This window comes from Triturus cristatus, chromosome 4_1 (assembly GCF_964204655.1).
Source record: "Triturus cristatus chromosome 4_1, aTriCri1.1, whole genome shotgun sequence".
NCBI lineage: Eukaryota > Metazoa > Chordata > Amphibia > Caudata > Salamandridae > Triturus > Triturus cristatus.
This window is the reverse complement of record NC_140585.1, coordinates 634,171,747-634,315,925: the sequence shown is the minus strand read 5'-3', so window position 1 is coordinate 634,315,925 and position 144,179 is coordinate 634,171,747. Positions and strand designations below refer to the sequence as shown.

At 45.2% G+C, this 144,179-nt stretch overlaps 1 protein-coding gene across 3 annotated transcripts; it reads right to left on the bottom strand.

The window, feature by feature from the left end:
• Window positions 1–47,159: 47,159 nt before the first annotated feature.
• Window positions 47,160–126,363, bottom strand: CSRP2 (cysteine and glycine rich protein 2). Of its 3 annotated transcripts, none has more exons than XM_085653009.1 (6): window positions 126,216–126,363; window positions 99,401–99,521; window positions 91,715–91,883; window positions 83,090–83,219; window positions 48,640–48,733; window positions 47,160–47,679 (listed from the first exon to the last, which is right to left on the bottom strand). In XM_085653009.1, the coding sequence occupies exons 2-6, from the start codon at window positions 99,510–99,512 to the stop codon at window positions 47,603–47,605; spliced, it is 582 nt and encodes a 193-aa protein (XP_085509135.1). In that variant the 5' UTR covers window positions 99,513–99,521; window positions 126,216–126,363; the 3' UTR covers window positions 47,160–47,602. The 3 variants fall into 3 exon arrangements, with proteins under 3 accessions (XP_085509135.1, XP_085509134.1, XP_085509136.1); XM_085653008.1 differs by having other exon boundaries at window positions 125,787–126,216; XM_085653010.1 differs by lacking the exon at window positions 126,216–126,363 and adding an exon at window positions 124,843–124,957.
• Between the last annotated feature and the right edge of the window lie 17,816 nt (window positions 126,364–144,179).

Below are 144,179 nucleotides of genomic sequence, written 5' to 3'. Positions count from 1 at the left end.
TACTATTCCCACTCCACAGAATGCAACAGTAGGGAAAGCGTTGGATAGCGGGAGGGTAAAAATTACTATTCCCACTCCAGAGAGTGCAATAATAGGGAAAACATTGGATAGCGTAGGGGTAAAAATTGCTATTCCCACTCCAGAGAGTGCAACAGTAGGGAAAGTGTTGGATAGCGGGAGGGTAAAATTTACTATTCCCACTCCAGTGAGTGCAACAGTAGGGAAAGCGTTGGATAGCGTAGGGGTAAAAATTACTATTCCCACTCCAGAGAGTGCAACAGTAGGGAAAGCGTTGGATAGCGGGAGTGTCAAATTTACTATTCCCACTCCAGTGACTGCAACAGTAGGGAAAGCGTTGGATAGCGGTAGGGTAAAAATGACTATTCCCACTCCAGAGAATGCAACAGTAGGGAAAGCGTTGGATAGCGGGAGGGTAAAAATTACTATTCCCACTCCAGAGAGTGCAACAGTAGGGAAAGCGTTGGATAGGGGGAGGGTCAAATTTACTATTCCCACTCCAGTGACTGCAACAGTAGGGATAGCATTGGATAGCGGGAGGGACAAAACTACTATTCCCACTCCAGAGAGTGCAACAGTAGGGAAAGCGTTGGATAGCGGGAGTTCAAAATTTACTTTTCCCACTCCAGTGATTACAACAGTAGAGAAAACGTCAAATGGCGTAGGGGTAAAAATTACTATTCCCACTCCAAAGAGTGCAACAGTAGGGAAAGCGCTGGATAGCGTAGGGATAAAAATTACTATTCCCACTCCAGAGAGTGCAACAGTAGGGAAAGCGTTGGATAGCGGGAGAGTAAAATTTACTATTCCCACTCCAGTGAGTGCAACAGTAGGGAAAGCGTTGGATAGCGTAGGGGTAAAAATTACTATTCCCACTCCAGAGAGTGCAACAGTAGGGAAAGCATTGGATAGCGTAGGGTTAAAAATTATTATTCCCACTCCAGAGAGTGCAACAGTAGGGAAAGCGTTGGATAGCGTAGGGGTAAAAATTACTATTCCCGCTCCAGAGAGTGCAACAGTAGGGAAAGCATTGGATAGCGTAAGGATAAAAATTACTATTCCCACTCCAGAGAGTGCAACAGTAGGGAAAGCGTTGGATAGCGGGAAGGTCAAATTTACTATTCCCACTCCAGTGAGTGCAACAGTAGGGAAAGCGTTGGATAGCGGGAGGGTAAAAATTACTATTCCCACTCCAGAGAGTGCAATAATAGGGAAAGCATTGGATAGCGTAGGGGTAAAAATTACTATTCCCACTCAAGTAAGTGCAATAGTAGGAAAAATAATACATTAATTTTTAAAAAATAAAAAAATAATTATTAATACCAAAACAAGTATTACAATTAATTACCAATCACACAAGATTTAATATTTGATTATTTATAAATAAGAATACAATTTGGTTTAATTAATTAACTATTAATAATTAATTAAAAAACAATTGTTTTTCAATAACAAACATTAATAAATGCAAATAATACCAATTAATAATATATTAATTAAAGATATACACAAATTATTTAAAAAATTAATTATTTACAATTATATTACTTCCCACCATATTCCCCTATAAACACACTACCCGCTACAAATATTAAATAAATACAATTAACATAATTAACAATTAAACAATTAATACAAAGTCATTACCAATTAATACTAATTATTTACCAATTAATAATTAATCAACAACCAATTAATTTTCAATACCAATTAATAATTAACTAATAACAATTAAATTACTTCCCACCCTATTCCCCTATAAACCCACAACCCGCTACAGAAGTAAAACGCAAAATTAAATTATAGATATATTAATTAACAATGTACACAAATTAATTAAATAATTATTTATTTGCAATTATATTATTTCCCACCATATTCCCCTATAAACACACTGCCCGCTACAAATATTAAATGAATACAATTAACATAATTATCAATTAATCAATTAATACAAATTAATTACCAATTAATACAAATTGTTTACCAATTAATAATTAATCAACAACCAAATAATTTTCAATACCAATTAATAATTAACTAATAACAATTAAATTACTTCCCACCCTATTCCCCTATAAACCCACAACCCGCTACAGAAGTAAAACGCAAAATTAAATTAAAATAACTAATAATTCCTATAAATTATTATTTAATGTACTATAATTAAATTACTTCCCACCCTATTCCCCTATAAACCCACAACCCGCTACAGAAGTAAAACGCTAAATTAAATTAAAAATAATTAATAATTCCTATAAATTATTATTTAATGTACTATAATTAAATTACTTCCCACCCTACTCCCCTATAAACCCACAACCCGCTACGGAATTAAATTACACAAAAATAAAATAACATAAAATTCATTACTTTAAAAATATTCTAACATACATTCCAATATTGATACATACTTTTAACACATATACTAACACTTAAAACACTATAAAAAATTCGATATTTTTAACAACTATATTATGACTGTCGATATTACTTACTTCTATATTATTGTAATCGATATTTCTTACCTGTTTTTCGATATTCTTCACCACTATATTTTTGCTATTCGATATTCTGTCCATTCGATATTAAAAACTCGATATTCTGTCCACTCGATATTTTTTTTTCGATATTATGTCTATTTACCATAGCTAAGATGTAGTACTAGCCATTCCTGAAATTCAGCAACTAGCTAAAATATACTGGCAGCAGTGGCAGACTCAACCCAGGGGTTTATCTCTGAAGCAACTGGGAGCTAACAAAATGCCATTTTACAGATTAGGATGGCTCCTCATTTTGTTCTGGCTGCAAAAGGTGGTGTCTATGGAATTGTAGGTTACAAATGTTGCACTCTAATTTCTCTTTAGCCATACAGGAAGAGATTGTTCAAATATGTGTAAGAGTTCATAAGTTACTTATGAATGATGATTGGTGGGGTTTGAAGCGCTGAATTATTTTGTCTTGGCTGAATGATATTTTTAGAGGTTAGGGAATGAACATTCTTGAAATTATATTGATCATCTTTGTCATCCTTATACTAACATAAATTATTATATGAGTTTGCATTGCCTCATGTCTTGATTGCGCCTATCAGGTAATACAGAATCTTCCACACGGTAGCCCAGCACCCGGCGGAGTCAAAGACTTTAACTCAAAACAAACATCACCTTCAGAAAAGGGTTTTATTTTGCAAAATGCAAGGACTCTCTCTCTTAGAATAAGGCTTGGGGTTTTATTTTACACAATGCTCTCAAAGGCTTTCCCAGATGCCAGATGCAAAAGATTCAAATATACAAAGATATATATATATGTAAGCAATAATAACACACTTGGTAAATATAACGCATGAATAATACTGATGAATAAACAAGCAGCAAATAATATGAGATAAGACTCAAGCAAATATACTGGACGTCCTGCAAGAGATCAGAAAGCTATATATACACCCATCAAATTAGTACTTTGGCTGGTCACCTTGACTCACTCACACATCACAAAGAAAACACACTCACTCACACATCAAAGGATCACAGCGACTGGCTCATATCACAATGGCAATAACCAAAACTCAATACATCACCTGGTGCAAAAATACCGCCTCTCAGACTGGGGAAGTAAACAGCCATGACTGAGAGCCTCAGCAACCAGGGTTCACTCTGAGGTAGACGCGTCCGCCCCCACTAAGATTCCAAACTCCCGGTTTCCATGTCCACAACCCTCAGCTTTAAACACACTAGAAGGTTCGAGAAAGACCTCCCCCCGGGCCAGAGGAATCTTACCAGAACTGGCCAGGTTCCAAGCAAGCATTACCACGGCAGAAAGGAGCTCTCACGTCCCCTTCTTCAAATTTCGCAAGTTCCAGCCTCTATCTTGACGAAGCTCACAAAAGCCTTTCAGAGTACATAAACAATCCCTCACAAAAACAGTAAGACCTTGAACGTGAATAACCCAAACAACTTGCAAGCGCTGCTGTGCACGCAGAAAAGCTGAAGCAAGGCAAAGTCAGGAAAAAGGATGACATGAGGCCATGTCAAAGCCAATAGTAAGCACTTAACCCAAACAACTTGCATGCACTACTGTGCACACAGAAAAGCTGAAGCAAGGCAAAGCCAGGAAAAAAGGATGACAGGAGGCCATGTCAAGGCACTTCATAATTCTCATAACCCAAACAACTTGCAAGCGCTGCTGTGCACGCATAAAAGCTGAAGCAAGGCAAAGTCAGGAAAAAGGATGACATGAGGCCATGTGAAAACCAATAGAAAGCACTTCATAATTCTCATAACCCAAACAACTTGCCAGCGCTGCTGTGCACGCAGAAAAGCTGAAGCAAGGCAAAGTCAGGAAAAAGGGTCACATGAGGCCATGTCAAAGCCAATAGTAAGCACTTCATAATTCTCATTAATGTATAACACAATCCCACAACAATGCACTTCTAGACCAAAAAGTACATTCCACAACTCTCTCTCCCTCTCATGCTTTCGAATTCACAACCCACACTTGGTAAGGCTATTCAACTCCATGACAGCTCCCACTGAAAGACAGCAAGATTACAAGAAAGAAGAGAAGCAGGCATATGCAGGACCGTCTTGTACATCCAGGCTAGGATAAAATAACACACTAAAGTCAATTAAAATAATGGTGGTCAAAGGTCATCACTGGGTGTTAAACCACAAGAGTGCCTCTAGCACCACACCCAATCAACCCCATTATTCGAATCAGGGGTCCCGCTCCATCTTACCAATTGAAAGAAATTAATGATAAAGATGGAATGGATTGGAAATATGGTTATGGTTCTTTAGAATGTTTTGAGCAGACATACACTTAATGCTAATTGTTGAAAGATTATTGATGTGTCTTAATTTGCAGAGGTAAATAGTGCAAGGGTGAAGTGTTGTAAAAATAAAAAAAGCATTGCCATAGCATAACTAACTGTTGTGGCCATGTTTTGTTGCTCATGCCAACTCTGACTAAGGTAAATATAGTCTATTACGTTTAGAGCCTCTCTTTCATAACTTGTGTTAATCAGCTTGTCCTGCCAAAAATGTTTACATTAACGTAAAAACTGAAGGTCGAAGCTTCCTTTCTCATGATCGAAGTCTCGAGTATTTGTGTGCTTCCTTTGTTTCCTGAAACATCTAGTTCTCATTGAAAACCTGTTTGTAAATACTGTCTATTTGTGTCTTGTCTTTGCTTAGCAGCACTCAATTCAATCTTTTAATGGCTGATCGGTATACTTGTCAGATATATACTATACACAGATATAATTTTCTTTTGTTAACATTCTAGGGGGTAGATTTTCAAAGAAATGAAGCAATGCAGTGCAGCAGAGAAAAATGTTGCACTGTGTTGCATGACAGGGAGGGAGCAGGAGTTTGCCATATCTATAGACCTGTAGCTCTCTCCTCCCATCACCTTAGCGCTGGCGCTGATTTCAGCTGCCGCGTGCTAGGCACACACCTTTGCGTCATAGCGCTAAGGTATGTGCCTGAGTCTAGCATAGGTTTGGTACAGGAAGGGTACCCTTCTGTACAAAATGCTATGCCTAGGCAAGTTCAAACACTTTTCCCACTTTGTATGTGTGCAGCACACATGCAAAATAGGAAAAGAAGAGAGAAATTAAAACATTTCTCCTCTTAACGCCTTCTTTCAGATGTCATTATCTTTTGATGCTAAACCCGGTCTATAATTGTTTGTAGATAGGGTTTTGATTCAAAAGGCATGGGTGGTTGCAGGGGAACGCCCATGTACCACCCATGTAATGCCCCCTAGGTGCTAAGTCACACAAAGCAATGCTTCACGCTGCTTTGCGTTACTTGTGTACTTTCCAAAGCAATACAAGTTTTGCACTGGAAAGCAAATTAGCACAAATACATTTTGTGTTAGTTAAAGTCATTTTTATGATGCTAACCCAGCACAAAACGTTTTAAAATCTACCCCTCAGACTTCATTTGTCCTGAGAGCAGAGATTCATTAACAAAAGTAATGCTTTGGTAAAGCCCCAAGCACCAGCACAAATGACAGGTGAGTAGAAAGGACCAAATAGGAAGACAAGTAGTAAAGAGGTACATCTATAATTAATGAGTTTGGGAATCTGCAACAGCGTTTGGATCTCACCTCCACTGCTTTGAGTTCCATATGCTTAGGTTAAACTTCGTGGTATTGGACAGCTGCATTTTCTGGTGACTGGCACCACGGTGTACCTCAGCAGATCCAACTCTTAACAAAAACAATTAGTATTTGGGAAGCTGAGTCTTCAAATGAGTTGCACCTCCACCATTTGTTGGTTGGTCTCCCACTCGTAGAATTTTGATCTTCCTTCTTTTCAGGAAAAGGCAGATCGCCTTCATCTAGTGATAACCTTGGATTAGGCAATTTGAGAAATTCTAATTTTGTAATGTATGTAGAGTTGAAAGTAGTCTGCATACATATGAAATTTAAGCTAAGACCTGTAGTGTCTTGGCCCAATGATAACAGACACTATATATACTTTTATTACGAGCTTTATTCAGAGTTTCTTGCTCGGTCCCCGTCCCTACTCTAACTGCCTTTTCCTGCTGTGTCTCCTCTTCCCCTTGTCCCATTAGCTCCGCCCACCCAACAACTATACCGCTCACCTTCCAAAGTGGCCTCAAAAAATATTGAGCTAAGGGTGAGAGAGGGGATCCCTGAAGAACCATGCCATAAAGGTTGGTATTGTATGGTCACAAGTTCAAAAACACTTTTAATCAGCTATTGCTAATCTTTCTATCCAGGTTCCGAGGACAGAAGTGGAACACAGGTTTATATATTTTCTGTCTAACTTGATCATAAATTGAAGATTCCATAGAGTGGCAAGGCCCTTCACACATACAGTCAGGCATGCATCACCCAGCAACTACAATGTAGAATACTATCAGGCCGGTAGCACATATCCACAACCTAATTGATTATATCAAGGTGATGCATACACAAGAAGGGCTTTGTGACAATGCAGGTAAAACAAGCATTTGCAATGCAATCGGTCTCGCCTTTGGGACCTTATATGTATTTAGCTATGCAGCACATTAGCCTGGGCGCCGAAACATCTACTGTTCTTTAACATGGATGGAACCAACCCGTCCCAATTCCTCTCGAGCATCGAGCGACTCAAAAGGCAGCGCTTAGGCTTCTGTGCTCGGCGCTTCGCGCTCCTTTCTGTGCAGCGCTGCGAAGCTGAAGAGTAAACAGAGCCGCCGCTTGAATGGGCCGGTGCTGCTACCACCGCAACTCGGCTGGATCACAAGGGCAGGACATGGCATGCTGGAAGCCAGGGGGCTAGTGTTGCTGCTGTCAGGGGTGCAGCAGGTGCAGTGGCACCAGGGCACAGGTGAGTACGGGGCCCTCTGCTTCCCGATGGTGGCTTTGTTTTACTACCAAGCTGGGGTCCTTTTCCCATGCTCGCTTCAGTGTCCACAGGGCCCCATCTCTGCCACTAGCTTCTGTGCCGCCCGGCTGGGGTCTCACGCGGCCTGGAGTTGTTTTAGCCTAAGAAATTGTAACAGTGGTGCTGTTGTGCTGCTCATCTGGTGTGCCAAAAACTGAATGGGCGGCGCTGGGTGTCAGGGAGGGCAAAGCAGCAGCTGTGCTGCTTGTCTGAGGTGCCACAGTCTGAAGTGGCAGCGCTGGCCGTCAGGGAGGGCGGTGCTGCTGCTGTGCAACACTCACTGTTGCCTGCTGGGAAGTACAGCTGACCGGGTACAATACATTTCTAGTAGCTCGGTGGGTCAAGCACCCACTGAGAGACGGCATATGATTAATTATCGACAGGGCTGACTGCATCTCAAAGAAAGCACATTTAACTGAGCCTGTGTAGTTGTAAAAAAGAAATCATGTTCACCCCAAAGGAGCCTCTTGGCACAATATACCAGCCGTTCATTGTTATCCAATTCAGTGGTACCTGTTTTACTGAAAGGCTAGGACATGCCAGAATTCAAACCTGTGCCCTCGGGGTAAAACACGGATTGCGGGTGCATTTAGTCGATTTAGCGGCCATGTTCAGTGAAAGTGCAATCCCATGAAAAACCAGCAATAATTAAGACGCTCGCAATGCCTACACTGCCACAGAGCTCAGGCTAGACATCTACTAATATAGCTCAGTGGGCTAGTGCCCAGCAGCAAAGATTTGAGTACAACATGAGATTCTTTTGTTCCACGCCTTAATTTTGAAGTCAATAAATAAGCACCTCTGAGTTAGGTTTTAAAGTGCTACGAAGTCCCACGACCAAGTTGCTAAGCACTATATTAAAACAAGCATTGGCATAGCCAATAGGTCTCGCTTTTGGGACCTTATAAGTATTTAGTTATGCAACTGTTGCATGGCTAAACACTTATAAGGTCCCAAAAGCGAGACCTATTGACTATGCCAATGCTTGTTTTTATATCCAACACAATTTTTATTGTTTTATATGAAAGCATTGTAACAAAAACCACAAGCACATTTATACAAGACCTCACCGTCACCACTGGGCACCATGTAATTGTAGTGTTGGGAACAGAGTTAATCATTGATGCAGTTATTGAAGCTCTGTAAGGTTTGGTGTGCAAAAACAGTCTGCAACCTTCTCTATAACAAGAGCTGCTTGTGATCGATGAAAATAGACCCGAGCTACTAATTAATTTGACAATTTGTTGCAGTAGTGGCCACATCAGAGACAATCACAATAGTGGCCACAACTTTCATGATTATTAGGAGTGGACGTGCAGATGTATGTCACAATATTGAGTGATGCCAAAATATCCTTTTCAGAATATTGACTAATGCAGTATTGTGAAAGTACATATCTAGGCAAGTATAGATTTACTCTTCTAAACTCCACATCTACATACCTTGAATATATATATATATAATATATATCAAAAGAGCAGTTTAACTTGATTCTGGATTTTCAGTTATTTTGTTTTCAAACATCAGCGTCTCAGTGTCTCAAAATACATGGTTTTCCTCAAATATGCACTTTATATTTTTGTGTTGATACACTCGAAGAAAATCTTTTTCTTGCAAAGTGTCTTCTTCAATGTGGCTAGAGTAGACTGTTGGCTGTACTTCAGAGAGATACTTCCAGGGTACTTGCAAAACATCGGAGATCCCTGCTGTAATCTCACCGGGCCCATCCACAAAATAGCATGGCCAGAAGGAAACTAGGATCCCATAGTCAAAAAGGTCTAAATTAATCTCCATAGTTGCTGACTTCATAAGCCTTTGACTTCATATTCCTTGTCCTTTACAATGCTAATAGGTATAGGCTTCTCCTGTGTAATAGTTCTTGTTAGCTTGGGGGAGGGGTGGACCCAGCTAAAATTAAAGGCTTGCTTGTGATTGTCAATGCTCACACACCTGTGTGCAATGGACTTGATTGCAACACAGTGTTTACGGAGGAGGACTGTTTTGTGGACTAATGCCAAAAATAGATCAATTCCAAAACCGCGGTGGGAGGAACCAGATTTAGGGCCTGATATAAAGTTTGGCATATGGGTTACTCCGTCAGAAACGGGACAGATATCCCATCCACCATATCACAAGTGCCACTGGATATAATGCTCATGTAATACGGCGGGCAGGATATCTGTCACATTTGTGATTGAGTAACCCATCCACCGAACTCTAAATAAGGCCTGTAATCTGTTTTTGATTTTTCTTCTTTCCATATGTCACTGATTAAAAGTAACATGATTTACAAGTCAACTCACGTTTTCTTCCATTGTAGCAATAAAACGTAATGTTTGTCTAGCTCCGCCTGAAACCCTTGTTATTCCACTCTCTGAGCTTGGTTGAATAATGGACCCCCAGGAAATATGTGCACACTCTCTGTTTTCCCTCTGCAGCAGAGACTTAACCATCAGAGCTATATTGGGCCTATTCATTGCATTCCACATGGCAGGCATCCCATAATTAACTGATCAATAGGGGTGCCCATTGTGTTCAAGCATGCCATCCTCCTTGCCATCTTCAGATCTGTGGCTTCAAATGGCCCTTGAAACCCACTTTATTGATGATGTAAAATAATCTTTCCTGCTAATCTGCTCTAAGATATCGTGTATACATTTGCACCTCTCCCACCTTGTCACCTTTCACTTCAGTTGGACGAAGGCTGCTTCACCCGAAGCTTTATTTATAAACTGTCCCAAAGTTACAAGCTAGAAAGCAAATATGAATCCTGTATTCTTGGTGCTAGGCACAGAGGTTAGGGTGACAATCTCTATGAAAGAATAATTTAGGATGATTGAGACAATTAGAGCACCCCAGGCCTGGAAGGGCACATGTAAGAGTTGGACCTAAAAAGTCAACTGCAGCAAAACCTGAAAGAAGGAGGGACTGCGTAATCAGAAAATAAAAAGTGTAGCCCAGAACTGTTGAGAGGAAAGAGAAAAGGTGCATACAATGAGAGCTAGGCAAGTTGACATGCACATGTATGGCAGCCTTTCTCTGAGCACTCCCAGTCCACAGGAGGATGTAAGCATTGAAGCAACAGCACGAAAAAATGATATGCCAAGGATCACATCATGTGGTTAAATTGGGGCCAGACTTGGGTCACCTGTTTCCACCATCAGCGCCCTATCTACTGGACCTGACCTTCACCCAGACCAGGGAGGGATTCGTTGAGTAAGTGTAGCTGCCAAAGGAACACGCTTCTGGAAAAGAAGTGGCAGTCTGGCAGATGGAGGAGGAAGCAGGTCAGTATGAGGAACACGTAATGACGGCAGCTCGTGGTTGTCCCCTCCTTGTATGTCAGCGCATGATCTTAAGCTATGTTACCCAGTGAGTGGAATGGGACCCTCGCTACAACTCCATGAAGGTTAGGATGTCATATGAAAGACCAGGGCTGTAAGCCTGGTGGCAAACCTACACATCCCTAGTTAGTGATCAAACAGCGGCGTTGATTACTAAGTGGTACATTTGGAAATACAGGGTTGTGGCTCCAGATCAGGTCCCCACTCGCCTCTACACATCAGTTTGGGGGTAAAGTTGGGTGAACTCATAACAGAGCGTCTGTGCCAGCTATCACAGAGTCCACAGCTGTAAGAATTTGATATCAGATCTTAAGGGGATGACCTTCCTTCAGCTGTCTCTCGAGAGGCACATTGATTTTTGTTGAACTTTCTTATACTTTATGTATCTACTCATAAGTTTCTTTTAAATAAGCAATGTATTGCCTCTGACCAAGTTGCAGTGCTGGTTGTAGGAGAGGCCCTGCCTCTCTTCTGTTGTTAGAAGAGGGAACATGTCTATCGCTCCTGTACTAGGCCTTTATAGGCAGAGGACGTGCAAGCTCCACTGATTGGAAGGGACAAATGTCCATCACCACGTGTTATGTTGCGATGGGCAAGAGCTATATGAGGTCTTTTAATTGGGTGACATTATAGAATGGGTTGATCTTGGCACTGAATGGCTGGAGTCAGAGGCCTCTTTTAAAATAATGCTAAGAGTTCTCTTGAGGGCAAGTAGCCTGGAGCGGGCTCTCGGTTAAGGGTCAAGGGAGCTCCAGGTGACAGTATCCTGCACTTTGATGGTTATCTGTATTTGTAGCATCCAAAGAATTTCGCATAGCTTTTGAAAATATCAACCGAAGCAGCAACATAGTTAGAAAAATAAGGCATCATTGTACAACAGGCCTGAACATGTGTAGTCCTGAGCTTCTAGTTGCAGTGGTCAGAGCCAAACGTATACACATACATGAATGTGTTAATATCTAGTAGGTGCCCTACTTGTCAGCCTCACACTACTCAAAGCAAACTGTGGGAACACTGAGAACATAGGTGCACAAGCTAGAGAGTACATTCCTTCCCCAGATGTTCCGTATGGCATGTATGTTAGCCATGTGGCACCATGTTTTGGACACCGTTTCGGGCCTCCTCTTTCCTTTTACAGATTCTTGTATTCAGATATTTGAGTGTATTTTGTTAAAAATAAATGAACGTAGATTACAACTGCATGCATGCATTTGTTGGTGACATTAAGCCATAAGATCAGCCTGCCCATGGTCTCCACCGGCACATGGGTGCTCCCCTAGCCAACAGCCACATCACAGATCAGCATCCTTTTATAGGAATGAAGAAACAGTGATATATAGAACACCTAAATGTATGGCTCCTGGATATTATGAGCAGTTGAAATTCTCTGCCTGCGTCTACACTTTACCCGAGTGATAGCACTTATTTTCTGTCCACACCCGGACAATGTCCATATTTGACTTCCTTTGATTTCTTTAGTCAATGGACAGTGTTTTATGGGATGTGGTAACACCAGACGCTGCAGCTCATTTACAGCTTTCAATTAAAAATGGGTTGAACATTGTACATTACTCTGGTAGTCCAACTGATAGCTGTGTGCGTGTATAGATGTGTGTGTGCACGTATGCACGCGCATTTGTGCACCTCTGTATGTTGGAATACTCATCCTCACCCATCTTACTTTGATCTGCTCCTGGTGCCTCCTCTCTTGCTGCCCTTCCCACCTGGAAGATGGTCCTTAAGAGGATTTGACCGACCCTGCAGAAACTGGAAATTATATCTGCTCTTGGAAAGCTACTGACTTTTGACAAAAAAGGCGTTTGCTATTAACCTTGTTTAAACACTTATTTAGTGCAAGAAGCCCTTGGTTTTTATGGACCAAGGGATAACAAGCGCTATAGAAATACAAACCTTTTTTTCCCCTCTTCTATCCTTCTGCTATCCTTCTGAATCCAAATAACTGACTAACCTATCCACCACTCAAATTACTTCCATATTTCACTATACTAATTCAACACTAATCCTTAATGCATTCCGGAGTAGCGTGCTACTCACCGAAAAAGCGCTTTAACCCCTCGTCAGGGGTAGTAAGCGCTATATAAATGCAACTACAATACAATAACCAAATTTCTCTTCCTTTTTTAAGTAATGGAAACATATGGTGTGACAACCACAGACCCATGGTGATTCTAAATGTCTGGCTAGTATCCAGTATGGTATCCTGCCATATTGGGTCTGGGATAAAGCTCTATGCATTCTGGGATGGCCCCTTTCAGACTGTTGATATAGGCGCAAAAGCCCTAAAAGTATTTATGGGCTTGTACACTTTATTTGACATTGCTGAACAAAACTGCTATGTCTGAAGAAATTTGTTCGTTTTAATCCTTTCTGAGTAAAAAGACACAACAGTGGATGAAACTGGGCCCCTCAGTTGTCTTCTGAAGTAGAGTCAACCAGGGGTCTTCATTGTCCCCTATTAAAGGTAGTGGCAACGTTTCCACTTCATCGCTAATGACGCTAAAAGGTGGAAGTCCTTCTGGTCCATGCGAACATGATGGTCGATCACCGCCCACCACGCCCCACAGGGGGAAGCCAAAGGCAAGAGAAACAACGAGTTGCGGCAATAATATCCCGTGCCCTCACAAGGCCTCACTCTAACAAAGCACACGCTGCAGGTCAGAGGCCAATCGCCTAAGACCTGCCAACTGCCAGAGGTCTCGCAAACCGGAAGTGGAAGTTAAGCATTTTCCAAACAACACCTACAGATTCGACAACGTAAAACAAGATTAGAGACCCTCGTCCTACTTTTGGACACCACACAGAATGCGTCGTAAAGAGGACAAACGAAAAACAGGAAGTGCTTCCGGTGGGACGGCCTTCAGTCGGCAATGATTATAGGGGGAAAAGGTAAATTTAAGCAGCCTTCCTTATTTTTATTTGATGCTCGCCTGGGCCTATCCAGAGGGCGTTGAACTTCGGTTATTAGGAATGCCACGAGGAAGAGCATGACTGAGAGTAATGAACATTACCGGTAAGCAAACCGGACATGCTCTAACCAGTATCCTTTTCCGCGGTGTGAACTCCCATTTTGAGACAGGTGATACAGAGCTTTACTCGGGTAGATCATTTTGACTGTGTGCTCCACTGACTTGGAGCTGTTTCAGCATATATGAACTTTATATAGTAGTAGTCTACATTATAGCATGTGGATGTTGGGTAGTGGTTACTCTGTGAAAGTTTTATAATTATGTTATAAGGTATCTTGAACACTTGCATAGGACCTAGTGTATGTGTGTTCTGATTGGCCCTGTTGTCAAAATCGAAAGTTGAAGGCGTTACAGTTGGAATCTTGGTTGTGTCGGGTCAGTCAGACCTGGTACATGAGAGCCAACAGGATGGTCTGTTAGCAGTTACCTAACAGCAGATAATAACCATCATTTCCCGGGTAAACCCAGCAGATTGTATTTTATGTGAGGTCCATCCTGTTACAGGGGAAGGGAGTTCCAGACATTACCTGTACAAGAAGAGTGTACCCTCTGCCTTAGGAAGCTGGACAGTGGACCAAAGGCAGACTGCAGAATAAAAGTGTTCAGTGGGAGCGTCGGGATTAGTTTTATTCTCAGAATCTATGGTGAAAATTGTCGACTTTACTAGGTAGGACTAACTGGAATTGCTAAAAAGCATTGGCATAGCCAATAGGTCTCGCTTTTGGGACCTTATAAGTGTTTAGCTATGCAACAGTTGCATAACTAAATACTTATAAGGTCCCAAAAGCGAGACCTATTGGCTATGCCAAGCAGCTGGGCGGCCGCAAAAGTGAAAGTAATCGTGGCCAAGGGCGGCGCGCGCGCGCACGCACATGCACTGTAGCTCTAGGCTGGCCTGGTAGCACTTTTTGGAGCCCTCTCAATAAGTCTCACCAGACCAGCGCATGCGCTGGCTCAGGCGGGACCTAAAAAAGGTTATTCTTTAGGAGTTGCAGAAGGTGTTACTGCCCCCAGCGCGCATCTTACCATCATGGCTTTTGCCTGCCTGGAGTCCAGCCCTGCGGAAGCTCTTGGGGGTGGACCCCGTTGGGTTTGCAGTGGTCATCATGGGCATTCGCTGAGTGCTCACAGCCTCGGCTGCCAGGGAGCCACGGCTGCTGGCCTTTTATAGGACCTGCCTGACGTCAAAGCCACTTTCAGTCCCTCCACCAGCCCTCCATGCAGCCTGAGGGGAAGGGGATAATGCACGTCTGTCCGATTAAATCTAATTGCTGCAATCACTGCGGACACCCCACCTCAGCAAACCGCCCCTTGCCACTTCTCGTCCTCCCAAAAAGCCTTTCAGAGACCACCTGTAACAGGCGGTTTGGCTATCTGTTGTTATATCACAAGCAGGCTTGTTTCTGTCACTTGCACAAAGGGTGTTAAACTCCTGGCTTGGGAAAATGATGGCGGAGGTGGGGGGGGGGGGGGGAAGATGCTAGGATGATGGGCATACCTAGAAGGAAAGAGGGAATAATTGCCTGAAAAAGTATACCAGCCCTGCACGGTCGAGGCGACGAGGCAAGCAGAGAGAGGGTGACACAGAGCAGAAACATCGGAAGTCCTAAGGCGAAAACTGTAGGACACAAGGCAGAGGGTTGAAAGGCGACGGAAGGAAGAAATCATGGAAACTAGATGGAAACAAGTGTAAATGAATTGTGTTAGACCCGACATCCTTGGCGTGGGTTTTTCCCCTATCTTTTGCCTCTGCTACCTGGATTTTTGATGCTGTGCTGGATTTCGTTTTTGCTGGTTTAGATGCTTTGGACACTCTGCCACTGCTAATCAGTGCCAGAGTGTAAGTGCTCCCTGTGTAAAATATCATATTGATTGGATATACCTGATTGGCATATCTGTATCACCATGAAGTCCCTAGTAAAGTGCACTGTGTGTGCCAGGGCTGGTGATGACAGATGCTACTAGTGGGTCTGCAGCGCTGATTGCGCCACCCACCTGTGTAGCCCTAAAATGGTGTCTCAGGCCTGCCGCCGCAGGCCTGCCTGCAGTCCCCGGACTGCCATGTCCTCCTGGCCAGTGTCCACACTGGCCGGGCCTAACCCTTCCCTTTTTATACACATCAGTCATCCCTATGGAAGGCCCAAGGTACCCCCCTGGGCAGGGTGCAGTGTATGTAAAAGGTAGAGCATGTACTAGTGCAGGTAACATGTTCTGGTAGTGAACAACGGCCATTTTGTGTGTTCACTGCTGCAAGGTTATCTTGCTCCATAGGCTAACATGGGGGAGGCTGGTGCCAATGGCTATCCGCCTATCTTCTCATAGGAAGAAGATAAGTGTTTGATATCCCTGAGCTCAGCATTTAATAACACATCTTTTAGGAGAGGTTGTTTTTAAATCTTGAGTTGGAGAATGGTACTTTTTAGAGAGTAGCTGTTCTCTTGTCTGACCCTTCTGTGTGCCTGGGCATGCTTGTGGATTGACTGTCTGGCTTGAGAGTGACAGGGGCTGGGGATCCCCCAGGAGGTTGGCTGAGTCAGCCCTTTGCTGAATGGCGACATTTGCAAGTAGAGTGGAGGGAGGAGATAGCACCTGGGAGTGAATAGGGCTGTGCCTGCCTGCCACACTGCTGGCTCCACCTCCTGCTGGGCGGCTGACGACTCTGCCCCTCACTCTGAAAAGAAAGCAGAAGCCAGGAAAACAAAGTGCTCCAGCAACACCCAGAACTGGATCAGACCGGGCTCAGGACCCACTTGCACAAAGACTTCAAAGACTTTTAGGGGTATAAGTACAAGACCCCTGACAACAGATTTTTAGATTCTACAATCAAGAGGAACCTCTGCTGAAAGACGGACCGCTGAAGGACCAAAGGAAGATTGCCTTGCTGTGTGCTCTAAGGGCTGACCTGTCTTGCTGACCAACTGAAGCTGAGGAGGAGAAAGGGGTCTTGCTGTGTGCTGTGACCCTGCCTACTTGACATAACCAAGACTTTGCTGTGTGCTGTGTCTACAATTTGGAATCTCCAAGGGCCTGAGAAGAGCTGGCCTCCTGTTTGGCAACCCAGGGATATAAAGGTTGCCGAGACTTCAAGACTCTACTGTGTCCCGTGAAGTGCGCTGTCTGCTCTCTGCTTTGCTTGAGAGAGCTGCGCTGATTAGTGCCTGAAACCGGCTGCTGCGCTGAGAAGATCGACGTGCTTATCGGCACCTGTACTACGGCGCTTTGAAATATCCTGCCCGTAATTCACCGCCACGGCCCGGGGGCCCGAGATCGTCCAGGAGCTGTGCCTCTCCGTTCCCCAGATTGCGAAGAACGAAGCGAGGAGGTCGCGACCTGATTGGTTGACGGCGGAGGCCTGGCCGGAGGAACTGCGCTACGATTGGCGGAGGCCTGGTGACGTTTGACGTCGTCCCTGGGGGCTCGTCGAGGGAGCCGCGACCTGATTGGCCGCCGTCCATGAGCTACGGGAACTCTGTCCCGAGGAAGGGCTCCGATGCGCTGAGTCCTTGCGCCACGACCCGCAGCCTGGTGAGTCCGTGCAGGGAGAGGGAGCATCGGTAACTGTTGTGACAGCCCGCTTAACCCCCGAACGTCCCGCATAGCTTGTGGGGCCCGGAGGCCAACGCCCGGGGTACCTTTGCTTGGAGGAGCAGCCGGAGAGGAGCGCTTCAATTATAAGCGCAGGGGCATAGCTAAAAAGGTGTTTTCAGTGCTGAGAGTCTGAAGACATATTCTTTTTGACACCTAATGCTCACAAGAGACTAGAGACTATTTATTTTGCGTGCCTAGCGATCCAAGAAAGCTAAAAGAGAAACAGAAGATTAATGTGCAATGCTATGATAATAGATTTTTACTGCTGAAACTAGATAAAGCTATATTTTGGATATACTCACCTGTGTGGTCTAAGTTTGTGGTGTACTAGGGGGGTCATTGTGGTGATTACGTGCAAATACTTTACACATTGCCTTGGGGATAAGCCTGTCTGCTCGAGCCAAGCTACCTAGAGGGTGAGCAGGGGTTATCTACCGTGTGTGACCCTGTACCCTGACTAGAAGCAAGGGTCCCTATTTGGTCTAAGGTACTTACCTCTGCCAACTAGAGACCCCCAGATCTAACAAATTGTAAGATATAAATAAAGTAAATAAAAGGGAAGAAAGTGGAACCCGGCCGCACTTCACCTCGTCCTGCTTCGCTGCTTTTGCTGTCTCTGCCTCCCTTTGTCTAGCATGCGCGCATAGCAGACAAAGAGTGCAAAATCACCCACCAATGACCGGGCAAGCAAGCATTGGAAATGCAATAGAGCTCGTATTTACGCACGCCCTATTGCATTTTACACGGAAGTGCGGGGCGTGAAAGAAGGCACGAACGGGAGGGGGTGGCGGGGTGGTTGTGGTGTAAGAAGTTACGGACTACGAGAGGGAAAGGGGAGAGGCATGGGAACAAAACTGTTTTTCTAGTAAAGGGGCCGATAGCCTCGTAAGGATAAAAATGATGACATGCCTGCCAGGAGGCGGGATTAACAAGCAAAGCACCAATCAGAATGCAGAAATTGTGATTCAAGCCCATCAAAAATAAGGCTGGAAAGTGGGCGGAGCTTCCCCCATTATACTGTATACACCATCTCTCAACGAGACAGCGCATACGCTGCCTAGTTGAGACCTAAATATGACACAGGACCAGCCAAAGAGGAAAGATTTCAAGTGTGTTCTATAGCAGGCTTTGCAAGCACACTGCATTAAGGTACTACAGTAAGTACCACAGGCTCATCTTCCAGTTTATTCTCAGAATAATTGCTTCACAAGAGTTCTCCCAACACATAAACCAAAAGCATGAAGTCACATGGCAGGTCAGTTTGATGCCATTCACTGTGCTGCTGATAAAGGCCACAGATTAATCCAGGCCTGCCAGCTGAGTCTCATGTCTTGCATATTGAGTGCAGCTTTGAGCTTCTTTTCTCTATCTTTCTGTACCTCACACTTACCTCCATGTCTCCTTTCACACAGTTGTTATTGCGTCATGTGCCTAAGTGTCTATCACCTTCTCTAGAAGTCCTTTAAGCTGTTACAGAACAAGAGAAAATAGAGCAGGCCTTTGTTAACTTTACTTGTAAGCACTCATCTTGGCTATTCCATCTAATGTGGATATACAAAAAATACAGGGTGGCTCCAGCACTTCTGGACCTACTTTGAAAACCCATTATTTGTAGGCCTTCATAACCAAATAACAGCTTGTGACAAAAGCCTGCTACATTTTTGTCTCACATTCTCTTTGCCATCTCTGTGCTCCTTCTTTTATTGTTGCTTGTAGCAGTGTTGCATGTGCTTCAGAAAAACAATGTTGATTGTATCTGACGACAGGAAACAAAGGTCTTTATTGTGGGAAAGGTGTTGAAGACCAGGGAGGTTATTTAATAACACTTTGGCGGAAACCGACACAAAGTATAAAATTCGGATGCGCTGGAAATTAGCCCAAAAGTAACCTTTTGCACTACTATGTGCCAGGGGGCATACATATAGAGGTACATGGGTGTTTTTTGTGCAGCCACTTATGGTTTCTAATGTAAGGCCCTATCTACGAACATTTGAAGACCGGGCTTTACAGCAAAAAAAGAACATCTTTCTCAGTCTGACATTAACTAGTAGAATTGTTTTTATTTCTCAAAACTTTGCATGTTTGATGTATAGTGCAGCACGCATGCAAAGTGGGAAAAGTGTTAAACCATGTCTAAGCATAGTGTTTTGTACTGAGAGTACTCTTCCAGTACAACACCTACCCAAGACATCCAACATACACCCTTACATTATGGTGCAAGGGTGCGTTTTGGAGCATGGCAGACATAAGTGCACCAGCATAAGGACAAGGAAAACAGAGCTATATTTTAGTAGGTATGGTGCTGTTCTGCTCTATATATTACCACACTACAAAGCCTATCCACACATTCCCTTCGAGTATTATGTACCTGATTCTTATATTAAAGTTGCTTTTTGGTTCTAAATAGGTTGGGGATGCAGAGGGATACGGGGTTTTAAAAGAGAATTTGTGAATGGTTGCAGCACAAGTTGGCATATTCAAAATTACTCCTATAAACTATTTTTGGGAATTTGCAAGCATTCCCAGTAATACACAGAGAGCTACACCAGGCACATGTTTCTAGGCATGCTACTGGGAATGTCATGCGACCTTCCCCAGACTCCCATAATTCTACATAGCTCAGACATAGGCACTGAGGAAATGGAGCCAGATGTGTAAACGCGCATTTTCTTTCTCCGCTGAGAAAACATCCACCCCTCCCCTGGTGAAACTACTTTCACTACATCTCCTCCAAGTTTGCAGGTGGTCCGATTCTCTTCCTCACTTTGGAGATGATTTACTTCATCCAACTGCTGGAATAAATCTCAGACCATATCAAGGGTTAGAAAGGATCAGAGTTTATCCATGACCTGAAATGTTCAAGTTGTAAATGAACACGCAATTTACAAGGCTACCACACTTCTTTCGCCCCCTTCCTGCCATTTGTATGGCGGCTACTACAACACATTAATAGCCCTATATTACATGATTTATCCTCTGAATAGTGATGTTCACAAAAGCCTAATAACGTTTGTGGCAAGAATTACTAAAAAATCTACTCGGTCAATTCACATTTAGCTCATATTCATTTAAATAAATAAAACAAGCATTTACAATGCAATGGTCTCGGCATTGGTAAAGTTAGAGCTATTGGCATTGCTCATGACATTATTTTTTTTTATGTGTTTGTTTTTAAAACATGTAAAGAAACGGCATTGTCATGAGCAATGCCAATAGCTCTAACTTTAACAATGCCGAGACCGTTGCATTGTAAATGCTTGTTCAGGATATCCAGCCTGCCCCCCCGCCTCACGTGTCCTTAGCCTCCTCTGTGTGCAGCCGAGCTCGGTCTGTGGCGCACAGGAGCACCCCACTCTCTGTGTGAAATCCGGCCCGACAGTCTCTGACAGACCCCTCCCCTCCAAGCCCTCTTGAGTATACGAGCCAGCCCGGCTCTGTGGCTCACAGATCACCTCCGTGGGTGTGTACAGCCGGGTCTGTGGCGCACAAGACCATGCTGTGTGTAATCCAGCCCGTCTTTCTCTCTCACAGACCCCTCCGAGCCAGGCGCTGGTGCCTGTTTCAGACCGCTGTGTTAGTTGCTCCATGATGCAGAACACTGGATGCCATCGATTTTCAATTGGAACAAATTGTGCGGTGTATCGATTACTGTGCTCGTGCAAGTGGAGCCAGCAGCCCTTGCGGTGGAAGGGGGTGTGGGGTCTTCGCCAGCACATGCCCCCGGAGAGAAAGGGGGTACGGAGGCAGGCAGCACACGGCCCCCCAGAGAGAACGCAGCACAAGGCGCCGCAGAGCACACATGGCGTCCGTTTAACATCCCCGTCCCAGTGTCTACAGACCTGCTGTGTGCACACAGCTCACTAGTGCAGCCAGACAAGCACCTAGAGCTCACACGCGTCACAGCACAATGAACGAGAGACACGCTTGTGTGCACCAGATGAAGGTAACAAATGGTTATGATCCAAACATTAAATAAATGAACGCACAACGTTGTTTAAATACCTGTCAGGCTTTCACTCTTGGGGTGGGCACCACCCCCGCCAGGTCTTTAGTTAGAGTTTTCACTCACTCGTGCAATGGTGCGGTAGCACCGTCGGTGTTTGACTGCGTCCCCCCGCGCCCTATACTGCTGTCTTCTTGGGGTCCGGAGTAGACGCTACTCGCCGAAGAGATTAGACGCCTCATTGGAGTAGTAAGCGCTATAAAGATACAGCACGTGTCTGAATACGTGACATCTCACATAGAGGCACTGAAGTACTCAGGGGGCAGGAGTTTAGTGTCACGTTTTTACACAGACAAATACAGACCGAAAACAATGCGTTTCCTGTCTGTATTTACTTCTAAAAGCAGAAAAATAGAGAAGAGAGCGCTTCTTGTGAGGTGTCCATGCCACCGCGCAAAAGATTCCAGGTTAACAGCTGAGCAGATGGACAGAAGGGGTCAAACAGATCGAGATGTTCTTAAATGCAAGTATATGTTCACACATTTGCATATAATGCCTATATTTACTTCTCGTGTAGCGCGTTATGTCTGGCTGCTTCATTTTCTAAAATGCTTACGTGCGTTTATCAAGTGCGCGCCTCTATTCATTCTCAAAACTCAAAATAAATATGAACACCAGCACGACGAGCGGAAAAAAATCTGGGATAGCGAAAGAAATATGGATAAATACAAACGGAAATATTAAATGATTGCCATAAAACCGGAAGCTCCAGTGATGGTCGGGGGGGGTGGAGGGGCTACAGGGTGCAGATTTCAGTTCTTTCTAATTGTCCTCCGTGCTCTGGCTGCAGGGTGAGTCCTTGCGCGCAGTGTGACTTGCGGCGCACGGCAGCGGCCACGGAGGCCCCCGCCCTCCCCTCCCTGTCACCACCGGTACTTGTCACCTGAATGCCCGGGAACCCTAATTATGATGGTATGGTGGTATGGGGGGTGGGTGGAAGTACTTTAATTGCCTTCCGTGCTCTGGCTGCAGGGTGAGTCCTGGCGCACGGTGTGGCCTGCGGCGCACGGCACCGGACAGGGAGGCCCCCGCCCTCCCTCCCTGTCACCACCGGTACATGTCACCTGAATGCCTGGGAGCCCTAATTATGATGGTATGGGGGTGGGTGGAAGTACTTTCTAACTACCTTCCGTGCTCTGGCTACAGGGTGAGTCCTTGCGCACTGTGTGACCTGTGGCGCACGGCACCGGCCAGTGAAGTCCTCGCCCCCCCTCCTTGTCACCGCCTGTACGTCACCAGATGCAGCCAGACGGGCAGAAACACCAGACCTGGCTTGAACCCCCGCGTTAAGAACGGTCCAGCGGCTCCAGTGGGCCCAAGGACCACCTGCCCATGTAGGGCCTTAACGCACTGACGACCGTGCACTATCAAGAGGCGCTGACCGCGCTTGGCGGCCCCGAAAGAACAGGCTCATTGTTCAAAGCACCCCAAGTGGTCCGACGGGCCACTCCAAAAGGGAAACTGCCCCGGATGGCGAAGCGGTGATACATGGAGGGGTTTGTCCTGTCACGGAGCCCAGCAGCCCTGGTGGTGTTGGGGGAGGGCTGGGGGTAACATCCGGTCAATATTAGCGGACTGGACCGCGGTTACCAACAGTGAACCCTCCACCTGCACAACGCCCTCGAGCCAGCAGCGTCAGCCACGGAAACCGTCGCCACCGACTTCCCAAAATTCAAAGGGGGCGAGTGACGCGTAAGTGTGACGTGTATGAGAGGGAGAACCGAGGGCCAATCGCGAGTTTGTTTTGACCCCAACCAAGGCGCCCGGACGTTCTCACGATGCTGGCTGCGGTGGTTAAAAATATCGACGATGCTACAAAAGGACACAGGGCGCAAGAAGCTGGTGACACGAGGCCAAGAAAAACACTGTCCCATTAAAACGATTACACAGCACCACGTCGCGGGTGACACGAAAGCGCCGCGGGTTCTTCACTGTGCCTCCAGACACTAGGATTCATTCACTCGGACAGATGCCCTGGGCGGAGAGGGGGCGCCTCGAAGGGTGCGTCTTTTGAGAAAGGAAAGCCCTTTCCTGGCTCAGCGCCTCGCGAGTTTCCTGGCTTCTGCGCGCTTGCCATTTGGCCCCATCGCTGCCTCACTCTGCTGGCTTGAACGATGGTGCCCACAGCCGGCACTAGGCTGTGGTGTCTCCACTGGCTCCAGCCGGGGGGGGCGGGGGGGGGGGGGTTCGCGGGTGCAGCTTTGTCCAGACGCCTCGTGTTCTCTCACTCAATTCTTATCTATTTCTTCTGAAGTGGATACTTACCTAGCCAGTGAGGCCCATTGGAGACTGGTGTGCCCTACAGCTGGTTTCCCGTGTCACCACCGCCTTTCTCCGAGGCAGAGAAGAACTGCCTCGGAGAAACGCAGCCTCGGTTTCGGATTCGGGGGCGTGTTTCTTTTTCTCTCCTCTTGCCATTGGCTGGAGGAGAGAAAAACACGCCCTGCGAAAAGCAACGAAAAAACACGCCCCCCGATCCGAAAAAGACGGGGCTTCAACGGAGTGACTGGACCTCTTCTCCAGTGGCTGGCCAGCATTTAAGAGGCCAGCCAATGGAGAACAGGATAGAAGAGGGGCGGGTGCAAGCCCCTCTTCTCAAAGTCACTCCAACTCATTAAATCTCGGAGCGAGACTGCGCAAGCGCAGCCTTTCGCAGCCGAGACCTAAAAAAGATTTATAGGTGAACACATGTGTTTTCCATTAAATGTAACATTTCGTCACAGGGCTGGGATGAAATGCAGAGCCAGTGAAGTGCTCGGCTCCAGCGTTTATTTTTGTGCGGCAGCTGGCGTCTTTGTGAATGTTAGATACAAAAGACTTTGTGTAAAAAGTACAAAGATGTATTTATTCCTTGTTATGTTTCACAATAAGCTGCAAGGAAGCAGCATGGTGGCCATCTCGGTTGCTATGCTGTCAAAGAAAGGCCTTTAGTCTCGAACATTAAGAAACATGTTCGGTTCTGCATACAATGCTATAGAACACAACCAATTCACACCATCGCCACTCAGGGTAGCAGATGAGCATTGCTGTATCTTAAACAACATTTGATAGTCTGGCAATACCCTACGGCAGTGGTCTTCAAACTTTTTTATGCCACCTTTAGAAATGGGATTTCTGGTTGGCTAGGGCAGGCGCCTAACCCAGGCAGAAACCACCACTCTAGTCAGGGCAAGGGAGTTACACGCTGAAGATTACCCCTGCTCACCCCCTTGGTCGCTTGGCACGAGCAGTCAGGCTTATCCCAGAGCTAATGTGTAAAGTGTTTGAGTAACACACACACACACACACACATCAGCGACACACTAGGCACACCACAAAAGAAACTCCACACAAGGTTATATCAAAAATAGCCTTTGTATTACTCCTAAAACACATTAGAGCATAATCACATATGTACACTGTGCCACCTGGCACTAGGTATTACTTTATAGGGGATAATATACATTACAGGGCCAATCGGGCCACTGTCATCATCATTAGAATAACACAAGTAGTGAAAGATAACCACAACTAGTAACTACTGGTAAAGGCACTTAGCATAAATGCATTACGCATAAATCATGAGGCCTAAACATCATACCTTAGCACCCGTGTACCACGGTAACACTGATAAGGTGCACACAGCTCATTAGTCCCTCCTGGGCGCAAGTATAACTGCTCATGGGCAATAACATGCCCCCATGTCCCCGGGAGCCCACTGGCCCCCCAAATGACAGTTCCCGCTCCTCTGCGCTCTCTACCTGGACTGCCGGGTAGTTTTGTGGAGAATGCTTGCTCCACCCAGGCTCCGTCGAGGTTCCACCCCCAGTCAGTGAGCCTAATCAATCCGGGGCCTCTGGGGGCTTCTCCATAAATGAAGAGAAAAGGAAAATGCCCCCTCAAAGTGGGGCTGAGGGTCACTCCGGCGGCTGCCCACTACCATCCGAAGCAGCTGCTACACTGGCCACATGCAGTGACGCCGACTCGGCTTCTCACCTTACTTCTTTACTCTCCTATGGGCAAGGGGGAGCGCTACTTCCCCCGGGGGACAGGGTTAGAGCCCCGATCCACTGTCACGGAAAAAGTGGTAAGAGTTGGTCCGGGGGGTCCGTCCGAATAGGAAGAGGTGCTGCAGGTGGGAAGGGATCTGCAGTCAGGAATAAATCTGTATGCTTCATGTTAGTCAGAGATCAACGCGGTGCCGCCACCGTTGTGTACGGCATGCTGGTGTCTGGACAAGACATACACACCCGTGACAACTCCAACCCGGTCCCTCGGACCCAGTGCAGGTCGACCGTCACGACTGCTGTACCCTCAGAACCCACTGCTTCTCCGGATCGCCCGCACTGGCTCCAGTTCTACCTATCCCTGAACCGGTTGCGCACCAACTGGACACCATGCACTGGTGACATCGTTCTCTTCGCGCACCAGCCATGCACCCCCGAATCAGCAACCCCATCCTGAACATGATCCTAAATAATTAGGATCGAAATGCCGTTGATATTTCAGAGCCATTCACGGAGCCCAGTCAACTAGGGTTCATCTCAAATGATTTCTAATACATGATCTATGACTGTGAATAACCTTAATGAAGCATATATTGTATATAATTGTCACTTGTTTACATTGCACCGTTCGCTGTTTTTCACGCACTTGTTACTTGCGCCGTCACTTTGCGTGTCACAAGCACATTAGTGCACAAGATTTTGGGTTGCCGCAGCAATTTCTGCCTACAGTGCGGATACAACTGTTCTATATTGTTTGTGCAATTCAATTTCTTCATCTCTAATACATGATGCCTTGGGCACATTTTACAACAAACTACGAGTATCCCCTTTTCCTTTTCTAGTAATGTTTTGTACATACTTGTGAAATTGTCTTTCTTAATAATACCGGTTGAGACGTTGTTAACCTTAATGTACATATCACCCAGCAGGTTGCACCGCTGGAGCGTCATGCACCATGATGCACCAGTGGCGCAAAGGGCTTGTAAATCTGCCCCAGGGTCTCTGACCCTCCCAAATCTCTGGACCTACACCATATCTCTGTCAGAAGAACTGCAGTGCTGCTCACAGGACTCAACTGGACTGTTTTTCTGGAAGGGCTGCTTTTCTGCCTGTTGCCCTGCTGCTTTCTGACTGCTGGAAGGAGATGGAATCTGCCTTACCTCCAAAGTGATCTTCAAGAGTTTGTTAGCTTGCCTCCTGTTTCTGAAGTTTCGGGGACACAAAAGACTTCCTGCAGTACTGCTGGACCCTGCCATCTGTGAATCCTACCCTTGCATGAGGTGCCCCCTTCAAGTTCTGGGCCTAAGAAGTGCGTTCTTCAGCTGAGTTTCTGCCAAATCCAATGCAATGTGAAGCCCCACAAAGCCTTGCAGTACAGCTGACAGCTCTCGGAACTGACGCCGAATTACACGAAGCCTTGCAAAGCATCGCCGCACAGCCTCTCGGAACCAACACTGAACGACGCAAATCCTCTCCATGCAGACTGCTCCCAAGGATACAAGGTGCTATGTTTAGCGGGTCCCTGTAGCCAGCACGCACTCCATCGTGGTCGGCCTGAACTTTAGAATTGCACCGGTCCCTCGCGACCTGAAGCAACCTTTTCAGTGCTACCTGCTTCTATGCGCTTTATTGCAGTTATTTCTTCAACATTCAATATCTCGACTTATTTCTGATGGATTTTGGTATTGTCATACTCAGATAAATATTCTCTATTTTTCTAAACTGTTAAGGAGTCTATTTGGGGTGTGTTTACTGGGTTGTTGTATGGGTTATTGCACACATACTTTACACATTGCCTTCTAAGTTAAAACTGCCTGCTCAGTACCAAACTACCAGGGGTTGAGCACGGGATAATTTGAGATTGTGTTGTGACTAACCCTCACTAGTATTGTGGTCCCTACTTGGACAGTGTGCATACCTTTGTCAACTAGAGACCTGATTTCTAACACCCAGCATACAAGAAAAAAAACATAGGTGGTGTAGTGTCTTGTAAATAAAAGAACGCTGGAACTCTTTTGGCTCCCACTGTGCCCCTTGGCCTGTGATATAAGAGAGATGAGTTGAAACCAGGCAAAGAATGTTGAGTTGCGACTGACATGCAGCAGAATTAAGACATGTAAAATTACTTTCCATGTGTGGTGTGGTTCTTGGCGAGTTCCTGGGCTGGCAGGACGCTACAGCTGGGAACGAATTAGGGGATACGAAGCCTGTACACTTACAGCGTTCTTCAAAAGAGTTAGCTGCGTCCAGAAAAATGCTTGTGCGTGACACCTGTGCCACAGTCTCGGTGTAGAATCAACGCTGGCACCAGTGGAGTCTCAGTGCAACTCCAGCCTGTATAAAGCGCTTAAAGATTTTAAAAAGCGACATTGAAAGTCGACTTGTCAGTGGCTAGGAACTGGATGAAATGGTCGCAAATAAAAGGTATTGTGCCATTATGCAAATTAATGCCATACCCTATACCAAGTAAGAATGCTAAAGACGGATGCAACCAGGTTACAAAAGCAGCACACAAAAATATTTCAGTACAAATCAAATTGAAATTCATGTGCTATGAAGCAGAGATTAACCAGGTGTTTGTTGTGAAACATTTGAGCACAAAACCAACCAATGTTATCTGCTTTCATGGACTTGTAGTGTACAACGAGTTATCTACTTACCTAAACCATTAGTGAATCATCGTGTCACAATGTGCTGCAGGGCAGCCCCAGAAAGATGGTCGGAGGAGTTGTGCTTGCGGCACTGTTCCCAGATGAAGCAGTGCACCACCCAAGCTGCAGAATAGGGGCTCAAAACAACTCCGCAGACGGCCATCAAGTAGGGAGAGCCAGGGCGAGATCGAAGCTCCAAAAGTCATTAAGGTTGACCCTGAAGCTAGCACATCATATGCAACTGAACAAGCTCTGTCTGATCATGTGTCACAGGAAGCTCCTGAGAGACCACTGCTGTCCACCAATGTATATATGGCTGTTGCATTCTTAAAACCTCAAAAAACAGAGGGAGGTAAGAGGAACCTCATTGAGAAGGCGTGTCCTTTAATCATCAAATTAGAACAAACAAAAGAAGGCCTGTCCATTTTTAAGTAAACTAACTCTCCACAGGGTGGTAAGAAGACCCTTTGGTTTTCTTAAATAACCCACACCCACCAGGGTTGCCCATTCATGGCATGGTTTATCATCGGATTTTTCCTGTTCTGCTGTGGAGCAGGGCATGCTTTGACCTGCAAGGCATGCAGGAGCACTGAATAGTGTATGATGATGATGGGAATGAATAGGAGTGAGAGTGGCCTTATGTAGAAGGTTAGAAATATCTGCCTGGGCCCCAGGGGATTTCACCTAGGTTACTAAGCCGAGGTTACGCTTTGCTGTAAGTGTGACTACAAGCGTACCTTGACACCGGAGGACCCATGGAGCATACGTATTGCCACATAAATGTATTAGGCAGCAATACCAAGTAGGTATTAAACAACACCAAGTAGGTGCAATCAATTCATATTTATCTCTTAGCATGCAGTGAGTGGGCGTGATTTGTATATGAGCACTATCTTGGGGGTGTAATGAGAGAGTTAAATTCTTGGATGAAAAACCATTGGGATTGGCCTGCAACATGTAGACCCATAGGAAAGGGAGGTACATTAAAAACTGAGGAGAAAGTGGGAATTCTAGGTGATAACCATACCGCCCAAAGGACAGACTAAAGGATTCAGTAACCTACCAGGCAGGTATTTTTAATCTTCTACAAAAGACACCTCACAATCCAATTAATTCCCATCATCATAATATACTATTCATTTCTCCTGCATACCTCGTAGGTCACAGCATACCCCGTTCCGAAGCAGAATGGGAAGAACCTGATGATGAAGCATGCCACCAAGGGGCAACTCTGGTGGGTGAGGGTTATTAAAAAAAAAAAAAGTTCTCTCACCACCATCTAGAGGGTTAGTTTACATCAAAACGGATGGGCATTCTTAAAACCGCCAACTGCATTTGATACTGCCCAAAAACACAATATTGGCAATAGATCGACGGCACTCAGAGACCTTTGAAGATTTCCTAAATGCAATGGATGAAAAAGATTATAAAAATATTTTAAAGTATCTAAATAGTAGTGAAAGGAGCCATGAAAAAGATCCCACAAGAAGGTGAAGTGGTGTATGATCAAATCAAAACTACCTTGAATGTAACATGTAATCCTGTGCCAAATGTGGATTATGAAAGATACATATTAAGTGAAAAACTCCAGAGACCAGGTGAAACCATTAATGAGTTTGCTGAGAGACTGGGTGTTCTGGTGAAACACTGTCAATTCAATAAATTTAACTATGAGGATGTTACCCGCCTCAGGATAATTGATCAATGTCTGTCAGATTCCTTTAAATGATGAATGCTGAAAGAAACTCTGAGCTTAGACCAAGGCTTGAAGAGCGTGTTCATCATCAAGAGACTGGCATGGAGGCCGGAGGTGCCCAATGTGCATCAGTTATGAGAATGAAAAGTAAGTCAATGTAGAAAGCCAAGGGACACAAGGTGATGTCTCTACAGAAAAAGAAACTGTTTTACAGATGTGGAATCTCGTTTCCACACAAAGGTAAATGTTCTTCTATTGGACAGATATGGATTGGCTATAGTAAAGCAAACCATTTCATGACAACTTACAAGGCAAAGTGAAAAGTGTGTCACCGCGTGAAGACAAAATGGATGGCCGAACACTACCTCAGCAACGTTCGACATGTTCCGACGGGGCTAAGAGGTCACACCAACTGCAGAAAATCAACACCAAATAAAGATGATCATCGTCTAAAACATGGGTACTCACAAACACTGGCCCAGGGGCCACAAAGTACGGTCCGTAGTGTGACCAGGGGCCACACTAATGCCAGCAGGGTGGCGGTAGGGGATCTGCATGGGTCAGGGACTGTGTAAGGAGGCCTAAAACATGTTGAATAAATGGGCAAGCATTTATTTATAGGTCAATAAATGCCTGCATTTTTTTACATTTTGCACTTAACAATTTGTGTGCTCAGCAACTGAACAGCAGCTGATGCTGCTGTTCACCGAGGGGCTGCATGTAAAGGTCACGAGGGCCGCAAGTGGCCCCTGGGCCGAACTAGGAGTATCACTGGTCTAAATCATCGACAAAGAGTCCATCAGTATCAGTTTTCAGTGAAATTGACAATGACAATTGTACAATGTCGATGTTTACTTTAAAAAGGCATGTACATGTGGGACTAGTCAAATGTGAGGAAAAACTCAAGGGGAAGGAAAATTGACATGAAAAAGCACGAAAAACATTCAAACATTATACGAACATCACTCTAAAGATAAACAGGTGGTCGATACCATTCATAATTGACAGCGGTGCATCAATAAATATCATGCCGGAGGAGAAGTATCAAGAATTATCTCTGTTCCCCAACTTACGAAGTTAAAGACTAAAGTATACACAGGTGCTGCATCAATGCCCTTAAAGAGTTACTTTGTAGTCACGTTGAAACATAGGAAAACTACGGTACAAGTGCTTATTCATGTACTTCAAAGAACAGCTTCAGGTGCCTGTTTGCGGAGTTTAAACACCAATGCTGATATGGGAATGATGTCAAAGAACTACAATATGAATGCTCATCACGTAATTGAAAGTCACTTTCCTTCATTATTTCATGGGTTAGGAAAGTAAAGTTACACACAAATGAGGATCTTTGTCCTGTTGCTCAAAGAAGCATGTGAGTTGCACTTCACTTGCAAGAAGCGGGTGAACCTTAATTCTTTGCTCAAACATAACATCATTGAATGCTTCACTGGCCCAACACCATGAGTTTCTCCCATTATAATAGTGCCTAAAAGAGACAGTGAAGGAGCTGTACGCATATGCATTGACATGCGTCAGGCCAATAATGCAACTGAACAAGGGAGACATCCCAGTCTGCACATTGTTCATATGTTAACTCAAATGAGTGATGAGAAGTTATTCTTTTGACTAGATCTAAATAAAGGATATCACAGGTTGGAGTTTGAAGAAAAATCCAGGTACATTTCAACCTTTTCTTTACATATTGGTTTGTTGCACTACAAGCGATTGAGTTTTGGTATAGCCTCTGCTGCAGAACTTTTCCAGAACATCATTCGACGTATCATACAGCCTGTAGTAAAGGCATTTAACTATAAAGATGACGTTGGCTTTCAGAGCTACACATAAAGAGCATGACAAAGTTGTCATGCAAATATGTTGTTTGCTGAATGACACAGGCTTAACACTGAATGCTGACAAACGTGAATTCCACAAGAAAAGCTTTGGCCATGTCTTTTCTGATGGGGGTATGAAACCTGATCCAGCTAAAGTACAAGCTTTGTGTAATGGAAATCCCCCACAAACATGTCTATGTTACAATCATTTGGAATTGCCAGCTACTGTTCTAGATACATACAAGACTTTGCTACGATCAGTGCACCATTATGAGAACTAACACAAAAGAATGTGTATTTTCCTTGGTCATGAGAATGTGAAAATACCTTCCAAAAGATCAAGAAGGTTATTGAGAGTGCCACTGAAATTGCCTAGGTTGATCCCAACCCTCACACAGACGTTGTAATTGACCGTAGCCCCGTCGGCTTAGGCACAATCCTTGCACAGCACAAAGTACATCCAAATGCCCGAAGACATATCATGCCATACGCCAGTAAACACCAGTCACAAAAGGAACATGTTTACTCACAACCTGAGAAAGAAAGTTTGACAGTGGTTTGGGCTTGCAAATATTTCTACATGCTTTTGTACAGAAAGCCCTTCACAGTGGTGACTGGTCATCAAGCCCTGTTGACAATAGTCAGCAATCCCAAAGCCAAAATACCTTCTAGAACTGGACGTTGGGGTTTGAGATTACAAGAATACAACTATACGATCAGAATCCTACTGATTATTTTTCAAGAATGCCATTACAGTGCAATGGTACTCCATCTAAGACCGTGGAGACTTACATCAATTTTATGGTGAAATCGAGCATACCAACTGCCATGTCTTTAGAAAAGATTGTCACTGCCACGAGCCAAGATAGTGACATGTTAAAGTTAAAAGACATTATTGCTCATCAATCGTGGAACCAGCACCCTAGACCTCTCATTAATGACAGTAAGTATTTGAAGTTCAAAAATGTAAGAGATGAACTTTCAGTGACTTAAGAAGGCCTCTGTTAGACCCGTCATCCTTAGGTGGTCTTCACCCAACTTTTTGACTGATTACCTCTACTGTTTGCTGTATCTTTTTGTTTGCTTTAAGACTCTGAGCACTTTCTCACTGCTAACCAGTGCTAAAGTTCATGTGCTTCTCCCATGAACATGGTGACATTGGTATATACTCAATTGGCATATTTTGTTTACCTGCAAGTCCCCTGAAAAGTGGCATGCCATATACCCAAGCCCTGTAATCTAAATGCTAATGGGCCTACAGCACTGGATGTGCCACCCACACAAGTTGGCTTTCAAACCTATCCCAGGCCTGTTATTGCAAGACGTGTATGCAGTTTACTGCCACTTCGACTTGCCATTTAAAGCTACTTGCCAAGCCTTACACTCATCTTTTATAACACATAGGTCACCCCTAAGGTAGCCATATGGGCAGGGTGCTGTGTAAGTAAAAGGTAGGGCATGCACTTTTAAGGCTTACATGTCCTGGTAGTGGCAAACAGGCAAATTCATTTTTTACGACTGTGATGCCTACTCCTCTCATAAGCTAGCATTGGGAATTCCTTAAAACTCTTCTAAGCTGTAATTCCTGATTAGAAAGTAGCAGCTAAATTGGCTTTGGAATGGTAATGATAAATCCTCTTTAGTGGTAAAGTTGAATTTGACATTACTGTTTTAGACATGCTACTTTTTACTTTCCTTCACTGCACTCATTAAAACAGCTGCTTTACAATCCTTATCTTTTCATCGTGACACCACTGAGGAGTATTCATTTGATCTCACTCTACATTTTATGTGGGCTTAACTCTTGAACTTGATTTTATGACTTTGTTTTGGGCAGTGTCCCTGCACAGGCCATGTGAAGATCTCACATCACTCTCTCCACATATTGGAAGAACTGGACACCACTGCCACCTACTGGTTATTTTTTAAATAAATATAAAAATTGTTCTTGCATACATTTAGGTGACGACACCAAGTACTGGTAGTCAACTCGAATATCTTAGTTTTAAGATTCCGCCTGCACAAACAGCTTATTATTAATCCCATAGGCAAAACCGAATGCATTTACCAATGCTTGTTAAAACCTGTGGAGTCTTTTTGTGGTGTATTCATTGTGTTACTGTAGGTGTGTTGCACAAATACTTAATATAGTGTCGCTTTAGATAAGCCTGCCTGCTCTGTGCCAAGCTTCCAGAGGGCTGAGCACAGATTCTCTTTTGCTATGATTCTAGCTTACCCTGACTAGGAATGTGGTCCCTACTTGGACAGATGCAAACCTCTGCCAACTAGAGACACATTTTCTAACAGCCTAATTCTACGAGGTACAACATGTTTTATTCGAGAACAGGTGATCGACGTAGCCGATGAGGGAATCAAGGAATAGTTGCCACCAAGAGAGCTCTACGTGACCAGTCTGGTTTCCATTTTTCGATGAAAGGGTAGAAAAATAAGTAAATACTTGTCATATATGCAACGGTCTTTCATCTCAGGTCATTCAGCGCCCTTTAAACATTTCAGAATTGCCCCATCATGCGTGGGAGAGATTTTCTATTGATTTCTTTCGTCCTCTCGAGAATAGACATCTTTTAGTCATTGTTGATAAATACTCCTGTTTTCCATTGATAGAAATTCTTTCATTCCCTACACATGCAAAGGTCAAAAACTAGATGGCATCTATATAACATGGGGTGTACTTGCAGTATTAAAGTCAGACAACAGCCCACCTTTCAATAGTCGAGAATTTAAAGACTTTCTAAATCACCTCAATTTAAAGCATCAAAAAAGCACTCTCCTTTGGCCTCAAGCCAAAGGCCTGGTAGAAAGTTTCATGAGTACTCTCTTAAAGAAAGCTGCTTAGTGTGCTGCATTTTTAAACCTTGCTCTTCAGCTTACTGTTCGACCTTAGATTGAGGAAGACACTCACACTAGACTTTGGTCGCAAACAGAAGATGAAATAATATGCTGACCGACTACGCAGATCACTTATACAAAAGGAGATCAAGTGCATGGCACAAAATAAAGAAGGAAATCTGATGCTCCTTTTGCGGTTAAACCTTTTACCATCAACCACTCCAAAGGACAGATGTTGACTGCCCAGCATCCTGGGAAGTCTCTTTTGAGAGTTTTTCATTTTCGAAATTCGGCCCATCACTAACCAAACATCGATGTCAATGTAGAGACTGGGTTTAGGTAGACTGTTGATGAATCTGTGTCTGCTAATAATTCCACTTCTCCTGCCGAGATCACCAAAACTGACCTGATCAAGACCTGTGATTCAGGCGCCACAACACTTAATTGAAGAATTGTTCATGTATCTATGTATTTATTCGTTTATTTTTTAAGTTGTGACTCTTTCTTTATCAAAGTGGGTAGATGTAGTGTCTTGTAATAAAGGCATACTGGAACTAGTGGTTGAAATTGAAAAATAAAAGGAGTACCTGCTTGTTTCTGAGAAGTCCCGGTACTCTCCAATTAAAAGTATTACGTTTTCTCTTGAGAAGTACACGTACTCTCGCTCTCTAAATAAAAAAAAAAGTGCCAGTACTCAATACCGGATAGTACTAGCCCATTTAAAGCACTGGCTGGGACCCTTTTGGTTCCCACTGTATACTGTAGGCCTGTGACGTAAGCGTTGAATGGATGAGTTGAAGGCAGGCTTAGAATGTGGAGTTCTGACTTGCATGCAGTGGAATGAAGATGTGTAAAATTACTCTCCGTGTGAGCCTTGGTTCTTGTCGCATGCCTGGGCTGTCAGGATGCTACAGGTGGTACATCTTTCTCTGTTCAAGCTGCCAAACTATGGAATTCATTACCCTCAAACATAGGAGCCACAAAAAACTATCTTATCTTCAGAAAACTACTCAAGAGTTGGCTCTTTCCTGCATGACCACCACACTCAAACAAATGTATTATTTGATAGATAACTATTTAGCTATGCACACTTCTTTATACAGATATATACTATTTATGGTCTAAAAATGTATAGATATTCTTTAGGTCTGCTTAACAAATGTATACAACACATATGGCTCAAATATATAAATCTACATTATTTTAAGCTTAACATTTATATAGGTCACGGCATAGTTTTCTTACAAGTTATTTGATTAGCTGTCTATGGCGTTCCTATTTTATCACATTATGTAAATGTTATCATAATTATTGCATCTGTAAGTGTCTAATTATTGAAATTGAGGAAATTATAAAACAAACATCTATATAATAAAATATAAAAATTCTCAAATAAATTAGCTTTACATACAGCAACACTTGAAAGTCTGAATTTCTAGCAATCTATTCATACTTTACCAACACTTCATATATATTAAATTCATTATTACAAAAGCTCTTATAAATTGAAATCCCTGCACCAACACCACAATGTTCATTGCTTCCGGTAATTGCATTAAGTTCTCACCACGCATTAAATTTCATCAGGACAAACCTTCCCGACCATAATAGGGGGAAAAAGTCTTCGTGGCAGATTTATCAACATTTTGCACTGGTTCAAAAGTACCACATATCCATGCAGTGTTGATAAAGCAAAACTTTGGATTAATTTACAAGCTACTTTCCAGCAAAAGCAAATAGGGATCGAGAGGCTATGCTTCAAGGGGAGTTACATGAGAGGTACAGTGCCATTTTCATGCTTCCACCCATGGTTTGTGATTCAAAGCCCTATTTACTTACAGTAGTGGACAGAGCTTTGTGCCCAACAAATTAAGCCTCCTTAGGCAGGTCAAAGTAATAGTTTAATTTACCCTACCTTTTCAAACCACGCATGTGTGCTGCACTGTTCCATACATGTCCAATGTATGAAATGTTTTAAATTTTGCCTAGACATAGTATTTGTACTGGGAGGGTACAATACTATGCTGGACAGCAAACACTCCTTTGCACTGTGGGTCAAAGGTGTGTACATGGTGCTACACGGTCTAATTGTGCTCCTCAGCTGGGGAAAAGTAGGAGCATCAGATCTTAGTAGATACGGCTCTGCAATGCTCTCCTCCCTTTATTGTAATGTAGCACAGAAACTTTGGTTGTTGCACTAGAAATTAGTAATTGTGCTGCTTAATATTTACAGAAACGTGGATTATGGCCTGGTAATTGCCAACATCTGCATTTTCTTCCCTCTTAAAGGGAAAATACCCTGATTAGGTTTTATAGCACCCAATACATTTCAACCACTAGGGTGTTGGATCTTATTGGTCAAGTTAATGCCGGCTATCTCTCGAGGGAACTCAATCGCAGCCAGAGATTGTGGAATTTGGGTCAGCCCAGTTCAATCACTGACATTGGTTGCTGTAAGAAATTGGAGTATTAGGTGGAGGGGAGAACCCACCCCAAATATTGATCACAATCCTTATCACGGTGAACCACAAAAGTCACTAAATAAACATATGCTTAATCCTCTTGTAGTTTGGCACTAAAGCAGTCAGGCTTAAAGTACAGGTAAAGTGTAAAGTATTTATGCAGTACTCAAACAGTAATAAAGCGAAAGCACAACACAAAAAAATAAACCTCCAAACCAATTTAGAAAAACAGTACATTTTAATAAATAAAATGACACCAAAACGACAAAAATGCAATAAGTAGAAGTGGAGTTATCAACTTTTTTAAATGTAAGGGTGAAAATAGCACCAAAAAGCTTCAAGTGCCAACCGTGGCCATCTGGTTGTACTTGACTGTGACAGATTAAGGTCCAATGCCGACCACAATGGAGTGCAGGCAGGATAAAAAAACAAGTTTTAGTTTATACCAGTGAAAGGTTTTACCTTTGGACTTAGTCTCTGGGATGGAGGTCAAAAATCCTCTACGGGGTAAGGCAGAAGGCTGAAGTTTGCCCCCGTCTGATAGCAGCTGGATGAGGTCTCAGAAGAGCTGTTGACTTTTGGTAGGAAACCTCTGCGTGCAAAGTTGAATTTTGAGTCCAGATAAGGTCCCTCACCAGCCGGATACTTTTCGCTCCTTCACCTGGTGAAGATTTCCATCTTCAAACGTAGTCACTTTTCTGGAGCTTGAGATTCTTCCATCAGGGCAAGGGTGCAGACTGGACAGGAGCAAGCTGAATCTTTGGCCCATTGGTGATGCACCTTTGTCAGATCAGCGTGGCAGGTTGGTCCGAGTCTCCCATCAATTCTCAGAGCAAAAAAAGTAAGCATACATTTGGAAAGTCTCAATTTTCAGGAAATCTTAGGAGCACACCTTGACACCAGCTTAGGGTTCAGGACCTTGGTGACAGCACTTTAGGGGTCAGGACTCACTTCAGAGGCCAGAAGCAGGGTCCAGGGCAGGTCCCATTGGAACTGGTCAGCTAGGCAGTTGTAGGAAAGGGCTCTGAAAGCTTGTTGTGTCCCTGTACCTCCCTCAAGGAGATCAGCCAATTGACCCTGGGACTCACTTCTAAGATCCTGGGTTCAAGACAAGAAGGTCCAGCCTTCCTTCAGATTCTTCAGACAGCAGGGCAGTCTTTTGGATTTTCCACTGGTCCAAGAGAGTTCTGAGGAAGGAACTGAGATTGCCACATTTATTCCATGTGCCAGCCTGTGAATGGGGCAACTCCTGACCACTTCTTAACCAAAGGAGTTAAAGTTTCCAGGTGCCACCCTACCCACGCAGCATTTCCGGTGTATTTTATTGTTAACTATCCCACAGTGCTCCTCTTTGCCCGAGCACAGTTCCCCAGGAAATCCTGTTTAAGGAGGAAAACACCTCTACCCCACCAAAGCATTTTGGTTACTGTCTAGGAGCAATCCACATCTCACCACAGGAGATCCATTGACCAGTCAGGTCACACTGGCATAAAGGCACTTTGGCTTAAGCAGGAAATTACAACTTTCTAAAAGTGCTATATTCACAATAGTAAAATAAACATCTGACTTTACAATTAAGTTGGATTTTAATTCAATATTAAAAGGAGCTTTTGAATCATCTTTCTAGCTGCGCCCAAACTGAAATGAAGTATACTAAATTGCTAAAGTGTAGGCCAGTGTTTTTCCCTATGGAATATCCAGACTTGCTTAAAAAGTAAGGTTTAAGCTGGCCAAAGGTTTATTTTTCTAGGTTGAAATGTCAGTTTAAAACAGCACTCACAGGCTGCAATGCTTGTAAACCTGCATCAGGTGCTAATGTGGCAAGGTAAGATAAATTTAAAGGGAGAAAAAAAAGAAAACTATGCTAAGGTACGTTTCAGAAAGATGAACCGTGCCATGTGGATTTGAAGCCACTTGTTCTATCAACTAACGAAAAAAGTAAGGTTTTAATCCAATTCAAGAGGTTAACCACTGAATGCATAAGCACTGCTCTATAGACCATACATTGGTAACTGTAGTAAATTAAGGGAAAATCACCTGCAGAAAAATAAAAGATCACACTTGCATCTTTTATATGTTTAAAAGATTAGCAGAACATCAGTTATTTATTAATTCAATGTACATCAAAAATGACTATTGACTGCCGCCCAAGACATTCTTATAGCTTTTTGCGGGCCTGGAATAGGCTGGATTGTCACATTTGTGTGAGTAATTGTGTTGGAACTGATATTTGCAGTGCTGGGATAGGCAGTGTGAGGTGTAAGTTGCTGTGGTCTTCTGACGACAGCCCCGTCACTTATTGTTTTACAAATTAAGCACGGATGTGTACTACATTGAACATAAGCTCTGGAAAGTTTGGATTAGAAAAAGGGCTGCTAGTGATCGGTGAAGATCAAAAATAAGATTACAGGTCATCAAAATACAGGTGAGGGTTTCACATGGGGTATATTGCATTATTCAGGCCTATTGTTTATTAAATTGGATGCACTCATCTAACCGGGTATAGGTGATTTTCTGGTTAACTGTGGCAATGGACTTCACTAGTGACTGTCATGATGGCAAGACAATTCAGTATTGCAGCCCGAAGGGTTGTGTCATGTCTTAGTTTGTATGTATTGTACAATATATTTTTTCAGATGTACTGCTGGTCGTTTTTCAGGCTGGGTAGTAACTGGCTAACTGCTCACAGTATGGTGTGAGGGGGTTTGTATTGCAGGGTGAACTGCACCCACTACAGGCCCCTTTTGAAAAATAGACAACTGCAGCATAGCTTGAGGCTTTATTTTGAGATTTCACACCACCTCCTGAAGCATGGCCTGCTGATGCAGAGGAACAAGCCTTTTAGATCAAAGCCAAGTAGACAGTGAAGCTGTCAGATGGAAAGACATTAGAGAAATGTTGAAAGCTCCCCTAGGAATGCATATCTACCATTTGCTTTGTGTTTTATAACTCACATTTGCTTGCTTTCCTTTTGCTTGCTTCATTTTAGGCTGTTCAACTTGTTTTTGTCTCTTCTGTGTTGCAGTCTATTTACCACCTCAGATTGGTTCCTTGTATTCTTCCACAAGTGCTTGCTTTCTGGGAACTCTTTCATGGAGCGCTCCAGGAGAATAAGTGTTTTCAGTTGTCTCACTTGTCCGCTAGTTCAGGAAGCAATAAACATGCTGTATTTCTTGGAAAAGACTTCCTGTCTCCTAGCTTTCTGCTTGACTGAGTCTAATTCTACCTGCTACATTAATTTTGCAAGCCTGAGAGGTACAATGTTTTGTATAAGAGCTGGTTTATTTTGGTCGGTGCTCTTTACTAATAGCATAACAAACAATCCTCTTTCTAGATTTCACACCAATTCCATAGGCTGAACATATGAGGATTGGGAGTGCTGATGCACCCCAAAAATCACCATGCTGGAGTTCAGAAGTGAATGAGCAATAAATGGGCCTTTACCTGTTTTTATCTTGTCACTTTTGCTGTGCCTTCAAAGACAGAGGTCAAATGTCAGTCTCAGTCTTCGGAGGGAGGTTGGTGTTTACTTTTCTTGCTCAGACTGCAAAGTGAGAGGATGTATGTGACAATCTTGCTGGGCACCAGGGGTGTGAAAGGGAAAGGCTGTATGATATTTCTTTCTAGCACACAAAAAAAAGTTAATGCAGTTAAATGAACTGTACAAATAGTCCAGAATATAACAGAAATTGGAAAGCACAAATGAGGCACTTTTTGTAAATCTGTAGTGTGGTGGAAACAAATATTTTTATAGAATCAAAAAATCAATGCACTAGGTGATGCTGATTTCCACTTATGGTTTGCATGCTGTACACCGATTAGTAAAACTGAATGTCTGTGCAAATGTAATGGTCATTTAAATTCAACAAGTGTTGTCTGTGATGGCAGTGTGCTACCACACCATGCAAAGTCCACTCTATGCCACTCCCCGCCACTTTACTCCACTATATGCCGCTCCAGGACACCTTTCCGACATGTCAATCTATGCAACTCCATGCCCCTCCACAACACTGCTCCACTCTATGCCACTCCATGACACTACTCCACTCCGACTTTCCACTCTACACAACACTCGACATTCTTCGCAGCTTCACTCCATTATAGTTTACGAAACTCTACAGTACTCCACTACTCCATTCTAGACCACTACACGCAACTCCACACGACTTTACACTATTGCAGTCTATGACATTCCATTCAACGTTACTACACTCTCTTCCACCAATTTTTTGCTATGCTGGTGTACAACATGGCTAAAACACATGGCAAAGCCAATCAATGCTTGTTTTGTGAAGCATGTACCATAGTTTGACCATCAGGAGCATCTGTCTCCTCAGAAAACTCTACAAACGTTGTGTCATGGGCTCCATTTTCCCTCCTTACTGTACAACTTCCAGGTGCGCTGAGCACAGCCCCCTTGCTCAAATGCTCTCATTTCCAAGCAGAAAAAGGAAACCGCACACCAGCATGAGTAGTGAAATATTATTTGTTTATTAAACAGAGCCAACAGCATTGATCAGACTACATATGATCCATCTACAATCCCCAAATGTCGCATCCAGACTTCAATCTTTTACATCACAAGGCACAAAAGTGCAACACGAAACGTCACAACATGCTACACTAAGTGGCAGACTTACTAAAAGATAGTGCAGCAACCAAAGTTGCTGCACAAGCGGGAGAGTGCAGCATTTAATCATATTCATTCAATCGGACCTGCTGCTGCTGCTCTACTCCTACATTGGCACACAGTCAGGCTGCACAGAACCAAGTATACACTCTTGCAACCTGATGCAACGATGTGAGAGCGAGGTCTACCATAGGTTTTGTGCTGGAAGCATACTCTTCAAATAGAAAATCGTATGAAAAGGCACTTTTCAAAATATTTCACACATTTATCTGTGCTGAGCATTGTGGCACAAATGCAATGTGTAAACTTAGGCAAAATTAAAGAAAAAAAAAATCTCAATTTGCTCACCTCCTTCAAGAAGACAAATTTTTAAGCGAAGCCAGTCTGACAATTTTGGTAGCTGGAGCTTCACATCAAAAAAACATAGGTGCTTGAGCTAAAATGCCCAAGTAAAACCCATGTAACGCCTTCTTGATGCAAAATAACACAAGGCTCTGTTTGTGCTGAAAACGGACATGTCAAGTGCAAACAGTTTTAATCTGGAAAGTAAAGAGCCTTTCAATAATTTGCAGCACACTCTGTGAATTTCAGAGTCTAAATAACTCTAGGCCCTCATTTTCTTTTTTTTTTTGAGGGGGAGGGGGTGAAGAGAAGTGCCAGAGTAACTTGTTTCTTGTGGTTGCTCCATAGGTTTTAGGTGAAGGCATCGGTACTTCGATACTCCAGTCATTTCTTAGAACACTCGGGCATCAGATTCTTGCTTGATGGTAGTTGTTCAATGTATCAGACATTTGACATTCAGACAGCTGCAATTTGGTGATGCTGGCATGAGGGCATAAGAGCTTACTTGATGCAAGTGTTGCGATTTTGATGGGAATTCAAATTTACATAAAAATAAAGAAATGGTGGACCTGCTAACCCAGCATTGTGAGGTATTGGGAATGGGAGAAGACTGTTGCGGTTAGGGATATCGCAGCCAAGTATCTAATCATGAATGGGACCGGGTGCTGTGTTTCATCATCTACCAGGATAGACAATCCGTCTGGCTGATTAGACTACATACAGGAGTACTAGAGGCCCGTTAGCCATGGGATCGAACTTCCCTTAAAATCAAGATCGTCAAGTAAAGCAAAACAAGGTTATTGAGAGGAATCTTAGGAGGAGGTAATCAGAATCAATGGGATTTTGGCATCTTGGGTTTACTAGTACAAAGCATATTCTGGGTAATGGGGCAAACTTACAACTAAAGAGTGGATGGAGGCAGTCTGATTTTTGAAAAGTGTTTTCCATCCAACTATGCATGGTGCAACTTCTTGCTGGGTATGGGCTGCAAGCGTACACCACCGGGACAGTGTACGGTGGCGGGTCGTTACTTAGCGGTCAGGGAGTTGCTTCAAGCAATTGTTAAATGACTTCTATGTAGCGATTCAGTCAGTATATTTAAGATAGACTGCATAGCTCTAGCGGTTGCATAGTAATGGTGCAGAATTCAAAGTACAATCATTCTTGTACGTTTTTCCTTACTGGTTGATCATTAATTTAAATTACAAGGGCAATGATTTCTTAGAGTCACCACATATTTAATTATGTCAACGATGAAGCATTTGCAAAACACCATATAACTAATATTTTGTCTCAAACGGATTATCTGGAAAGAGGGTCAGGGGCACACAGGAAATATCATACAACTTTGTTACAATTATAAGTTTCCTTCAAGGTATTCCCAATTTATGCATACTGATTATTAGTAAGAGGTGTTGAAAATAAAATGTACATTTATTCAGGTTACTGATTTTTGCCATTTGTCAAGTCTGCTTGAATATATTCATATTAGTTTGTATGCAGCAAATCTACTGTTTTATGGCAAACTGATAAGCTCCTTTCTCTTTTGTGTTTAAAACAAAACCAGTTTCAGAGAATGTTAGTGAGAATTCCAAGGTCTTTTTCTACTAATTATTTATTCTGAAAGATTCAACAATTAATAGACATATTATATAAACTAACAACAGAGTGAAAAGACATAGGGCACTTCGTTCCAGCGATTCAGGATCGAGTCCAAGCAGAATCGTATCAACTTCCTTGGCTGAAGGATGTAGGGAGGCACACTTGGCCTTCACATTGTGAGCTTATCTACCTGCCTTTCAACTAAGAAGAGAATAGCAGACAATACTATTTCACCGACCATTGCTCAATTGTTCAGGGGATATGTGGGTGGGATCTATCTTTCAAACTAGGCTTAATCTCTTGCTTTGGTGTTTAGCAAAGAGGTAAGGGTGGGTTTGTAAATATGGACATAACGAAAGCTTTGATGACTTCACCAATGTTATAGTTTTTTGCTGTTCTCACTTGATAAAACATTGTAGCTATGGTTTTCCGGATATTTACCATTCATATATGCATTGGGATAGGATTTTTATTTTTAAAATTACAACTGTAAAATATACCCCTTTTTAGGTCTCGCGCCTAGCGATGCAGTGCGTAGCCCTGCTCGCGCAGTGAGAGTCCTTTTGCCCAGGGTTTGAAAACGGAGCTTGGAATCGCACACGCTCGTGTGTGTGCTTTTCCTTTTGGCTTCCGCGATTGGCCTTTGCGTGCATGTTTTTCACCAAGACGGCACGCAGTAGGCCAAAGGCGGGCGCATTGCTCCACCCATGGCCTATTGGTGTCTATTACGCGCACCAAAGGCCATGTGAGTTCAATTATCGTGCCTAGACACGGGCGTGATATTTGAAAGCACAGGTTTCGCTGTGGCACGCGCGCATCACTCGCGGGCGTGTTTTTATTTTTATTTTACAATAGCGATCGTTTTCTGTGCCGCTTGTTGAATATGGCTTGTTTTCTGTTTATTACTTCTCTGTAGTAATGGCGGCACTGGTGCTTCAGATTAAACATCGAGTTAAAGTCGGGTGCTGAGATTGCTTCAAAAGTAAAGAAAGACAATTCTTCACTTTTGAAGCAATCTCGGCACCTGACTTTAGCTTAAGATGTTTATCTAAAGCACGGGTGCCGCCATTAATAAAGAGAAGTAATAAACAGAAAAAAAAGCATGAGCCCGCTTCGGCGATAACATTAGGACATATAGGCTGGTTTGGTTTTCACTCGCACTCAGCGACAATATCCCGATATTTCTTGTGAATAGCGCTTTCTTTTCCAAAGAGCACGTCATCTGCAGGGAAATTATAGCAAAGATCATAAATAGCTCCAGCCCTGCCTCCACATGCCCTTTATGACAGTTTATTGGCACGCGACCCGAGTGAGTCAACCCGCTACTTGCATGCCCAAACATGAGACCGCGCAGTACATGTCAGGGCAAGTAACAGCTTGCATGCTGTAGCAACAATACCACAAACGAAAGGCAGTCATGCACATTATTCTTCAAACATACAGCAGTGCCATTTAATTATGTATTGCATCGTTTATTTCTAAAACGGGTTTATTCAAATATGTTGCCAGCCTTCCAAACACACAAATTTCAGTTAATTCATCACTGTTGCATTCTGAGGCTGGACGCCAACAAGTCCTTTCCCTGCTTTTCGAAAAATATTGCCTATTTTGTGAGTTGAGGGTGGAGACTAGTCCTGCCAATCTCAATAGTCATGTAGCCGGGGCAGAGCTCCTGCCTGTAATCTTCTGTCAGTTTTTTCTACGACGCTAAAAAACACAGTGCTCTGAACTGCAATGTTTGTGCTACACGTTCTAATGAATCAGATGTGCACCGCCGACTATGCAAATGCCTCATGGACAGAAACCGCTCCTGCGCCTTGGTTATCGGAGTCCCACGCTAAATGATATTTTGCTATTTGAGCACTCCTTCGGACTACAAAGCCTTAGTTGCCATATGGTGAGTTTATGATAGCGCCATAATGCAGCTGCCTACAATGGCCTTAAGTTAGCACCGGCCACATGCAGCAATGACAACCAATCCACCAGATGTCTATTCCACCTCTTCCCCCTCCCCCACAGACACACACTCGGACATGTACATCTCCAAGTTATGCAACAACATCGCAGTTATAGCTTCAAAGGACACCCATGGTTCATTTACACGAAAAATGCCATTCATGTTGTCAAACTGCAACATACAGTACAATCTGTACACTTCTGCTCCGTTCTACCCAGGAAAAACACCATCCCAGTGAAATATTCTGTGAGGCTAATTCCATTCCCAGCCACTTAACACAATAACAATACAAATGTATTTTGTCCTGTTTTGGGGGCTCGTGGCTGTGATGTAGCCATAGGCATGTTTAGAAGGTGATGGCTCACAGGAGATTATTAATACCAAAGTACTAAAAGCTTGTACTTGTTTAAATGGTATTCAGAGCAATGCTGGGAGGCTCGTTCGGCTATAGGGTGTTAAGGCCGCCCCTGAAATCACAACTTCCGGTACACACGCACTGCTATAGAATTGCACCTTTAGGCTGCTCAAGGTAGTGTGTTAAGTAAGTAGGCTTTGCCCTGGCACAGTAATGGTTCAGGGGGACTGGACCAGGGACCGAACTGATAATAGTGGGGATTATTTCAGTGTATGGTAGAAACGGAATTGTCTTCACGCATTAATTCACACCCCACTTACTTATTGTATCATCCTCCTAATGAGGACAGTCTGGATAGGCCCTGCCAGAGTTTGAACCAGCTCCAGGTTGTGACCTCTCCAGAATAAAAATTATAGAGGATTCCCTTACCTGTTTTAACCCACACACCACATCTACATCTTACCAGGCCCCTCACACCCACAGCACCTATACGGCAAGGAACAAAAGATCTCCGATAAAGAGCCCCATTATGGGTGCCCATCGAGCATTGCAGCGCCAGCTCGACGAGGAGCAGACCCATATGATGAAGCATGACACCTAGCTTGCTGGGTGTGTGAGGGTCCTAGTTCCGAAAGGAGGTATTTCCCACCTCCCCACCACTCTGAGTTCTCACCAGGTGGCCAACTTGCCACCCAGGAAAACCGTACCTCTTTTGTCTTCTAGTTCTACCCAGAGCAAGTACGGTGGACCTTTATCAAGCCATCATTGTCCCCCTTGTTGTTTACTAAGCATTGCCAATGAAAGCACAAAATTAATGCAAGAGTTTCACAAGGCAGTCTTTTACCTAACATAACCCCATCTCATCTTGGCCACGGACAGGCACGCTGTGCCATCTGCAGAAAGCAACATGTACCACCGTGCTCCAGGGCTCATATTAGCAAAGGAGCATAATGTTGTGTTAATGTGCTTATTGATCGGTTAGATTTTAAAGAAAAAGCACAAAGCTTTCCTTAAACAGGAGCTGGTTTGCACAATTAGCGGTTATGCTGAATTAGTTTCTTGAAAAACAAAGGTGTCTTAGTTGAAGACACAAACAACTACCTGTTAAGATTGCCAAAGCACCTTAAAGTTGCCCCACTAGCCGCTCTATCCCACTGCACTTTCACTCTATGTAGCAGCCAGACCATATTGTTAGTAGTATGGCTTGCTAATAGGGTCAGAACAACAACATCTGCTGCATTAGAAAAAGGATTATTTTACTGCCCGATACAGCCCAGCAAGAACACAACTTTTATTGTTCAGTGTTAATCTGGCATCCATGCAACTTGAGCCTTTGGCAGCAGTTTAGTCTTTGAATTCAAGAAAGTTTACTTTACCTACGAAATACCAATAGCAAAAAAACAGTCACTAGATATTCATACAATATGTACTTCAAGTAACCAAACTCAAAAAAGTATTTTCATATTACAGTTTATTTATTCACAGACTTCATAAGAGAATCTAACATTATTACATTGAAAAGAAATATTAAAAACATAGAAAACTTTATTTGTATCAAAATAATTACCATTTATAAGAGAAATACTCCACCTTAGCAACATTTTTGTCTCATACAATAATTAGAATGGTTTTAACAAACCAAGAGGAAAAATAATAATTTGTCGGCTGGCATTTAAACTGCATGATTCGCCCTCATTCTCTGGCAAAAGAGCTTCTACGGTTATTTAAGCCAGCAACCAAAATATGGATTAGCCTAATTAAGCGTTATCCCTGGAAGGTAGCAGAGTTTTTGTTAAAACCACATTGTTTGCGTACTAGTCTAGGTTACTAGCATAAATGGCAGAATATGCCACGGTTTGTGGTGCAATGACTGATCTTGTTTGCGGCATGCACTCCATCACTGAGCATGAACGAGGGCACCAGCTCCCTGGCCATAGCCAAATCCCTTGGGTCCGAAGTTCTTTGCGTAGCAAGCTGAAAAAAGAAAGATCATAATTACAGGAAGTAGAACAATGCCACTACACTGATATATAGACAGCACCGGGGACAAAGTAGGACATTTTTAATAACCAATACTCCTTTGATGTTCTACTTTCGAGGGAAAGGGTGCCCAGTGGGATTGCTACAAAATAGATTTTAAAATTGACTTTTATATTACTTGAAAAATACTTAGAGTCCTTTGCTTAATGAGACACAAGGGAACATTTTTGGGTGTTTGAATTGCTGAAGAAAAGTCCTACTTCCAGTCACCTCTCTTACAGGCGCACCAGTCTCTAGACCACATTGCTTTTTTCAGTTACAATTGGGTCTCTACACAGAACGTAACACCACTATTGGCTTTTTTAAGGATATATCTTTATTGATTTTTTTAATATTAAGCACAAAGGTCAGTGTGGAGCAAAGTCTTAACTGCACATGTAACTAGTGACAAACTCTAAACAGTTATTGTATGCACGTGACATAAAATTAGTTTGTGTTGACATAATTTAGAGTTTTAAAAATCACATCCTTAAATCTAGAATTCCTCACCTCAAAACAGCACAGGGTTGACTTGGTTATATCAAACCAACTAAAAAGTTATCTATTAATCGCGAAAGTAAAGTATTTAATGCACCCCTCCCCGTTTCCCTTTCACCTCTAGAAACTTTGACAATCCAGCCAAGCCCAATAGAGCTACATTAGGATAATATGTCTTTAGGGGACTGCATGTATAAACTGGAGGTAACATTTAAAATTACCTTTTTTGTTGTGATGCTTTTTTTTGTGGCCAGAGCTCCGGTACTGTGTCCAACTGAAGCATATACACTTTTAATCTACACAACCTTTAAAAGGTAGCAGTTCTCATTTTGGCAGGAAAACATAAACTTGCCCTTCGAAAGAATAACATATCACACCTCTGATTTTGGATTGAAAACGTATATGAAAGAAACTTACCTTTGCAGTAGATTTCTCCTTCTTTCTCGGTTTGAGTAGTAGATTCTAAGCTCTTGCCACATTTGGCACATCTAAAACAATTTTTGTGCCATGGCTGCAAAAAAGAAAAAAAAGAAAAAAGTAAAAAATGCATTCAGAGCGACTATACTTTTCTGAAAAAGAAGATATGAACTATTCGGTATACCCCCACAAGCACAACAATAGCAACGCAAAATTATTTGAAGAATTTATTTATACATTTTGAAACCATTGGAGGATATAAAACCTTCCACCCTCGTTTGGCCATATTTGGATTACAAGCTGCCAGTTTAAGCATCGAGCATTAACATGCCAGATACTGTACTCCATGGAATTCATTAGGGTGGCAACAGACAAAGGTTGTCTGTAACCAGACGACAAACCTTGCACATTCACTAGTTCTGCAGTTTGTTACAATGTGGTATATCATTGTTAGAAAGAAGAACAAAAACTGTAAATGTTTACAAGATCACCATTTGGAATCAACTGAGTGTGCGTGTGTTCTATAATACACACACTCATACATACACACACACGTGCCTTTTTTTCATGGCTTTATTAAAACAAACCCCATTAGAGAGACTTGTTGAACATTAGTAGAAGTAATTAAGTTATAGTATCCGGGCTTAATAAGTCTTTTCCGAAGTTTGTGTAACATCTGGTAGTTTTCATTGGAGTGGGTCAGCGTGGTAATACCAACTCTGTGGTTATATTAAATTGAAACAGTTTGAAAGCTATTGTATACATTTTGACTTCTGCATCTGCCATTAATTTATTTTTATTGTGGCAATCCAGGTTTGGCCTAAGTGTGTAGTTAATCTCAACATTAAAATTAATAATCACCATCACAGCCAGCTCAATTTCAAGATTTATAAATAGAAGGAACGTGCTTCCATCAGAAAAAAGGGGAGGGGGAGATTGGGGGTCGGCAGTGTGTCAGATTAGTAAACATAACTCATAACTCAAAGCGTGCAGCAGTATAAAGATCAATGTCCAGCCAAATACTTACTTTTATAACCAAAAGCAGTATTTTATTTCTAACTTTACTCATTCATAGGAAGGTTACGGCATTCACAGAACACCACAGTTTCTCCTTGACTTCAGGGCTCAAGTATTTCATTTGCAAGCCCCTGTCCCACCCATTCCTCACAATGTGATCGGGGTTATTCTCCATTCACTGGTGACCACATCAAGGCCTCACCTCAAGAGTCCATCCTGACTGTTCTTATACAGTCAAATGTAGCAGCAAGTCCACCAGGGCCCAGTAGGCCTGTAAAACGTTTTACCCTGGATGGAAGCGTATGGAGTCTTAGAGGGAGTCCCGTCTGCATGAACGTTTAACAGCTACAGTCCTGCTCAGGTGAGTCTGCTGCACACATGCTTAGCTGTGGCACACAGGCTTAGACGCAGCACTAGGCAAGCACAGGCTCTCTCCTTAGCCTGAGCAGTTGTGCTCTGGCAGCAATCAGAAATGTTTACGGGCTCCTCCTGCGAGGTAGGTTTCTACGCTTTCAAGGGGGGGGGGGGGGGGGGGGTTGGTAGAGAGGCATTGCAGATGCTACTGATATTGATCCTGCTTGGCAGAGGACAATTTTTGGGGTCTCAACCTCCCAATCTTAAAGGTCATTTCCAGACACCAAATGAGATTCACGGTCTGCTCTCTCTTGAAAAGCGGTCAGTCACAGCAACAGAGACTTCAAAGCGGATAGTCCCTCAGAGGCCATGGAAGTTCAGACCTGGATGTCCACCATAGTGATGTGTATTGAAAGGTAAATCTTAGGCTCATCACCATTTTTTATGATTTCCTTATCAGCCCATCTACTTCCTGTGAGGTGTCCAAGCTCCTTCAATGTGATCGCTCACTGAATCAAACACCACCCTCTGGAGAAAGGAGAGAGACGCTCCCCCTGTACAGGAGGGTATTTCTCCTCTTCCTCATTTCTTCACCAAGCATGCGTTTGGCCCTTCCAAAATGGAACCCAGCATCTTCCATGTAATGCATCATTACAGGCATACTTGCACTTAGAGTATGTACACAGCGCGCACATACACGCACAATGTCCAGCACTGTTACCTCCATGTATTGTGCCGCCACAGGCACACATACTCAGCACTCACATCCACTTTGCGCACACTGATCAGTACCGTAGCCTTTCTGTATTGCGCCACTTGCACGCACTCCTTGCACATGCACCATAAGCGCTCTGCACAACACCACACCCTTCGTGAACTGCGCTCCTCGTAGTTACACATACACCTAGTACATGCAGACTCAATCCCTGTATTGGAACTGTACCAGGTCCACATACAACCAGTGCTGAGTCACCACTCTTGCACTACACAGAACGTCACATCTAATGGATATAGGCCAAAAGACGAGGTAAGCACACAGCATCAGAACTTAAAAAAGGGAGTGTGCCTCTAGGCCTTACGCCAGTGGCGGGTTAAAAATGACTTGTTCACTCCTACTGGTCACAACACAGTATACAGTCACCACCACACTCGTGATGCTTAACTCCTGGTCAAAGCCGTAACCTTACACCACTAGGAGAGTAGCACTTTGAGGCCATTTCAGGTCCAACAAGACCACTATCCATGAGACAGGCCGATGTCATGGTGCACACGCATGATCCACGTTTACTTAGGACAACAAAAATCAGCAATAGGGATCCAGACAACAGTACAGCTAGACACTCAGAGCAGGGGTACACATCTGTTACAATGCAGAGTACTACTCCGTCCAAAAAGGTTTGGCTCATGACACTTTATAAGCATACAAAATGCAGTTATATAGGCACCGGTACACAATGTCAATTCAATTTATTTATGAATAGGAACTGCAATGAGTTCCACATAAAAATCTACAAAAAAGAAGAACATTTACTGTGTATCATATCATACTGTTCTTCTGAACAGTATAAAATACAATTGGGGACATAGCAATTACAATTTCACTATACAATTGAAGGTTAAAAGACAATATATATGAAAAAGCAGAAATTACTATATGGTCACACTACCTAATGTATAAAGTGCAAGTATGCACATATATAAACCTTTACACAAACAGTTCTGTAATTGTGCAAAACTGCATAATACTTTGTCCCAATTCATATCCTCACATCCTCCTTTATACAATTCAAGTACCCTAATTATCGATTTATTATCGAAAAAAATATGCTACACAACAGAGACCACGTTTGGCCTATCAGAACTAAACATTGTGGATTTTACATCTTGCCTTAAGTTCCAGTTTATAATGTGCAAAATATACTACCCATCATGGACCCTATTTGGCATTCCGGGACTAAGCACAACATTCTACATCTCTAAAAAAAAAAAAAATCTAAAAACTTTCGACCATACGAATTCGGGGGTGGGGGCTAATAGACGATTCCAGGCCTCCTCTGCGTTAGTGAGGTTTTACTTTAAAAATACAAGTCTTCATAAACGATGTAGTAATGGGGGACAAACCAATACAGGATTTAAATCTTGCACCTAATTTCCGCATAGATCACAAAGTCTATTCTCCCTAGGTATTCCGTCCCAGGCCCCTGTTCTAGTTCGCATAGGGAGCAGATTCATTCTTAACAGCAAAAGGGCTTCATGGGGGAGGTCCCATGCAACGTACGATTGTTTTTTTTTTATACATACAACTCCCCACTATTATGTCGTTTCTAGAGTGCCCTGAGCACACTCTTGTGACGGACTTCATCAATTATTATTTTTTTTATTAGAGTTTTCAAAACAGATTTTGGGTGAGAACATGTACCACTACGCTCAATTTCAAATAACGCTAAGGCTTTATCATAATTTCCAAAAACAACGCTTTTTCCCTTCAAGCTGAGAATTTGTTTGTGTCTTAGCGCAAAACAAATACAAATTACATCATTTTCCAATAAAGTATTACCCCACCTTAAACATGCTGCCATGGCGAACACGTAAGATGAGAGAAGCCCAATTCAAGCCAAAGAGCTGCTATGTTGGCTGCACAGTTCAAATTGCAGATTTGGCACCAAATGCGCCCTTCCATCATCTCAAATAAATCCCACTGCTGTGCATCCACAGAGTCGCATCTTTAACTATGATTAAACTTGTGCATTCTGTCTACAAAATCAAAATACAGCCAAGTGTCATTGCCCACAACATTTATATAGCCTACCAAGTGCCGAGACCTGGGATATAGCCTTACTTCTGCACTGGTCAATGTGATTACTGCTGCAGCACTTGCTTGAGAAACTCTTCCTAGATACGGGTACTGTGTCACAACCTCAAGTTTGTTTTTCCCTAATAAACTATTTTTCTAACCCTACATCCCGAAAATCTAAAGACACGATTTTTTTAAAATAAATATTTTAAAAAGTCAAGTGATTGGAGCAATGACCTAACTCATTAAGTCGCCTTTGCAAACCTATTGGAGTTAGATCCAATAGGATAGCGTCATCCACATAAAGTAGGCAACATAATTCTATAGGACCTAATTTTGGAGAGTCTCCTTTACAATGCCCAACCTGGCTCGGCAGATCATTGATGTACGAAAAAAGAAGAAGAAGAAAAAAAGAGAGGGCTAATAGGCACCCTTGCTTCAGACCATTATGAGTTACCACTTTACCTGACAGGCCCTCGTCGCCTCACATCAACTCCTGTGCCCATGTAGAGGAATTCAACGCAATGATCAATTTTAACAGATGCCCCGGAATCACCATTGCGGCTAATTTCCGCGACAGCGTCCCCCGGTCAAACGCCATGAGGAAATAAAAAAAAAAGCGGCATATAAGGCCATTCCCCTAGCTATTGAATATTTTTCAAAGTTTGTAAGACAGAGATGTTTAAGACACACAATTGATGGACGGGATGCAGAACAAATCAAAACATCCACCCCCCAGTCAAGAGATCTGGGTTAATTCCATCATTCTTATGCTCACCATGCCACCCCAAGTTTAGACCTGGCTATATGCAAATCAGTCTCGACTCTGTGCCTCATGGAAACAGTCCAACTCGAACTGCCAAGCCAGGTCCTCCCTGGACCGGAATCAAGCATCCTAAATAGATGTTATCCAGAGTGCCACTATGCTCACAGAATCCCACTTGTTTTACGGGTATAAGGTCATTACCAAAAGCCAAATCCTGGAGGTGAAGTATGCTCTTGGCAAACAGTTTCCCGGTTGTATCCAGTAAGGAAATCTGCCTAAAACTGGCAGGAGAAGTCTTGGGGCCCTTTATGTCTAGTGGAACCACTATGCTTTCTCTCCATAAGGGCGGAATAATTCTGCAAGCATAGCAGTAGGAAAACACAGGGTAAAGGAAATGAGCCCATGCCAGGCTATCTGGTTTAATGATGGCTATTGGGTGATCCTCCGGGCCAATCGCACCAGGGTACCTTGCCCCTTTAATAAAATTCTATTTCCTTACAGGAAGGAGGGCCATAGGTATTCACTAGGGAAGGCTCAGGAATGGACTCCAAATTAAAACTGTTCCGAGTGTTTAGTGCATATAGCTGTTAGATATATTGGGTCCATTCTGCATCAGATACTAAAATAGCTTCTGCCTTTGTTCTGCTATCATAGAATTCAGCAATTAGGGCCCAATATTTAAGTGATACATTTGGAAGCCTCAAGTCTGGTGCTTACCAGCTTTAATCTATTAATTTCCCTTTGCCTAAAAAATTATGCCTACTTAAATTGGTCCCTTACTAAGGCCTTCAATTCCCCGATTTAGCTTTCTTACCCTTCACGAAGAAGCCACTGGGTTGTAGATAACGTGGACTTGTTTTTTACTTCCACATAATCTAAATAGTGACAAATACTTCTCAAACCAGCTAATGGGATTTCCCTGACCAGGACCAGAACTTGCATTTTTTTAACATATTTCCCCAAGCATGTCCGGTTTTTATTTGACCAAATGTTATGTCCATTTGTTCTATTGTGCATAATAGTTTCATATCCTGGATTCCAACAATTAAGCATCTTAAATTTCAAATTAACATCCACTGATGAAATACTCGTCACTCAGATCCGTCCACAGTATCTTAAACTCAGTGCATGCTCCAAAGAGTTGATACGACACCACCATATAGTCAATTAATGACTGCCTCCGGGCAGCATGGAACGTTAGGGAGGCAGGGGAGTCCTCTGGAAATCTCCCGTTTAATATAACTAGGTCATTAGTTCTCAAAACAATAAAAGAAACTCAATCATCTCCTATCCGATCAGGTAGGAGCTGGCAGCATAATTTCAGTGATAGACCATGCCTCTTCCAATTATCAGTTCCAAAAGGCCAGTAAAGAAGAATTGGATTTTAGCATCATAATTATCAAAGAGAAATCTTCATAGGCACCGATTCTATGCCCCAAAAAAAAGATGGAGTCAACAAGAAAAAAATTGGACGCCCTACCAGGAGGAATGTATACGTTTACCAATAAAAGGGTAGAGTACCGACCTCGTGTTACATTACCCAAGGTCAGTTTAAACACATACAGAGTTTTGACAGGTGAATAAAAATCAGTGGGTTGCAATATACACAGGACAGCTAAATCACTTCTTGCATGACCTTTTGCTGAATGTTTTGCTGCACAACAAAAGACCCCCAAATAAATCCCAAAACTAAAATCTATGCAGCTCCATGTTTCCTGAAGGCAGATTATCCATGCATCGTAAACCATTAGGGAACTTTATTTAAAACTTGGGTTTCCTACACCAGCCACATTCCAAAACAGGATCTTTCCCCAGGGGCTACCTCTGCAATATGGGACATTTTTTATTTCCTTTAAGAGCATTCAGTGAGCCCGCTACCCAATTCCACAACCAATTCAACTCACCCCCACTAGATTTGGTAGCCCTTTGATACTCATGTCCCACAATATTAATCACTCTTTTACCTTTGTTACTACTAACCAAGATTGTGATAATATCTTTCAGGTTTACGGACCCACTGAAATTAGTGATCGCTCTGCAGAAGGCCTGATGATCTCCAAGGGATTCGGTTTGAGCAGGTAGTGGCTCCTCATGCAAAAATACATCAATCCAATTTTTCCTAAAATGATCAACACTTGCCAACACTAACGGCAATTATCCCAGAGCTAAAAGTAACTTTGGAATTCGGGAGCCCATTTCGAAGGACCAATAAAACCTGCTCAATATCTTCACTTATCAATCTCAGTTCCTCAATTTCAGATAATGACTGCAGAACGCAACTTCTATTAAGTGAGCCCAATTCCCTGTCAAACAGGGAAGCAAATATCCGGGTATTAACTACTTGTCCTGGCTTACACCTTACTAATGCCCGATCACTATACTTTTGTTCTGCTCCCAGTTACACTATCTTTGTAGAGGGTGAAGAAAAAGAAAGAAGAGGATTTTTCATCCGGACAGTCCAATTCCGGATCACCATGGGGCCCAACAGCCTTCGACCCTTTTCCTTTTTGGTGAAAAATAGCATTATCGGGTTTTACAGGCCTTCAGACAAACCTCAATCTTTTTGATTTAAGTGTAGTGATATGTCGCTACTTCTTCCAATTCCATGCTTTTACCCCTATACACTCTGAGAGGCACCCTCCCCACGGGGATCAAAAAAAGTTTCAACCTTAGACTGTTTAATAAAAGAGGGAGCAGTTGTGAAGGCCGGGTCACCCGATGTACTAGTGTTTCCTTTTTTAAATATTGGATAAATAGATGAGTAATTTTTTAGGTGATGAACCCTTTATAATTTCCCTTGCCAACACCGAGCAGGTGATTATCCACAGAAAGCTGATTTTGGGGGGGCAATGCAACACATCGTTTAGTGCTGCGATATCCCCAACCCGCCCGGTTGAGGAAGATCCCGTCACCACAAATTCCAACTTGGACTGCCATTTCCCTTACCACTATGTTAGCCAGGGTAGCCTGAGTATTCAAATCAGTACCGATTTCGGCTTTTCCTAGGTGGGTACCGGCAGAAGTGATGTGCTGCACACCCACCAAAATCAGGGACAATACATCCAACATGATCAGAGTTGACAGTACATTTTTCTGACAAAGTTTAAATTGATGAGAGAATTATCTCGAAGGCACTTAAAATATCAGAGTTGTCCCCCACTCCCCTATTCTCATTTACACCCTCGGTCATTAGTTGCCATATGTCATGTGCACCTTTATTTAGGGTCCCCTCAGAATTCGATAGCCTAGATGAACAAGAGAGAAAAACACTTGGAGTACTGCTATGAAGAGCTAGCATTTGTAGACCACTAGCAGGACAGTCCGTTGACAGTCTCAAATCTAATTTGTGATCAGTCGGTGATTTTAAGTTGGCCTCCATTACTTGGGTTTTCCCCCCATGGGTATATCAATAGCCAGTAGTGTAATGTTTAAATCCCCACGATCAAAGCTACATTCATTCCCACAATGTTAGTTCTGGGGTGTCGGAGACAACTCAGAGTGGAAACCATCCTAATTTTGGCTCGCCCACATTTACGGGGTCAGGTATAACCACAGAGCTCACGGAATTCCACGAAACAGCTTTTTACCAGCGTCTTATTTAAAAAATAACATTAGCATCTTCCATGTGTGTTTCATATCTCAAAGCAATATGTTTGACTGGCGTTGTTCACTAGGCTGGATAGGTTGAATTGTGAGATGACCATATTATGCCCAACTCCTCAGCATTAACCACTCCGGGGAATGCTCCCTCTGTTAGTCCGTAATGTTTTGCTCCTCAAATCCTTGGTGAACATAGTAAATCCGTAGGATGAGAATTCAAAATGGACAGATGGTCTTGGGGATTCTTTTGTTTGATGGTTTTAAGTAATTTAGGGGAACTAGAGTGATCAAATAGGTTTCCAACCAACCCAGAGGTGGGCTCTAATCCTGTCCCTGCCGACATAATTAGCCGACCAGAACGTAAGCCTGTAGAGAGCATCTTCCGTCTATACAGAATATTCTTAATGTCACTCGGGTCCAGGGAAATTGAACACTTGGCTCAAGCTTTCGGATGTGTCAAAAAAACCGATGGGAGCAGGTAACGTGATAATACAAGAGCTCAGTTCACCAAGGACATGGTACACTAAGAGGTAAAAAATATATAGATCTCCTTAATGCATCAGCCCATATAAGATGCACAAGGGATGGTTGCCTGACGTTATATGCCTTTAAGAAGCAGAACCACACAGGACTGTGCAAAACTGAGCAAACCTCCGGTGGTGGGCACCAGAGGGGCCAACAGAAATACTACGCAAGCTGCACCCAGTACTTACTGGGCCGCTTCTGCAGGAGTCGCGGGGCACAAGTTACGCTCCCTGCAACCAAATACGGTTGCAACGTTCGTGCCAAACTGCAGATGGTCTCAGTGGGTCGGGGTCAAAGATTAAGTTTGAAGTCAAGGCCGCTTACGCACCTCTTTTGCTTGGTTTGGCCGGATTTTCAGGATAAAGCAATGGAGGAAGATTTGCCATGCCTAAGCAGCAGCAGCAGCGAATGATGGGCAGTGGCTGTAAAAAAAAAAAAAAACTAAAAAAAAAAAAAAAAAAACTAAAAAAAAATAACTAGGCGTCCAGACGAAGGCTGAGGCACGGAGGTTTGGAGGCAGTGGACCGAGCAGGAGCACACCAGGCCACCCACAAACCGCACCCAGACCTAGCTACATACACCCCCCCCCACCCCCCACCCCATGATATCGAAACTACAGTTTAACAGGTTAATCCAATAACCGATACTCCGGTACAGCCACATCCTATGCCCCGCAGGCTTGCTCCCAGCTCCCACATTCACGCTGCGTCCGTCACCAGTACACAAATTAAAACACTTTAAATTTGGTGGGTAAAATAACACAAAAATATCCCCACCCCCCATGGGGTGTCTACAGCTTTCATTATAGCAAATAGAGCTCCAATTTTCTTATTCCACAGAAAATGGTAAAATAAAATTCAAAGTGTGCTTTATCAGGAAATCCTTCTGAACGCTATGAACATCAAAGAGTAACAGGCTTTCTTAAAGATTTCACCAAGACAAACAAGCCATTATCCTACTGTTTACTTTACAAAAAAAGATATACTGTAATGTGCTCTCCCAATTTTACAATTAAAGCAAACTATGGCATTTCCCAAAAAGGAATAAAGGGGGCAGACAAGAAAAATGTACAGGGGAGGCCTGAAATAATATATCACATTTACTAGCACCATAACCCCCCCCCTCCCACCCCGAGTATGAAAGGGAAGTATTACAAATGAAAAACCTCTATCAAGACCTATATTTCTTTGAATCTGACCTGTTCAGGTTCTGTCCTGCCAACAAATAACCTATGTCTATGAAATCATAGAAAAGGTACAAAAAGATAATTTAAACTCATTTATATTCTTTATTACAAATATTTAATATTTTTTTGTTAATTATATGTCTAATAACATCTCATTTTATTATTATTTGGATCAATTAGAGAAACACTGTTTGTGTACATATTAAATAGCATCTGCAATTTATACAAAAAAACATAAGTTACATATAATACATGATAACTAACTGTATATACATTAGTTGTGATGACCCCACAACTACAAAAGCATATACATGAACACGATACACACTACTACATACATTCATCAATCATTCTCATACTTAGAAAAACAGCATGAGATTCGATCCTGTAGGGGATCCGAACAAATAGGTTGGAGGAAAAACAGAAATCAAACTGTTTCTGATGACACTATGTCTCCAAGGACCACTCCTCAGGGATAGTACTTGATTTTTGGTCTATGCGCGCTTTGGTGGAAAACCACCTTCCTCAGGACCAAATATGGATGGAAAGGAATCTCGAGCCCAAAAGAGAGGGCTGGGTGGTGGGGGGGGTCCATCTTCAGCTATGTAGCGAACTGCATAGGATGTAGGTGGTGTCGTCTTCAATACAAATAAGCCAGGGGACAAGTTTATACAGAGGCCAGCAAAATACTAGATTGGTCTCTTATTAGCGTTACATATAGTTGTATAGTTCATCCAGTCCAGAAAGCACAATTCAAAGTGTGTCAACATCAAAATGGTTGCCCAAGAATGGGAAGTCACTTTATTGTATATGTAATCTCAGTTAGACTCCCAGCTGCATAGAGTAGTTTCCAGCACAATCTCCATACCGTAGTAAGTGGTTGTGAGAGGATAGATGAAAGGGAAGTATTACCTTAGAGGAGCCAATAGTGGTACTTGTACTGTTACATGGCAGCAAATGTTTCGAAATAATAAGATACCTGGTCCAATTTAGAATGGACTAATACAATACTACCCAATTGTGACCACCTAAAACATGGATATTAAGGATCCTGCACCAAGAAGCCAGGACCTAAAAGCGCTTGAGCACATCCCCCTACTCTGGAAGACTTCCATTTGTACTCAGTTCACCAAAAGTGTCAGTACTGGGTCCTATGCACAGGCTTTCTGGGCAACAGGCCCACAGTACATGCAAAAGCTTGCACTTTATTTTTTTTTTAGAGCCAGGAAATCCCTTGAGAAGAGTGTGTGCTTTATAAAAGCCAGACAAAGCTGGCCTTCTGTGCCTCTTTAAGGCGCCTGAAATCTGAGCAGGCTACTCGGATGTCAAAGAATGTTCGAACAGATGACACAAAGGAAGAATACTGAAAGCCCTGTGATCCGGTTTCAGGAAATGACTGGACTGAACCATACCTTTATAAGCACATGAAGTTCCAAAGTTCCGAAAATGCCTACCTTAACAGCTTTTAATGATGCTTTGAGGCATCCTCAAAGACCGAACAGGCTGCCTTCTTGCCCTCCACCGAAACCCGTGGATTGGGTGTGTGCACCAAGGCTTCCTGTAATGGACTCTCCAAATTGGAACATAATTTCTTGAATACATAAATCACCACCATAGGGTACATTAGACACCTTATCTCGTTTGACAAGACCCACCATGAAGCACCCGATCACTCATTAAACATGCAATGGAAGTGGCTGACTTTCAAGTTAGACAGACAATTGATATTGCTTTTATAACAGACCTGGGCGGACGCCAGCTCTGGCCATACCTGGCTATTGCCACCCCCCTGGCTACTCATTAATCAGGCTGGACCGCAAAGGTAACAGAGGCGGGGGTCTAGCAAATATCTTTAAAGCCCATTTTAAAGTCAGAATTGACCCTCTACCACACCCTGGCTGTGAAGCCATGACCTTCAAAATTGGTCTTACAAAACACCACTCCATTAACAGAGCCTTGATTTATAGACCACCCTTCCCTAGAAACTTCTTTCCAGATCTGGACAAGTCCCCTTGGGACATCAAAGCCAATTACCCGGATTTCAAAATTCGGGGTGATTTGAATTTTCACCTAGAAAATAAGGAGGATCCAGATACCAAGGATCTCACAGCCTCACTCTCTTTTAGGCTTATCGCAACTAGTTGGGGGTCCCAAGCATTCGAGTGGCCATACCCTAGATGGCAATTTTTCCAGACTGTCCTCTTATTCAGGTCTCCCCTTCTTTACCATTAACCTGGTCAGACCATGAAGCAGTGATGTTCCATCTGAACCTAGTGGGCCACAGTCCAGCTGAGCAAATAAGCCGGCCGAACCTGAACTATTGACCCTGGCACTTAATTTCGGAAGGTCTACTCACAAAGACTCTGCTTGAATCTAGCTTACCAATATCTCCCAATTTGGATCAAGCAACCGATGATTATCATCAATGGATTAGTGATTCCATTAACAGTCTAGCTCCAGCTAAACAAGGATATAACAAGAAAACTGTTCCATATGAACCTTGGTTTATCGAAGAGCTTAGACTGGCCAAACAACTGTGCAGAAGGTTAGTGCAGAAGGTTAGAGCGGAAATGAAGGTTGAACTATGACTTGGACAATAAAGACTCCGATAAGTCAGAACTATTACAATACAAGAAGCTTTTGAACAAAATTAAATCTACGTTTTTTATTGAAATGATTAACTCAGCTAGGAATACTTTTATTCTCCACAGTGGTCAAGCTAAGCAACCGGCCACCAGCGAGTAACCTTAAAGCAGATGCCTCATTCTGCAATAAACTTGCCACCTTTTTCAGAAGCAATGTAGAACTGATTATCAATGCTTTAACCTCAAACCCGAGCACAGTGGGGCAAGGCTTGAATGGCAACCCACAGGCAGCTAGGGATAATGACAACTCACAGCCAGAGGGGGGTAATGGGGACAAAGCTGGAAATATGAGCAGGAAAGCCACTACTTTGGGGACCAACATATCAGGATGCACCCAATCCATTACCTCCACTCTCTCTCTGCATTCTCCCCTCTCACAACATACCAAGAAACCAACGGGTTCAATCAAATTAAGTCAGGCTCTCCTTCTGACACATGTCCGCCCAAAGTCTTGAAGCTAGCTTCTGCTATAGTTCCTGAACATCTCTTGGGGATCTTTAATCAAATGCTCCAGTCGGGATACTTCCCAAAAAAAAGAAAAATCGCATCAATCCTTCCTCTTCTAAAAATAAATAAACAAATAAATAAACAGTGTGGATGCCGATAATCCCAAATAATTACAGGCCAATCTCTTGACTTCCCTTTCTGGCCAAACTGATTGAGAAAGCTATAAACACCGAACTCACTATTTACCTAGGAGCACAATTTACTGGATCCATCGCAGTTTGGTTTCAGAAGCCAACATAGCAGTGAGACAGCCCCGATTACAGCTACAGAATATGTCAGAACTACTCTAGACAAAGGAGAAAAAGTTGCCCTAATATGGTTAGACCTCTCTGCAGCGTTCTACACCGTCGACCATCAACTCCTTATCAACCGGCTGTCCAAGTTGTGAGTCAGCGGTAAGGCCCTTAAACTCCTCAGCTCATTTCTCACCGACAGACTTCAGTATGTGGAATACAACGGTCACAGATCCACGTCTTTCACCTTCCCATGTGGCATACCGTAAGGGTCTGAATTGAGCCCTATGCTTTAATTTATACGTCACACCCCTGGCTTCACTAATCAAACACCTGAGATTTTCGGTAGTCTCTTATGCTGACGACACCCAAATTGTAGTGTCTGTCACAGAGAATGCAGATAACACAGCTAAATGCTTTTGCAACTGCATGGTACAGATTGGGAGGTGGATGTCAAAAAGCTGTCTGAAATTGAACTCCGACAAAACTGAGGCAAGCAACCCTCCTTCTGGTCTCCTTCCTGGTGGCCTCAAGGGTTGGGTGCCCTCCCCATTCCGATGCTTAAGGTGAAAATCCTGGGAGTACAGTTTGATGAAAAACTGTCTTTTGTGGGACATGCTGTCTTTTGTGGGACATGCCATTACCTCATGTTCTTTCAGCTATAAATAACTCAGGAAGATTTTTCCTTTTACCCCTATGGACTTACGCAAACCAGTGATCACAACACTGATCTTCTCTAAAATAGATTACTGCAACAGGCTTTTCCTGACTGCCCATAAGAAAGTACTTGACGAACTACAAATGGTCCAAAATGCGGCTGCTAGATTGCGTTTGGGAATTCCAAAGCATCAGTAGGTGTTCAAGTCCCTCCCCCTACTCCACTGGCTCCCGGTCAAGAAGAGGGTTATGGTCAAGGCCTTGTGCATAGCCTTGAAGGCCCTCCACTCAGAGGGCCCAGCTACTATTAAGCAACTCTTTCATCTGTACACCCCTGCCAGAACCTTAAGATCGGCCTCCCAGGCTAACCTGGCTGTTCCCAAGTTTAAAAGAGCTACATGGGGAGGCAAGAGCTTTGCAGTGGCCACTGCCAAACTCGAACACGATGCCACTAACACTCAAAACTTCAGGAAATCTATTCACGTTTCGGAAAGCTCTTAAAACTTAGTTATTCAACCACTAGTTTATCCTGCTCCTCCACCCTTCCTGTGTCTCACTAGGCTGGTGTTATTTTTCACTCGGACCCACCCCGTTTTTGGCAGTCAGCGCCTAGACACCCATGGGTAGTAGTGCGCTTTAGAAATACTTATTTAATTTCAACATTTTATAATGGTCTGAAAACCACGTAAAATTAAATAAGAAAATATATATATATAATTTTTATAAGGAAAATCAATCTGGTAAACAATTAGTTTTAAAATAAAATTTAGGGCGCCAGAGTGTTTGCCATTTTTTGGGCACAAGTCCATCTGCAGCATACCAAAAGAAGTTTCCCATTCTGCAACGGGTTGTTTTCCTTGACGACTGGCATAGCCGATGCTAGCACAGACAAAAAATGATCTACAACTAAAAACGAATACATTAACAAAAACGTTTGTGGAAAATTAGATTTAAATCGATATTTTAAGAATGTGGGAAACATTCATTGCCTTGCACATTTTCTTTTGCTGAGATCTTTGAAGTAGTTATTAGGGGCTCTGTACAGAAGCTCCACATGTTGCCCGAGTACATAAATCGACAATTATGTAAATATCTCCCAAGGGAGAACACAAGATTCCTACATCTTCTAGAATAGCAAACTTTATCACAGGGAAACCACAAAGATACACAATGAGTGACGGTATGCATGAGAAACATTTGCATTGCAGTGAATGCTTTGGCCAACTTATGTTGTCAGGTGACTGCGCATGTGCATTCAGGAGTGAGATCACGATTGCCCAAAGCCCCGCTCCCCTCAGAAGCCCATGTGTGTTACAAGACACTGGATTGTAGCGCAGGGATCAGAGGTAACTTTGGGTTACTGAAGTCCAGATATCTTCGCCTTCATCAGTCAGGTTGCGCAACATGGTACGACTCCAGCATCTCCCCACCACAGACCATTCTGAAAAAAACCCAGTGATCTGTGCCACACTGCACGATCTTGCTATTGGGAGAGGATTGCAGAAAGGCCTGGACAAAGGTAAAAGCACGGAAGATGAACCCTTAGAAGGTAGTAAGTATATAGATTCAGCTAAACCAATCTCTTACAAGCAGAAAAACAAAAGCGGATTGCGCAAAAGTGAAAACATTTTACTCACTTCAATAAAATGAAAGTTGAAATTGTAATGGATTATGAACACAGCGGCATGAACTCCGAATGAATGGCAAATGATAAACATGCATACCAATCTCAAGCGGTAATACAAATGCAAACAGCTTTTGAACAACTTTAGGTTTTGTGGAATTGTTGCACACAGAGTAAAATGTCAAAGAAAAACAAGCATGAGCATATACACACCCGAGGGCAACTGGCTTATTGATGCTTAGTCTGTTTGGGGTGCCCTGTCATGCAAGACTGAGGTCCAGCCCGCTCCCGGGACACCGTTCCACAATAGAGGTCACATTAGCTACGAGTCTCACACACCTTGGCCATGGTACATCTTGGGTTGAGTCGTTGGCCTTCTCTAACTGAAAGCATTTAGTATTACCACCCATCACTCTGGGCTTTATACACAGGACATTTATACGGTTGAATTTTGGAACACCAACTCCGCATTTGAACAGCTAGCACTGATCAGGAGAAATAGCCAACAAGTTAAATCTGTGTCATGTAATATTTTGAACACACACACACATATGGACACAGTTCAGAAAACTTTATTCTGCATGTATCTTACCATAAAAGATGCATAACAAGACATAGTCCATAAAACATTTAAATAGGTCAATATACCGAAGCATCATTGTAATCAATACATTATAAACGAATACCGCTGACAAAGACTGTCCACATTGCACCATAAAAAGGTTAAATAACCTACCAAAACACAATAACCATTTCAGTTCACCCTCTACCCTAAAAACGGCCGACATATTTAAGGTAAAGTCCATTTTCCAGAATTCATTCACTCGCAGAGACTGCATAATGAGCTATGTAATTTGCTCTATTAAAGATTCAAGATCGCCGACACTGTATTTAACCCAAGCTATATTATGTTGGAATAGATCTTTACTTCTACGGTGTAGGGCAGGAACTATGTGAAGGCTTTTGTGTAGAACGCTTGGGGAACTATGGTTAGTTAGGTGTCGCCCTTTGGATGGGCAGGAAGAGCAAACGATGATGCAAATGGACAGCTGCAACAGCCTTTCAGGGCTTATCGGCCTGTTCATGACTACATGACTTCCAGGGCCCCGGATTACGTTTGAGCTGCTGTCACTGGGCTGGTCTTTATTAATCACTACTAGGGAATGCTGCCTACATTTAGGGATACTACAACATCATCCAAGGATACGTTGAATGACGTGGTCTCCTGCTCAAGGGAACATGGGTACAGAGCGGACAATTTCTCTGAGGCTTTTTTGTTGTTGTTTTTTAGGGGTTAATGACCTTTGTCCATCCAGGAGTTGGACAGAGGCCATGCATGCCTAATAGCAGAGAAGTGCATAATAAGTGGTCGAAATGCATGCAGTAAGGTTTAATGACCATGTTAAAGCGAGCAGGTGCCTGCTGCTCTTGGGGTACTTCCAGTGCATTGCTATGCTTTCTGTGAGGTCATCAGAAAGCAATATACTGAATGTAACTGTCAACCAATAGCAAATTCATTAACTACGCATTAACTGCATTTCACTACTTAGCAAACAGTACAGTATACGTATTTAAATGTGCAGTTTGCAATACTGCAGCAAATCATTTTGCACTTTAAACTTAATGCATACATTCCTATAATTGTTAAAGCGGAAACAGAATAGTGTCTGCACGAAGTGGCTCAACGCACCAAACATTTGTCTTGCTACGATTTGCGATGTTTAGTGTATAATTTTTCCAGATGCTCAAAGAAATGCCCGCACATCCATTTTCCAACATTTAGCTTAATGAGACAGAACCCGGTGGTGTAACCCATGTACATAGTTTCCATTTCACACTATATTTTCCACCCAGAATTCCTCCAGGGGGTTGCTGTAATTATAGCATGTCAGTCTCCCATTGTACAAGCCATGGGACTGTAAATTATCCAATTTAAACTTTTTTTTTTTAGATGCATAGACCAGAGAATCTGCAAAGATCACAGAGTCAAAAAGTCTGCGCGTGTCTTAGGCTCTTGCTACACAGTTTTCTCTAGCTCAGGTTTTTGCGGTATTCATTTTTTTCATCACACAAAAAGAATTGGGGATCGGGAGCTATTTGGAAAGGAAGAAGGTCCGGTACCCGTGCTCCCAAAGAACAACGTTTATAGCACGGGGGGGCTGGGGGGGGGGGGGGGGGGGGAATGGGGTAACTGTTCCTATGGTCTCAGGAGAGTGGCAACCAAACTGTGGTTGGTAAGAGGGAATAGTAACACGTGGTCACTCTCAAAGAAGGTTGGGTTTATAAATAGGGGTGGGGGGAATCTCTCCTTTTGGATATAGTGCCATCACACACCCTTGCGAGTGTCATGCTTCAGGGCGTTGCTTCTCGTGGGGGCGGCGCTGCAGTCCCCCACGGCCCCGCGAGGGGGCTCTTTAGCAGAGATCTTTTAAGGAGACGCCGCAGTTGTGCAGGTCGGTGTGTAGTCCTGGGAAGGTAAGCGAGTGGGTGAATTAAAATTACCAAATGTTACCTAGAACCTGTATTTATTTGGTGGTCCGAGTGGGAAGTTTAAAATAGGTGTGAATCCTGGAGCTCCTCTTAAAAACAAATATAGCGGGCAGATGTAGGACTAACTGCGGCTCTCAGAATAGGTGCCGGAGTGAATAAATCACACACAAAAAGGGTCAACATGCGGTGTGCTGTGCTGCTATTGAATGCACACGAGGCATGCATATTATAGTATTATGCCCGGGTGTATTAATAGTGACAGACAGGACACGTATCACAGGGTGCAGCTGACAATTGTGCAAAAGGGTGGAGCTTATAGGCTGAATCTGTAATTGGATACCCTATAGTTCCCACGTGCACATGGCCGGCTGAGAAGGTTACCGGCGTAATGAAACCGGGTGAGGTTTAGTGCACATCTTGAAAACATCGATAATAAATGTAGATGGCGGTATGGACTTCGAAACACAAGCCCAAGGCCTGCGGTGCACTGCGATCAAGTCATCTTTATAGTGGCTAATGTTCGGATAATACGAGGACCAATGAGGCGTAGTGGAAAATTCTGCACACAAACGCACACTTCCTGCGCTTCACGTGTTTTTAAAAAAAGGGTCGAATACACTTCAAACACACAAATGCGCTCCTGTACTCCGACCCCATATTAAGGAAAATCGGGGTTCGTCTGTGCGCCATGGGACTATAAATTACCCAATTTAAACTTTTTTTTTTTTTAAAGATGCCTAGACCAGAGAATCAGCAAAGAACAGAGTCAAAAAGTCTGCGTGCTTCTTAGGCTGTTGCTACACAGTTCTCTAGCTCAGGTTTTTGCGGTATTAATTTTTTTTTAAACTCCCACTAAAATGTAATATCATGTGCATCTCACCTCAGGTAATTTTGCATACAAGTTCTTATAGCCCATAATGAAACCGTAACTAGACAACAATTTATACCCATGCAATGTTACCGTTTCTATGACAATTCCCCTGCCAATGCTCTTCCAGTATATATAAATGTACTCTCTATACTTGCTTCTCTAGAGAGCAAAGTGAGAAAGATCTACTAGCCCGGTGCATTTAAATCACCGGGAATACATTGAAAGTATTTATTTCAACAGTTCTGTGCCACTACAGAAAAGGGTATGCAAGGATCATACGCACACAGGTTTGCCTTTTCTGCGCCCAGTTGGGTCTCACTTACAGACAGCTTTACTAGTTCATAAACGCCTACCGTATTAAATAAACACAAGCGCTTTTATTCCGTACTTGTTCTTGGTTTGATGACTGTCGGTTTCAGCTCCCTGATCTTAATAAAATGGCTTTCCTTGCGTATTCTTGTGTTTGTCCCAGTCTCACTCCATTTTCATTGGATGAGCTGTATCCTTACATTGTGGACTTCAAGACCAAGCACTGCAGTGCACGAGGGACCATTTTCTCTCCCTCTTTACTCTTCTGCGCCACCCCCCGCCCATGGTGCTCCATGCACCACCTGTTGCTAACACAGCAACAAGAGGCCATCTTTAGATTTATTATTCTTTTTAAACTATCTCCAAATCGTGGCCCATGGGCAGCCACCTTGCGATGCTAGGTTCATTCTTTTTAAAATATGTAGGCCTAAATGGCCGTCAGTGGCTGAGCATGCACCGTCACCATCTTGGAATGTTTGTATGAAACATAAGAAGCATTCACAGTTGGCTGCCGTGCATATGCCATAAATATGCACACTGTGGTCATCATGAAATGGTTTTTGTTAGGCTTTAGGAGAAAACATTCCAAGATGGCAACAGTTTACACACAAGCGTGCATGCATGTATGCCCAGCCATCGTTCCACAGATTTTTTTACCAAAAAGAATAGTTATCTATCAAAACAAAAACATTTCAGGCATAGAGTGCCGCATAAATTATGCAAAAAGAGAAGCAGAGAACTCTGGACAGTTCTCAAGTTTAGGTGGAAAACCGCTCCAGTACAGAGCACTCGCAACACCAGAAACTCTAAATTTGCTCACCTCAAATGTCTGCTTTGCTATCATGGTCTTTAAGCGTACGATTAGCACAGTGCCATCCATGCCGAGATAGAAAGTGACAAAGTATTTTGCCATCTCTACAGCAAAGTCTTTAAACATAGAATTAGCACAGTGCTATCCATGCAGAGCTGTAAAATGACCAAAGCCTTTTACCACTCCAGTCACAGTATTACAGCTTTGGATTGGTAAAATACCATCCAAGCCAAGCTGAAATGAATAAAAGCAACCCCCGACACGTGTTCTGCTCTCAGACATTTGAGGTAAGCAAATTTAGAGTGTCTCTGGTGTGGAGTGTGCTCTATACTGGAGCTGCTTTCTACCTAAACTAGAGAAATACCCAGCATTCTCTGCTGCTTTTTTTTGCATAGATCTCTATTGCTTTTTCCTAAATATATTCCCATTTACCAATTAAATGTCTACTTTAAATTAACATTTAAACTTAAATAGAAAATAAATGTTAAGCTATTAATTTGAATTTTTTTATGCCATAAACAGTGGGCACAAATCAGGTTTTGTAATATATAGCTTTATTAAGGTTAATGTTTAAAATATACTGAGATAGTGATTCTGACTTAACTGCAATGATATCCAATATAATGTCTGCAAAGCAAGGACTCTCGATGTGGAGCCCTGTAAGTAATGGGGCGCGGGGGAAGAATACCTCAGTTATTCACCTCAGATTTACTGAATTTACTTTTGAATTTGTAATAGTGTTGAATACATTTTTCATTTTTTTTAAATCATAAATTAGTTTTTTGTACAAGTTTTTTATTGGCAGTTGTACAATAATCAAAACAATACAGGCATACTGGAAGCACACTTCAGAATATCGTGCAGAATTACGAAAACAGTCCAAGTCCCTAATCCCATCCCCAAAGACTCAATTTCTTCTGTGCATTATCAAACTTCATAAAACGAGTCTTATACATTGCAAATTGTAACAACTGACCAGTCCCTAGGTGGAATATCTCCACTGCATCTGTCCCACAAGGTTTCACAGCCCCCTCCCCCTCAGTCTATCGATAGATAAGAGAGAACAAGCATAGTGCCCAAATATTCATGTCACATACAATTGGGGCCCCACGTAATACCAGTCGGACCATCCTCACCCAAGTCCTGCAAACCAGTCGGACTATATTGGGCATGGAAGGTGGAACCCTCGCACCAATCATTAATAATTCGGTCAAGGGGATGCGGTTACAAGTACCCCTCAGCAACCTGGATTACCAATTTTCAGGATCGTCCATCTAATGCACCACATGTTGTAGCTGGGCAGTAAGATAGTAAGCTCCAGGTTTGGCAATTTGAGACCTTCCTTACCCCATGTGCGCTTAAGAGCTAACAGACTAAACCACTTTCTCCATGAGGCCCACAGAAGTTTTGCTATCAGCATATCTAGTTCTACAAAGTATTTTCTAGGGATCTCAAATAGGGTCCCCTGAACAAAAGTAAAGGCATCTGGGCAAGACTTTCACTAACACCAGTTTCCACATCAAGGATAGATGTAGAGTGTTCCAAAATCTTATGGATGGTTTAAATTTTTCCAGTACACTCCCTATATTTGCAGCTTCAAACTCCAGTGCCCCATGTGCAAGTATAATCCTCAGATTCCGAACAACGTTCATTTTCTAGAAAAGATCCTCTCAGGGAAGGTCCTTCTCTGACCTATCTGCCAATTCCCCTAGCAGGAGCAGTTTAGATTTAGAGAGGTTGACGTGCAACCCAGACACCTAAATCGGTAGAGTGCCAGCATGATGGGGATTGAGTATATAGGCTGACGTAGATATAGCAAGGCATCATCAGTGTATAGGGAGACCACATGCATATTCTCCCCACTCTATATTCCCCAGCCTCGTAGCACAACCTGGACTGGCCCACCAGTGGCTCCATCGCCAGCACGAATAGCAGAGGAGAGAGAAGGCAGCCCAGTCTGATCCAATGATGGAAGAAGCACCACTGCGAGACCATCTCTCCTACCTTTACTCTTGCAGTCTGGTCCCTGCAAAGCAACTGCACCCATTTTAAACAACGGTCACCGAATCCTACCTTCCGCAGCACTGTACACAAATGCTTCCTAGACAAAGAATTGAATATTTGTTTGATGTCAAGGAGCAGGGGCGTGCATGACCAGAGAGAAGTCTCAAATTGCATAGGATGTTCCTGAGCTGTATAAATTCACGTTGGTCCTTATGAACCAGTCGCAGCATTCGCTTCAATAGTAGAGATGCCAGTATTTTATGGAGGATTTTCACTTCGACATGGAGCATTGACAGGGGGGCGCATTGATGTCACCTCTGAAATATCCTAGTCAGGCTTAGGAAGCAGCCCTCACCCATACGCCTCATTATACACCTCCAGTAAACCATCTGCCATGGTCCTTGCCCTGCGCTGGTAAAATTCAACTGGCAAGCCGTCCCTACATGGGGTTTTGCGATCTTCAATGCGTGCATCGCTACCATTATTTCTTCTACAGATAATGAAGCATCTAGACCAGAGGTCTTCAATCTGTGGGGCACGACCCCCAGGGGAGTCGAGAATGGGGTCGCCATTCCCCCGCTTCACTTATGCCTGCAATCCAAAACAATGGCTTTCCTTTTGGAAAAAGGCAGCCATCCTGGGATGGCTAACTTAGATCATGATCAGCTGACGTTTCATCAGTTGAGAGTCTTGTGGTGTGAAAAGCTTTCCTGCCAGGTGCCCGCTTGCCCGAATGAAATGCAAATGTGCCTATCAGTTAATCTGCAAGTGTAAAGGGTGCTTGGGAGCAGGTTCTGGCTTTAATTGTTCAAATCACTCCAAGCTTTGTGTGATGACAAAGGTTTTGTTTTTTGAGTGGTAGTGTAAAGAGTTAAACGGACTGGGCTGTGAAGCACTTGCTTTTAATTTTAACTGCATTTACACGGCGCTTTGTATCTCTAAAGAGGTGTTGAAGGGAAAGTTACGTAAAAAAAAACTAACATTGCATTGCATATGCTCTGGTATTTCTAAAAATCGACATTTTGGAAGCCCTATTTGATTGTAAAACTATTTTCATGCTTTGCAGCACTCTTACACTGTGTGTAATGCAAGCATAACATAATGACTTAGATATTCACAGTGCTTTCCGTCATAGGCTATGACCTCGTAGCACTAAAAATACATGTCACTATTCTCCACTGCAGCAATCAAGATTTAATTCTGTGACTCTCTGGTTACACAGACCTTTGCAGTGCATTAACTAATAGAGGTTTCATAATGTACTACAGTGCATTTCCCCACTGAGTAACAACTTGTATTTTTCATTACGCTGCCCATTATTTTATATTTAGATACCTGATGGTGAAAGACCTAAAAACCATACAGGATATTTAGGGGATTATTTATGAGAGGCTTGCATCGCCAGAGCATCACTTTTTTTTAGGCTCCGTGGCGCAAAAGTCTCAACCATACCTATGAGGCGGTGCAAAGTCACCCTGCATGGCCTCATAGATATGGAGTACGAGATAGCAGTGCAAGTCCCTGCATTGCCTTATTCTGTGACAAGGTCGTGTTCCATGGGCTTTGCGTGGGGTTCCCAAGCAACACCCATGGATTTTGATGCTGCCCCACTATTACAAAATCAAGTTAACCTGGGGGCAGCTCCAAAAACAGACACCTCCCCAGCAAACGCGTAACGAGGAGAAATGTTTTCATTTCTCCTCATTCTTTCCTCTTTCCATGTGTGCTATATTCTGCAGCTCACATAGAAAGAGGAAAATGCCCCTCTGGATTGTTTATGTGAAGGGAGGTGTCCCTTCCTGTACAAGAACAATTCTGCCTAGGTTGGTGCTACATAGGAATTAGTGCGCCAACACAAGGGAAAAGGACAGGAAAGCACTGTATTTCATAAATACGGTGCATTCCAGCCCTTTCACATTGGCATGGGGCAGCGCAGCAAGAATACTTGCGGCGCTGCCCTACGCCCATTCCTCATAAACGAGACCCTTTGTTTTTAGCTACACCTTTGACCAAACACTGACCTTTGGTTTGCTAAACAGTTTAATATTATTTCCCCACCGTAAAAATTATTTGCTGTGGGAATTTGGGGCGTTTATGGTTCTCAATAGTTGTCGATGATGAGGAGTACTAGGTTCTAGAAATTTGTCAGAAGGGGATTCTTACGCCTAAAATAAAAACTTTGAAAAGGGGGTCTCGGCATCAATGAGTTTGAAGACCTCTGATCTAGACTCTCTCTCCTCTCTCGAGAAGGCCATCCTCAGCGAGATACGTGCACCTGTGGGGTGCCACCTAATGGGTATGCATATCATCTGCCGCGGAGTGTCGCAAACCACCAGTGAAGGACTAAGAGTTTAATTATGGAGGAACGTGGAGAGTAGTCTACTAGCCTTATCGCACTTGATGGGGAGCAGTGGTCTGTAATTAGTGTCACCACATTTTTCTAAAGTATCCAGCAATTCCTGCTTACAATTCTTCCATTCAGGCAGCATTCCAGGTCACCAAGTTTCTTTTCCAGGACATCCAAGGACCTGGATAGTTGTTGTTTCACACCATAGGTCCCTTTCAGGCCTTTTCCATGCAACACCACCTTCATGGCATCCCATGCCACAGCTCTCGCTGACACACTCTCCCAGTTCTCAGTAAAGTAATGCTCCAAAACCTCCGTCGCCCCATTTGCGAACACTGGGTCTGACCGGGCGTCAGCCTGCATCCTCCATGGGACACTTGGGGGACCTACCTAGACATCCGAAAAGAAACCAGCAAATGCGAATGGTCCGAAAGGTATCGTGTTAAGTAAGACATCCTCCGCACACTGGGGCAAGGCACCCATCAATAAGCAATAAGCGAGACGACTATGCGTCCCTGTGGTAGATATGAAGTAGGGGTACATTCTGCCTTGTGAGAATCTCAGCCTCCATTTATACTGTAGGCCTATACCAGCCATAATTTCCTCGAGAGCACTGGTCATTGCAGGTTTGGTGTCCATTCTTGGGGGAATGACGGTCCAAACAAACCACCATCCAACACACAGTTCAGGGCCCCAGCTAGATGGATCTAAGGGTCAATATGGCTTATTACAGACCCAAAGAAGTCAGAATCATCCACACATCTTTGATCCGGTCTTCCATGCATGATGCAAGCATATGGAGCATGGACAGTCTTCAAGGTCTCCACTTCTTGTTGGAACGCCATGACATGCCTTGGTGACCCTCTCTGAAATTTTGCCGAAGTCAGCAGGGAGTAGGCTCAGCTTCAGTGCCACCATGTCAATCTTCACCAGCAGGACTTCCCCGTATCACTTTATTTCTGCCATGATATCTGCCATCATGGGGGACCCAAAGTGCACTTGTGGGAGAGGGTGGGGGGCTCGTTTCACCTGCTCCTCCATAGACGCAGCCAGAGGCTGCAGACGGACGTAGCTATAAATTTTGTTGGTCTGTACGTTGTTTGCAGGCTTATCCTTTGCGCCCCCAAAATGGAGAGAAAAAAGAAAAAAGGGGACTGCCTGGTACTCACTGTTCGTGGCCTAGTCCCACTGTCCGGTAGAGGCCCATCACAGATTTCCAGATGTCAGTTCTTAGATCACCTTATGTGAGGCAGTTCAGGGCCCACCACCCTATCCGGGCCCAGCAAAGAGCAAGAGGATGAAAACAGTCTGCTACCAGCACTACTCCATCCTCACTATCCGCTTGTTTTTCGCAGGTTTAGCAATGCACAAGCTGTGCTCAAGAGTGTGGGGGCAAAGGTAAAACCACAAATGGACAACACTGGTCCCTGATCTGTGGGGGCCAGCTGGAGGATGTGTGCGGTCTCCTTATCCCCTTATAGGGGCCAATAGGAGTTCACCTCGCAATTCAAGGGTAGTCTCAGATCCTCTTATGCCCACAAGGGCCTAATTACTTCCAGATGGCAGGATCCTGTCGACAGGGCTCGCCCACCAGCCTACGCCTTCCTTAGATGCTCTTGCACTGCACTAGGGCCCCAAGTCATCCCCCGGGACTTCAGCCAGCACAGTACTCATTGGGACTTCCCCATTCCAATGGTCTCCGTTCCTCTTGTGGGCCTGAATGTGGAAGGCTGATCTGTCCCCCAGGGCCTGTGTGTGGGAGTTTCAGTCATGCACAGCCGGGCTCGTACAGCCTGTGCAGCAGCCAGGTACATGTGTGGCTAGAATGTGCCCTGCGGCCCGCTCTTAAGGCTCGATAACAGTCCTGCTCCAGTGGAGACAGATGCAGCCACTCTCTCTTCTCACACCGCCATGGCTATTGCGGCCGCAGACCTGCACTGTTCTGCCATGGGCCCAGGTCCTGGTCGGGCTGACCCAGAGCATGGTTGCACCTCCGGACGATCACTGGAGCACTCAGATGGCCAGCAGGTCCATGAGGCAGCAGTGAGCCCCAGATGCCCTCCGTTGATGGGCACCAAATGCATTGAGGATTCCTAGACCCCCCTACGAACATTCAGGCTCTGCCCTTTGTCTGGGTCTCCACCTCTCGAGGACGCGAATGTCCCAAATCTGCATATAATGGGGGGGGGGGGGGGGGTGGGGGGGGGGGGGGGGAGAGACACAGTTTTGAGGGGTGTGGGGGGTCAACCCACAAAGTATTTTTGGGTTATTTAAATAAGGATGAGGAACGGAGTGATATATTGCCAGCAGTAGCTCTATGAACACTCTGCTGGGCAGCCATCTTGCAAAGCCATGCCCCCTCAATCATACATTAGTGCTGGGTGGGATTATCATTTTAAATAAGCAGTACGTTTAAAATAATAATTAGTGAGGAGTTTGATCTACACAAACTGAGTTTGTTTTGAGAAGTCTGCTTTGAGAAGTCTGCTTTTCCTCAAAGACTTAAGACATTTGTTGTTGTTTAAATTAGCCTGGATATTCCCTCAGTCTGCTAAAAGGAAATCCCACACGGTTGATATCATATTTGCCTCAGTCCAATCCAACACCCATTTAGAAAACGAAATCTGTCACATCTTATCTGTTTAAGAACACAGCCAAAAGCAGACAGACAGTTCTTCTTTGGGTCCAATCGGCGAGGTGTTGCTTGAATCTGTATAGATCAACACCAGTATTCCCTGTGGCTAGAGAAGGATCTACAATATCATTAGAACAAAAGATCTTGCAAGTCCAAGAACTCCTCTATCCTACTAGAGCAGAGTACTGACATTTGTCGCAATGTAGAAGCTTTCCCAAGTCACAGCTTCTGGTTTGACCTTGTATTCTAGACAGTCATTTGTTAAAATACCACTGTAATAATGTACTAGAAGTTGTCTTTCACCATATGAAAGTCCACAACTGTAGCAACAAGTAACAGCAGTTCTGCTTATGACAACTAGGGGAAAGTTACCATAGATATTTATGCGGCTAGTCCATTGAGTGACTTTCTGTATGCCCTTAGCTGTGAACAATTCATAAGGAGCATCCAGGATGGAAGTGGTTGGTTTAGGATTTGACAGGGTGAAATTTACATGGATGTAGTGTGGTAGAATTTCCTGGATTTCACATTATGCTTGTTTAACAAAATACTCTGTTGTCACCCCCCTCCTGCTGTGCTGCAAAAGTGTGCAGTTTTAGCACTGCAAATTCAATATAGCAAAATAAGCATTTTGCCAGGCCTACGCCTTCCTTTTTCGGTTGAGCCTAAGCAGCGCGCATGTACTGTCGTGCAAGACCTGTTGTACCAAAACAACTTTTGTCCCGACTGCTGCTTACCATAGGTTGAATCCAGTGGTTTTTTTTGGCTGCCTAACTGGTTCATGCAGCAGACCCGTCACTTCCCTTGAAGGGTGAGGGCCACTAGCCAAGTACAGTTTCCCCATGCTTTAAGGGTTGAAATGTTGTTTGGAAGAGCTTTTTATTTTCTCTGCTGCCCTTCCATGCACTAAAAGCCCAGCTCTAGTTTTGTGCTGCCCTCCCCTTACCACCAACACCACCTCCCATCGATGCATAGTTACAGTCTTGCTGCTTTAAGACCCTAGAGCGGGAACCGGCAGCTTTGCTGGTGAGGTCAGTTATGTCTCTTCGTTACTAGCACCCGGAGCTGCTTGTGCAATGATTCCCCAGCAGCCAGCCAGGCTTTTGTTTATACAAGCACACACATTATACATTTTAACTAGTCAGCACAATGCTTCATCTTCAACCATTTCGGCCGCACGCCTCACTGTGTTCTGAGTAGGCCTGGGCGGTAAATTCAGTTCTGCTTGCGGAATTTGGGTAATTTCGCGTTCCGCGGAAGAGCCAAAAATTCCACAGAACGCAGAATTTTGGGCTTGTTCGCTTTCTCAAAATGAGTGTTCACGAGATACTTCCTCCCCTCCCCCTTCCACCCGAGCATTCGCGAACAGGAAAAAAGCATTGCGAACAAGCAATTACGCGTGTTTGCGGAATTTCTGCATGCTCGGAGATTTTTTTACCGTATTGCGGAGCTTTGCGTAGACCGACTATGCAAATTCCGCCCATCCCTAGTTCTGAGACAGCGGACTCAATATGCAGCCTCTGTGCACTCCGGATGCCTGTGGGCACGGCGTGTGCATCTGCATCCACATGCGATACCCCGGAGCACGCCCTTTGAAAATGTAACTCCACGCATTCTTCTGTGCACTCATCCACCCCATGTGCAGCTGTAATCCCTTGCAGCCCCATGCTGGTACAGCCAGTGTGCTCCATATGGTCTCGGTGCACTGCGCATGCAGCCACTGAACACCACTGTGCAACAGCTAGTGGGGCACCTGGCTCATCCACCGTCTTTCCTGCAGCCCTGGTACACCCTTACTGACCACACTTACCGCAGATTACACTTAACCTCTATTAACATGCTCATGTCTTTTAATCACTTTTTTAAATTAGTTAGATATTGGTTCATGGCTGTGCTGCCAGATTAGCAGCTCAATTAAATGACATAAGTTTCTGTGATGGGAAAACGTACTTCAATGGCAGCAGCTTCTGCCGTCCCATGCTGCTCAATACCGGGCCTGTGAAGGGTTGCACCATAGAAACTCCAAAGTCTATTGGTTGTGCTGTTACCCTCAGTATCCCAACTGCAGTCACAAACATCTTTGTGAATAATAATATAAACCTGCTCTAATTCAAGATACTAATTTGCAAATACATCGACATTTTTAATTTCTGTTAAAATGTATATTTAGTTCAGATAATTTGTTTGAAATTTACTTTTCCTTCTAATTTAAAAATAATTTCCCTTCATTGCTCACTGAACCCTAATTTGAACACTAACTCTTACCAGAATCTTAACTGTGTCCTGCAGTTTAACTTTAACTCTCTCCCTGGCCCTAAATGAGTCAGTACAAATACCTTGTATACCTAACCCGGCTCCTATTCCTCATCCAACCCTAGCTTTCTCCCTTAACCCAGACCCAACGCTCCCCTAGCCCCCAACTTCCACCCTTAATCCTGCTCATATTGCTCTCCATAACTGTTGCTTTCATCCTTAACCCAGACCTTATGCCTAACCTTGCTTCTATCCAGCACAGTAACCCTAGCTTTCACTCTTAAATCAAACGTATCACTAACCCTAACTTTCACTAACAAAGACCTGCTCCAATGCCTCACCTAACCCTAGTTTTCACCGTTAACCCAAACCTTACACCAAACTCGGATCCTGCCACTAACTCTATCCCACAACTCTAACACCACACAATTCGACAACTAACAATTCCAATACAACTCACATAATTCCACTTCACACACATTCATTCCACTCCAAACCAAGACACATAGGTAAAAGACATTGTCATTTACAATGCAAATGCGTGCAACTACCAAATGCGAGACCTATTGCATTGCAAATGCTAGTTTATACTGACAAGTCACCCCTAAGGTAGGCCCTACATGCCCACATGTCAGGGTGTATTGTATTTAAAAAGTAGGACATATGTACTTGTGTTTTACAGGTCCTAGCAGTGAAAAATCTCCAATGTTATTTTCATAAGGCAAGGCGGGCTCTCACATAGAAAAGCAGTGGGTTACATCATAACACCATATAATGCATAAATTCAGTTTGGGAATAGCTCAACCCATGATTCAGGACTCAAATTAATAGTCATTTAAACCCAATCATAATGATCAGATTTTAAAATGCTATTTTGGAAGTGCCACTTTTAGAAAGTTGGTATTTTCCTGTCTAAAGCCTCTAGTAGCCTTTTTTTTCGGAGTAATTCCCAACTATCACCTGGTGGCCTGTGTGACTGGCTCCCAGGAAAGAGAACAAAAGGTTGGCGGCAGCAAGGAGGTGTTACCTTCCGACAAGATGGCCTGCGGGATGTGCCCACCAAATACACAAGCTTGAAAGGGGCATCCGCTGTTACAGACTGATGTAAATTACACCTAGGCCTGCCCTGGTCCATGTAACCACAGTAGCTCCAATCCCACTGTGAGGGAACCATGTTCTAGATCGGATTTTCAAGGGTGGGGATCCTCATTTTTCTAGACACTCAAGGGTGTGCCCAGAGCTCTAAACAGGTGAAGAAAGATTTTGACATGTCGGATTCCAGGGCACTATGGAATTTATAGGGCCAAACCCCCAGTAAAATGTGGTCAAAGGAGTAGGACTGCTACTGGGAACTTTTGCCCTATTGGCTAGGTTGTTTGCCCCACCCGCAAACTAATGTCCGGCATTAAAGTGATACCCTAGGTATCTTCTTCAGAATTATTCTGAACTGGTGGAAGACAGGAGGACTGCACCTGCTGTTGAATCGCTGGAGAGAAACCCTGCAGCAGGACATGCCCCCCACCTATACCCATGACAGAAGAGCAGACTCCAAGGGCTTGATAGATAGCCTCCTGTGTTTCTAGGGGTACAAAAGCTGCAAGAAGACCAAATCTCTGCTGAGTCCAGCTGGCCAGTTCCAACTAGATTTTCCCTGTAGCCTTCTGGTGGTTTCTGCAATATGAAGGCCTAACCCTCAAGTGGTCCCTTAGCTGGTGTTAAAGTGTGCTCTTACCCCTCCAAAATTACAAGACTGGACACTTACAAACTTCTTCCAAACTTTCTGCAGAAAGAATTCGAGGCTGCCACTGGTCAACTGATAAAATGATCCAGACTTCCAGAAAAGTTACTAATTGTGAATGTAGAAGACTTCACAGGGACCAAAGCCGAGCAGCAACCAGATCAGTCCTTCCTGGGCTCCGACTTCGGTCACTTGGAGTTTTGCCTTCAACATCGAGAGCCACAAACATCCCACCAGACCGAAGGCTCCACCGAGGTCCTGTGCTTAAGCTGGCAGCCACTGGCGCAGAGTCGCTCTACAAATTCAGCTGGCAACATAACCTGCCAATAACCTTGTTGATGAGAATTTCCTCCAGAAAAAAAGATTGAAAGTAAACTTTCTACTGAGATAAGCTTGGCCCCTATCTCTGATCATCGCGGTCAGCCATAGCTTGACTTACCTACAGTTGGTGGTAGAAGTATATAAAACAAATTGAACTCATCTCCGGTCCGATGCACCAGATTTGTTTTTTTGTGTCCATTTACCCATTTAAGTTTCCTATTTTTTTTTTTTTTTCACTCGAGTGAGATTTTTATTGTATTGCATTTTCTACCTTAGAACTGTTTTGGTACTGATAAGTGCTTTACACATTTGGCTTATGTTTGGTAGCTGTAGCACAGGGCCAACAGAATAAAGGGGTGATCTCAAGTTTGAATTGATGCCAAACTGAACCTAGGAACAGTGTTTTATTACTTGAAAAGGACTACAATCCAGTTTAACTAATAATCCACTTTCTAACATTAGTGTTGCAAGAAATTGGGTTATTGGTCGAGGGAGGTGGAAACACCACTCAGGTAACAACCAGAAATCTTGCCAGGGTGAACCACAAAAGTCACTAAATTACCCTGTGCTTGACCCTCTGGTAGGGTGGCACAAAGCAGTCAGGCTTAACTTGGAGGCAATTAGTAAAGTATTTATGCAGCACACAGACAGTAATAAAGTGAAAACACCACACAGGAAAAATCCCAAACCAATTTATAAAACTAGTGTAAAATCAATAAAATGATACCAGAATGACAACAGATCTGCAATTTTAAACTTTTGGAAAGAAAAGTGCCAACAGCATAAAGCGCCAAATAAGGTTATCTGGTTGCACCGGACCAGGCCAAAGTCACAACTTCAGGCTGACCAAGGATGTAGTGCGGGCGGATACAGGCACCAGATTAGTTCTGCTGCATGTATTACCCAAGGTCCTTGAAGCAAGGCTTCGTGCCGCATGGCATCAGTTCCAATCAGGCGCAGCATGGTGCTGTGATGAGTCTGGCATCAAGTTGTGCATTGGATTTGATGCAGCTAAGCAGGAAGAAGTACATTCTGATGCAAGCCAAGATCCAGGACCTGGGGAGGCAGCTCCTGGGAGTCAGACTCACTCCAGCAAGTCTCAGGCAGGTCCATTTTCAGGTCCAGCCTGGTCTAGTGCAGCAGGTCAGCTGGGCGGTTGCACAGAGGACTCTGGAGCTTGTTGTGTCACTGTAGCTCACATAGGAGTTCAGCCAATTGATCCCTATAGCGCTGGGAGTCCTTTTGGTTCTGTGTGAATCCCCTTACACACATCACACCCCAATTTGTTGTTGGGGGACGTTTGTTACAGGTGTGCTGGTTACATTGTCCTGTGTGGATATTTTCCACACCTGCTTACTGTTTTTTTATTACTAGTTAGTTTCCTTTCACACTTCATTGTTGGTTCTCTTGTGCTTCTCGTGTTTGCCTGGCCAGCTTGCATGACCCTAGTACTTGGGTTGGTCTGTAGTCGGTGGTGTGGGAGTGTTGACTTGCTTTGCCATAGAAAGGAGGATGGTGTGCATGAGTCATTGCACTTGTGTTATGGGTCTCCCTCTTATTTCAGTTTCTTTGCATGAATCTTCCATCTTGAATTTTTCATGCCATGCTTTAGAGTTGTCATCTCATATATTTTTGCAAGGTTTCTTATGCCTTTTGATTCCCTTCTTTTCCTTTGCAAAGAAGGGGGATTTGTTATACTGCTGCTGCTCAGCCGGAGTGTCTGGGTGTGAGAATGTTGGTGAATGGAATGTTCGTGTGTGTGCGTGCGTCAGCTGAAGATGGGCTGAGCAGCAGTGAGGCTGCTCCTGGTGGGGCTCTCATCCTTGTAACATCTAACTTATAATAACTCTACTTGGAAACTTACCTGGACTACTTATCTTGATTACAACAAGACCCTTTGAAGGGTAAGTGCTAGGACTGCTGGTAGTATTTACCCGTCTCAAAGGCACAGAAGGGGGATGCCTCCTGTCCCAGGAGAAAGCCAACACTGGCGAGTCCTCCTTTGAAGGGACTAGTGAAGTTTGATGCGTTGGAGGTGGGGCGGAGACTACCTGCAATAGGGCTTGATCGCCTCTAGTTGGGAGACTGACCCATAGAATAAGCTTGTGATCACAGAGAAACCAATTCAACGGGGTCACAGTGAAGGGAGTCACTACCACAGCTGTGAGAGATACAGCGCCAGCCAGGCCATGGGGGACAGTCTGGATTCCACACAATATCCGACAGGTAAAATCCATACGGTGAGGAATGGGGGGGAGGGGGTCAATCCAGACTTGCCCCTGGACTGCATCCTTGACAATTATTGCTTTAGGATCTGAAATATTTCATAGGTAAATATCCCGCTTTCCTGGAAGACCCAGCTCTGGTCCACACTATAACTACCTAGGCTTTCACTCTAGACACCTAGATTTCAATGAAAGTAGAATGAGCGACAGTCTAGTTGGCTACATTGGAGATCAGAGCTGTATCTTCCAGGAAGGTTGGATATTTACCTATTCAAAAGGATTTCAGAGCCTACAATAATCATTTTGGGACTTTTCACAAAGAACCTTAAACTCTTTCGGCAAAAGTAGGGGTATGAGCAGTACATTCCACATCAACCTATGGTTGACTGGGTTGTATTAATTAAAAAAAAAATTTTTTAAACTGGGTACCAGATTCAAGCTACAAATGTACATTTACTATGATCCAGAGCAACACATCTTTTGATTTGCAGTTACAAAGTAGGCACAAACTAATAAATAAAAGGCCTTGTAAACTTACCTTTCCAGCACCCATTATCTTTTCTGCAGCATACACAGACTCCCCACATCTAGAGCATTTTTCAGTACCTCCAAATTTCTGAGCAAATTTAGAAGTATTGGTGTTTGCGATTGGCCTCTGGAATGCACTTCTGCAATGGAAATAGGTTGATTATTTAATGGGGAATACTGAAGATGTGGTAGACTATGAGAAATGCAATAACTGGTTTAGTACTGAATCTATTGAACATCACAACCCTTGTCATAGACAGTTTCTCAAACATGAACAGAGCTAAATCAAAAAGAAAACAGGATGACTGATTTCAACACCAAAAACCAACAGCAGTGAAGAACATGGATTGAAGTCTTACTTCTCTTTAACAATAGTTAGCTACGGAAAATATATCTTGGTTACCAGTTTTCTGTAGCATGCACTACCCCTCAAGGAGGGGCAGTGCATTTCATAGAATAACATTCTATAAACAGTACATACTAAACAATGGGAAAAAAAATCTAAAGAGATGCATCTTATTGAGAATAGCATAGTTTGATTGTCCCAGATTTCAGGCTAGACTAGTTTTGTACATTTGGAATAGTCTCTAGTCTCTCACTTTGGTACGATTTCACCACGTTCGCCCAAAGCAGAGTGTTCCGAGAATACCATCCCTACTCAAAACCATATTCAGATTCACAAATCTAGCTAAGAGGCCCCCTGGACAAAGGAGACATTCATCACTGGAAGGATAGGTGGATCACATGGTAACATACTCCAGTGAAGAGGTCTACATGAGTGAAATAATGGCATGGCTATGTAACATTTTCTTGTCCAATATGGGATTTTCTAGCACGATTTACTGATTACTTTGTCAAGAGGGCGTGGTCCACTCACAAAAACCAAGACTGACTGTATTGTTTAGAGATGGCTTGAATGCAATATCTTGAGGGAGATTCTCACATCTAAAAAAAGGGGCTACTTCGCAAAAGAGCAGCACTGACTTTTTGGTCTCTCCCACATAAAGCATAAGTGAACTTGGGTTAAAGGGATTATCCTTTTAATAGGTAATACACAATCCACCTGGAGGGGAGTTCTCTCTCATTATCCAAGGGGTCAAAACTGACAAGAAGCTTTTTTCAGACATTAGACTTGGCACACATTTAATATAATGCCTCAGTGTAAGCTACATTTGCTCAGTAATGAGTGGATCACATGAAGAGAGTATTTGTTGTTCATAATGCAAGAGGTCACATAACTACACTGTCCATAAACTAAAACATAGGTTTCAAATAAAATATTTATTTTCTTGCAAACAAGATTATGCCACAACATTAACCACTAGTGAGATCAATCTGCTCCCCCCCCCCACTGAACATTTTCATATTGTAAAGGAAGATTGGACTATGAATTAAGCTAGACTTCTGAATGTATCTATGGACACGGTCAGTCAATTGCTTTTCTAAACATTATTGTTCGGAGGTGATCACATCAAGTCTGTGTTCTGTACAAGAACGAATGGTGTTCGGCAAGTTACAGTAGCTGAAGGATACATGCTTTTCTCCTGCAGCAGTCATTCCATCACAGATATTGCATATCCATGGAGGATATATTGCTACCCTGTTCTATGCTGGAATGGCAGATAAATTATGACTTAATCCCTAAGCAAACAGACATTTTGCCACCACTTCCTAAAGGTAATCTAGTTATAAAGGATTAGGAGCCATTAAATACTCTTTCAGTGAGACTACATTATTTCCACAAGGCCCTGGAAAGGAGATAATGCATGCATCTGATGGTCATACGGATTACTACAATTACTTCGAGGGTTAGAAATGTCCAAGAACCACCACTTCCACTTCCCAAAAACTTTATATCAATGTTGCAGTCCTATAGAAGATTAGCAATGGCCCTATGAACACTGCATTTTTTCTACAGTTTGCATGCATACCACTTAAAGTAGAAAATCAAAAGCTTCCCTTGGTTAATGCTTAGGGACGGGGAGAAGGGCTGGCGGGTTGGAATCTGGTCTCAAAGAAAAGACCTGGAGTAGCCGATTCAACATTTGAAGCATAGCAAGACCAGTCAGTCAAAACATTAGGAAAAATCTTTTGCAAGCCACAGACAGCCTCCATCATAACAGATTGGTGAAGAAGCCTCTCAGACTGAAGTGCGCCATTCACATTGCTCCACAGATAATGTTTTTTGCACATTTCTTGTCCTTCAGCAGCAAAGTACATGTGTTTCAATTGACACCCGTACTAGTATTTGCATAGCACCTTCCACATGTAGTCATGTCCCTCGTCTAATTTTGTTATGGAATGTACTTGGTTTTGCCAAATTATTTTTTCGTTTATTAGCAAAGTCCAACACACAGAATCCTGCATTTGTGGTTGGATTACCATTTCTTTTAAGTCTTAAAAATGTATCTGCCATTATCCTGCCTATATGATAGGAATAGAGGTTATTAATTGGATGCAACATTGCATAAGTCTTAGTGTGCAGTTTTTTCATTTTCAACACAGATTGAAATGTATAGAATGCTACCAGAGTCCTGGAGAGGTCATGTTTGACTTTTACACCGAATTCATTCACACGGTTGGCTTTGATGTAGTCTTGAAATGTATTCATGGGGCTAGATTCAAAGGAGGTAATCGAGCAATAGGATGTGTGCATTTTGCAAGCTGGTCATCCCAAAGCCCATTTTTTTTTTACTTCATTCACAAAATATGTGCATGTGGGAAACATCTTGTCACATCACAGTTCCCTGTATTTAGCAGTAGTTGTCTTGATTGAAGTAGAAGGCCTTACTGGTGAAGTTTAATTTAAGCATCTTCAGTATAATAACATTGAATAAGTTGTGGTGGGTTGATCTTGTTTGTAGAGCCATATTATTGCTCTCACTCAGTCTTAATTTATCAGCCTTAAGTAATTCAATTAGATGAAAGTTATTGGCTGCTTAATGTTATCCTCTTGCCTTTCTAAGCCATTCAGCTTGCACAGTAGGTCTTTGGTACCCAGTTCTAAGATGGTAGGCTTTTGGTAAAAGGTTGCAATTGATAGAATATACATTCTAATATGTGAAAAGATGTATATGATTCCTGAGATGCTAGGTCTTTCGGGAGGCAGATTTCCTCTATTGTGGATTTTTGATAAAAGGCATTGCTTAGGCAGAGTTGGTTGTTGCATAAAAAGATATGCTTTTTCAGTACTTAGTAGAAACTGTAGTTCGGTCAAATGGTGGAGGTAGACACAAATGACAATTAAAGTTTCCTTTGTGAGGTCGTCATTGATTTTTATTTAAATAAGTTAGGATTTATAATTGTCAGTTGGCATCCATGAAAGTCAGTTTTACCCAAAGTAACAATATTGCTGCCCTAGTCCATCTCTCTGGGTTTACTCCATTCTGAAGGTTATAGAGAGCCAGGCATTCTGTCTAAAATTATTTTTGGGATTAAATGCCTGTATTGTAGTTTCAGTTCATGATTAACTGCTGTGAAGTCTAGGGTATTGCCCAAATCTAGTTAGACATGTCAATTTTAATTGCCAGATAATTTATTCATTATAATGAATATATTTTCAAATGTATTATTTACGATATTTAAATTATAATTTTAAAATGTATTACTTATAATATTTAATTATAATTTGACTTATACAACATGGCTTCCTAGGACTTAAACCTTTACTCAGGCCAATGAATTGTGGTGCTTTGTTGTCTATGGCTTTGAGAACACATCTCTGTCCAGCCAAAACAATGATCTTTTACCTATACTGGGCTTCCCGGAAAAAATTACATTTACACAGCAGTTGAGACAACTGAGCAATTCTCAATCACTGAACCAGCAATCATAACACCAGAATAATGACAATGTATTTTCTACTGAGGAGGCGTGGGTTAACAGGAACGATAAGGCAGAATCCTTGGAGGTAGATTAAAAGAGCAATCAAGAAATAAGGAAGAGAAGTTAATTAAATGAACGCAAGGCAGCTTCCTGTCAAACATTTCACCTTGCACCCATCAAGACTAATTGAATCATTGAATGCAGATCTAGGACAGATGGTAGGGGCTGCACCAAGTGCAAACCAACATCTGTGCATTTTTGAGAATGGACAAATATAAATGCCTCCTCTCTTAGAGTTCATACTTATGTCAAATAGTGTTTAACAGTCCCTGTGGTTAAGATCATAGTCCTTTTTAGGTCTGGCCGGAGCCAGCGCATGTGCTGCTCTGTAAGACATTTAGTAACGGGCTTTTAAAAGTGCTACCACAGCTTCTGCTGGCCTAGCGGTTACACGCGCGTGCAGCTGCCAGCTTTCAGCGCCCGATAAGGCGCCATCTGGAGCGCGATCACTTTCTCTTTTGACGCTGCTGCGCGCGCACCTCACGTGCTTTTTTATTTCTTTTTGTGTGCGCACACCACTCGCGTTTTTTTTTTTAATTTCATTTTTGCACGCACATAACTCCCGGACTTGTTCAATTTGCTTCTGTCAAGCGCACAATCTGTGTGGCATCGCAGCAACAAGTCAGCCTGCAGTGTGAGCAGCAGGTGAGTGCGCCTCCTTGGGCGTAAGTGGTCGCTCTTATGCCTGTATTGTGAGTTGGGCGCTCCTGTGGGTGCCGTGGTCTTTTATGAAACCAGGAGCCTTCATGGGGAAGAGGGTTACTATAACCCATTTGACCCTCCTGTCATGTGGTGGATTAGTATCTTGCCAGGGCTAGTTATCCCCTTCATGGTGGTGGGTATCATGCCTATAAGGATAGTGAATGGGTCTGGCGGAACAGCTGATCCCAGAGTTCCTTTAATGTAGCCTAGTATTCCTTCCAGAAAGTCTGTATGAATGCATAGGTCCACATTACACGTAATAAAGTCCCTTACACCCCCACCCCCGTCCACATCTCCAGCATAGGGCAGATGTCATGGGGAACACTTTATGCAGGCATATATATATATATATATAACTTTGCATGAAGACTCCCTATCGGGGATCCTTCTCAGAGCTTTGGGTAGGTCATGCCAAAGTAGATTTCCCCTATATCCGTGTAAAGGTCAGTCTCCCATCGGGATTGAAAGGGGTGTGGTGTTATCAGTTTTACTCCTGCATTACCCTATATGTTCTAGATATTAGACTGTGTGCTCGAGTACATTCGTACGAGGTTTCTTGGATGTGGTAGTCTTGTTTGCACTGCTCAAATGATTTAATGAAGCCCCCTTGGAAAATAGTTTTCAGAGTCTTGTTGTCCCCCTTGTTCCAGTTACCGAAGGCTTGAGGTCTAGGGACAGAGTGAATTTGGGGTTTCAGTGAGTTTGGGGATTGGAAGATCGCGAGACCATTTTTTAATAATAAAGTGGCCACATATATCAAGGGCTGCTTGCATTGGTGTGGCTGCATAGGTGCTTTTCAGCATGAGTGGCGGAGAAGCCAGGCAAGGTCCAATAACCGGTGCAGGTGATTGCTCGGTCAATATGGAACCCGTGCCTCTCACTCGCCCTCAGTGCCAATTCAGAGACATATCGCAGAAGGGCAGCCCAGATGTGGTTAGTGAGGTTCAGGTAAGCGAGATGCCCTTTATCCCTGGATAGTACGAGAAGCTTATTCAATATGAGAGGTAGTTTCCTGTTCCAAAGGAACGAGCATATGTGTGCTTGTAAGTTGGAATTTACCCAATTTGGATAATCTACCAATGGCAACAGACATAGCAGCTGAATATCTTCTTTTGTAACCAGCAACACCATTAACACTTTAAAATGTGCGTATATTATATTTATCTGAAGTGTTCAACAACACCATGGACTACAAGACGCTAGTCCTTATACTCAAAAAGTGAACCTTGGTCAAAAGGAACTATTTCCAGTATATAAGACCCCATCCAATAGGAGACTATTGATTTATTTGTTTTTTAAGCACTGCCTCAGAAGGGACTGCCAAGATCATCAGCCAGGGTTTGTCAGTTAATCCTTTACTCTTCAATGTGTTTCCAATACCCATCAATGCAAGAGTGCCAAACTTCGGACTACCATTATAAACTAATGGGGTAACCCGTTCACTGTCTGTGGACCTGGGTATCATACGGTATAGAACAGTTGGTCCTGGGACTCCTTTCAACATGCATTTAAGGGAAACGATACTTATATTTATAATTCGAAACATGCAGTAATATATCAAGCAAGCAGTAAAAATACAGTTATGCACCTTAAGAAAAAGAATACGATAACCACGGTATTTGTGGAAGAATGGTCTATTTTATTTATAGAACCAATGCTAGAGGTAAAGACATTACCAAACATGAGATAGTCAAGAGGTTGCTCAAAAGGGAAAGGAAGTTAAGAAAGGGGTGCTCGTGTGGAGTGAAACTTGAGACATGGGCATAGAATGGAAATAGTTCAACAGAAATTACAATGGTTTGTTACACGCAACTGGTTATAACATTAGCACCAGTTGGTTGTAGCCTGTCTAATACTCTCATTAAATCAATAATTCAAGATTCAAGATAATTCACAAGGAGTGTGGCAGACCAATATCATCTGTTCAACAAGAGAGGGATAGTGGTGTTGCTAGGTACAGGGAAAAGGTAAGGGGTAGATTTCAACGTTTCGACCAGACTTATGGCACAAAGGGTTGCTTTAACCTCTACTTAAGGTTCTAAATCAGGACAAGGGCAAAGGAGGGACAACCTATTCCAGGTTGCAAGAAGATGAAAAGCCTGGATAACGGCTCCCTTGATCGGGTAGTCCGCATCACAGTTGTGGTAAGGGAGGCCAAGAGACCCCCAAGGGTCGGATCAGAAAGGTTTAACCAAAACCAAAATCCACAAACGCAAGTTAATCACATAAATAATCTTAATATGAGGGAAACTAGAAAAAAAAAAAAAATCTCGTTTTCACGATGGTGCTTTAAAAAAAAATACTCATTGTTAAATCTAAATCAAAGACTGGAACAAAAGCATGATCAATAGGTGTTGGACTTCCCAGACAGTAAGACAAAGGGGGAATAGGTGTTGCTACCAGAGTGAGAGGGACTAAATATGCATCTTGAACCCAGGACCACCAGAGTGACTCCAAAGGCTAGTTTGCCGACCTCCAGATCCGAGTCTTAGGGGACATAAAAGGCTCCAGCCATCCTGGCCCCTGCAACTGGACTGTGCATGCTGCGAGTCCTAACCACCACCCCACCCTCCCAAAATGGTGTTCATCCTGGACCCTTGGAAGTCGGGCTAAAGGTGCCGTCAGCCCAGCTATGGTCTCTACCAGAACCGATGCAGCTCTTGGCAGTGCCTCATCAGAACTAACGCAGGCTCGATGCAAGCCGCCTCACAGCATATTGGAGCCACTGCTTTGAAGCACATCCAACATGGAACTCATATCACTATTTGGGACTGTACTTTGCCACACTCCGCAACCAGGATTTAAGGTACATTTCACAGTGAGACTAACTCGGGCCATCATGGTTGGCCTAAACTTCTGACTGTCCGGTGGGACCAGATAACAACGATTGGCAAGTTGTGCTTCTAGGCAATATTTCTACCTAAACCTTTAAAATTGCATAACTCCGGTTCTACGGTCATTGTGGTCCGAAATAATTTATTACATTTTCGCACTAAATTGGTGCGGGATTTTTGTGTTTTACTACTATATTATTACTCTGTGTGCAGCATAAAACCTTGCATATTACCTTTAAGTTAAGCCTGGCTGCTTGTGTGCCAAGCTACCACAGGGATAAGAAAAGTTTAATTTGGGTTTTGCCATCATTTCACCGCGACATGAATCGTGGTTGCTGCTTGAGTAGGATTTTACCTACCTCACTGAATAGCTCAATTTCTCACAACTAGTAACCAAATTGCTCACAAAAGATTTAAAAGAAACCAAAAGAAAAAAAAAAATTAATGGCTCTCAAGGAATTATCGCCGATTTTGGAAGAATAGGCAAAATACCAGGCAAAAGAAAACATGCAGAGTAAGAATCTTTAAATGCAGAAGTATATTTTTTTAGTGTCACTATCAGATAGAAAAGTGGTCTTGGTAAAAATGAAACAGTCGAAAGTGAAGAACTTAAAAGCATTGCTGTGAGCAGTTCAATATGAAACAAACAAAAAAAAAGTGTAACGAGTGCTAGAGAAAGCCCACTCCACTTCCTGGAACTAATGCTGCCTCTTGGAACCTTAGAATATCTGCCACTTTTATGGAATCTCTCATCCGTGAAGAATTTACAGAGCACAGTGTCAAATGTCAAACTAGGTGCACATAACGTTGGTTTCTTTATGGGAACTTTAAAGGTTGAATATTTTCCCAAACTTTTAACATCACCAACACTCAAACACCTTGCTTATAGGTAAAGAATTAGAAAGCCGAGAAAAATATGGTCTACCTCATGCCAATAGATAAAAGGTGTTAAAGCAAGTAGTCCATAATTTACTACTCCTTTCCCAAAGCTTTGTTGACAAATTCTCATAGGCGTTACAGTGAAATAACGCTCTAGAGAGGGAGAGAGCTAGTGAAGCAGGCAAAACTCTTATTTACACCTTTATAATTCAAACAATGCTACTGTGCAGCCAGTCAGTACGCCCCCAAAAACCTAGCTAACATTATATGTCATGCCCAGCAGGAGACGACAACATACTAAACAAAAACGTATGGAATCCTAAGTGCAAACATACTCATCTGGCTTAATGCCTAGTCGCTCTCCTCTGTCCATATTGAGTGTGCCTGCTCCTTGCCCATAGCCGTAACCTTTCGGACCATACTTCTTGCCGTAGCAAGACCTACGGTAGATCTCATCATCATGAATTGCTACTGTTGTGCTGTCCAAATTCTTTCTGCAGACCACTGTAAAAAAAACAAACGAACATTTAAATAAGAAAACAAATTATAATGTTGACATAAAAAGAACTTTGAGATTAGAAAAGGATAAACGTTGTAACAGAAGATGTTTAAGGTGTTATGAAGAGGGGCATATAATACAGCTGTATCGCCTACTGGTGTGCTTTTACGTCACCAAATGGGACATCAGAGATTACATGTATGCAATAGGTCACTCCCATAGGAGGTCAGAGAGGTACAGGTGTTGGAAGAAGCTATTGTTTTGCAAATCACTACATTTGACAAGTTGTGTGTTTTTATGTTTTCAATTGTATTGTAACCATAATGGACCTTCCACAGAGTTTTCTGGCATTGGTGGGTTTTACAATACTGATCTTAATATCAAGCCATTGATTAGTTTATACATCTCAGTAACTGCATTTTATTTTGAAGTGGTACAATTTTTTAAATCTAGTTAACCCTACCCTATTTCCCACTAGAAGAAACAGCCTTTACAATACATCATTTACCATGCAGATGCCTTTACAAAGAAAATGGAAGTATACATCAATTAAGTGAAACCTCCCCCCCCCCCCCTCCTTTTATTTTCAAATAAAAGGAATGAGGGTAAGGGCATTTTAAGGGTTAAGGGGTGGGTAGGGGTATAGGGTAGCAAGAGTATATTTAAGGTTTAGGGATGGTTGAGTTGGGTGGGGGGGGGGGGGGGGGGTCAATAGGAAGATTACACACACATTCACACAAACCGATACATATCTACCACTTACTGGTAGTCACCAGTAGGTAGTTATAGTTAGAACCTAGTTTCCGTAGGAAGAGTGTTTTGTTTTGCAAGTAACTTTAGCAATGTTTGATCAATCTTCACTAAATTTGCAAAACTAGTTTATCAGTCACTTTGGCTGCTGTCTGAAATGTTTCGGGGTGATCGGTTAAGCTGGGGCCCAGAAAAAGTGGGGTCCCAAAATGAGTTTTCTCCATTAAATTTCCCATGGGGATTTTAGACACTACTTCAGCTTGAACTACTGAACAAAACTACACCAAGTTTGTCAGAAGGCAAGACATTGGTCCAGAAAGAGTGGTTTTTTTTTGTAATTTGGTGTAAAATAGCTTTATTCGTTTTGGAGTAATTAAAAGTAAAAAGATTCATGTATATCTAGAGAAGCAGATCCACCAGAGGATCCACGTATCCACTCATCAACGGCAATGCCGGGATAGGCTGGCTGCAACCTCAGAGGAAAGTTGCGGCCACCATTTTGTGCATCAGGGCTCAGCTCAGAGGGTGGAGAATAAAATGTAAAAGTGATAGAAAGGGTCAGGGTAGAAGTACCCAGACCCCCCGCGACTGGGGGGGGGAAGACAGGTCTGTGAGGGACCCCTCATAAGCAAGAAATTGTCCAAAAATGTTTTGAGTGTGTGAGGGTCTGCGGATCTACCACGGTGCTCAGCATGACCCTGTGTGTGGTCCATGGCAGATGCACATATCCAGCCCCCTCCAAAACAAAAAGAACCACATACACCGTATCTATATGCAGCCACTAATGCACAGACCCCCAAAACCAGTCACATACCCATACAGCCACCTACACAGCCCCACAAAACTTCACACCTGTTCTTAGATCCACTGACATATCCACTCTCGGACCTACAAAACCACTCACATACCATCTCACAGACCGACACAGCGACTCAAACAGGCACTCACACAACCATACCACCACTCGCACCCCCACACAGACCCAGAAAATCACCCACACACAGATCCCCACACTCACACCTACCAAACCACTCACATACCTATTCGCACACCCATATAGTCACCCAAACACAGGTAGTGATACACTTATAGAAATTTCAATAGCTTTTGTTTGTATTAAATGTGGTGTTTAACCCCTTCAGTGCCCATGACGAGCTGGACTCGTCATGGGCTGCGGTGGCGCTGTGCCCATGACGAGTCCAGCTCGTCATGAACTCCGCCCGCTAATGTTAAGCGCGGCACTGGGCGGGGAAAGGGGCGGGCATGCAAGGGGTTAAGTATTGTGGATCCAAAAAATAAATTAAAAAAAAAAAAAAAAAAAAAAAAAAAAAGTGAAAGACATAGCATTACATTTATAGACCGACTACATAAGTAACCTTACCTTATTTTTTTCATTTTTAGTTTTAAAATGCAAGAATGTGTGAATAAAATGTATTTATAAACTTGTGAAAATGTACATCAGTAAATTGAACTTGTGGTTCCAAATGTAGTAAACTTATATTTTTTTTAAATAGCAAAAAAGCTATAGTTACAAAATAGTATTTTTTTTTAAAGTGAAATTCACGGAAAAAGAAACTCCCAAAAATAAAGATGTTACAGGGACGTTAGTTAGGATCAGATTTTACACACACAAAACCATTAAGTTCAGCTGTTATAGTTAGCTGATCTAAATACAACTTACGACCCCCGCAATGCACAGATTATGACCTCACATATTACATCACTCATGACATGGTTTGTGCAGAAGGAGTTTGCAAGTGGCTGACCTCTCTGCTGACACCTGTCTCCAGGATGAATAATAATTTTACTGGTGGTTAGGGACAGTGGCCTGTCCACTAAGACTTCTCTACTGGATGTGTGTTGTAGTGGTTTGTGTAAAATTGTCTGCACTAAACCTCTTTCCAGGTTTTTTTTAATCTATATAAAAATATAAATAAAAAGGAGCGGTTTCACTTACCGAATATATACTTACATTTTCATGGTAAAGGCAGAAGTGTGGTAAAGACTAGCTTGGTAAAGGCTATGCGTAGTAATGACCTCCAACCCCCCCCCCCCCCCCCCCCCCTCCCCTCGGTCTTCTACAAGAATACAGATCATGCTTGGTTCATGGTGAGGGAATGTGGCGGCAACCAGTGTGTAGTTTCCCCCCACTCACATTGCCAGCTGGGCAAGCTAAATGCCTTGCCAAGAACATCCACTCCCATGCCCACTGGATACTGCCTTCAACTGTGTCCTGCTGGCACCAGCAATTTTACGTTTTATCTCAGCAGCTGTTTTGGCACCTACATTTCAGTGTGCTGCAAATTCAGTCAAAAATGATTGTACAATGCGGCAAACTAAATTAACAAATAAGGCTTATCACACATGTTTAAAGTATCACGGGTTGCTGAATTGAATATTGATAGAAACTTGCATTGCAATACAGAGCAGAAGAAATTAAATTTTGTGAGCCGGATACTCAGACTGAAATTTGAGCCCCGACCTCAAACAGTTATTAAAATTTGCATGCCATAATGAAGCCTTACCCATTCAGTGCTGAAACACAGCAAGGAGGAGTTTTCTTGCTATATTGTTAATAAATGTTTAAGTTGAATTACTGGTTTGGTTATTTTTATTCATTTTGCATAGAGCAAGATCTTATAGCAATTAAAATAACGTCTATTTGTAAAGCACACATTTACTCTAGTATATCTTGCCGTGAAATAACAGATTCTATTGTTACCCAACTCAATGGTACTCATCTTTATGAACCTCAGAAGGATGAAAGGCTGAGTGGACCCATTGAGATTCGAATCAGTGCCCATGAGGTCGAACACAAACCCCTACAGTGGACACATTAGTCCACTAAGCCACTAGACTCTAGCCAAAGGATTCATTTTGATGCAGTAGAAGAAAGGGTCTTCAAAAGAAGCTGTAGTAGCACCCATTTATTGCATACTCAATGCTTTTATGAAAGTGCAAAGCCAAAGGATGCCTTTAATTTACCAATCAATGTAAATTCAGACATTGACCAATGCAGTTCGTGTGCACTGTATGCCCACATATTGTTTATTACATTAAAGCCTGCCCTACTAGCTTAGCCAATGCAGGGTAAAAGTAGCAAAAGAGTCCTACTATGTGGAATATATATATATAGGAGGAGAAATAACAACCAAATGTGATAAACATGGTCGAGTTTATTAGGTCGAACTCGACCAGATAGTATAGCGACATCTTGAAGACATTTGGAAAACATCCATGGGAATGCATTTCACCCATTGCTTACCATTTGCTTTGTAGTTTGTAACTCGCATCTGCTTAGTTGCAATTTGCTGGCTTCATTTGTTTTTAGGCTGTCCAACTTAGGTTTATCCCCCACATGGAGCACAGACTATTTACAGTATTCTTCCACGAGTACTCACTTTCTGTAAACCGGCCTTTAAATCTTGTTCTTCTCTTGTTACATTTGCTGTGCATTCCAAGACAGAGGTCAAATGTCAAACGGTCTTCAGAGGGTGCTGGGGTTTACAGATCTTGCTTGGAATTGAAAGTGTTAGGATTTATGTGACAAGCTTGCTGTGAAAGGCCTTTTTTCTGGCACACAACAAAATGTAAATGTCTGTAAAATAAATATTAGGCAAGCACCAGTGAAGCACTTTTTTGTTAATTCTAAAGTGTTGTAGACACAAGTTCAAATAAGATCAAAACAAATCAATACACTAGGTGATGACAATTCCACACATTGTCGTTTGAGCACTGTATAGTATTAGCAGTAAAACTGTGTGTGTGCAAATGTAATGACATTTCAATTGATAATGTGTTGTCTGTAATGGCATTGCACTACCACACCATGCATACTCCACTCTACACCGCACCTCTCCATGCCACTTTATACCACCCCACTCTATGCCCCTCCACACCATTCTACTTCACGACATTGCACTAACTTAAACCCATGCTGAACAGCAGCCACACTGGTGTACAACATGGCTACAAGAGCCATTGACCTTGCCAATAAATTTTATAGGAGACATCGATTGTCTTCGCCAATGCTTGTTTTTCAAATTTAGAATAGTCACTCGTGCATAGAACTTCTTGGAAGGCAGAATGCTACCAGATACGTTTTAAGGCATGGGCAAAATGGGCAGTTGCCCAGAAAAACCAGCTTTTAAAGGTCCTTCACTGTGAAACTAATCAGTCTCTCTATAGGACCTGTCCATTCTATTTCTCGATCTAAACTCTCTCCAAACCTCTACCTCCGATTTGTCTTTCTGGTAGAGTTTTGGGGGCCCTGAACAAAAGATTTTTCCATCGCCTGCGTAACCCTGTTAACGTTTAAAATATAAATGTAATTTTGTTGGCATTATTCAGTCTAGAATTAGTAGGAAATGTGTAATAAAATTTAAAATTGTTCAATGCAGGGGCCCCCAAAATAGGTCTTGACACTGCCTAAAAAATATTCTAGATATAAACGTTCTTTGCGACAATTTCTATAAATATTCCCATAAACAATTTTTGCTATTTAACAATAGCTACAAACTTGCTATCGCAGCCTACGCATTTTCCCCCGAAATTAACACTTTCAGGGTTAGGGCACTAGTTTTACTATCAAAACCTATTAAAAAAAAAAAATCCAGTTAGGGTCAGACTGGTTGGGGCAGTTTTAGGATCTGGTGGGCTAGTATTTCCTGATGAATCCCCGTAAACACTGCTTGCTGCTAGAACAAATGCATGCAGTCTCCAATACCTTGCAAAACACCAAGGAGTGTCTATAGACTTTTGAACCCGTCCTGATTTGCAGAAGTAGGACACTCTAGCTATCCGATTTGCATAAGGGTGGAGGGGGCGGGGCAGGTGGGGTGCTTTTAATTTGGTGTTCGGGCCAATTTTCTGTCCCATCCCGACCCTGAATTTAGTAGTTCAGATATATTTTTTACTTCTTTATTTGTACCCAGAATTCCACCCTGCTTCTAACGTACTGTCCGTAACCTCACAGACTATGTGTACCAATAGGTTGCACAAAGTAAACTATGACCTCTATAAGAAAAACGACTTTACAGGGAAACAAAAGGCATCCATCCAAGAGAGGTCTGCGTGGAAAGATAGTTTCCAATGCCAAAGTGCAGTCTGTTGCCACAATTGTTGGCACATGTTCAAAAGCAGTTGGCATATATCCCAGCAGTGATAATATTGTCAGAAATTGCACACACCACTCCAAAACAGCTGCCAATTTCCAAAAGAGGTGACGCTTGTTCCTAGGGTAGAGCGTCATATTTCTATGAACGCAGTCTTGGCCCAATTACTGATGTCTCTGTGATGAAATATGCATGGACATGGGCAGTTCACACAAGTTCATATTTTTTTTAACACTAATTCAAATAGGCATTAAACTTACCAACATTTCGCGCAATAAAAGCATTTTAAAGGAATAAATTATGGAAGAACAATGTGTGCAATAGTAGAAAGCAATAAAGTATTACTCAATCTTCAAACCACGTGCATAGCTGGAAACCATGACACGAGCTCCCAACTCTTGACATACAATTTAAACCAGCATGAAAATAATTGCCCCGTTTGATGTGCACTTCTGCAATTGTCTAAGGATCTGATAAAAGAAGGCTCTTCAATATTAAAGCAATAATATGATTTCAAAGTGAGGGAGCCCGTTTTAGGATTATAGGCAGTCGCCCCTCAACCTCCACCCCTCCCCACGTTACCCCAATGGTCAAGCTCTCGTTTCTCGTGGTCAGAATATGCCCATCACCAGAGGGGCTTCGCATTAAAGCGTTACGAGACCTGCCGGCGATTATGCGCTATACAAGAATCAACTAATATAACATGACTCTGGAGAGCTGGCAGGCATGGTCCTGCATCCTACATCAGGCCAGTACTGCTAATGTCCCAGCTAGATCAGGGCAGTGCAGCAGGAACCTCAACCTTGGTTACTCCCCGTAGGGTAGGTACAGCCTGAATTAAAAAAACTGGAGTTCCAAGACTTGGAGGTAGACCCACCTCATAAGTAAAGGCTGGGATGTGAAAGAAGTACTCACAGGTAGCCGAGCACTCCAGGCAAAAAAGGTATTAGTTTGTACTTACTAACCTGAAAAAAGTTAACAAAATAAAGTGCGCTCTGCAAAAAAGGAGTCCTCTGAATCAGTAACAGTTTGTATACCATTTACAGAAACAATTTGGAATCTCCTGCAAAAATGGAAGGTAAAAATATCAACGAGTTATGAATAAAGAGGTACAGGCAGTCCTACAAGATGTGGATTGCCTGCCCTGGAGAGAAACAGCAGTCTACTCCTCTACCCTCCCAATAATCTTAAAATACATTTAAAAAAAAAAAAAAAAAAAAAAAAAAAAAAAGACACCCAGCCACATCAATTTGTAGGTACATGCCCACAAAACGATTGATGCAGACCACTTTTTGCTAAACCAAGCTACACAGCAACGAGGATGCTGCTGTGCAGTATCCCTAAAACCATTGGCAAATGCAAGACCAATTGGTTTTGCCTTTACTTCAAATCTGCAGGCTCAAAAGCAGTGGGTTTACACAGATCAGAAGATAAATTCGTGAAATAGGTCATTATGTGTGCATGCAACGCATTCGTCAGAAGCATCATCTCTCTGTTTTCATAGCTGAATGCTGAATTTAAAGGCTCCACTGCCCTGAAACTGGGCCTGTGGCCCATCCAATCTCACGTCATGGTTTTCCCCACCACCTCCCAGGGGGCCACTCCAAGCTAGAAATAGACCATCATAAGGGCAATGTAAGAAGCTAAATTTTACTTACTACAAAGAAAACAGCATCGATGATAACTCTGCCCATCACATTGCACCTCTTCAGCATGGTACACGGTCCTGCCACAGGAGCCACATTTGTTACCACCTCCCCAGTTAGGCATTTCTGGTCTCTGTGGAGCAAATAAAGAGCATTAAAAACTAAAATTACACCAATGTATCGAACTCATTATGAAAATTGTACTTTACTCCATATTTTCTGATGTAGACCATGCTTGCCTTCACCTTCAATAAGCATGACAAACCCAACAAATATTTTTGCTAATCGATCTAGAAATAGTTAGCAATAGCAGGAAATTGATTGCAGCGAAGGCTCATCGTGGAATGAATTCGGCAAGGGGTTCAGTTAATGGAAAGAACCCAACACCCACCCCCATCTGATCCCGCGATTTAAGATCAGGTGATCCCCAAACTCTAAAGAGATTAGGTTCCTTCAACACTAGAAGTGGAGCTAAAGTCACACCTGTGCACTGGGCAAGTCATGGAGAACTGAATCTTTAAACCAAATCAATATATAAATAAACCACCTCACCCGAATCATTACAGCGATCTACGGCGGCGGAAATACGTTCTTAGCAAGGTATTACATTTTGAGCGCCGTAAAGAAGAGTAAAGGTTTTCAGGTTGATGTATATGTTCTTGCTGCTGTCTTCCGTCGAAGTACTGTTCCGTCCACAGCAGTTCCACCAGACTGCATCATTAGTAACCTTACCTCATTTATGAAGCTGAACAGGACTCAACACGAAATGACTGGACAAATGCGGGACTCTAGGCAAAAATATGCCACCCTTCTGGGCATGGCAATCGTGAAATAATGTATTTTTTTTTCTTTTTAAATAAGCTTGTGATGGGAAAGAACTGCTAAGTGTTTACATGGTCAAACTCTAGGTTCTACAGACTTTTGCTCCACGTATGCAAAAACTTCGTCTAATTTTGCAGGTGTAGATTTGTAATGGTCTCCACATCACAGTGTGCACGCCTCGAGTCATGCAAGCATTGCGTCGAAGATACTCCTTCTTGAAGGATGCCCCTCTAGACCTTTTATCGGTATGGATTAGCAGCACAGGATATTTGTTTTAGAATTTGAGGCCGATACTAACCCATGTACGGTGTGAATCATGCGCTCAAAAACAAATCCTTTTTGTATAAAAGATCTCGTGAACATGAAATAATTTTTAGTGAGCACTAGCTCAAATAACTTTAGGATGAACTCTATAGGAGAAGCCATAGTCCGTGCTGTTGAGTTCTAGTATGGTTAATATGGCCGCATTTTGGGGGAGGTTTGTGTACAACGTATTAGGGCTCTGCATCAACAGGGACTGAGATTGCTCCCTCAGTTAAATTATATATGTCAGATAACATTATCAGCTGGTTTAACGTTACCTTTCTATTGTTGCCTAGATCCAATAAGGCCATATTCTCCCACGTTGGCATTTTGAACGCTGTATAGGTGTTTCTCCAGCTCGCTCACAGTTTTCAAAAGCTAGAATCGCTGCTGACAAACTATGGAACGTAGGTAGGTAGATAAGTTAAGAAAATCGGATATCACCTATCTCTTTGAAAACTAAGCCTAACCCTCAAATGAGGAAGTCAATTTCGTCATGGCTCAATGTGTATGTAGATATACTGCAAACAGGAGAGGTTGTCCTCAGCAAGATAGGTTTCCTCTGGTCTGCTCATAGTTACCAACGATAATCAAATATTTTCAAAGATGGATAAGACCTGGCCAAAGGGGTGGTCTTGGATTCAAGATTTAACGTTTTCAAGTAGATTGTGCTTTAATTTCACTAGGAAAAGTTGGCGGCACCAATCCTATGGATGACTCGCACCATTTTGTTTAGTTCTTTAGATAAAGGTCCGTAGTTCTACTAGAATATAACGTGTGTTATCCAATCTGATTACGCAATGGCTCATTGCATTTTACATATATGTTGGGATCAGGACTATGAATATACTTAGATAACGTTTCATGGCACTATTATCATAAAACAAATGTATCCAATTTGATTACAAAATGGCAGGGGGCTGGTAATAACTTCAACGGCAGTGTCCATAAGTGGTGCCAATATTATGCGTCACCTTATATGAGCACTCTATAGCACAGTTTTTAACATCTCAAAATGCTCCTCAAATGGATTGTGTATGCATAGATATCCCAGAACACTTAGTAACCACTAAGAAGTGTTTAGCCATTGTGGCAAGAGGATTAAAACATGCATATGTTGCTGGGCTTAATAGGCTTTGACTCTCATTGACACAGAGTCAATATAGGACTTTTACAGCTTATTTGTGGGAGTATGCACTAAAGACACTCCAGTGTGTACAAATAGATTTTAAGATTCATTGTACAAGTATGCTGTGACTGCTAACAGACTCGTCAGTTGTACAAGTTTGCACACAACATTCTACAGAATGTTCTAAGGGCCCTCTTCTTTTTAGGTCTCTCAAAGAAATGTGTGTACTATCCGCAGACTTACACACCGCCCATCTCCTTCCATTGGTAAACTCAGCATGGTTCTCATTTTCTCGGATGCCAATTGTCATGGCAACCGGTTGCCATGCCCTCCTCTTGTATTTTGCCCTCCTCTAGCACATGGGCCAAGTACAGGTCTCCTTTAAGGGTGGGCGTCAAATTATGTTCCGCTCGTGGAATTTGCTCAATTTAGGCATTTTCGCATTCCGCTGAGAAGTCGAAATGTCCGCGATCCACTGCGTAGCGGAGATTTTTCTTCATGTTCACGCTTTAAAAATGCGTTCTCGCGCGGTCGACTTACCGGGATCCCTGCGTTCACCGAAGAGTTTTCCGATCCGTTTGCGTGCGCCACAAGATGTTGGTAGCCGGTCGCGCTATCCCGCGAGAGTTTGCAATCGCGAAGAAGTAATCTGCCGCGCCATCGGACACCGCGAGATGTCTGCGATCGCGGACACGTCATTTGGACGTGCCATCACGGCGTAAGTGTGGTGAAGCTCGTGATCCCGAACATGCAAAATTTTCAATCTGGAGAAGAAGAATATCTCGAGCAGCATAAAACCTTCTGTAAATGATGATTTGGATGGGAAAAAAAACTCCTCAGATTGACATTTGGCTGTCCTTTTTTGTGCAAGTCCTTTAAACAAAAATATTTGGTGGGGGGGGGGGGGGGGGGGGGGGGAGAAGAGGGAGGAAGTGCCACAGAGTCTCCAACTTCCTGTACCTGTCCAGCAGGCTCCTCCCAGTGCTTTGTCCATCTCCTGTTCCTTCCAGCTCAGAATCCAAAGGCAGAATGATCACTCGGTCTGCTGCATCATTATCATCGGATTTGAGGACTTTTGAATTTGAGATTTTACAAGTAAGTTGGTGTTTGATTGGGGCATTGCAGTTGCTGCAACTACAATTTTGGTACTTATTTCATTAGGTGTTGCCTAGCGTTGCTGCGCACATGCGCATCTCGCTCGGCGAGATTTAATGCATACGAGTACTTTTCTGAAAAGGGCTTGAAGCCCCACCCCTTAGTCCCATTGGCTGGCGTCACCTTATGGTAAATTGTGGCCTGCCATTGGGAATAAGCTTTCTGGGTTGCCTCCTTTTCGCTTTTTTGTCCGGCCCACCCGGACTGGTTAGCCTGCCTTCCTTCTGTCGTGAAGCAGTTTCTTATCTTTAGGGAGGGCCAGATGGCCCTCCCTGAAGATAAGAAAGTGCTTCGCCGGACGAAAAGGCGAAAGGAGCCTTCGGAGCTCATCACGCTCATTTCCCGAGGGTCTTTCCTTTTCCCAGATAAGCTCTCGGTTCGTTTTTTTCGTGTGAGAGTGGTGGTGAGCCTTTGAAACTTGGATACTATACTAGGGTGTCTAAACAACTGATAACTGCTATTTCATAATATAATGTTGCATAAAGCCAAGTAAAAAAATAAATAAAATAATAATTTGAAAAAAAAAAAAAAAAAAGGCACTTTAACACCGTTCAGAGTATCGCAAATAGATCATAATTCATCGGCTGTTCCTACCTCAGCCTGTCAAAAGCCAGCTTCGACTCCGAGTATGCAGATGTTTCTACACAGGGCAGTGACTCTGGAAATATGGAAACTGTATCATAAACGGATAGGATTCAAATGACCAACTTCATTTAACCATACACTCATCTTTACCCAAATGTGTACCCACGTCGAGGAACACACAGCGAGCATGTGATGTGATTGAGTCTAGCACTTCACTTCTGAAAACGTAAAACGTGGGCGCTTTTAAAGCCTCTATACACTCGGCTCCAAAGCACTACATTCAGCGTGTACAGGATAAAACATTACTTTCAAGTTATCCAATGGCAAGGCGGCTCCTCCAGGGAGCAAGTCTTGCATCTTGAAGTGCACACCGAGGAAAGCGCTATGCACCGGGTGACCTGCAGTGGCAGGAAATGGTAGATGAGTTATCTAGGCATTTTATTCTGCACCGGTATCAGTTTTCTGACACAGGAAATGAGGGAGACAAAATACAAAAGAGGAAAAAGTACCAAAAGAAAAGAGCAAGGATTAAAAAATACCTGCAAGACTGAAATAAAGTGGCCTGGGTGTTACACCCCCCCCCCCCCAATCGCCACCAAACTGGTTTCTGAGCAATATTTTGGGCCCCAGCACTTATTGTTTTACCAAATCATATGCATGCGCCCTCTAATACTTGGAGGGTGGGCTCTTCTAAGATAAAGCATAGATCATACCAGCCGCAGGGCCGCGAGTTCGACTCCGTTGCAACCTTTGACCTTCCAAATTCTGATATAACATTCTGCCCGGGTGTTTGTATGTGCACAAGTTTATTACCTACATATCAACTGATGGGCACGCGTTGGCCCACATTGCAAGTTACATGCGTCTTCTGTGCAATTTACATTATTATGAAGCACCTGAACGCTCTTCACTAAGCACCTGGTGATCATCTTTCACAACTGAACTACTGTGTGGACAAGCATGTGTTTTCTTTCAATTGTGACTGGATTTGGGAGGCTGGGACTTTATTTTAACGTGATTGGGGTTCTCGAGATCCAATATATCGGTTTACATTTTAAAATTGCATTTGTATAGTGCTTACTACCCCTAGCGAGGCACCAAAGTTAACGTATTATGTCATATAGCATTTTGAGTACATTAAACGGGACTTTACAGACCCGGACCCGCTGGCAGCCTCAACAGAGAGGCCGCAGCAGTGGATGGGGCAGAGCTCCGTGCACAGGTGTCCAACGAGACGCGGATGATTCCACAGAAAGGCCACCGACACCAGGGCTGCGTCGGCAGAGAGGCCAAGCAGGCTGCTTATAACGGTGCGTTTAGAGAGAAGCGGACGGGAGCTGGGCGGAGACCCCCGGTTCTAGTCGGACACAAGCAGACCCATCAGGCGCCAGTGGGGGTGACCAGAGGCTACCTGGGTGAGAAGCTGATGGAAGTCTCCCCGCGTACCTGCCCCAATCGCCCGCGGACGCTCAGCATCCACCGGCTCGAGTGCTCGGTGCCAAGCACACTTCACGGGACAGAGCCGGAGGGAGGCGTGATGAGGGTCTCTGCAGAGAATGGACAGGGGTGCAGGCATACCGTGGCAAACAGCACCATTACAATGAGGAAAAGAGCGTGCACATGGACAGACAGCACACAGCAAGTCTGCTTCAGTGTACTGAGCCCTACTCTGCAGCGTCCACGGCACCAGTTCACCGAACATACATAGGACATGACTGCATCAAGGGCTCAGCACTGCTGCGCACCTTTATACAAGAAAGTGCACAGAAACCCTCAAGATTTTAAAAGGTTGTTTACGAGGTAGATGCTGGGCATCCGGCACGTTTTCTGTACATAAAAATGAACTACAAGCAATTGGACAGCAAAGGTGGCATGGGCTCTGAAGCAAGGAAGATGGCCCCCCACACCCCACCGCTGATTTAGTAGTATTAAAACCACCATAACTGAGGTGCAGTGGGCCCCACAACCACCTGGCCGGCTGTGCCACTGCACCCGTTGCACCATAATAACTATGCAATTGAATACACATTTCGGGCACACCGCCAACGTGCATTAAGGAAAGGTGCCGCACTGCCAGGGCTAATGGTTTGTTGAGGACAGAAACATCTCCATTCAAATCTGGTGAGGCCGGGATCGTAAACTATCTTTCATTTCAAACCGTGCCATCCCCTCTTTTCAACTTAAGGGCTGTCCCGCATCAAGGTTTAAAGCACTACCAATCAGGCGTCTCTTGCATTTTTGTGCAACAGACTACCTCTGCCAGGCATCGGCTACAATATTTGAGTAGGTAAGCAGCACAGCCAGTTAGTTACAAGCGCGCCCGCAAGTGATAAACTGCAAGTTACAAGTTCGAACCCGGGCAGAGTTCGCTCATAATTCTTCGGATGTAGAAAGTAGAGCACGCCACAATTACAAAAGTGCCTAAAACTGCAGAAGTGTTGCGTTAAAACTAATTATTAATATGGTAGCAGCTGTGTCACAATTACCTTGATAGGAGTTTAATGATAATTAACTAATACTCCGCTGAGCACAGAGAGCCCGGACTCAGAGCAGAGACCCCCCACTCTGAGATGACAAGCCGGCGCTATGAGCACATTTCCTCTCGGCAAACAGACCTGTCCCGATAAGTCAGAGGGCCCCAGCCTGCAGGGCGGTCTGCTGAGGGAGGAGGAGGGGACCCCTCAGACGCAGTTACATGCTGCTCGAGTAACAGGAACGTCACTCGTGTGTTCTAAGAGGAGTTCCCACCCTGCGCAGGAGGAGTGCCCCGCCTGAACAGGGGTTTCCCCACTTGCGTCTTCCTCTAGTGGGAAGAAATCCTTTTGGCGGTCCCCACCTCTGATGGGATGGATATGGAGATCCCATGGTGGAGACGGTTATCTAAAGATTTCTTGGTATCCAACTCAGCTGCTAGCTATGAATGGTGCAGCAGGTGTAGTTGCGCCGTGGCCTAGGATTTAAGGACACCACTGCACCCATATATAGCTCTTGGGGCTCATTGTACTCCCGATACATCACCTATCCTGGTGGGTTTCGGAACTGGAAGTAATTAAAAGCGGACTTTGAAAGGAGTCCCTTCCCTATATACCCGTCCTTAATATTACAAACAAAAACACTGATGGATCTCTAAATGACAGTAAAACCTCTAAGCTAATCCATATCAGCAATGCAGTCCCTGTTTACAAATCACATTTTTACTTTATCTTGCATGCCTTTCCCTAAGAATATTACCCCCCCTCCGTGTTTCTGTGGTTCTGTTTTTTCATGCAACATGTGAGAGTTCTGGGGTGGAGTCTAACGGCAGGGCCAGTTTCTGACAGGGCCTGTCAGTGGGCAAGGAAGGTGTTCAGATGACATGCTCATTCAATCCTTGGCCTCTCTGCAGAGCGATGGCCCCATTGTGGCAATTGTAGTTACCATTTTATGTTAAAGTGTTTGAACGAGGTATGAGCTTTGTTGAGAAGATTGCTCCAAATGTCAAAGAAAATGCTGTGTTTACAGATGAAAAGAATGTGAATGCATGGTGGACAGGTGACGCAAGGAAGTAGACACAGAAGGATAGAGTCAGAAGACAGCAATGAAGAGGAAGAAGGTTATGTTTGAGATATGTAGATGGAGGACTTCAGAAGATGCCAGGAGAAAAATGATAAGTCTAACAAGGGAAGATTGTGTGACGGGGAAAATAAGAGTAAATGAAACACTTTGAAGACCAATATACTTCAACAGAACCTTAGTAATGTTTAACAAGCATTGAAAATGCAATAGGTCTCGCCTTTGATTTAAGCTATTTGCTTTGCCAATGGTATTGTATAGCAAAGCAAATGGCTTAAACTTAATGAAAGGCGAGACCGATTGCATTTTTAATGCTCGTTTTTTAAATTGTTGTGAGTAGCTACTAGGCACAGAGCTAGTCATGGGTGGGTGCATGATGAAGCAACTGTTGGTGTGTGTTGAATTTATTTCTAACAGCATTTAGGGCATGGCTAGTATTGGATTCAATTGCAAAATGTGTATTTTTGGGGCGATTTCTGTTTTTGGGTGTGTGTTAAATAAATGCCTTTGTTGTGTACCTTGTAGCCCTGTGGATTTTCGTTTTTGCATTTTATTGCATTAAAAGGCAAAGCAGTGTGGTTTAGCATGCATCCTTTGCCTGGCTATTATAAGCCTTTTCTCAGTACATTGTTTTCCAGGCCTCCTGCTTGTTGCTTGTGATTTTTTGTGAGTGTCCATGTGGCTGGTGGGAGTTATTAGTGTGCCGCTTTTGCCATATAGGCCTGCATGCGTTTCCTTTGTGGCCTAGGCTTCTTGTTGTTGTGGGCCTGGCCATGATGCTAGCGGCCATTTTGAAGCCAGGCCGTGTGCTTTATTGCAATACGCCTGCATTGTCTGTCTTCAGTTTCTTGTAGTTTTGTGGGCCTGGCCATGTGGCTGGTGGCCACTTTGAAGCCCGGTCGTGTGCTTTTGCCATAGACCTGCAAGCTTGTGGCCTTGTCTGCCAACAGGCCTTTCATCCAGTAGGCTCAGAGGTAGTCACGGGTGCATTTAACAACTGTTTGTGTGCTCTGTTGAATTTAAACATCATTTAGGGCATGGATGGGATTGAATTGCAAAATGTGTATGGGGGAGGGGGGTATTTCTGATCTTTTTGGGTGCGTGTTAAATAAATGCTTTTGTGGTGTGTGGTGTATTGTGCACCTTGCAGACCTTGTTTATCCCTGTGTGGTGTACTGTGCACCTTGCAGACCTTGTTTATCCCTGTGGATTTGTGTTTTTGCATTTTATTGCATTAAAGGCAAAAGCAGTGTGGTTTAGCATGCATCCTTTGCCTGGCTATTATAGGCCTTTTGTCAGTACATTGTTTTCCAGGCCTCCTGCTTGTGATTTGCGAGTGTCCATGTGGCTGGTGGCCATTTCTGGTGGGCGTTATACAAGTGTGCTGCTTTTGCCATATAGGCCTGCATGGTTTTCCTCTTGGCTTACTGCTTCCATCCATCCCCTTTGCCAGCAGCAGCTCCCTGAATGATGTGATGAGCAAATAATTTAATGCCAAACAGGGTTCCCTTCCATTACATTTGTATTTTTGTTGTTGCTGTTCTTCTTTACTATCCTTCCCAAGAGTGTACACAGTATACCATGAAAGCCCTTGTTGACAAAGTCTCACAAATGGCTACACTAAGTTATATCTTTTATTTGTTTGTACTAGTAGTAATTGAACCACAACAACAAATGCAAAATTTCACTGATGTTCTTCTCATGGCTTCTTTGCTTTTAGGTGCACAAAAAAGCAGAGGAGGTGTCATCACCCATTGTACTGCTAGACAGAAGTCCTGCTGCGCACCATGTGACGTCCACGTGTGACCACAGACATCTCTGCAACTTGTGCACCTGCGTCCTGCTGACATCTGAAGAAGATGGGCCCAAAGAAAGGTAACAGGTCTTCCAGTACCAAGAAAGTGGTCAGTGAGAAGAAGGAACAGAAAAAGGAAGTGGCACTTACCAAGACTGGTGTGCCGACCCAGATGTTTTTTGGGAAACAAAAAATTACGCCTGCAGCAGCGTTGTCCAGGGACCAAGCTGGGAGCAGCACCTCCGCATCAGCGGGCCAGCCCCACCAACCTAGGCCCAAGCCCATGAGTGTCGCAGAGGTAGCCAGTCTACTAACGAGCAGCGATGTTGAAATGTCATTAATCGCAACGTAGTACACAATCAACGCAGGCAGAAACTCAGCAGATAAGTGGGCAGCAGCAGGCGCCGCAGCAGCCGCCACAGTCCACAATAGTAGTTGTTCCTCCTGAAGTAGGAGCATTTCAGGAAATCGAGCTTACTACAGACAAAGAGGAGCAAGCCACTGTTTCATTAGATCCATTTTCTTCCAGACCCAAAGCAAAGAAAAGGAGGGTTAGTCCATCATCTTCTTCAAGCCCCGCTTCTGATGATCTTGATGTCACTTGGAAGCCACCAGCTCAGTCAGAGTGATGCACGCCACAAGACAAGGCTAGTGAAAAGGAAGGTTCCAGAAAGCCTTACAGTTATGGAGGTAGATGTACAAGAGGGGGATGATGATGATGACGAGTCAGTCATCACGAACATCACTCCCAGCCCCGAGGAGATGAAGACCAACATTATTACCCTATCCAAAAATCGCTGCGAGGGATGCAGCACGGATACCTCCAACACAGACAACACGACCTCCAGCTTCCATATTTGCAAAGGCCCGGCAGGGACCTACATCCAGCTCATCCACCACCTCAGTAGGTAGTGATTGTGTAACTGCACAGAGTCAAATTCCAGGCACACCCTCCATCCAGTTCATCTGGTATTGAAAGTGTTACATCCAGCAGCGCCAGAAAGTTCTCCTCCCCAGTTTGGGCCTTTATTGATTAGCAGTAAAGAGGAGAACATTGCTATATGCTCAATTTGTCAACAGGCTGTTAGGCGGGGAAAGCTTGGTACAAACTATGGTACCGGAGGCCAAACAAGTCATCTCAGAATACACCATAGTATCCAGTGGGAGGCTCACCTACTTCGCTTAGAAGAAAGTAAAACGGAACCCATTGCTGTTGTTGGGGATGAAGAATTAGGGGGAAGAGGTGATGGCGGTGGAAGGTGAACAAGAGGGAGACATTTCTAGCCCTGTCCCTAGCAGTGTAGTGGTACCGCCCACATCCTCAGCAACATCTCAGTGGCACCGCAGTAAGTCATACTCAGAGTCAGCCTGAGACACCAAGGCAACCGTGTACTGCAATGAAAATAAAAGCGTCGTTGAGCCCAACTGGGCTCAAGAAAACAGCTGCACAACAAAGGAAAAAAATCCAGCCTACAATTCTCAGCATGTTTAGGTCGGACCCAATGGCACGGTTGTACAATGCGAAGCTGGCTAAAATGTTAGCTCTGGACCTTCTCCCTTTTTCATTTGTGGAAGGGGTGGGTTTCCTTGAATTTGTGTTAGCCATCTGCCCTAAATGGAAGGTTCCCAGACGGTCCTATTTCGCCAGAGTTGCTGTTCTAGCACTACATCACGATGTCCTGAAATTGGTTTGACAAGCTTTGCAGCAGAGTGCTGTTCACAATATCCACCTGACAACAGACATGTGGACCAGTTGCCAAGCCACTGATTACATGTGCATCACTGCACACTGGGTCTCTTTTGTGGGGGTTAGAGATAAGCTATCTCAAGTAGGTGCTGTTGACACAGCTGAGATTTTTAATGCTACTCGGAAACATGCAACTGTAGCTATGTTCGCCATGGAGAAATCTCATACTGCTGTAGAGTGTGGGGGTTCTGCCACCAGCCACATTGATGCCTCATACAGCAACGCAGTTACACATTTTCTAATTAATATTAGTGCGCTTCAGCTGGTGGGGCTGCTATTTAGATAAATAGCGCACAATTCCCATTTGTTACGTGAAGATGTTTCTCCCCGAGAACTTAAAAGGGCACTGAATATGTAGATTTTAAGTGCTCGTGTTCCTTTCTAAAACAAGCTTACGTAGTATTTCAGATTCTTAAATTCTGCTTGACTGCAGATGAACAGCACATTGCAGTCTGATCAATTAAATAAATGATGCATAGACCCACCTCCCCCCACGTCTGTGCCCGACATCACTCCACTTTCCTTCTTTGAGGAAAGAAAACGTTATAAAAAGTAAGACCTTCACACACTAGAGACTTCAGTTTCTGTAAACCCAGATAAATCACCCCAGCCTTCCTGTCTTCCCCCCCCCCCCCAAATGACCAATCGTACAGTGTTAACTTGTGCGGTAAGAACTCCAGAAACTAGCCTCAGATCACCAAAATGTAGAAGATTTATTATAGCTACCTTCTGTGTGAAGATGTGGATGGAGCATTAAAGTCCACAGGGACCTGCCACTGCTGCCCGGAAAACATTGCGAAAATCCTGTTATGCTCCCATCCTACATGCATTCTTTAGGAAATACAAAGATCTAATGAACAACTAGGCATTGTGAAAAGTTATGGGCATCTACGTCAGTGTTGGAACTAATACATACGAAAGTGGTCTGTTCCTGAAATAATGTCAAAGGACATAATGCAATCACACATAGCAGGGATCATTGAAGAACTGTTTTCTTTTTATTGCCCCATGCTGTAGGCTGGAATAGGTTAGATAATAATGAATGTGCTGTATGCTACAGCTGACCCTCTGCTTTGGGTGCCCCCACAACATTATATGATCGTGATCGGAATTAAAAAAATTTTTGGGGTATTTAAGCTCTAAAGAGAGATTACCTAATGACACAGCTACATTGAACTACACACAAGTACTGCGGTAATAATTCTGAGATTAAAGTTTCAGATTTAGTTTTTTTCTAGAACACATCCATATATCCAGCGCCACAGCATATGCATCTAAAACCACCTGAATTTGTAACAAGCAACATTTACCAATACCCATTTGTAATAACATGAACCAGCATACTAGGACACAAAACCACCTTACAACAAGACTCATTAGCAAGGGATTCCAATATACAGCATTCACCAAAAATTATAAAATGTGTTGGATGGATGAAACATGCCACAGCTGTACTATCATTTCTAAAGTGTAATTATATTTCATTGCTGCATCTGATCAATAATCAGAAGCAGACTTCAATTTGGCATGGGTCTTTAATATGCCCATTAAAGATATATTATAAACGTAACGTTTGAAATTGACCCCTCTTGGCACACACAGTTCTTGGAAGAACTATCAAGCAGTAGCACTAAAGTTAAACTGCATGTAAGGCACGGACTGATTGTGCTTGCACAGCAGCAGGCATCAATCATGGTGAAACGGCAAACAGTCTTCTGTTAAACCCATCCGCTTGCTCTGCGTTTCCAGACCATTGGCACTGCAGCAAAGATTACACAAGCAACATCCCCACTTGATATGCATGACAGAGTTGAGGTCAGTGGCAGCCAACATTAAAAAAAACAAGAAAAAAAAACAACAATGAGCTTACAGGTCCAATAGATTGCAACTGTAGCTTAGCAAGGTGCATAAACAAGATGCCCAGGCTCTCCCTAGACTATACCCCACATGTACCTAACCCAGCGAGAGGATAGTGGGGAAGGCCAACTAAATTTTAGAACAAAGACATTCACAGTTGTTAAATGCCCCATTTAATTACTATGCTAAACAAATACCTAGATACACCCAAGCTTTAACTTGCACATAAATACCAGTACAAACACAATATATAATACATTCGAAAAAAACTCGAATTTGAGCAACAAGGAAGCATGAAGCCCTGCCTATACTAAGGCTCCTTATCTCCATTGAGAACATAAAAGCAACTAAGAAAGCTATATACGGCTGCGACACGGCACCAAAGCACTTCTCATCCAAAGACACCTGGAGCATAGCTATTAATAGAGATTAAAGACAGTGGCCCCCGGGCTTAGTGGTGTTAGGGGCCCGCTTCATCTTAATTAGTGGCTGTCTTTACTACAAAACCAAGGAATAGAGGGGCCCATTTCTTTCCTTGCATTAAAGCAGAAGGAGACCTTGCTACACCACTGTGGACATGCAAAGAATAGAAAATATTTTGGTTTAAAATGGTAGTGTTGATGGTGAAGTTATAAAGACTAATAGCCAAATCAAGGTGGCATATTTAGGTTAAGTGAATTTGTAGAGAGCGTTTGGTTTTGTGTATGCAGGGGATGTGTGCGAGTGGGAGTCAGACTGTGTGGAGGTGTCTGGTAGGCTTACAGAAGCCGATGTAGTTGAGGTAAGGCTTTGAAAGTGTATGTGAGGAGTATGAAGAGTGCTTGTTTGTGGCTGGGGAGACAATGGAGCTCTTGGAGGTGCAGGGTGATATGCGCGCAGGGAGGGCACTGCGTTCTGTATAGTCCATTGGGTGTTGAGTCCTGTGTACACTATTACTGTAGTCCAGTTTTCTGCAATTAGGGCTTGGGTGACCGTTCTGCAGGTGTTGCAGGGGACGCTCACATCTTTAGTTTGTAGAAGGGGGTGGATACTGCGTATACTTGGTTAGACATGGTGAGCTGTTTTGCGATGACTATCCTAAAGTTCTTGCCAAGGGTTGTAGGAAGGGGGAGGGCTAGAATACTTTTTTTTTTAAATGGAAGTTTCCGGTTGGTTTGAATGTGTATGGTTTTCTCGTGGCTCTGAAGCCTAAATCCTGACAGCAATGCGGAGGATAAGGTAAAAAATGGCTTGGGTGGGGGGGGGGGGGGGGGGGGGGAGGGATTTATGGCACACCGCCAGGCATTGTGAACCGGGCCTCAGTGTGTCTCACGTCGCTGCAGCTTGTAAGGGGTATGAAGTGATTAGCCGCAGCATTGTTACGGGCCGAATCGCTTATCCTGGGTGACTTCTTCAGAGGCACAACACTAGGGGCGGTCAGCAGACATTAGTGCTCCATAGCATCCGGAGGTAGGTCGTCGGTACTTTTGTGTTAATCTGGCATCTTTAGTTGTAATAGGGGTTGTCGTAACCCCCCCATGGCTAAAAGTGTGAGGCCACTAGGTGGCACGGCTCCTCGCTTTTCAACCGGTCCGAAGATTACCCGGTTGCCAACTTCAAATGTCTGCTGTATAAGGCTCACAGGACGCGTTCTTCAGTGCAGCTACTCCAAGGAGGAGGTTTGTGAGATGGCAGCAGAAGGCGTGTTGGCGGTTAGCCAAGTGTGTCGACAGTGGCTCGCGTTTTGGGTACGCGGACTGGAGTAACGTGGCGAGCATGTTGTAGTTTGTAGACCGTGGGCCGGTGATGTAACTTCTAAGTGACTGATCATGAGCTTGCACAACCTCATCATTTCAGAACTGAAGCATGTTCAGTATTCTTACAACTGAGCCACAGTGGTTGCTCACTCATGCAATTAACACCCAATACGGCGGGCTGGCAGGTGTAGTATACTTTGTGGCAGATAGCTTCTGTTAGACCTGGCACCTTGGTGTGGGTCTCCCTTCCATTTTTTGCTGTTGCCTCATGTGTTTTTGCTGGTGTTAGATGCTTTGGGCACTGTGCCACTGCTATCCAGTGCCACAGTGCAAGTGTTCCCTATGGTAAATTGATGTATGGATTAGTGAATCCATGATTGGCTGGTTTGGTTTACCAGTCAGACCCTAGTACAGTGCACCAGGAGTGCCCAGGGCTGGTAATCCAAATGCTGTTAGTGGGTTTGCAGCACTGGTTGTGCCACCCACATAAGAGCCTGTGTGCAGTCTGGTACTGCCATGCGGACTGGGCAAGAGCAACCCACTTTCCAGTCCCTAAACCTTCCCTTTTCTTCATATTAGACACCCCTATGGTAGGCCCAAGGGCAGGGTGCATTGTAAGTATAAGGTAGGACATGCCCTGGTGTGTGTGTGGCATGTCCTAATAGTGAATTACAGCCATTTTCGTGTTTCACTATTGCAAGGCTACCGGTTCCCCATAGGCCAGAATGGGCAGTTTGATTATTACCTCTTATAATCCTAACTGACTCAGGGAATATGGTAGAAATTAGAGTTTAGTATGCCTGAACTCAGAATGATAAAATATATCTTTTAGTGAAGTTGGTTTTAACATTCTGGGTTTGAAAATGCTACTTTTAGTAAGTGGTTGTTTTCTTGTCTAACCATCCAAACCTGCCTCTGCTAGGTTGTGCATTCCTTGTCTGGAGTTTGAGTGACAGGGACTGGGGGATTCCGGGAGACAGAGTGAGTCAGCACAGGGCTGACTAGAGAGATCTGCATCTAGATGGGTGGGAGGAGTTGCACATGGGACCGGAATAGGACTGTGCCTTCCCTCCACAATGCTGGCTCCACCTAGTGTGGTGCGTCTGAAGTCTCTGCCCTGCACTCTGAAAGTAAAGAAGGAGTCTTGTCAACAAAGTGCTTCAGGAACCACCAGAACTGGTTTGGACTAGGCAATGGCCTCTCTGCCTTCAGAGAACAAAGAAAAACTGGGTATAAATATTGGGACCCAAACCCAAGAACTATAGATCACTTTGGGAAATCAGAAGAAACCTTTGCTGAGGAGAGGAACCGGAGAGACTATCTGTAAGCTTGAGGGATTGGCCTGCAGTGGTTGCCTGACTGCCAAAGAGCGGAGAAGGAACTTTGTGTACTTTATTCAACTTGTAAAGGATCGCCAAGGGCTTGAGAAAAGAGCTCGCCTTCTGCTGAAGTCTCAGGGACAACAGACTTCACCCACCAGCTCCCCACAAGTTCTTTGGAAGTGCCTGCTGTTTTGCGAGGCTTTCTGAGGGACTGCGTGTCGCAAGGAGCTGGAAGCGCGACTCACGAGCAAGAAGCGTGTCGCCGCACTGCCGCTTCACAATGAGAAGACGCCTTGCAGGAGAAGAGGATCAACGCCACATTAGATGCCGCCGCATCACAGGGAAGCGTGTCGCGGCTCGCATCGTTGTCGAAGCAACTTGCATCGCCGGGGTGGGGGAGAAACGACGTTGCATCAGATGCCGCATCACTGGGAAGCACGTCGCAGGGCCAGTCGCGGCTCGCATCGTTGCCGCAGAGTCCCGCACCATCGGAGAAGAGTATCGACGTCGCAGCAAACGCCGCCGCATCACTGAGAAGCATGTCGCTGGGCCAGTCGCGGCTTGCATCGTTGCCGGAGCATCCCGCACCATCCGGAGAAGAGTATCGACGTCGCAGCAGACGCCGCCGCTTCACCGAGAAGCATGTCGCTGGGCCAGTCGCGGCTCGCATCGTTGCCGGAGCGGCCCGCACCATCGGAGAAGAGTATTGACGTCGCAGCAGACGCCGCATCACCGAGAAGCATGTCGCTGGGCCAGTCGCGGCTCGCATTGTTGCCGGAGTGTCCCGCACCATCGGAGAAGAGGATCGACGTCGCAGCAGACGCCGCCGCCGCACCACCACCAAGAAGCGTGTCGCAGGGCCCGTCGCTGTCCACATCGTGTCGCGAAAAGACGCCATATTTGCACCGGATCTTTATCGCATCACGGCGTTGCATGCCGCATCGCCACAGGAGCGCAGTAAGAAACAGACGCATCACCTCCCCTCGTAGAGAAGAACCAATGCATCCCCTACGCAGCAGTAGGTACCCAACGCATCACCCTTCTTGCGTGTAAGGAACCAAAGAATCACCTTCCCTGCAACACTTTTATTGTATTGCGTTACGCATCTTAAAGTACATTGAACTCAAAGTATCGCAAATTAACATCTAAAGAGAACTTAGCTAATTCTACCATTTTAAGTACAGTATTGTGGATTTTTGTCGTTTTGTGGTCTTGTGATCAGTCTATATAAAGAATACTTATTTTTGATATAAAACTTGTATGGTGTCCATCTGTAGTGTCGCTTGATTACTGTATGTGTTCACAAATACTTTACACACTGCCTCCGAGATAAGCCTGTCTGCTCGTGCCAAGCTACCAAGGGGGTGAGCAGGGGTTATTTTAGGAGTGTACCCCCTTACCCTGACTAGACGCAAGGGCCCCTACTTGGACAAAGGTACCTACCTGCAAACTAGAGACCCCCAAATCTAACAACTTCTGTCAGCGACAGAAGCCGTTGTTAACCAGTTGGCACCACGCTAAGCACCAATTTTCAGCTGGAGGAGCCTTTGTTGTGGCTTTTACTTAGGCAACTATCGCCAGCAGTCTGACTTGTAGGTGTAGTGTTACTTTCCCGAGTCAATGACAGAAGCCACACACAGTGGCAGAGTCAGGTAGTATCAAGCATTGGCATAGCCAATAGGTCTCGCCTTTGGGACCTTATAAGAGTTTAGCCATGCAACAGTGGATGTTGTCGCACCAAGGATATTGTGCTGCATAACTAAACACTTATAAGGCCACAAAGGCGAGACCTATTGGCTATGCCAATGATTGTTTTATTTGGGCTTAGCTACATTGTATTGCAGGCTTTATTCCCCAGCCGCTGTATTTTAACAACATTTAAGGCACAGAAATGTTGTGGGACTAATTCTTCAGAAAGAGAACGCTTTCAGAAAGAGAACACTGTCTCATCTACGAGAAACAATACTTTGGGATAACTAGTGGCTGGCACATTATACTTTACCATTATTTCTTGGGCAGAGTATATTGGGTATTTTGGGACAAGGGGACATTGTTTAAGCATTTCTGGCAGCTCTTTTTGGGGGACATGAGTAAAATAAAATGTATATCTTCCCACATTATTGCAGAGCACTATTTCTGCAGCGCCATGATGTTTTCTGAAGAAATTTTCTGTGATGGGAGAAAATTATTTTTACTTCGCAGCCAGTAATTCTGCAGAGCAGAGCATCCATCCATCACAAGACTGACCTGCATACTATGTACTACTCCATTTATAGCGTCTCTTTTTTCACACACTGCCACAGTAGTTACTGGCACTGAAAAAACGACTTTGTGTGCCAATATGCTCCTTGTGAAAGGAGCAGAATGCTGTCACTCACAGTGAAGCCAGCCAATACAGCGAGAGAGACCACATTTTAATAAACGCAAAAGGTCATGTTCAACGCCAGACCAAATTAGGGGCCCAATTATTAAGAAAGTCTCAAAAGTGCACCCATGGTATATGTCCTTGCATCAAGTGCAGCTATACGGCGTTCGTGAATTCCCAAGAATTTACAGAAGTAGGAGGAGAAATAGTACTCCTAGAAAATATGTGTGAACTGCATTTTAGCATGAGCAAATATGCATGTGTAGATTTGCTCATGCAAAAATGAGTGTTTGCAAGTTTACTTTCCCTCCAACCACTTTTTCCCCCCGTAACTCTGGAAGAAGCTTTGTATCTGCCATTGTCGGGAGTAAATTTCCAACATTTCTCAGTATGGGAAAAGATTAGAGAAGAGTTGCTGAAAACACTTAAAAACATGCAAGTTGGTAGGTTTGCACAGACTCAAAAAGGGCATTCTAATCCTGAAACTATTGTTTACCACTACCTTCAGCACCAGTATGTAGATCTGTGGAAACGTGGCAACATAAGGGGGATTAGAAGTATCCCAACACTACTACTATGGTTGGTGCACTGGCATAATCAGAGAGGCTACATCAGAGCTCTTAAATAATGAGATTGCTTACATAATGTGTTGCCGTACTACATGGTACCAAAGGGACAAGGGGATTTTGTTACAGGACAAGTAGATTTATGAAGCAACCTGCCCCATCGACAAGTAGATATTTTATTAAATTCCACACCCGTTAAAAGAAACCTAAATTACAAACAATCAAATGGTTACTGTAAGATTACTTTATTATCTAACCTTTTTTGTGAACTGACTTGCTGGAAATTTGGCATTGTTTAAAATAAAACGAGACTTGGCTCAAAAACCCTTAACAAGCAGTATTTCTTAAGCACAGGTACATCTCCTGGCCTTCCTCTGTACCCGCTGGACAAAGGTTATATACACTGAACAAGGAGTTCTGAACATGCACCGCTACGAAGACTCAGACGATGCTTAGAACAGACTACCCCTCAAAAGCATTAGTTCTACATAGGGTACGGGTGACAGTATGTGCATAAAAAGACCCAGAATATGGATCGTTATTAAGGCTCCCTTAGAGAGGTTCGCCTTCAGAAATCACAGTCAAAATTACATTTAATTAACAATAATTTCCACTAGGTCTAGCACTGGAGTGGAAGAAATTACTAACGAAAGACTTGTTAGATAAATTAATAAAAATAAACTAATAGTCTGAATGCTCCTCCCATCAATGATACTGAAATGCATTCACCCCCACTCTAAATGCAATAAAATCTTCGTATGTTGCCTTTTAATTGGGAATGTAGAGAGCTGCTGCATATTCGAGCCGAGCATAGAAAAAATGGGTCTACAAAACAAAGAAGCACACCTAGGCCACCCCAGGCAGACAACCAGCTACCACCACTACGCCCCATCAGCCTGCAAAGGCCCCAGGAGAAGAAGCCACCAAAGGACGAGCAGAGACGAACCAACTAAAGATGCAAAAAAATATATGGGGAGGGGACACCAAGGTACAATAATCCAGACACGAGAAAGCCCACAACAAGACGAGCACACTCCAGCAAAAAGGACCCAAAAAATAAATAAAAGCCTTAGGGGCTCATTTATGAGCCCCTGCGTCACTTTTGCGCCACCGGTGCGTCACTTTTTGTGACGCACCAGTGGCGTAAAACATGCGCCATATTTACAAAGTGACGCATCTACCTAGATGCGTCACTTTGTAAACCCCTGCGCTACATTATACCTGCGTCAGGTATAATGTATGCAGGGTGGGCGTTCCCACGTAAGTAAGCATCGTAGAAGTGACGCAGTGAAATCTACGAGATTTCACTGCGCCACTTCTAGGGTGCAAATGCGTCAATATCTTGCGCCTGCCTCACAGCAGGCGTAAGACTGGCACAGGCCCTTTCACATGGGGCTTACCCCATGTGAAAGGATACATTGCTGGAGTTGCGTCACTTTTGCGACACACTCCAGCAATGCGTCACTTTTGCGCCTACAGATACGTCAGAAATACCGACGTATCTGTGACTCCTTGCGACATGATGCGTCATACTGTAAACATGACGCATCATTGGAGTCGCAGGGAGGGCGCAGTGAAAAGTGACGCATCACTGTTTTCACGCAGTGATGCGTCACTTTTCATAAATGAGGCCCCTAGGGCAGAAGGAATTACTGTGGAGGTCAAGGCCTCCCATAATGCCCCCCAGCAGTAAGAAAAGCAATTGAAGGAAGTTGTAAAGCTAGAAGCCAGGTGCACCAAAAGGCCAGCAAGGGTACAGGGAAGGATAGTTACCATGAGTAACATACAGAGACAGGTGCCCTACAGAAGAAAGGGGAGCTCCAGCACGGGAGAATTGAGGAACGTGCTCAAGGATCTGCTGTCGGCGAGGCTCCTCTAAAGTGTTTTAAGAGCGTTGTCTTCTGAAGCGGAATCTACATCACAGTCCGAGTTATGCTACAGAGAAAGGGTGTGTAGGAGGTAGTGTAAACAAACAAAAATTATGGGTACCAGAGTGCAAAGGAAACATGACAGGAAGCACTCACGCCTGGGAAACCTCAGAGCTTTCCAAACAGAGCTAAACCACAACCTTCATATTGTGTCTCTTTCCAAACCGCGAATTGTAGTAGTTTCAGCTTTTAGCCCCCCCCCCAATTCACTATGTTGTTTTTCCCCCCCACTTAAAAATCATTTTTCCTGAGACAAACTACTCTATCATAAAGGAGTTGGCTTCCATCCCCCACAAGGAAATGATACATTTTTGACATACAAATATATTGGCCACACCACAAATGGATTCCTTTCGAGCGTCGTCTTTCCACTCTTCCCTGCTTTGAGGCTAGAACGGGCGCTCAAATCACACAATTAGATTAAAAGACTTTCTGAAGAGACCAATTAAAGTTTAAAAAGTACCCTTTTTAGTGGCGGTCATGGACTGAGCAGCCTAAGCGTTAATACACAACAGTGAACACTAACTCGAAGGGGCAGATTTACAAACCCCTTACGCCACGTTTGCAGCACATTTCCCCATGTTAAAAGTGACGCAAGGGGTTTGTAAATCTGCCCCGAAATGTTTAAATTTGAACGCAATGGGAGCCTGGGGGGCAGCCGAGCACCGCGAGGTCTGCCGCCCGGGCAGGTTGGGAGTGGGGAGAGGGGGGGGCGTGGCCGAACGGCCATTTTGTGAGTAATTGGGCTACATTTGAGGGATAGCCCAAATCCAGGGGTAGTAGCCCAAGGGATTTATAAGGGAAACGCGCGTTACCCCAGCCACCATTTTAGGTTTGGTGACCTGGTGGCTGGGTGCGCTAGCTTAAAGTTTTTCTTAAAGTTTTTGTTGGGTAGTAGTAGGCGAGAGTAGGAGTATTAGAAGTACCTGGAGACATGTCTTGCGGCGACTACCGTGTCCTGGAGGCTATCCGGTTGTTGAGCGAGGCAGGGAGGATGGACTTGCTGGTCCAGGAGGCCAATTGGACGAAGCGCCCGGCGAGGCGCGCGTCCGCGGGGGTGGCGGCCGCCGTCGCGGCTTGTTCGCCACCCGGGAGTCCGTCGCGTGTAGCGGTGAGTGTTCGAGGCGGCGCATATGCCAGGAGCGCCGCCTCCGGGTCTGCGTCGGGTGTGGATGGGAGTGCTAGGGGCCTGGAGGCGGGGAGGGGGCGGGGACGAGCGGCGCGACGGGGGAAGGCCCAGGACGCCTCACGTGAGAGGCCCAGGTCCTACGCGGGCCGCTCCTCGAGCCGGGGAGCGGCCGTTGCCATGGTTACGGCTGGGGCGAGGAGACGCTCGAGCGAGGGCCGGGCAGGCCCGATGACAGGATCGCGGAGCGCGCGGGGGCGGGCGGAGCAGGAAGATGGAAGGTGTGGGGAAGGCCCTGGCGAGACGGCAGCACAGGAAGGGGTTTATGGGGCAGGCACAGCGTGGAGACACGAGGCCCCGAGCTGGGAAGTAACGGAACGGGGGAGGGTGGTGGGGGGGCGGGCGGCTCGGGCCTGGCCGGGAATAGAGTAGATTGGCAGGATAGGCGGCGGGGCAGGGGAGGGGGGGGGGCGCGGCCTTAAGTGGGGGGGCGATCGCGTCGGGACAGGAAGCGACAGGGGGGGAATCGGGGAGGGGCGGGGGGGGGGGGGGGCGAGAAGGGAGCACAGTGGGGGGGGGGGGGAGCGTAGGGGTCAGGGGCTTGGCGGAGTGCGACGACGGAGGGTGAGGCCAGGAAGGGGGGGGAAGCAGCAGGTGGGGAATCCCCCGTGCTATTTGAGTCAGAGGGCAGCGAGAGGGACTGGGACGGCCTGGATATTTTTGAGTCGTGGGCGGAGGGTTTGGGGGGGGCCTCGGGGGTGGAGGCCAAGGGCGCAGGTACGGGGGAGATGGGGGGGAGGTGTGGGGGGTGGCGCGGTGGGGGGGGGGGGGCCGAGCGGGCAGGGGTTGGGGTGGAGTGGGCAGGGGGAGTGGAGTGATGGGGACGACGGAGCTGGGGAGGACGTCGAAGTGGGGGATTTGAGCTTCTGGGGGCGAAAGGGGAACAGGGTTTGACCTGGGAGGAGGTATCATTTGGGGAACGGGTAGTGAGCATTTGGCTGCGAAAGGCAAAGACAGACCAGAAGAGTCGGGGGAAGAGGGTGTGTCCGTTCCGCTGGGGTATGCGGTGGAGAGCGTGCGCGGGGGGTCTGGGGGGACTGGTCTTCTCCCATCAGCAGGGGCGAGGCGTTAAAGCTTCGCAATTACTGGCAATACTGAGGAAAGCACTTAGGACTCTGGGGGTCGAAGAAAAGGGTTTTGGCACGCACTCGTTTCGCATTGGGGCAGCGTCGGAGGCGCATGCGAGGGGTTGGGGCAGGGAAGAAATCATGAAGTTGGGAAGGTGGTCTTCGAATTGCTACCAGCGTTACGTGCGCAGCGAGACGGGGGGGGGGGGGGGGGGGCGACACAATAAAAAAAAAAAAAAAAAAAAATAATAAAAAATGGGGAAAAAGGGGACGTTACACAGTACAGCGGAGCTTTTCAGAGGTTGTGGTCAGGTTTTCATTATTGTTTTTCTTTTCAGGATCGGTTATGGGACCCCTGGCCCGAGTAATGTCTATCTGGATTGTGGGGCACTCGTTCGTGAGGAGGGCCCAATTGCAGGCGCAGGAGAGCTATTTTGGGGAACGGTTGGGTTTCAACAAAGATGTGTTCTCTGTGGGGTGGAGGGGTAGGGGGGGGGGATGCGTTGGAAGGAACTGGTGCCGGCGTTGAACGGGATCTTAAGGGCAGGTCGGTGCCCAGACGTGTTGGTTCTTCATTTGGGGGAAAACGATATGGTAAGGGAGACAGGGTTGGCACTAATGCGGGCGATGAAGAAGGACCTGGCTTTGATTAAAGAGAGATGGGCGGGTTGTTCAATTGTGTGGACAGAGTTTGTCCCCCGGAGGAGTTGGAGGGGGGCAGTGAACCCAGGTGCGGTAGATAAGGCGCGGCGAAAACTTAATACGGAGATGGTGAGGTTTTGTCGGCATTTGTGGATTGACCGCGTGGCACACGGGGACATTCGATACGATGCGAGGGAGATGTTCAGGGATGATGGGGTGCACTTGTCCAGGATGGGAATGGATTTGTATCTTTTGGAGTGGAGAGAAGTGCTGGCGCGTTTGTTGGGAGTGTATAGGCGTTAGGTCATGCGGGGTCGCGGCGCGTTGGGGGGGCAGAAAAAGGGGAGGAAGAGGCGCAGTCGCCGACACTTCCCCCCTTTTCCTGGGTGGCGGGGTGGTTGACAGTTGGCCGGGATTGGCTAGAGTTTGTTGTTAGAGTTTTGGTAATGTGGGTCCAGGGACAGGTAAAGGGTAGACAGGTTGGATAAGTTTAGATTAGAGGTTGGTTAGTTACAGTTGCACTAAAGGCAGGTAGGGGTTACGGTCAGGAGAGTTGGGAAAGGTTACATGGTGTAGGATTGGGTTATATGTTGGTTATGGAAGGTTATGTTGTATTTTGGGGGGAAATGATGTGGGGATCGTAGGGGTGGGGGGAAAACACAAGGGGTCAGGAGGTTATTGTATAGCGAGGCGTTAGTTTTGTAAGGCAGTGGCCAAGGAGTTAAATTGTGATATGCACCTGTTTCAATAAAGCGGCCTTTTTCACACACAATAAAGTGTCTGGTGTCGGCTTGCCCCCCTCTCCCCCCTTAATCTCCCAATGGGAGCCTGGGGGGCAGCCGAGCACCGCGAGGTCTGCCGCCCGGGCAGGTTGGGAGGGGGGAGAGGGGGGCGTGGCCGAACGGCCATTTTGTGAGTAATTGGGCTACATTTGAGGGATAGCCCAAATGTAGCCCAAATCCAGGGGTAGTAGCCCAAGGGATCTATAAGGGAAACGCGCGTTACCCCAGCCACCATTTTAGGTTTGGTGACCTGGTGGCTGGGTGCGCTAGCTTAAAGTTTTTCCCACCCTCCCTCCCTATGGTTAGAGGGGTTTAGGGGTCTGTTTCAAGGGGTTTTTGGGACTGCACTTTTGCGGGTTTTGGGGGCAGCATTTGTTGGAACAGGTACATAGGGGCTGTTGGATGTATTGTCCTTGGAGCAGGTGCAAGCGGGGTGGTTGACAGTTGGCCGGGATTGGCTAGAGTTTGTTGTTAGAGTTTTGGTAATGTGGGTCCAGGGACAGGTAAAGGGTAGACAGGTTGGATAAGTTTAGATTAGAGGTTGGTTAGTTACAGTTGCACTAAAGGCAGGTAGGGGTTACGGTCAGGGGAGTTTGGGAGTTGGGAAAGGTTACATGGTGTAGGATTGGGTTATATGTTGGTTATGGAAGGTTATGTTGTATTTTGGGGGGGATGGGGGAAATGATGTGGGGATCGTAGGGGTGGGGGGAAAACACAAGGGGTCAGGAGGTTATTGTATAGCGAGGCGTTAGTTTTGTAAGGCAGTGGCCAAGGAGTTAAATTGTGATATGCACCTGTTTCAATAAAGCGGCCTTTTTCACACACAATAAAGTGTCTGGTGTCGGCTTGCCCCCCTCTCCCCCCTTAATCTCCCAATGCTAAGTAGAGAAAGCGAGGAAAAGGCAACAACGCTACCTGCTGGTCCGGGTCTCTTCAGTTTGGAAACCCCTTTGCCCACCAAAGGTGGAGATGAATGAACTGGCAATAAAATCGTCGACTTCAGTGGTCCACTGCGTTTCTGAAATAAAAATAGTTTTGACGTTTTTTTGCTTAACGAGTCCCTCGATGGGCTCTGGTTACGTCTCTTCACGCAGCAGTGCACTTTCTGCAGAGTTTCACTGCAGGAACAACAGGTGCTTTGTATAAAATCGCCCTTCAAAAGAAAAGCACCAAACAAGGAAGGAATCCAATGAGACCGCGTCTGCTCGCTAAATAAAGTCATATCGTAAAATCGTGCACTGCGCCATGTGTGCAAGACATCAACCACGTGCCCGCCCTGGGGCGTCCTCGGGCAGAACAGCGGGATCCAGTTGTTTACTCCACAAACTCAAGCGACGCAGCATTCCCAAAATGCACCGAAACCTGCGGCTAAAGGTCGACTGTTGATAACGACCCCCTAAACCAGGCTTAACATTAATTTAAATCATGAGGCACATATGAGTGGAACCGCGTGATGGGTAAAAAGGAGAAACGCAATTTAGGGTTTAAAAAAAAAAAAAAAATTAAAAAAACAGACATCACAGTCAATGCCTGCATGGATCACCTTGCACAGATAACACGGTCTCGACTGTCTGTAACTTTTTACTAAAATCATAAACAAATAACACACATTCAAAAACAACGCTGGTTTGCCTTTTTACAGCGGAGGTAAGGAACGGTGGTAGCACCAGGGAGATGGGGGGCGTTGTAAGGTGGTTACTTAAAGCGACGGTTCCACTGTACCCCATTCACCCATTGTTCTGTACCCCCACACCGGTGGAAACCCGGCACAGTTTCCTCACACACATTTCTTCCTACGACGAGCTCCCATGCCGCCCGGCACCCTCTCCCAGCACTCGCACCTACACAGCTTGCTTTACCTGCCGACCCGAGCTCTGCGGCTGCAACACCTTCAGCATAGACACCGTCGCGTGGGAAAGAGGCGCGTTTTGCAAGCAGCCGTTAAGGACACTGCACACAAATTTCAAGAGCTCACATCCAGATTCGGTGCCCCTGCTCTAACCCGAATGGCAAACGGCTGATCGAAAAGCAACGCTCCGGAAAATGTTTCCAGCTCTTTTTCCCTCAATCCAACAGCAGCTGGGGGAAGCAGCTGCAGGCAGACTTGGGCAGTAAAATGGAAAAATCGTGCTCTATGTCGCTCGGTAAGTAAACTAACAGCTCTGTTCAGCAGCGGGTGGTGCACGGCCTCCAGTGTGGACTATGCGGAGAGCACACGGCGCGGAAGCACAACTACACCCCGCTTCAACACCAGTCATTATCCCGCGCATACCCTTCCCTCTCCATACCAGTCTGATCCGCGAAGCTCCCGTCAGCTACTGCAGCCGGACGATGCTCCTCTCTCTGTGAGATGTACTTTACTGCAGACCCCCGAGTACTTTAAATCCAGTCAGATCAGGGCAGGCAGACGGGAGGAGTCTGGCACAACAGCAGTCCTGAAGAAGCCCCGCCTCCCCATGACTGGTTTCAGCAGCATCCCAGACAGAAAGTGAGTCAAGGTTTTCTGCACCCTAGAGTCTAGAGATGACCATAATAAGGCATTCCTGCTCCCAGCATGCTCACCTTCAGAGTAGTGTTCTGTGGGGAGGTCAGTCTCAGAAACCAAACTCTGTGCTTCTTTTTCATCTTTCAAATTAATTTGTGTAGAAATAAAACTAAAGGGCCTGACTGAAACTCACTCCAAACACCAGCGCTAGTGTTAAGTGTAAAAACACAAGTTAAAGATTTTAGGCACGGGAAGATTACGAGAAGTTGTCTTGGCGTGCTTTTAAATACAGATCTCCCATTTAAGTCCCGACTGGAACTACCCTTTCTTTCTGGCAAGAGCTTCCGAGCGCCCCTACTTGTAAGATGGGAGGTTTGGGGGGCAGCCGAGCTCAGCAAGGTCTGCCCCCCGGCAGATTGGGAGGGGGAGGGGCTGGCCAGCGACCGGCCATTTTGGGAATTTTGGGCTACATTGGGACTAGTCCAATTGTAGTCCAATTTGGAGTTAGTAGTCCAAAAGTATATAGGGCTTTTTCGCACTTCCCCAGCCACCATTTTAGGTTTGGTGACCTGGTGGCTGGGAGCACTGCGTAGAGTAGGTTTTTGTCAGGGTAGGTTTTGTGGGCCTGATGAGGTGTTTTGGTGGTAGCGGTTTAGTTCTAGTGTAGTTAGTCTTATATTTACGATGGCTGGTGAGGATTCTCGTGTCCTGGAGGCGGTCCGTTTACTCAGCGAGGCCCGGCCGGCTGTACCTGCTGATGCCGGGCGCCTCTGGTAGTGTGCGCCCGGTGAGGCGCGCGTCCGCCGGGGTGGCAGCCGCCGTCGCGGCTTGTTCGCCCTCCCGGAAAGCGTTGAGAGGCAAGGTGAGTGGGAGGAGATGCGCGGAGGTCAGGAGCGCGGCCCCGTTCGGCGGTGCTAGTGCGCGTGGCGTGTGGGGGGGGGGGGGAGTGGTTTCATCTGTGGAAAAGGGTGGAGGGGCGTGGCGGGGGAGCGCGTCTCGTGTCTCCCCGCCGAGGTCTGCAGGCATTGGGGGCCGCTCGTATGCAGGGAGAGTGGCCCCGGTTTTGAAAGTCAACGTGCAGCGGTGGCGCCGAACAGCAGAGCGTGGCCCAAAGGGGTGTGTCTGGGCGTGTCAAGCCCATGGGGGAAGCGGGGACGACAAGTGTAGCAGTCGGTAGGCCTCGGTGGGGGAGCGTGTCACGTGCCTCCCCGCCGAGGTCTCAGCTTGAAAGGGGCTGCTCCTGTGTCAGGAGAGCGGCCCGAGTAGAGAGGGTGGGGGGGAGCAAGCACATCAGGTTATGGCTGCTCGTGGAGGCACAGGCCCAACGCGCTCTGTGGAGGTGGGGGTAGGATCTAGGACTGGGAGGTTGGGGGTGGGAATGGAGATTTGTGTTGCATCTGGCTCAGGGAGAGTGGTGCCTAAGGGCACACATGCCCTGACAGGCGCCATTCACGCAGAGGGGTAGTCTGGTCAAGTGGGGCAGGAGGGCCTGTGTGGGGTGTTGGGTACAGTTATCGGGGAGGGGGTGGGTGCTTGGGGGGTGCAGGAGGTGGTGGTGGGAGCAGACTGGAGGTCGAGGGGGGAGTAGTGGTGAGGTTGTGGGGGAGGGGGTGTCCCCCTTGCTGTTGGATTCCGAGGGGAGTGAAAGGGATTGGGAGGGCTTGGACATTTTCGCTTCCTGGGCGGAGGAGGTTGGGGGTGTGCATGGGGAGGGTCCGCTGGTATCGGAGGGCAAGGGTGAGGGGTTTTCATGGAAGTGTGCCAGTGGGGGGGAGTGAAGGGGGATCCGGGGGAGGGCAGGCTAAGTGAGGGGGCAGTGCCGAGTGGGGTAGGTGGGCAGGGGACAGCTGGTTTGGAGTGGAGTGACGGGGAGGGGGATGGTGGGGAAGCTGAGGAGGTGGTGGATCTTAGTGTGGTGGGGCGGGCGTGGGTAGCTAGCACATTAGGGACCGGCCGGAAGAGGGGTTGGGATGGGAGAGAGGTAGGCCCAGCACACCAGACCATTCTTTTCTTTTTCAGGAGGCGGAGCAACGCGCAGAGCATCGCGGGGTGCCAGACTTGGTAGGGCTGGGAGAGGCCCGTTGGCACCAAGGAGAAGGAAGGGTGGAGCCTCGGGTGGCGTACCCAGTGCCAGCGGGGGATTCCATCGCAGCTGGCACAAGTAGGCCCAGGGTGGGCTCGCCAGTCCCACCACCCACTGGGCCTCAACGGTCCGGGGGACAACGCCGAAGAAGGAGCGACAAGGATGAAGTATTGTGTGTTTCTAGGAGGGTGCATTCTGCACCCCTGGCGGTTAAAGCCGGTGGTGCTAGGCAGGAAGAGTTGGATTACGAGGAGGATAGTATGGAGGAGGGAGAGTTGCGGGATGTTGAAGGCGAGAGAGAGGGGGGGCCGAGTAGTGCTGTGCATAGTATTTTGCAGGTGTCACGATGCCAGGATAGGCCCACGGGTCGGTCATCGCGCTGGGAGGAGAGGTCGGCACCTTTGCCAGGACGCACAGTGGAGCGAAGGGCGGAGTCCTTGGCGCCAGGTAAATGGTCGGTGTGCTTGCGTCCTGTAATGGTGTCGATTGATGTGGGTGAGCCTGACAGGGTGGAGGGGGTGGGGGTAGGTTGAGCAAGGGTACCTATGTGGTGGATGTAGGGGTAGGAACGGAGAACCCAGAAAAGGGGTCAGTGGAGGGCGCAGGTAAGGCATCCGTTAGCATGGGAGACAGCGTGACGGGTAAGAAGGTGACGGTTGCCATACATGGGAGTCACAAAGCCATTGGACGCTTATTTGATGTTGTCTACCAAGGAACGTATATGGAAGGGGGAATATGTTGAGATGCTTAAATTCCTACACAGAGAAGTTAAGGCAAAAGAGGGGTCTAAAGAGAAGGAATTTGAGTTGGCAAAATGGCCGAAGGTGCCTTTGACGATTGAGAATTGGCAGGCGGCATTCCTTATATTGGCCAGCATGTATTGCGAAAAATACCCTGAAAGGTCTGTGGCCATGTTCAAGTACATGGACGTGATTAAGAAGGCACAGATTACTGGGGGCGGGTATGCCTGGGCGCAATAAGATGAGGAGTTCTGGGCACGCATGGCGTGGGACACGGAGGCTAAATGGGGTGAGCTGGACACGGACTTGTGGCAACACACTATGGGTTTAGCTGGGTCTGGGAAAACCATTTTTATGGCCAGCGGGCTCCCGCTCGTTTATCGACCCTTTCGGGGAGGCCCCACCCGAGGGGTTGTGGGGGGAGCAGGGAGAGGACAGCCAGGGTCGAAAGGGGCTTGTTGGGATTACAACAAGGGTTTGTGCACCCAGGAGTACTGTCGTTTCAGGCATGATTGCTCAGGGTGCGGAGGAAGGCATGCATTGGTCAATTGTAGGGGGGAGGCCAGGGTCAGCAGCAAGGGTCACAGCAGTGGCAGGCAGGAGGGTTTAAGTCGGGGATCAGCAGCAGCATCTCGCGGGGGGGGCGAGGAGCTAAGGGGCCTGGGCCAAAGGGCTTGTACTCCGGTTAAGGTGGACAATTTGATTGTAGCCTTACAGGGGTATACTGACGTGGAGGCTGCTGAACGTTTGAGGTTGGGGTTTATGGAGGGTTTCAGACTGGGGTACGATGGACCGAGGACAAGACAGTGGGAAGACAATTTGAAATCGGCAAGAGATCAATCTAAGGTAGTGCAAGAAAAGCTGGATAAGGAAGTGCGTGAGGGCTGCATGGCGGGACCCTTTGAGGATTGGCCTCTAAAAAATTTGATTGTGTCACCCATTGGAGTGGTGCCTAAAAAGGAACAAGGACAGTTTTGCCTAATACAGCATTTGTCGTGGCCTGAAGGAGGTTTGGTGAATGATTTCATCGACGAGCGGAACGCCACTGTATCCTATTCATCTGTGGATGTAGCCATGCCACTAGTAGTGACCGCGGGCGCAACGGCGATGATGACAAAGTGCGACATAAAGTCGGCTTTCCGGCTGCTTCCAGTCCACCCAGATGACTGGGATCTTTTGGGTATCCAGTTTAACGGTCACTGGTACGTGGACAAAGCATTGCCGATGGGCTGTTCTATGTCATGCGCACTTTTGGAGTGTTTCAGCACGTTCCTACAATGGTTGTTTACGGAACAGACGGGTCACCAAGGAGTAATGCACTACCTGGATGACTTTTTCTTTGTTGGCACCTCAGGCTCCGTGGACTGCCAGAAGGCACTGGACAGTTTCAATGAGATCATGAGGGAACTGGGCGTGCCGTTGGCACCGGAAAAGACTATGGGGCCCTGCACGGCTATGTCCTTCTTAGGTATTGAATTGGACTCTCAGTTGATGGAGGCACGCCTTCTGGCAGACAAAAAGCAGCAAATGCTGGGGCTGCTGGCAACGATGTTGGCAAAACATAAGGTCACGGTTAAGGAGATTCAGGTGTTGCTGGGTCACCTTAATTTTGCGTGTTGGGTGGTGAGAGTAGGGAGGACGTTTTGTAGGCGACTGGACAGAGCACTAGCGGGACAGAGGCCTCCGCATCATCATGTGGGTTTGTCAGCGGGGGTGCGGGAGGACTTGAGAATGTGGCAGTTTTTCCTACAAAACTTCAATGGCATCCCCTTGAGGGAGGGCGACATGCTTTGGGATATACAAATATTTTCCGATGCGGCGGGGAGTGCAGGCTTTGGTTTGTATTGGCAAGGGAGGTGGTGTGCGGAGCAGTGGCCCCCAGAGTGGGTGGATGGGGGCAGGAGTATAGCCTTTTTGGAGTTCTTCCCTTTGATGGTCTCGATCACCTTATGGGGGCCAGCTGGCGCACAAGAGGGTGACCTTCAGAATCGACAACATGGCAGTAGTTCAAATTGTGAACCGCCAGTCTGCCCGGGATGAAAAGGTCCTAAATGTACATTTTGGCTAAATATTAAGCGTCCATTGCCGTCCCATATGTGTGCTGAAATTTTGTTCGCCAGAAGAGTAAATTGGGTGGGCAAGAGACTTAAATCGTCAAAGGGGGATTGTGTTGTCATTAATTTTAGAGACAGACGATGTGTGGAATACATCTGTTCTTGGCCCCAGAACGACCCTACATCCTTAATAAGCACAATGCCACTGTCTTACTTTTATGCACCCTTGTCTCAGCCACTAGGTGGGATTATACGTGGAGATCCCTTGTCAAATGGTTGCACCTTCAAGGACATTAGATCTATTAATAGATTTGATGTGCTATCTGGACTCGCGGATTGTGACTGACTGACTGGTGGCAGTGGATATCCTAACTGCGAAATGTCATATGCAGCCCTAGTGGCAGTGGATAACTGTTAGAAAAACCCCACTCCCACACCGGAAAGGGTGGTGGTAACGGGGTCTTTCCAGACATACACAGTGGTAGCTTGGCTCGAGTGGTCAGGGGTCAGGCACCGTGTTAAGCATACGACATACCCACACAATAACCATGCGTGCATCCGTTCCAAAAACGACATTACACCTTAAAAATTATGAAAATATCTCTGTGTTTATCTTCTTTTCTCTTAGTTACTGATTAAATAAATAATAATACAATCACAGTACACAAGCTTCTCCTTAGAAAGTGCAGGTCAAATAAATAATAACACTTTACAGGTGCAATAAATAGGATCAGGTCAAATAAATACTGTGAGGGAATAAATACTGTGCAGGAATAAGTTAGCTCAGGACAATAAATACATTACAGGAATAACTTAGATAAATACAATAAATACAGTACCCTCAATAAATAATATCAGCCAACAATGACATTTGTAAAATCAGATCACATTTAAAATACTATGGGCTGATTTGGCCCAGTCACAGCTTGTGGTTAGGTGGATGGCCTGAGGGTGTCTCACCTAGCTTGGGTAAGGCTGAGGCTAAAACTGAGGTAGATCAAGGGTAATCTAGGAATCTGGCTCTCCCAAACTACACAACCCCTCACACAGGTCACGGTATCAGTCTCAGTCCACCCCTGGCACTTCCAGGCTGGTCCTAACACCTCTTTATCCCCTAGGATGGTCTCTTAGGGCTCCACAGGGCCTTAGGCGCCCTCTATTCCACTTACTGCCCTTTTTATGAAGCTCCGACGCCGCTGGAGTCGTGTCGACGCCGTGAGGCGGTTCCGGTTCGATGTCGGCGGCCTCGGCGCAATGTCAGTTCTTGACGACGCCGGTAGGCGGTTCCGGTTCGATGTCGGCGGCCTCGGCTCGATGTCGACCTCCGGTTCGATGACGTCGGGCTGTCTTGGCTCGATGTCGACTTCGGGCAGCTCCGGTTCGATGTCGGCGGCCTCGGCTCGATGTCGACCTCCGGTTCGATGACGTCGGGCTGTCTTGGCTCGATGTCGACTTCGGGCAGCTCCGGTTCGATGTCGGCAGCCTCGGCTCGATGTCGGCCTCCGGTTCGATGACGTCGGGCTGTCTTGGCTCGATGTCGACTTCCGTCGGCTCCGGAGTGCGACCTCCACTCCCGACCTCCGGCACGATTCTCTTCAGGTTCCGGCGACTCCGGAGTGCGATCTCCACTCCCGACCTCCGGCACGCTTCACCTCGGTCTCCGGCGACTCCGGAGGGCGGACTTCACTCCCCCGTCGACGCCGCTCACTCGACCTTGGGTGACTTCCTCCTCGACCTCTGGTACTCTCCACGACCGCCGTCGGCGCCCTCTCTCGACCTCTGGCGGCTCCGGGTACGACGTCTGCTTTCCAGTCAGCGCCGCTTCTCCACCTCGGGCTCCAGGTCTCAGGCTTCTCGACGTCGGACTCCAGGGAAACCAATAAACAGGTCAGATTCTTGCTTTTCTTTACTTCTAAGGCCTGTTCCTGCTGTCCAGGTCCTTAAGATGGTTTTTCTTGCTTTGTCCCACACAGGGCTCCAGGCTGGGCTCAGTCAGTAGGGACTAGTATCAAGGGTGGGTTTATGGACCCCACTCCAGGCACAAGTTTCCACCCCTGCTGCCTCACTCCTTCCTCCTTCAGGTTTCTGCTGCTCTCTCTTCACCAGTCAGGTGCCAACTGCCAGCTCCAACTGTCAACTCTGGCTTAGCTTCTCAACATTCCAAACCGCCTCCAACTGTCACAGGGTTCCAGAATGTTGCAGAAGGTTCTAGTAGGTTTCAGTGGGTTCTGATGATGTCACAGGTGGCCACCATTTTGTGCTCCAGGCCCTCAGACAGAAGTTCCAGGGGTAGATAAAATGGCTCCCTGAATCTGCATCAATACTAAAAAGTCTGGTGGTTCCCAAAAAGTAAAAAGTACTAACAGGGTTTGAGGCAAAAGTGGGACAAAATAAATAATGATGAGGAGGGACCACCCAAAGGGCTGACAGGTCTAACACGCGTCCCCCCAGCTGAAAGTGGGGAGAGCTACCCAACCCCTTGGGAGTTCTCATCACTAAGGCGGAAATACCTTGAGAGACCGTCTGCATTGGCGTGGTCCACTCCAGGCCGATGTTCCACCTGAAAGTCCATTCCCTGTAGGGAAATAGACCACCTCAACTACTTGGGATTCTCCCCCTTCATCTGCATCAGCCAACGAAGGGGTCTGTGGTCGGTCTGAACCAGGAAGTGCGAGCCAAACAGGTATGGCCGCAACTTCTTCAGAGCCCATACCACTGCAAAGGCTTCACGCTCTATTGCACTCCACTTCTGTTCCCTGGGAAGTAGTCTCCGGGATAGGAAGACCCTCTTCATTGAGTTGCGATAACACTGCCCCAATGCCATGTTCTGATGCATCCGTCTGGACAATGAACTCCTTGGAAAAGTCTGGGGCCCTTAAGACCGGGGCCTCGCACATGGCTTGCTTCAGCTTCACAAAGGCCTGCTGACAAGCCTCCGTCCAGACTACCCGTCGAGGTTGGTTCTTGGACGTGAGCTCCGTGAGGGGGGCTACGATGGTTCCGTACCCCTTCACGAAGCGGCGGTAGTATCCCGTGAGGCCCAGAAAAGCTCGGACCTCAGTCTGTGTCTTGGGGGGTTCCCAGGCCATGATGGCCTCGATCTTCGCCTGGAGGGGTTGCACCGCTCCCCTACCCACCAAGTGTCCAAGGTACACTACCGACCCCTGCCCGATCTGGCACTTGCTGGCCTTGATCGTCAATCCAGCTTGTCTCAGGGCCTGGAGAACAGCTTGCAGGTGACGCAAGTGATCCTCCCAGCTGTTACTGAAGACGGCTATGTCATCCAGATAAGCAGCAGAGAAACTCTCCATTCCGGTGAGGATCTGGTTTACCAGGCGCTGAAACGTGGCAGGTGCGTTCTTGAGCCCAAAGGGCATCACACAGAACTGGTAGTGGCCATTGGGCGTGGAGAAGGCTGACCTTTCCCTTGCTCCATCAGTCAAAGAGATCTGCCAGTACCCAGAAGTAAGGTCAAAGGTACTTAGATATTGGGCAGCTCCCAGCCGGTCAATCAATTCATCCGCCCTAGGGATCGGATGAGCATCAGTTTTGGTTACTGAATTCAGTCCCCGGTAGTCCACACAGAACCTCAGTTCCGGTTGGGCACCCGGTGGTGCAGCTTTTGGTACTAGTACCACCGGACTGGACCAGGGGCTGCTAGAAGGTTCGATCACTCCTAGCTCCAGCATCTTAGTGACTTCACTGTGAATGCTGGCCTTCACCTTGTCTGTCATCCGGTAGATCTTGGACTTCACAGGTGGGCTGTCTCCTGTGTCCACGTCATGGACGCACAGGTGAGTCCTACCCGGGACAAGGGAGAGCAACGAAGAGTACTGTCCCAGGACCTGGCGGCAGTCCTCCTGCTGTTCAGGAGTTAGAGATGGGGAGAGGATCACTCCCTCCACCGACCCATCCTTCTCTTGAGACGCAAACAAATCGGGGAGAGGCTCGCTTTCCGCGTCCTCTGCTCCATCAGTCACCATCATCAAGATGACTTCGGGCCTCTCGTGGTGGGGTTTGAGGCGGTTGGCATGCAGCACCCGTAGGGGCTGACGAGGGGTCTTAAGATCCACCAAGTAGGTAGCCTTACCCTTCTTCTCCAATACCTCAAAGGGTCCTGACCAGCGATCCTGGAGGGCGCTAAGCTCTCCGGGTTCGATCACCCACACCTTCTGGCCAGGCTCCAACTCCACCGGGTGAGCGTTGTGGTCATACCACGCCTTCATTACTGCTTGGCTGGCCTCCAAGTTGTCAGAAGCTTGCTTCCACAACTTAGCCATTTGGCTCCGGAAGGCCAGCATGTAGCTCACCACGTCCTGGGGAAGCTTTCTGGGAGTTCTTTCCCATCCGTCTCTCACCAGGTTGAGAGGTCCACGTACAGGGTGCCCATACAAAAGCTCGAAGGGGCTGAAGCCCACTCCCTTCTGTGGCACTTCCCTGTAAGAAAAGAGTAGACAGGGTAGGAGGACGTCCCATTTCCTCCGCAGGCTTTCAGGCAGACTTCTGATCATGCCTTTCAAGGTTTTGTTAAACCTCTCCACCAGACCATTGGTCTGGGGGTGGTAAGAAGTGGTGAACTGGTAGGTCACTCCACACTCCTTCCACATGGCCCGCATGTACGCTGACATGAAGTTGGTCCCCCTGTCGGACACAACTTCCTTGGGAAAACCCACTCGGGTAAAGATTCCCATCAGGGCCCTAGCCACAACAGGTGCTGTTATGGTCCTCAGAGGTATTGCCTCTGGGTACCGTGTGGCATGATCCACCAAAACCAGGATAAACCTGTGACCAGCTGTAGTAGGTGGATCTAACTGACCCACAATGTCGATGCCCACCCTTTCAAAGGGGGTGCTAACGACAGGAAGTGGTTCCAGGGGAGCTTTCAGCTTCACCCCTGTTTTCCCACTGGCTTGGCAAGACACACATGTCCGGCAGTAGGTATCGGACGACACTTTCATTTGAGGCCAATAAAAGTGTGGGACAAGACGGGCGAAGGTCTTGTCTTGCCCCAGGTGTCCTGCCAAGGGGATCTCGTGAGCCAACTCCAGAAGGAAGGCTCGATAACGTTGAGGGACTACCAAGGCTCGTGACGATCCATGTAGGGGTGCCTTGGGTTCACTGTAGAGGAGGCCATCCTCCCAGTAAACACTGTAGTTCCCTTCAACGTTCCCTGCTGCCTGGGCTGCGGCCTGACGCCTCAGCCCCTCAAGGGTAGGGCACTCCCTCTGGCCCTGGCAGAATTCCTCCCTGGACGGGCCTCCCTCCACGTGCCACTCGGCCGGGATGGGTAGGTCCTCCAGTTTGGTGACATCCCCCACCGCAGACTCCTGGTCCACCACCTCCGGTGGCCTATCCGTCTTACGGGGTGCGGACGCCGAGGCAGGCTCCTCCTGTCCTCGGTTCTTCCCTTGACTGGCAGCTGGCTGGGCCTTTGTTCCAGGCTCCAGCCGAAACGAACTCCCTCTCCGGGTAGTCGCGGACCTTGTGCTCACACAGGCCCAGTCAGGTGTACCCAGCATCTCAGTATGAGTCCGGTATTCCACCTCCTTCCAAGCATTTTGCTCCATGTCATTCCCCAGTAGACAATCGACTGACACGGCAGGGCTTACGGCAACTCGAAGTGAACCTGCAACCCCCCCCCATTCAAAGGGAACCTCGGCCACCGGATAGTGGCCTGTTCTGCCGTCAGCCATCGCGGCTGGGTGGAGTACATCGGGAATTACCTGCTCTGGAGACACCAGTTGGCTACGCACCATAGTCATACTGGCTCCTGTGTCTCTCAGAGCCTCCCCTCTTTGGCCGTTGATGGTGACCCACTGCCCATACTTTACGGTATTTGCGGGCACCTGGATCTTAGGAACCATCTCCCGTTCTCCCAGGGACACTAAAGTGACACCCGCCCACTCCCTTCCCTTAATTAAGGGCATCTCCTCCCCGAGCACTACACTAGCTACTCCGGGGGTCTTTCCTCCAATGGGAGGGGGTGGTCGTTTCGGGCACTTCGCATCTCCCTTGTAGTGTCCAATGCCACCGCACTCGTAGCAATGGACAACCCTTGGCTGCTGACTCTGGCCAGGATTAGGGTTTCTGGGTGGGTTAGCCCTAGGGGTGAATCCTGTTCCCTTCCCTTGGAAGTTATTTTGGGGGCCTTTGGAGAACTCCTTTTTCTTTTCCCCTCCCTCTTTCTTCTGGGGGGCGCCCTGTCGGCCTTTTGAGTATCCCCTCCAGTCCCCCTGGTGGACACACGGGTACTAGCCCAAATGTCCGCCTCCTCAGCAAGCTTCCGGGGATTGGTCAGCTTGCTATCCACCAGGTGTTGACGCAGTTCAGGGAAACATTTTTCGAGCAGGTGTTCCTTCAGTACTAAATCAAACAACCCCTCGTAGTTCCTCACTTCACTGCCCTGAATCCAACCCTCTAGTGCCTTCTTTGCATAGTCCAGGAAGTCCAACCAATTCTGTGTGCCCAGTTTGTGACTACCCCGGAACTTCTGTCTGTACTTTTCGGGTGTTAGTCCAAACTTTCTTATGAGCGCCACTTTCATGGTGGGGTAGTGGGTCTGCTCATCCTCCTCTAAGGCCAATAAAGCATCCCTACCAGCTGGAGGCATGTACCTGTACAATCCCCCTCCCCAGTACTTCTCTGGAACCCCATGGGCCCTTAACGAGACCTCATAGGCCGCTAGCCACTTGGCGATATCGTCACCCACACCATAGCTAGCCACTATGTCCTTTGGCAGGTAGGGTTTGGGTTCCCTGGTGATTTCTTGGTCTTTGCTGCCACCATTAGGAATAGGGTGTGCCCCGGCTCGTAGGATCTGAAGATCTATCTCTTTCAGCCTTAGCTCATGAGCCATCCTCTGTTCCTCCTTCTCTTTCTCCAGCCTTGCTAAGTCCCATGTGAGCTGTCTTTTCTCCCTCCGGTCTGTTAACTCCACTTCAGACAAGCCACCGCTAGAGGCACTGCTGCCCTTCCTAGAAAGTGTCCTGGGCCCCGCTAACAGGTTCCCCACCTCAGGTTGGTACAAACCAGCTCCCTCACGGTCGGGCTCTCTATCCCTGTCCTCCTCCTCAGCCTTGCTTTCTCGTTGTGCCTCCCCCCAAGCCCTTAAGCTGGTTTGGAGTGCACCCTTCTTTGCTCCTGGGGGACAATACACCCCCTCCCGCTGACAAAACTCCCTGAGTTGGGCCACAGTATAGGTTTCCAGGTCTTCTAGCACAAACTCCATTTTGCCCACTCAGGTCAGAGGACAGTTATCTGCAGAAACTATGCAGGGGGTACCTTATATAATACCTCCTCCCACCACCAGAGTAAATTTGGAAAAAACAAAAACTCACAATTAGGAAGGCCGCTTTGAGAAAACTCCAGGTGTAGGCCTATGGACTACCCACGGTTATTGTCGAGTATACGTAGGCACAGCTCAATCCCGCCGCTGAACACCAATTATGTTAGAAAAACCCCACTCCCACACCGGAAAGGGTGGTGGTAACGGGGTCTTTCCAGACATACACAGTGGTAGCTTGGCTCGAGTGGTCAGGGGTCAGGCACCGTGTTAAGCATACGACATACCCACACAATAACCATGCGTGCATCCGTTCCAAAAACGACACTACACCTTAAAAATTATGAAAATATCTCTCTGTTTATCTTCTTTTCTCTTAGTTACTGATTAAATAAATAATAATACAATCACAGTACACAAGCTTCTCCTTAGAAAGTGCAGGTCAAATAAATAATAACACTTTACAGGTGCAATAAATAGGATCAGGTCAAATAAATACTGTGAGGGAATAAATACTGTGCAGGAATAAGTTAGCTCAGGACAATAAATACATTACAGGAATAACTTAGATAAATACAATAAATACAGTACCCTCAATAAATAATATCAGCCAACAATGACATTTGTAAAATCAGATCACATTTAAAATACTATGGGCTGATTTGGCCCAGTCACAGCTTGTTGTTAGGTGGATGGCCTGAGGGTGTCTCACCTAGCTTGGGTAAGGCTGAGGCTAAAACTGAGGTAGATCAAGGGTAATCTAGGAATCTGGCTCTCCCAACCTACACAACCCCTCACACAGGTCACTGTATCAGTCTCAGTCCACCCCTGGCACTTCCAGGCTGGTCCTAACACCTCTTTATCCCCTAGGATGGTCTCTTAGGGCTCCACAGGGCCTTAGGCGCCCTCTATTCCACTTACTGCCCTTTTTATGAAGCTCCGACGCCGCTGGAGTCGTGTCGACGCCGTGAGGCGGTTCCGGTTCGATGTCGGCGGCCTCGGCGCAATGTCGACCTCCGGTTCGATGACGTCGGGCTGTCTTGGCTCGATGTCGACTTCGGGCAGCTCCGGTTCGATGTCGGCGGCCTCGGCTCGATGTCGGCCTCCGGTTCGATGACGTCGGGCTGTCTTGGCTCGATGTCGACTTCGGGCAGCTCCGGTTCGATGTCGGCGGCCTCGGCTCGATGTCGGCCTCCGGTTCGATGACGTCGGGCTGTCTTGGCTCGATGTCGACTTCGGGCAGCTCCGGTTCGATGTCGGCGGCCTCGGCTCGATGTCGGCCTCCGGTTCGATGACGTCGGGCTGTCTTGGCTCGATGTCGACTTCCGTCGGCTCCGGAGTGCGATCTCCACTCCCGACCTCCGGCACGCTTCACCTCGGTCTCCGGCGACTCCTGAGGGTGGACTTCACTCCCCCGTCGACGCCGCTCACTCGACCTCGGGTGACTTCCTCCTCGACCTCTGGTACTCTCCACGACCTCCGTCGGCGCCCTCTCTCGACCTCTGGCGGCTCCGGGTACGACGTCTGCTTTCCAGTCAGCGCCGCTTCTCCACCTCGGGCTCCAGGTCTCAGGCTTCTCGACGTCGGACTCCAGGGAAACCAATAAACAGGTCAGATTCTTGCTTTTCTTTACTTCTAAGGCCTGTTCCTGCTGTCCAGGTCCTTAAGATGGTTTTTCTTGCTTTGTCCCACACAGGGCTCCAGGCTGGGCTCAGTCAGTAGGGACTAGTATCAAGGGTGGGTTTATGGACCCCACTCCAGGCACAAGTTTCCACCCCTGCTGCCTCACTCCTTCCTCCTTCAGGTTTCTGCTGCTCTCTCTTCACCAGTCAGGTGCCAACTGCCAGCTCCAACTGTCAACTCTGGCTTAGCTTCTCAACATTCCAAACCGCCTCCAACTGTCACAGGGTTCCAGAATGTTGCAGAAGGTTCTAGTAGGTTCCAGTGGGTTCTGATGATGTCACAGGTGGCCACCATTTTGTGCTCCAGGCCCTCAGACAGAAGTTCCAGGGGTAGATAAAATGGCTCCCTGAATCTGCATCAATACTAAAAAGTCTGGTGGTTCCCAAAAAGGAAAAAGTACTAACAGGGTTTGAGGCAAAAGTGGGACAAAATAAATAATGAGGAGGAGGGACCACCCAAAGGGCTGACAGGTCTAACAATAACCATGTAGAGTCTTATGCAGCTTTAGCGACAGATGAGGGTCTAAGGAAAGGAGAAAAGTTTAGAACAGATGGTGAAAGAGTTGTTAACATGCCCTCCGCCCAAATAAATATTATTGGGGTTATGGAACGAGACCAACAAGCTGTGTACCAAAACAAAATTTTAAGCACAGAGGGCTTACCACGTTTTCCATCAGATGTAGCTCTCTCCCTGTTACCAAATTTTGGGAGTACTGCAGGGGGAACTAACTTTGCAGGGCATGTATCGTTTTTATCTTGGAATGTGGCGGGCGTGGGAACTAAACTTTCTTCTTCAGTTTGGGCAGATTTCATTTGTAAGCACGATATCTGTCTTTTTCAGGAGACATGGTCACCAGAGCCTGTATTTATGTTGGGCTATTTGAACTTTTTCGTCCCAGCGGAAAAAAGGCCCAAGGGTCGGCCAGTAGGAGGCTTGGTCATTTGGGTCAAGCAAAGTTTGGAGTGCAACATCCAACCTATCCCAACCCAGAACGATGATATTTTAGGAATTAGGTTGACTTGCTCGCCAAATTTCAAAATCGACATATTTAATGTATATGCAAGGGGCCTGGTATCAGCACTAAACACTCTTGTTGAATCCAGTTCCGATGATGTGCTCCCATTGATTGCTGGAGATTTTAACACGACTTTTGAGCCACTAGGGCCTCAAGACATGTATTTAACAGAGGAAGAGGACCTAAGATGGGGCGTCCCGCAGCTCGAGACAAAGACAGTGAGTAAGTGGACAGAGGCGGCTCTGTATTTGAAAGGGTTTTGCCTGGGCAACCAATTGAGGGCGGCCAATGGCAGAACCGTATCAGATAGGACATGTAGCAAAACGTTCGACAATGGCACCAGGGCAAGTAATATAGATTACCTCTTGGTCCATCTGAGGATGTGGCATATCCTTGTGGATATGGAGGTTAAGACACGGATCGAAAGCGACCACAATCCACTAGTCGCTATTTTTAATTTTGGGTTGGGAGACAGTAGGGACCGAGCTTCCGAAATGATAGGTCCAGCTGCTGCTCTAACAAATGATGAACGCCACCTTAAGTGGCATAATGTAGTAGAGCACCCTGATCTCATAGATAGCATTGAGACCTACGTCGAAGAGGCATTGATACTCGTAATGGCAGCCGGTACCAATAGCCAACCCCTAATTGCATTTGAGAATATACACGGAAAACTATTTACTAAACTCAAATCCTGTTTCTGTAGGCCCTTTTTAGGAAATCAAGTCCCGAGAAGTAAACAGGAGGACTGGTATGACGCCTCCTGTAAACAAGCTCGTAGAAATTTGGGACTTGCACTTAAAACAAAAGATTCAAGTAAGATCAAAATAGCTCGTAACACTTATAGAAAGGTCCAATGGAAAGCAAAAAAGGAATGGGACGAGTGTGAGTGGCAAGACTTAAAAGCAGCATGCACAGATAAAAACCAGAAAAAGTTCTGGAATATTTTTAAATGGAAGAAGGGTGAAATCACTGATAGTCCCCATAATTATGTCCCCCAGAGTTCCTGGGTAGAATTTTTTAAGCCACAATATTCAAAAGGTGCTGAGGACGTTAGTACGTACCTCCAGGAGAGGTTGTTTTACAATAGCCCTGTGTTTAGTGCCGAGGAGGTTGATAATGCGCTTGATATGGTTACTCAGGGACGTGCACCTGGCTTGGATTGTATCCCGGCCGATGTATTCCTGCATGACAGACAAAGATGGAGGCTATACATTACCCATCTAGCTAACGCCATAGCTCAGGGAATGGCTATCCCCCATTCCTGGAAAGGTGCTGAAATTGTCCCGATATATAAAAAAGGGGACAAATCTTTGGCGAGTAACTACAGGCCCATTAGCTTGATTGATGCTATGCAAAAAATCTTGGGCCGGCTGGTCTTGGGCAAGATCCAGACCTGGATGGAGACTAATAATGTTCTAAGCCCTCTACAGGCAGGGTTTCGCCCAAAAACCAGCACTATAGATCAGATCTTTAGGTTCATTGTCCTCTATTGGAGGACAGTGGTCTTAGGAAAAGGGGTTTTGTATGCTGTGTTCGTCGATCTGCGGGCGGCCTTTGATCTGGTTCCACGCAGCAAGCTGTGGCAAGTATTGGAGGGGCTGGGGATGGCACCGGAGTTGTTGGCATTGGTCGTCCGCTTGCATGAGGACAACTTTGCCCGGGACGGATGGGGTCGGCAGGGTGAGGTAACGGAGTGTTTCCCCATGGAGCGGGGAGTTCGGCAGGGCTGTGTTTTGGCACCGACCCTGTTCTCGCTCTTCGTGAACGGGGTAGCCGAGTTCCTCGCCCGGGTCCCCTCGGACGCACCGGCTATGGTTGGCACTCGTATCCCAGTCCTTATGTTCGCGGACGACACGTTGCTGATCTCCAAAACTCCGAGTGGCCTGCAGCTCACCCTCCGACGCTTTGAAGAGTTCTGCTTGCTGCGTGGCCTGGAAATAAATGTCTCCAAGACTAAGGTCATGGTTCTTAACGGCCCTAACCCGTGTAGATCTTATAAACCCTTTAATGGTGTAATTTCCATGAATGGTTCGCCCCTGGAGCAGGTCGATGCATTCACCTATTTAGGAGTCACGTTGCAGAAGAACATGTATTGGAAAAGTCAGTTAGATTTATCTATCTTGAAGTTCCAACAACAGACAGGCTCCCTTTTAAAAAGATTTAAAACCTCGAAAACGCAGCCAATAGGCCCACTCCTCGAAATCTACTTGATGAAGGTCCGTAGCTCATCTCTATATGGATCAGAGCTATGGGGGTATGGCAACAATCCAAAACGCTTGAATGCTATGGAGAGTGAGTTTATTCGGAAAGTTGTTGGTGTGCCTCAGAGTACTCCCCTGTACCTCTTTTCTGGGACCTTGGCCTGAAAACCCTACAAGACACTGCTAACTTGCGGCCATTGTTGTATTGGCGTAGGGTTTGGTCAACTGAGGAGCTCAAACACTATGCCCTGGGCTTAAAAGAAATAATGGAGAAAGACATCTTTCACAAAATAGACTGGCTGAGGTCTATCAAATCATTACTTCATAGACTAGGACTGAGTAACTTATGGGATGACCCCCAAAATGCGGTCTTCCCTTCAAAAGAAATTATGAAAACTAAGTATTGGGAAATGATCGCTATGGAATCAGCTTCCAAGGGGAGTACATCCAAACTAACAGCCAGATTTCTAGATTTTAAGGCCTATCCCAGACAGGAATTATTTTGGGGCTTGATCGAAATACCAACTGATCGTAAACTCTACTTTCAGTTTAGGATAGGTACCCTCCCCATTTGTACATTCACATCTAAATGGGCCAAAGGGCCCGAGGACAAATGTCCCAAATGTAGGGATACGTCTGAATCCTTGAGTCATTTTGTGTTCTTTTGCCCTCTTTATCTGCTTCCACGTAAAAAATGGGTATTACC

What these genes read in the sequence shown, in the direction of transcription:
- CSRP2 (XM_085653008.1), bottom strand. Translation starts at nt 125,825, where the DNA reads ATGCTGAAGGTGTTGCAGCCGCAGAGCTCGGGTCGGCAG. An exon ending in TCGATGCTGTTTTCTTTGTA is followed by an intron (nt 91,884 to 99,400) that starts GTAAGTAAAATT and finishes TTTTTTTTACAG; the next exon opens with TGGTCTGCAGAAAGAATTTG. An exon ending in AGGAGAAATCTACTGCAAAG is followed by an intron (nt 47,680 to 48,639) that starts GTAAGTTTCTTT and finishes TTCTTTTTTCAG; the next exon opens with CTTGCTACGCAAAGAACTTC.